Below are 121,896 nucleotides of genomic sequence, written 5' to 3' on the forward strand. Positions count from 1 at the left end.
CAAAGCAGAGCTCTTCTAGGAGGGTTCTAGGGTCCTGACAGAAGGACAGCAGTTTCAGGGTGTCATCTTGGATTGCCAGCTTGGAGTGGGCTGTGCTTGGTTGTCTCAAGTAGGAGAACCCGCCTTGTGCTGAAGCCTGAGGACAGAGAATGAAGGTTTTTTTCACTGTGGCGGTTTTGCTGGGCAAGGTTCATAATGAGCCACCAGGTTACGGCATCAGGTGGCCACAGGGTCCTTTTGGGTGCTCCTCCTTTTATGGGTCTCAGGTGAGGGGATTGCTTTATTCAATGGCCCATGATGTGCTCGTGACCCTAGTTTTTCTGATATGGAGTTGATATGGCAGATGGCCATTTACGTGTACAAACAAGATGTAGAGTCTTTCTCTCTCAGCACTGGTACTCAAAATGGAGTAGCTTATGTCAAACTTCTACTTTCTAAAATGGAGTGACTCTGGGTTAGGCCCAGCCTGAAAACTACTGTTGGATTCATCATGGAGTAACTCAGAGCAGAGCCTGGCTTGCTCTCTACACCCAACCAATGTCAGTGTCCTCCCGCTTCTTCCTTTACTGGTGAACAGTAAATCAGTTATTTTCTCAACATTCTCCTGTTTTTGCAGTGAGAGAAGAGATTCTTTTCCATGAGTTTCTTTTTCAACTGAGATTATTTTTCCTTCCTCTGAACTCATTTTACTCATAGCCTACACAGTGTGAGTTTAACTTTAAATTACCTCTCAGTGCTTTATCTGGGTTAATTTTATGTCCCACTAGATTGTAATCTTATTGCTATCAAGTACTATGTTATTCTTCTGCATCCTCCATGGTATCCAACATAATCCTGTCCCTCAGAATAGACACTTTGATAGAATACTTACTCCTGATGGATTGCCAATTCAATCAACAATCAGTGGTATCATGCCAATTAACAGCACCTAAAAGAATTGTGGAAGAAACTTTTTCTTTTCCATATTAATTTTGTTTTGGTTTTGGTACCAGACATTGAACCCAGTGGTACTTAACTACTGAGCTCTTTTTATTTTTTGAGACAGGGTCTCACTGAGTTGCTTAGGCTGGCCTCAAATTTGTGATCCTCCTGCCTCAGCCTCCCGAGTTGCTGGGATTATAGGTGTTGCCACCATGCCTGGCTCCATATTTGTACCTGCTATTAATCTTATTTATAGTATCAAAATCCCTCTTGATCCCTGGATAGATACAAACACCAGCTTGTTATGCACCATTATTAAACAGACCCAGAGAAATGATCTCACTTAGTCAAGTTCCTAAAAAATGATTAACACTACAGAGTGAATAATGAGTTTCTTGTTCTAAATCGGAACTCTGGAGTCTCCTTAGGCTGTACCAAGATATCACCGTAGGTCATACTGCAGATTCAGGAACCTCCAGGCATAGGATATGAGAAGAGGAAAGGACCTCAGATGAAGAGACTGGGATGGAGAAGGGGAGGTACTCAGGTGAGGGCCTATCTCCTAACTACCAGGCCAGGCCCTTCTGCAACCCGACATTGAATTCAGAGGACACCTGTGCCCCTCATGAGTGATACCATCCTAATAACTAGTGAGCAAGGCCTGAAAATGAAGGTGGATGTGAAGCGACTCTGGCTCTCCAGCCCCTTGTGGTCAAGTCAGCCTTTAGCCCTGCCTGTTCATCGCCCAGGGATGAAGCAGAAGCCGAGAGCAGCCTTGCTCTGCTGGCTCACAGTATGTGGAATCCAAAGGCCGTGGTTTGGCACTTTCCTAACCTTCATAAAAAGCTTCCTCTTTTTCTTTTCTGATTTTCCTAAATCTGTCTTCTTTTTCTCAGCAAGTTTGGTGTGTGTTTGCCAATGCTAATTAGGATGATCATGGGGCTGGGAGGAAGAGTAGTTCATCGGTCTTGGGCCTAGTTGCAGAGAAACCTCCCTGGGCCTTTAGCCTAGTTGCTGATACATTCCCCTCAACTCTGATGACTTTGGCATTATTACAATTAGCTGTCACACACAGATCTACTCTACTCACCACCACCCTGCCCCTGGGCTGTGACTGGGCTCAGGCTGCTTTTCAGTCATCTCATCTTCCCACTACTCCAACCTTTCTGGTGGGGAGGTAGACCAGCTGCCTGGAGCTCTCGCCTGCTGCTGCTCTGGACCAGTCCCACAGCAGCCATCCTCCTGCTCCTCCACCTCCCATCCTCCAAAGTCAGCTTAACTCGGCCTCCAATAGATGTTCCCTCGCTGGACAAGTCTGACTCAACCTAACCCCAAGTCCAAACCCTCCTCTCCTCCAACCCTTCCATCTTGCCCTAGGAACTTGCTGTAGTCAGCAAACTCTCCTACATCTTCCTGTCTATGTGCGTCTTCCTGTGGAGGGAGGCCAGGGTCCTCTGAGGTAACTACTTGCGGCAGCCGTCTCAGCTCAAGACTGTCTCTCTGGTTCCCCAATCCCCTCAAGGCTGGGAGAAGTCAATGCCCACCTGGTGCCCCCTTGTTACTCTTCAGAGGTCTTTCCCCTCCTTCAAAAGCTCCTCCTTTGTTAAAATGAACCATTAAACTTTATTGCCCATTTATGTTTGTTTTGCAGTGCTGGGGTCAGAGCCCAGGGCCCCTGAGGCCAGCAGGTGCTTAACTTCTGCACCACATCCTCAGTCTGCTTTACAGCCTCCCGGTGTTTCTCACTGTTCTCATCAGCTAAGTCTCTGGTGATGGCTGTGGCTCCTACCTCCCCGCCACAATTCCTGTCATCAGTCTTGGAGTGACCTGACATTTGAGTCCTCACCTGCCTTAGTTCCTTGGATCTTTTCCTCTACTTCGTATCCATCATCTGTTCCCATGATATTATGGTTTAGATGTGGTGTCCCTCAAAAGCCCATGTGTGAGACAATTCAAGAAGATTCAGAGGAGAAATGATTGGATTGTAAGAGTCTTAACCCAATCAGTGATTTAATCCTGTGATAAGGATTAACTGAATGGGAACTGAAGGGCTGGGTGTGGCTGGAGGAGGTGAAAATTGGGGCGTGGTTATGGAGTATATATTTGTATCTCGCAAGTAGAGACCTCTCTCTCTGCTTTCTGATCATGATGTGAGCTGCTTCCCTCTGCCACACTCTTCCGCCATGATGCCCTGCCTGGCCTCAAGCCCTGAGGAATGGAGCCAACCTTCTATGGACTAAGACCTCTGAAACCACGAGTCCTCAAATACACTTTTCCTCCTTTAAAATTGTTCTGGTCAGGTCCTTTAGTCACAGTGGTGGAAAAGTGGACTAAAACACATAGTCATGTGCTAGTCCTCACCATTGTGTCATGGCAACCTTGCCTCCCAGATGCCACTTTTTCTCCTTACTTTCCACCAATAACTTTGTGAGTTTCTCCTCATCCCTCTGATCTCTACACCCTGGGAAGTCCTTCAGGGTATTCAGCCTCTCCTCTATCTACATACATTCCTTTAGAGGTCTCCTGCAGTCTTGTGGCTGGGAATGACTTCCAGATTTTTATCTTCAGTATAAGGTAGAACTAGACTCAAGTTCTATTCCACATCTCGACTTTCAAGTCTGAGAGGAATCTCAACCCCGACATGAACAAAACTGAAACCTGATCTTCAACCAAATTCTCAGTTTTTTCTCCACCTGAGCAAATATGGATTCCAGCCTTCCTGCTAAGAGCCAAGTATATGATGCATGGCATTTTTGGTCAAAAGGTGACGCCAGCTAGCCATTGAGATGATATGATTATGTTAAGATTTGCATTCATATGGATATTGGACTCCTGCTGTTCACCTAGGCCGGCTACGGGACTCCTGGAGAGTTCCCATTGGTTGGGGAAGTACAGTAGGAGGGAGTTCCGGGGGAGGAGCTCTCTCTGCGGGTCCGAGAGGAGGCCGGGTGGGTGGAAAAAAAATTCTTCCCGGGCGGTACCGGACATTGGCGGCAGTTTCAAAAAATAAACTTTGTTCCTGCTTGAGTGGCTCGGTGATTTTGTGCCCAGCCAGACTGCGGCACCTTCCTGTTGCTCAGGCCAACATTCTTTGAATCTTCTGGCTTCTTTCTGTGTCCTGTCCCACACCCAGCCCATGGGCAAACCTGTTTTGTTCCACTCTCACCAGGTGCCTGCAGTGTGACCACTCTTCATTATCTCCCTAGGTCCTCCCTGTCATCTTTCACCTGGACTATTGCAAGAGTTTCCTAGCTGATCTCCCTCCTTCTGTGATTGTCCCCTTTCCTCCGTGCTGTCACCCTTTGGTCTCCTCTCAACAAAGCAGACATGGTGATCCTTTGAAGTGTAAGTCTTGGTTCTGCTCCAAACCCTCCAGTGGCTTCCTGTCTTCCTCAAAGTAAGAGCTAAATCCTTCTGATGACTTGCAAAGCCCACCACAGTCTGGCATGCAATCTGACCCCCTCACTACTTCCATTATCTGACCTCCTCTCCTACCACTCTCCCCATGGCTGCTTCACTCCAACCTTGGGGTCACCTCGCATCTGTTATCATTTTGCCTCGACTGCCCTCCTGAGATGTCTCTGTGTCAACTCACCCCTTCCTTACAACCTCTACTCAAAATAGCCTTCATAGTGAGGGCTTCCATGACCCCTTGATTTAACTTTGCCACAACCACCTGTTCAGTATTCTCACTCCCTATTCTCCTTTCCTGCCTTATTTTTTTCTACAGCATTTGTCACAATCTGACATATTGTCATTTAATTACCCATTTATTGTCATTTTCTCAATATTATGTATCATGAATGTTTATTTCATTCCATACGACAGTGATTGACACATGGTAGGATATAAACACTTCTGAGATCTCAGTCTCAATCAAAGCACTTACTGATCATCACACCCCATTCTTCCAGCACCCCTCTTTGAGATGTCCAATCCATTAACCCAACCATGTGTTCACTGTTGACCACTTCCTGAAGTCCTCCTAGGTCTCACCCCATATCACTACCCGTCTCATTTTCAAACATTCTCAACCACCTGCTCATCTTATGTATGCGTATATTTATTTATTTATTTACACACACACACACACACACACACACACACATCCACGCACACACACTATTTTTAGGACTTGGACCACTGACCATGATTGAAGCCAAGAACTGTAAACCCTGAGCCTTTCCTTAGACTCTGCAGCCAGATGACCTTCACATTCCAAAAGCTCCACATGTTGCTTCCCAAGGTAATCATTCAGTCTCCTGACTCATTTCCATCCTGAGGCAGATAGTTTTAGATGATCATAGGAGGGAGTCAATTGTTTTCCTGTTGCATGTCGTGGATTATTAATGTCTTACCTTTTATCAGTAGTAGAATCATTTGGGGCTTCAAAATCATCATAAAATCTGAGCCCTCTCAGATACCCATCTTGATGGTCTATTGTTTGCAAACTGGTATAGAAGTGCATACTCTACCAGTAAGTGCACAAGCAGAAACCCTTGGGGGCATGAAATTTTTAAAAAGGAAAATTGTAATTTGGTGTTCTAGCAATTATTGAATTATTAGAGGAAAGCACTTGAAGGTGGTTTTATTGAAGAACAAGAACAAATGAATACATGGGGAAACCAATTCCCTTTAAGGCCACCATGAACCATTACTTTAAGAATTCATGCTTGTAGATGAATTCAGATTCCAGGAAGCTCTGACCAAGAAGCCACCACCATTAGTTTTCTATACTTCAGGTCCATAAAATTGGAGACTGGAGACTAGAAAATTGTCTAACCACACACACATTTGTGACCTTGTGGCAAGGGAAGGAGTCAGCCAAAAGGTGGTGGATAGAAGATAGCAATGTCAACACTGACGTCAGGGAGCCTACTATTACTCTCAAGGCAAAGAGCTCTAGAAATTGCAGATCATGGCTATTAGTCGGTTCATTAGTTTTCCAGTAAAGAAGATAATTCTGAGAGTAAGTAAGCCAACCTATGATATATATATATGTAAATATGTAAAATATATATTTTTAGTTTAGGTAATGATTTTTCTGTCTCAATGTCTCCTCTCCTGCTCTCAAACCAACTTTTCAATTTACTATAATTGTCTTTTCTACATTTTTTTCTCTTTCCTAATTTATGAAGTCTATGAATTCCTTTTTTGCTTTCCAGAGCTTTATTTTGTTTTTGTAAACTTTTTATTTGGATGTTTGTTTTTAATTGTTATATATATATATATATATATATATATATATATATATATATATCATATATATATATATATATATGATATATATATATATGATATATATATATATATATAATGTATATATGATATATACATATATAATATCCAGAGCTACGAATTTACTCTGATCCCTGCATCTAAATCTAATGTTATTTGACATCATATGGAATCTGTCTTTATGTAATTTTTTACAATTGTGAGAAGGCTTGTTAACATGAGATCTACCCTTTTAACCCATTTTAGTGTACAGTACAAAAATGTTCACCACAGGGTACAAAATTGTACAGCAGATTTCTAGAACTTACTCATCTCACATGACTGAACCTATACCCATTGAATAACAACTCCCCATTTCCCTCTCCACTCACCCCAAGTCCTTCTAAACTTAATTAGCTACTTACTATATCCTAAACCAAAGCAGCTGAATGGTGCTGGAGAAAAATCATACAACCACTCTATCAGGACTCATTTCAAATTTATGACCAAAAATCTTCAGTGAGCACTCAACACTATTTGACACCTAAACTTCCCTAGTAAATTCATTAGCCTACTCCCAAGATGCCTATTATATGCTTTCTCCTCAATCCTCAAATCTCCCGCATCCCCTCCCACCCAACTCTCAGCTGAAGTCTTTGTCATATATTTCATAGAGAAATATAGGTGCAATCAGGTGAAAGCCATTTCTGCTTCCCACCTTCAATTCTGTAAAGCTTTCCTATATCTGTAGTCACCTGTCCTGGTAAATTGTATCTAATCCTGCTCTTTTCATGGACTTGACCCCCCCAAAATTTCTTCTTTCCAGCATCATCTATTCCTTCCTAAACTAAATCTCTGAGTGATGATTGCTCCAGGAATCTTGTAAGTCTCCTCTGGCTATCCTTACTCCCCAGCCCCATTTCTTTAAATCTGTTAATGATGCCTCAAATTAGTTTTTCGAGTCAAGATTTCTTCCCTGTGGTCTAGCCTTGGATGTATAAATACATCTATATTACATCTGTTTGTATGCTTAATATGCATCTTAAATTAACATGGCTAAAACTGAATTATTGATTTTCCCTATCTAAAAATCATTCCTAATAAAATTTCCCATCCCAGAAAACAGTACCAACATCCACCCAATTGCTCACGTCAAAATCCAAGGCACCACCTTGGAGTTCTCTCTTTCTGTCAGTGTCACATTCAGTCCCACAGCAAGTCCTGCCTGCATGACCTCTAAAATTTATCCTGAATCCAGTCTCTCATCACCATCTCTATTGTAACCACCCTGGTCTCAGCTGTCCTCTTCCCCCACTTGGACCCCTCTAAGATCAACAAACAAGAAAAATAAGTGAGATCAAGAGTACATTTCATAGTGATAAGAAAGAATGAGAGAATTAAAGCAAGGACTTGGATTATGAAGTTTTACACTGAGTGGCCCGAAATTTTAAGTTGGGTGGCCATGAGAGGGCTCAGGCTTGGAGATGGGAGGGTGACTGTACATTCAAGGAACAACAGGAGACAGGGGAACTGAAGAAGTTGAAGAGGAAGAGGAAGATGAGGTGAGAGTGTCACCAAGCAGGAACGGTGACCAGACTGCAGAGCCTGACAGATCATGGGAAGGACTTTGATTTGAGTGAGATGAAAGCCACTTAAGAGTTCTGACCAGAGGAGTGACAAGATCTGGCCTACCTTTAACAGGACCATTCTGCTGTGGTTGAGAATAGATCACAGACAGTAAGGGGACAGCCGGGAGCCTGTCACTATTACAGTAATTGTGATATTGCATCACCTATTTTTACAGTAATCCAGGGGAGAGATTATGTGACTGACAGGACGGTGGCAGTGGGGTAGGCTGTCATGAAAAGTGCTTGAATAGATGCATTCATACATCCTCTTCCCACTAACAAGAATTGCTGAGAGCCCATGAGTGGGTGTGAGAGCAGGAAAGAGCAAACAAGGTCTCCAGGGCTCCTGCTGACCTTTAGCCCTCAATTTTCTTATTACTGATGGACAATGAAAACGGTCAGTGAACATGAAGTCTAGTGCGTCTTGGAGTCAGGTTCAAAGCCACCACTGTCAAGTGGTGACCGCCTCCAGAATGTCTTTCTGAAATGAAAGGATTGAATGTCACCAGTCAATGCTCCAGGAGTAAGAAGACCACCTTTCTTCTTACCGTGGGCTTTGTGAGTCACCTTTGCTGGTGCCTTCGTGATTCCTGCTACTAAGAGTCCATTCTCCTTTCAGGTCCTCTGCTGATGCTCTCTGCCCACACATGGCTCCTGACCATGTGAAAGACCTTCACCGGCCACTCTGGCTGAATCTCGTCTCTTGCCCACCCCACTCTACCCCCTGATTTTTTATTTCTAATCTCTGAAATTATCACGTATAAGTATTTACTTATTTGTGCACTGTCTATCTTCCCTACGAAGCTCTAAGGGACACAAAAGTGGCCACATCTCCATTTTATTATCCACAGCACGCAGAAAAATCTACGCACAATATAAATTGATGAGTGGATGAATAAATGAATACATAATAATGAAATTTACTATGTTATAGTACTATCAATCCTTTTCGTGTACTATCCCAAATAACCTAATAGCTAAGTAGTAGTAGTATTCCATTTTTACACAGGAGGAAACTGAGTCCCAGAGAAGTTGTCACTTGCTCAAAGCCATCAGAGGACAACAATTTGAGCAGAGATATCATGCTCAGTCCCTCCTCCCAGGCCAGGTTTGAACAATTGAAGGAACAAAACAAAATTAGAGAAATAGAGGTCAAATATTATCTTTATTACTGAAAGAGGCCAAGTTGGAAGGTGTGGCATTAGGGCTTTCAGGAGAATAGACTGGTTAAAATCTAGCCCAGTGCTGACAGTCCAACCCTGGGCCCTGAGGCAGCACAGGGAGGGGCCCTGCCCACAGGGACTCCCATCTAGGAGGAAGCAGAGCACAGGGCCTCTTCAGAAGACAAGTAGCTCCCCAAAGAAAGAAAGGGGTCACTAAACCAAATAGGCCCATTTATAATTCCCAAGTTTACCAATCCAAGAAGTCATTCCATGACTCTAGGGACAGAAGGGTAAAGGGCACAGAGGCCAGGCATTGCATTCTCTGGGTTCCCTTCCCAAGCCTAAAACATCAAGAATGGGAGAGAGCATGCCACTCCAGAGCTCACAAGGGTCAGTGGGGGAGGTGGCTTTGGTTGAAATGTTCAGATGGTGGGAGTATCAAAAATGATGGGGCCTCTAAGAGATGGGCCTAGTGGAAGGTGGATAGGTCACTGTGGATGTGCCCTTGAGAGGGATTAACAGTGGTCTCAAGAGTGGTAGTTATGACCCCGAGTGTTAGGAAAGAACAGGCTGACTCCTCCTCCCCCCAGCGGAAAAACTCACCTTCCTTTTCCAAGATGCAACTCACATTACCTCCTTCATGTCCGGGCTCCTGTTAAGCATGGGACTCTTTCCTCTTCTCTCTCCCAGTGGCATTTTGTGTCTGCTACTGCCATGTGTTCACTGTGATTATTTGTGTAGACTGGATCATCACATGCACTTTCCACTCTGCTCAGTCGGTATTTCCATGCGCTCCACTGAGTAGCCCCAGTAGAGAAAGTGCTCTGATGCCCGCGTTTCTGGGCTACGCTGTTGTGCAAGGTCAAGCCCTTTTAGAATTTTAATATTGGTCTTTGTCCAGCACCTTGGACATTCGTCTGAAGGAATCTGCAAGAAAAGAAAATTCTCCCTTCCTAGAAAAGTGCCATGACGCTGGTCTGGCGATGATATGTAATTTTTTGTATATGTCCAAAAAAATAGGTAACATGTTAAAATAGACAAATAGGATTGCATCAAACTGAAAAGTTTCTGCCAAGCAAAAGAAACAATCTTCAGAGGGAAGAGACAGTCTACAGAATTGGAGAAAATATTTACAAGTTTACATCTGACAAGGGGCTAAGAGCCAGAATATGTAAGGAACTCCAAAACTCAATAGCAAAACCCCCAAATAACCCAATTTAAAAATGGGCAATAGACCTAAATAGACATGTCTCACAAGTAAACACACAAATGGCCAACTTATATATGAAAAAGTGCTAAATAGCACCCATCTTCAGGAAAATGCAAATCAAAACCCCAAGGAGACACCTCTTCACTCCAGTAAGAATGTTTATTATCAAAATAATAGTGATGGGGCTGGGGTCGTGGCTCAGTGGTAGAGCACTTGCCTAGCATGTGTGAGGCACTGGGTTCGATTCTCAGCACCACATATTAATGAATAAAATAAAAATCCATCAACAACTAAAAAAATAATAAAAACGTTTAAAAAAATAATAATAATAGTGATAATAATAACAAGTGCTGGTGAGGATGTGGAGAAAAGAGACCCCTTGCACACTGTTGGTGGGAATGTACATTAAGACAGCCACTATGGAAATCAGTATGGAGATTCCTCAGAAAAAACTTAAAATAGAAATACCATATGATCCAGCAATCTGACTACTCAGTATATTTCCAAAGGAAATGAAATACGTATGTCAAAGAGACGTCTGCCTTGCCATATTTATTGCAGCACTGTTCACAATAGCCAAGATATGGAAACAACCTAAACACCCATGAACTGGTGAATGGATAGAGAAAATATGGCACATAAACAAAATGGAATACTATTCATCCAGAAGAAAAAGAATTACCATTTGCGACAGCATGGATGGAAATGGAGATTATCATGTTAAGTGAAATAAGCCAAGCATAGAAAGGTGACTACATTGCAATCTCTCTTATATGTGGAATCTAAAACAGTTGATCTCATAGAATTTGAGAATAGAACAGTTATTAGCAAGGGCTGGAGAAGTGGAGGTTGGGGAAGTAGTGTCGTTCAGATAGGAGGAATAGGTTTAAGAGTGACATGGTGACTATAGTTAACAACATATTCTCAAAAATTACTGAGTGGATTTCAAGTATAATCACCACAAAAAAAAAAAGATTAAGTATATGAGGTTATATATATATATATATATATATATATATATATATATATATATATTAATTAGCTCATTTAGCCATTCCACACTGGACACATATGTCAAAACATCATGTTGTATAGAAAATATACATAATTTTTATATATTGATTAAACTCACTTTAAATTTCCCTCCCTCCCCCACCTTTTTTTGCCAAAAGATTCTTCTGTCCCCTCAGAAGTCATTACCTACTCCCAAGCAGCTCCACCCACCATGCCATCCATGCTGGGATCTGTATAGTTTGGGCCTGTGACTCAGATCTTCAATGCTTGCTGGTACTTCTGCCTCCCCATAACTCGTCCGTTAATTCTTTGAGGATCCAAACGTTGTCTTTAGGGTCCACATACCTGTCTGAGCACTGCCATTGTGCCTGGCCCCTATTAGGAGCTCAGTGACTGTATTAATAATTGTTAACTTACAATATCATTCAAAAGACTTCTAGCTATTATTGTTTCACAATCAAATGGTTCTAACTCCCAATTTTTATATAAGTATAAGGACTACTGTGATTCATACGTGATCTCAGGATTGATTGAAAATATTTCATAGCCTACACCCTGGGAACAAATCTTTACTCCTCACACTTCAGATAGAGCCCTAATATCCAGAGTATACAAAGAACTCAAAAAATTAGACAATAAGAAAACAAACAACCCAATCAACAAATGGGCCAAGGACATGAACAGACACTTCTCAGAGGAGGACATACAGTCAATCAACAAGTACATGAAAAAATGCTCACCATCTCTAGCTGTCAGAGAAATGCAAATCAAAACCACCCTAAGATACCATCTCACTCCAGTAAGATTGGCAGCCATTATGAAGTCAAACAACAACAAGTGCTGGCAAAGATGTGGGGAAAATGGTACACTTGTACATTGCTGGTGGGACTGCAAATTGGTGCAGCCAATTTGGAAAGCAGTATGGAGATTTCTTGGAAAGCTGGGAATGGAGCCACCATTTGACCCAGCTATTCCCCTTCTCGGTCTATTCCCTAAAGACCTAAAAAGAGCATGCTACAGGGACACTGCTACATCGATGTTCATAGCAGCACAATTCACAATAGCAAGACTGTGGAACCAACCTAGATGCCCTTCAATAGACGAATGGATTTAAAAAACGTGGCATTTATACACAATGGAGTATTACTCTGCATTAAAAAATGACAAAATCATAGAATTTGCAGGGAAATGGATGGCATTAGAGCAGATTATGCTAAGTGAAGCTAGCCAATCCCTAAAAAACAAATGCCAAATGTCTTCTTTGATATAAGGAGAGTAACTAAGAACAGAGTAGGGACGAAGAGCATGAGAAGAAGATTAACATTAAACAGGGATGAGAGGTGGGAGGGAAAGGGAGAGAGAAGGGAAATTGCATGGAAATGGAAGGAGACCCTCAGGGTTACACAAAAGTACATACAAGAGGAAGTGAGGGGAAAGGGAAAAATAATACAAGGGGGAGAAATGAATGACAGTAGAGGGGGTAGAGAGAGGGGAGGGGAGGGGAGGGGAGGGGAGGGGGGATAGTAGAGGATAGGAAAGGCAGCAGAACACAACAGACACTAATATGGCAATATGTAAATCAATGGATGTGTAACTGATGTAATTCTGCAATCTGTATATGGGGTAAAAATAGGAGTTCATAACCTACTTGAATCAAAGTGTGAAATATGATATATCAAGAAATTTGTAATGTTTTGAACAACCAACAATAAAAAATTTTTTAAAAAAAGAAAATATTTCATAGCATATATATTTTCTCTAACAGGAATAGATCTAGACTACAAACATACACTTGCTATCCCCATTGTTGTGATATACATGTAATTGCTTTCCTCCAAAAATACTTAATCACAGTAGGTGCAGCTCTAAATAATATTTCATATGCTCCCATCCATTGAAATAATATGGTCCTGCCTTATTTATGATCCACTATTCTATTACTACAGACATAACATCAGACATCAACAAAAGGATATATTTGACTTTTCATAGAACTCTGCCTGAAACAGAAACTTGGCCTTACCTCAGTATACCTGACATTTGGTGTTAAACTAATAACATTTCACCACAGAGCACACACTAGGAATCCGAGTTAAAAGATGAGACACAGTACTGTAGCTGGAGTGAGACAGTATTTGAATTCCCTTTAGTTCATCAGAGGTTGAATCTTTTCATCCACCTTAGTTAAGTGTACTGGAATGTAATGAGTAAAGCTTTTTTTTTTTCCTAGGACATTATACAATATGGGCAGTATCCTAAATGTATTGCTTAAATTTTAAGACTCGAGTGTTTTCTACACTCACTTGGATGTGATGTAGGCAATATAAAAATTTGCTCTTGGGTGTGGTACAGTTTATATGATTAAATGCTTTCCTCATCCTCATATGTCAATCTATTAGTGTGCTGTTAATTCAAATGTTACTATGATGTATTTTATCCCCATTAGCACATTCATCACAGGTGGATGTGAAACTTAGACAAAGGTGTGTGTTCTCATTAATGATGAGCAGCCTATTCATCTTACTAGAATGTAATTAATGTTAGTTACAATCTTTAATTTTTCACTGTTTGTCACTATGCATATTTAGCATTTCTCTTGTCCTTTATCAAGTGGCTCCCTCTTATCACCCAGCTAATTCAAAAAGCACATTTTTAGCCAAACCTGGTACTCCATGTTAGAGCACTTCATTCCTGTTATGTTTCTTAATATTTATAGTTCCCATGCTGCAGGACTTCAAAGTGGAAGGACTACAGAAACAGTGTGCAGGAAAAGGTTTGGCCTACCTTTTTTGATTGTAGGAGATTAACGTCATTCATTTGCTAACTTAAAAGGAGATCTTCTTATATTCTGCACTATGGCATCAACTAAATAGAATTGTTTCTTAGATACAGGAAGGAAAAAGCATTTTTTAAAAATGCATGTCTTGCTATATATTGCACAAATGCATACACTTCTTTAGTGTTCTCTGCACCAGACATTATATATGATAATTCATTTAATCCTTATAACAATTCCTATAAGGTAAATCCTTTGTTTATTTATTTTTCCTTATTTTACAGCTAAGGAAACAGAGAAGTTGAGCAACTGGGCCAAAGCCACACAGCTAGTGAGCGATGGAGTGGGGTCAGGAGCTTAGGTAGCCTGACTGCAGAGCTATGCACTTAATCCTGCCACGCTGCCTCTCATCTTCATAGATCCTAATGAACTTCAGCATTTAATGATAGTACATTAAATATGCATGAAGTCTAAGCTAAGGTTCTGAATTTAGTTATATTCAAAGATTTTTTTTATCACTTTGCTTTGATTTTACTTTAATGGCATAAGTATACCGAGTGAAATTTCTACATACTATTTGTAAAACAATGGGCTTTAATCTTCTTGAGGTCAGGGAAGAAGACATTTTGAGTGAGTTTATCCTTCCTAGATCATGAGAAATATGGTGATCAGTAAATATTTTAATGAATAAATGAGTTTTTAAAATTTAAGTTTCAAAGAACAAGGAGAGGTAAGTTTGGGCCTCATACAGATTCCAATTTGAAGGTACTACTAATCATATTATCTCAAAGGTTTTAAAATGGAATTCAAGCATCAAACTGTGTCTTTTCCACTCTAAATGCTCAAGATTAAAATTTAATAAAACATTTGGTATGTTTCTCAGATTATGGGTATTTGCATTGAAATGGGCACAATTTTTCAATCTACTACTCAGGTTTTCAAAACCTGTAATTCTCTCTTACTCTTCTGTAACTGAACTGAGTTTCTGTCTCAAAAGAAACACGGTCCCTCACTCTGCCCGCTAAAGGGCAATGTTTTCCAATTCATCAGAAACACATCATCTGGGGCTGGGATTGTAGCTAAGGAGAAGAATGCTTGCCTAGCATGGGGGAGGCACTGGGTTTGATCCTTAGCACCACATAAAAAATGAAAATAATAAAACAAAAGTGTACTGTCCATCAACAACTAAAAAAAAAAATTAAAAAGAAAAAAGTTAATCCCAGGGGCTCAGGAGGCTGACAAATGAGGATTTCGAGTTCAAAGCCAGCCTCAGCAAAAGCAAGGCACTAAGCAACTCAGTGAAACCCTGTCTCTAAATAAAATACAAAATAGGGCTGGGGATGTGGCTCAGTGGTCAAGTGCTCTGAGTTCAATCCCCAGTACCCACTCCCCTATCTGCTGATAGGGGCATCTCTGTTTTGATGATATCTCTGTTCTGAGGACGTCTCTCCTCAAACCTTCTTGTATTGTCTCACACATGAGCTTTCAAGGGACACCACATCTAAACCATAACATTTAGTAACTCACTTTACGATAAAATGAATTATTTCAAACCCAAGCCATATTTAACTGGTTTCTTATGTTGCCTCCAAAAACAGCAAATTCAAGAGCACTGCCAAGACTCTTGCATATAACTAGACTATATCTGGTCTTACACTTTACAAGTAGCTGCCTACAAAGTCACATAACCCCCCCCCCCCCTTGTAAGTACCATTGCTGGTTACCCTGAGCTCATGAGATAAATCGAAGGCCACCAGAGGTAGCTGCAAGACCCAGGTCTCAGAGTGTCTGCTTTGTTACACGTAGACTTTACATTTCCTCCTCCAATTACATTCTAAGTGAACTTCTTACTCTCTGGAAGCTTATTTGCAGTAAATCAATAAAGTCCGTGGAAGTCTTTTTTTTTTTTTTTTTTTTTTTTGGAGACTCTACATAAGCCATCCTATTTACACCCCAAGAAAATATCTCATCCCTATTGTAAGTAGAGGAAAAGGGGAGGCACCTATTGGTTGAATCACCTTTCTGATCTCAGGTCAGGAGACTGTCAGGGTCAAAACAGAGATGTCCCTATCACCAGAGAGCCTCTGAAGTCGTCCCCCACCTACCAGTACAAAATGGTATACCAGCAGGACTCTGCCAACCTGCACACCAGCCCCAAGGTGCAATACCATCTGCTCTTGTTTAACTCACCTCCACCTGGAGGTTAACTAGAGGGATGGCGGCAGCATGAGATGTCAAAAGCAGTGACCACAACCTCTGGGCATCAGCTCGCTATAAGGAAGCAGTGGCCCTTCCTCTGCTATTCCGCCATTCCCAGTGTGAGCCATCTGCAGTGGCGGTGGTCTGCTGATGTCGTCGCCAGGAGGATTTAGGTGAAATCAGTCTCTCTGCATGGCGTTTTAAACCAGTGTGTCCGCCACACACCAAACCCTTTCTTCCCCCAGCCCAGAAGAGGCTTCCCTGTTGGAATGAGGCTCTAAGCTTTGTACAATCAAAAGCCTTTGATTAAATAGGACCCAGTCCTTCTACTTGCCATGGCATTGTGTGACCCGGGGAAAGCAGCGGGGCCACAAAACAGCCCAATCTGTCGCCAGGTGGGCTGACAAAGCAGGGCTAAACACACGGTTGATTTCAAGCCACGTTACATCTCCAAGTTGCAAAGCGAGCGATAAAGCCGGCCAGAAAAGCATCCCCTAGGTGAATATTTCTCACAGACAGAGGCCACTCTGCCTCTGAGAGGACTGTTGTCCTTCCCACTGAGAGTTTTTAAGCCACTTGGGGACAGCAACCATTTGAACAGAAAATTGTTCCTGTTTCTAAATGATTAAAGAAAAAAAGGGGGGAGAAAGAAAGAAAGAAAAGCTTTCAGGAAAGATGCTGCTTTTCTGACATCTAACCTGTAGTATACACACCTGGCCACACGGAAAGAGACCGTTTGTAAGAATCGACTCAAAGAGATGCTTGGCCTCCTCTGTCTTCACCTGCTGCTGCATCAGCCCCACACCTTGTTTTTGTCTGCCAGTTGTACACACAATTCCTCACCCCCAGCCCTCCCATGAACTCAGGGGAGCTCCAGCTGAATTCCTTCCTTTACTGGAATCCTGCCTGACCTACCTCCTTGGAGCCAGGATGAGACACCTAGGTAACCATTCAGGTCCACTTTAAATCAGGATCCTTTAAAGAAGCATTCAGCATTGATTTTTGTGAAAAGAAGACCCACAGAGTCCAAGCAAAGACCACCTAGAGGACACATGTGATCTGCTCGGGTGGCACCCTGGTTGCCACTTGCTGTTACTCAAGTATGCACAATATTCTCCGACCCTTTGTGTAGAAATTCCTCCTAAGTGGGAGCTGGCAGTACCACCTGCCTAACTCAGCCCTAAATCCAACTCCAACATCCTATCCTGCTTATCTCTTAATATTCCTGAGATCTGACTCATGGGTGGATGCAGTAGGGAGGGACTAAGGGGCCCCAGCAGTTATAACAGGAGCAGATGAAGTCAGGGAACAGGATCCAAAGCAAGGGGCCTAACGGAATAAGAAGCACTAGCTATGCCTGCACCTTGCTGAAGCCTGGGATATGCATTGGGCCTGGGCTTGCACCCCCAGGCTCCAGGAGCCACCTCCGCTACACAGAGCACCCCACTCCCATCCCAAGGTTTGGGCAATCCACCCGCCCCTATGCGTCTGGTCTTTGCGACAAATAAAAGGACCTGCTCTCTCTGGGATTCAAGTTTCATCATTTCTTCGACTCACTGGTGTTGGAGTTCTCATTTAAAAAACAAGTTGACATTTGAATATTGGAATGTATTATCAACAGCCATAAAATCAAGAAGGATAACAGGGCATCATTATTGACACTGGGCGTGTCTAAGGGCACATTCGAAATAAAAATTAATCTCTTTAACACATTCCCACCTAGGTGGCTGCTCAGTGCCACCAACCCACTGGCTAATTCATTAATATTATTCAGCAAAAAAACATTTCTTCCACTTCATTTGTTAATAAATCTATTTTCATTTTCATAGAAATCAGTCCCTTTCAAGTTCATTTAAGAGAAGTATTTCATAACTTTCTAGTGTGGGAAGTATTTTTATTTAAATATTTGCAACAACTAAATTGAGACCTTAACACCCTTCATCTTTAAAGATATTTTTCTCATAGTTCTTGTATGGTTATAAAAGATTGTGTGAAACTATAAAACATGACACAGAGAATTTAACAAAATGGAAGTTAATTTCAAGAACATTGGCTCCATTGGTATTGTTGATTATCAGTCAATTAAATAGTGAAGGTTTATTTTTGTTTAAAAACTTAAAAGGTTATCATCTGCTTCAAAAGGAATGAAATAAATGTCTAAAATATTAGCATCTCTAGAGCAAAGTTTGCTGCAAAATTTTTATTTCTATGCAACTGTTGTGGAGAAAAACTCTGTAAAAATAAAAATAAAGGTCAAGAGGAGTAGATTCTATGGCGAGAGATGCTTCTGAGAGAAGAATTTAATCGACTGTTTTTGTGGCATCTTACCTACTCCCAAGGTGCTGCATTTTGGAGCCACAGGATAGTGTCATTTCTACGTTGCACTTTGAATTCAACAGAGGAGGCAACGTTTGTGTAGGTCTGAGATCTGACATGGGTAGGTCTCTGTCTTATTTTCTTTTTTTTAAAGAAAAAAGCATTCTTTTTCTCCATCTATTTTCACATATTTTGGACACATTTTAATACATCATTTCATTCTTATATTTGGACTTTTTCTATTCACCCAAGGTCTAACACGAAGGAAAGAGAAACAATACAATCAGCAAGAATCATTGCAGACCAACCTCCTGCAGTGGGGGAAGGAGAGGGGCAGGCAGGGAGCTGAAATCCAGGTAAAAACCAAGCCTTGGTTGAACCCAGGCTGGGACTCACTTCCAAAATGCTTTGGCATTAGTCATCCTGGCTTCTAGAAATGCTTGTACATAATAATGAGAAAATGTTCATAGTGATTATTTTCAGTAGCATAGTACAGCCAAGCCCTCAAAAAGAGGAAGTTTTCATTGGTAAGGCATTTCATTTAAACATTGAAATGTGGTGTAATGTGAAGTATGAAATAAGTTTTGAAAAGAAGCTGATGATTAAGAAGAAATGCAGTGGGCATTTAATAAGTGGAGGAACCGCAAGATAATTAACTGGCATGCATAAAGATTCATGCTTTATACCAAAATTTTAATTTTGCACATAAATGTGCCTGATGTAGGCAGCATTTAATCACCTAGCTGACAGGAGTAACTACTTTCATTTAACCTTGACTGAAGATCATGAATTCTAACAGGTTTAATTGGATACATCATTTAACAGAATGAACAGAGCAAATTTTTCTCAATTCATAGGTTCTGATTGACATGCACCAGCAATAAGGCGTTGCACAATTACAGCTGCTCTGCATTCCTGCCCTGGGCAGCAATTGCCATAGTGATGTGACACTACTGGATCGCTGTGGCACAGGAACTATACTGAATCTCCCCTTGTTTTGAAAAGGGCAATGCTTTAAAAAAAGAAAGAAAGATGGAAAGAAGGGGGGAAAAGAGAGGGAGGCTGGAAAAGAAAGGGGCTTGGACACTTAAATTTCTTTTTCATATTAATCACATTGATATGCATATCCCGTAAAGGAAGGGGTCTGTCTTGTTATCAGCCACATGGAAAATGGGGAAATAATGACATTATCTTTTATCTGTTTAGCACGTTTCTCTTCTAAGTGTCAGAAAAGACTATAGTCAAACAAAACAGACTCAGGAAGAGGACCTAAAAGAAAACCATTCCAGGTTGGAGTCTTCAGTCCTTCCACCACAGAAAATGCAGTGCGTGCCAGCCCTGGGGGCGCTCACCACCACTACAGGGAGAGCAGGTCCCTTCACCCAGAGAGTGGGTGGCTCAGTCCACCAGAGCCCGACAGGCACCAGGGGATACAGACCCCAGGTTTGAGTGAGAACAGAAGATAGGACTGGGAAGTGTTCCCTTTCTTTTTCTTTGCTTCATTTACAAAAACCCAGATGAATGGGGGGGGGGGGAAGAAAAGTTTCCTAAATTAAATTATAAATCTTTTCCTTCTCACAAAAGGAACAATATCAAACCTTAGAAAATTGCTCAGGGGACTAGTCTATTCCTTGATCAACCTCAGATGCCTCAATTGTGTGAATGTCCTAGAGAGAATCTGGTGCAAGTCCTGTTAGTTTCAGATATGGAGGCAAAAAATGTTGAAGATGCATCTTAAAAGACTTTCTGCTACAAATCAAACATCCCTACTTTCCTTAAGATTGTTGCTTTGCTTTCCACTGAGCAAACCTGTTCAATGGCAAACCAGGCAACTCCATTCCAGCAGGCCTGGGGGGTGGTGTTCCGGGGCCTCTCTCCTACACTGCTGGTTGCAGATATTGATTCGCTCATGAGTTCTCCTTAAGCTTGTCACCTACTCCTCATACCCCCACTCCAATACTACCCAAATTGGGGGCTTCTTGAGGATACTTATAACCTTCATTACCATGTTCTCAGTTCCTGGGATGGGGTCTACTGGCTCACCCAGCCCCTCCATGACTATCCAGTGGATGGGAGTGGAGAGGGCTTGATTTTAGAGTTAAGAACAGAGATACTCTGCTACTCCTCTCCTGTTTTTTCTCTCCCTTCAACTTGACTTTCTGCCTTCTTTCTCAATCTTTTCTTGTGCAGCCCTCCCTTTCTCTTTGCTCAGGCTTGCAGATACATATTCATTCAGTAGAGATTTAGTAACATGAGCTCATGCCAGGCGGCTGGGTGCTGGGTGCCGGGACCTTTGAATAAGACAAAGCTTTCCTCTTGAGGCACTTCACAGTCTCGTGGGGGAGACAGATGAGAAATATGTAATTATAATATAACATTATTTGTATTGTACTATGATGAGCAACAAACTGTGCCAACTAAGCGGAGGGTGGGTGTGCCTACTTTTTGCCTGGGGCTCAGAGAAGCTTCTGCGAAGGAGGTGACATATTTGAATGAGGAGTTGGTTTGGAAGCCTAGAAGGTTAAGCAGAGAAAACAGAATTTACAAAGATTCTAGGGTGTAAAATCGCATGGCTTATTTTAGGAATGGGAAGTGATTTGCGAAGCAGCGGGTAGGGCAGAGCGCGAGGGAAGTTTGAAAGGTAGACAGAGCCAGGCTACGGAGGTTCCTGTGTCTACACCAAGGTGGCTGTCTCTTCTAGAGATGGGGGATGTGGAAGAGTTTTCAGTGGGGGATCAGCCTATGTTTTAGAAACGTAACTGACTTCAGGAGTGAAGCACAGGTTTGCGTGCGAGGTTCTAGGTGCCCTGGTCTCGCTCCCTCCTCTTCCCTCCCCTCTCTTCCCTGGCACGTCTGTCTGCCTGCCTTTTTCTTTCTTTACTCTTCTTTTCTTTCTCTACTTTCCAGTTCCTACCTTTTTTCTTCTCCTCCAAAATGAACTCAAATGATCTCCCAAAGCATGTCTGAGCCATGGGTCTTTGGAATCTGGTAATGGCTGGGAGACGGATGGAGGTCCCCAGATTATGCTGCCATTCCAACAAGAGTTCTCCATTGGTCCTGGGGACAGGGCAGGAGGAGGAGGGCCTCAAGCAGCACAGATTGAAGTTAGAGTCTAGGAAGGCAGTTAAAAGTACATACTGGGCTGCTCTTTCCCCAAGGCCGTGGAGCCATGGGGACTGCTGAGGGGGACCCCTCTTCCCAGCCTGTAGCACGGGATCTCCGAGGCTCCTGAGGCACCTGGCTGAGGACAGAGCCCATCCACGTAGAGCACCTGCTCTTGGTGCTCACCCTTCCCCCTGAACCGAAGGTGCAAGTGCTCTGCACAGGGGTCTGTCCTAGTCACAGTGCCAGGGTGTCACCTCACCCACCTGACTTGGAAGCAACAGGTATTGCAATCCCTCCTGGACTCTCCCTTTGCTGGGGCACCCACTGCAACAACTTCCAGGAGGACTGGGGATAGCACTCCCCTCAGTTCTGCTGATACAGAGAATTTCAGGAAAAGCCTGAATCACTGCCTCTCCACATAACAAGGTACTAGGGCTCCTCAGTGCCTCAGGCTCAGAATGGACTCAACTGATTACACATTCCCTTCTTTTATTTGTCCTCACTTGCATATCCTCCACCTCCTTCACTAAATTGTTAAGTATGTGAGGCCAGGGGCCATGTGTCATTCATTTTCATACTGCCCTCCCCCTGTAGTTTATAGAACAGCGTCCAGTACCTGGGGCTCTCCTGGGTTGAATAGTGTCCCATCAAAATTCCAGGATCTTAAAATGCCGCTGTGTTTGGAAAGTGGGTTTATACAGACCTTTACATTTGGGCAGAAGTTAAAATGGGGTCATTCGAGTGGGCTCTAATCCAAAATGACTAATGTCCTTAAGAAAAAGGAATTTTGGACACAGACAAGCACACAGGCATGAGATGAGTGTGAAGCTCTACCCGCCAAGGGACAGCAAAGATTGCCAACAGCCACCAGAAGCTAAGGGAGAGGCATAAATATTGGACTTAAATTTGCAACTATGAGATAATATATTTTTGTTGTGGGAGTCACCGTTTGGGGTACTTTGTTACAACAACCCTGGCAAACTAAAATAGCAGCCTTTTGGTCCAGTAGATGGCTTAATCGGAAAGTTCTAGAAAGAGCAGAGATCTGTTCTTATTGGGGAAAAATTGACTTCACCAGCCATGCTACCATCAAGGCAAGGTGAAGACACACTAAGACTTTGAAATATCTGGTCTTTCCTCCAAATTCAGTTGAATGGTTCAAACTGGCTTGATGGAGCACATCTGTAAGACAAGTGTTTGCAAACAAGGGAGGGATGTAGAAAACCCAGAGAGCTGGGGAAGGTTCAGGAATGTCAAGTCGTGAAAAGATCAGGGCCAGTCTAAGAAATAACTCTACAAGCCCAAGAAATTCTAAGTTATTTTCTTAAGGTTATGTAAACTGTTTTTTTCCCACTTCCTCTCAGGCCCTTGGCCTCAGTTTACCTAGGTGTGATATAGACTGATTCTAGCTCAATAGTCGTCCCCAGAAGGACTTGGAGTCTCTCACATAAGTTATATGTCTGATTATTTCTGGTGTTAATGTTTGTCCATAAATATATCATGAGCAACATTTTACATAATGTTGTATCTGCAAATATGCTGTCAGTTTCCCTTCTCCATTGGAAGTTCTTTGTGAACATTAAATAAACAGATGATTTGTTGAAAAAGAACAGCAAGTCAGAAACCTACAGGCACAGGGGGGAAAAAAGAAGTGTTCTTTTGCTGCCTGCACAATGACTGTTCTTGAGAGCACTGCTTTCTCTCTTCCAAATCTCCCTCTTGTCACCTTCCCCCTCGCCTGAAGAAAACAAGCCCCCTCTGGAACACACGTAGGCACGCGGCCTTCATTTTCCTACCCATTCCTTCCACTTATCCTTGGTGTGCTCCCTGTCATTGAGGCCAGCTCGGTGAGGTCCCCCAATCTCCTTGGCTTCCTTTCTCCATTACATCCACAGCTGGAAGTTCTACCCTGGCTGGCGCAGCCCCAGCTCCCCAGCCCCGGCTCCCTCCTTCTGAGCTGTTGATTCATCACAGCTCTTCAAATCTCACCTTAAAAGCTTCCCCCAGGTTTGATCTCGCCGTCAGCTCTCAATGCAAAATGTTTCGGGACATTTTGTATTAAGTGTGTTATTGGACTAATGGTACACACGCATCAATTGTATTAAATCTTCATGACTTCAGGTAATTCGTCTGGGAAAATAGCATTCTCCATTTCCCCCTAGGATTTTGAATTTGTCTGTGCGTTCTTTTCTTCCCCCCTCAGTGCTGTTTTGAACAAAACAACAAAAATTACATAAACTGTCGAATATCCTTTTTCTTCCATTTTCCCTACTGCACCTTCTCATTGTGAGAATTGGCACAGTCTCCTGACGCAGTTGTGTTTACTTTGTGGGCACACTGTATAATTTAACTTTCTGCAATATAAAATAAGTCAGCGGCGATATTTTTACTTGTTCTGACAATGTCCAAAGTTGTCTCTCACTGTTTTTATTTAAAGGAACTAGACACAAACCTGGCTGCTTTCACCGCCGGCCTCTGGGAGGGCTACAGCTGAGAAAATCCGCTGTCAGGAAGAAGTGAATAGAACTAACAAGACTATTGAGCTGGCCAACAGATTAGTGAAAGGTCTGGAGGTGAGGTCCTACAGGGCAGACTAATGAAGCAGGCTGCAGAAAGCACTTCTTTGTTAGACACTACTGATCTGGCAATAACAGCAGCACTTAGCAAAGAGCCTGATGAGCTGAAAAAATTATGTCATTATCATTCATTTTTTTCATAATAGAAACATGTTTTTGACCTTTACATTTTCTTACATTTTACCATGCTGCGGCCTGTATTAACTGTAAGATTACCTAGTGACTAGCATATTCAAGAAGCCCTCCAGGAAAGAGAACAGCCCGCTCTTGCCTGAGTATTGACAAATAAAGTTGATGCAATAAAAAAAAAAAATGCAAAGACTTTATTTGGAACAATTAGACAATGCTAATGACAGAGCCCTAGGTTGGTTTACCACGAAGCGCAATGCAATTTGTCCGACTTAGTTAAGGAATATGATAATGCCCTAATTATCTGTCTAAGATGTGCCCTGGATATTACAGAGGAGACAAAGAATAAAGAGTGGCAAACCATGAATTATCCGAAATAATCCATATTGTTAAAGGTTGGCTCCTGAGAAAATCTGGTCACTGGCAGCTTTCTCATTTGCCATTCATCAATTGTTAATTTAATCTTTTGTATATATTCAAATTTTTTCCCTGGGTTAACATTTGTTGGGAGAATGTCTCTTCTCGTTCCCCGCCGTTGGAGGAGGCCTGTGTTTTGCAACCAGTCGCTTTCATGGCTTTCTTTCATTTGGGTAACTGGACTTGCAGTGGGCCAAGAAAGCATCAACCCACTGCTAATTAAACAGATTAATCCAACTGGATATTGTTAAAATAAAAATTGATGAGTGCTTGTTTAGTGCCATTTGAAGTAAAAACTGAAAGGATTTATCGGCTGAGAAGAAAAAGTCTCAGTGCCTTGGACGAAAGCCGGAAAATCTAATGAATTTAAATGTATCCCACCAGGGTAGCCATATTTCTTCTCACTGTGAGACATTGGTGTCTCTCAAATTAATGGAAGTAAATTACTATCTTAATCTGACAAATCTATCACTTTTTATCAAATCACTTTGCCAGCTCCCAAATAGATCAGGGGAAATAGTAGAGGAGTACCAATGGATTTCATTCTTTCAAAAAAGTAGTGCAAACCAAGAATGCGAAAAGACTGTCATTTCCTGTCTGACTTTCACTCCATTAAATAGAGATCTTGATGCAAAAAAAAATACCTGTCGGAACAAGCTCCAAACAATTGCCACTCTAAGCCCAGAGTATGGGACCTCTTCCAACATGTTCCATATCATTCCCTCTGCCCTTTCTGACAAAGGATCTCTGGCCTCTGCAGAACATTCTACCAGGACTAGGGACATAGGTGGGTGGGGACACTTGCCTGCCCTCAGCAGCTTTGGCTTTGAAGGTTGATCTTTTACCATCCAGACTCACAGGCAGGCAGTTAAGAAGCTATATAGGTGTAACCAGCCTGTCAGCAAGAAAATTCTACCACCCCATGGTGGAAGTGCTCCCCGGGTCTACTCCAAATCTCAGCTGAAATACTTGTGCCATTTATTCTGAGCCATTTTAGAGCAAATGAAAGCATGGGAGCCTGTGTAGCGGTGCGGAAAGACACATACTTCTGTGCTCACTTCCAGGATGACAGGACCCAGCCTCACAAGTGTCACAAAAGCACCGGCATCTCTGCTTCTCTAGCAAATTGGGCAATTAAGGCTTATTTCCTGCAAGTGTGTCTTTCTTAAATTGTGTATTCCTAGCACTTAAAAATGTTTTGATATTGAACCCATTAAGCATTACCGTCCTCAGGATGGAGTTTGCTTCAAAATGTTTCTTCTGCCTCTGTTCTACCTATGTATTCTTTCCAATTTTCTCTCCTTCTGTTTTTCCTTCTTTTCTTCAATAGTCTGTCCTTCTAGCCTCATTACAAAAAAAGAGAGAGAGAGAGAGAGAAAAATCTTCCTGTCTTCTTGTTCTTTTTCTTCTTTCTTTCTTCTTCTTTTCATATTTTTTTTAGGTATTTTTTTCCAGTGTATTTTTCTGGGTGAAAAATTTAATTATTAGTGACTTTTTTTCAAGACACCCTTTTTGAAGTAGACTATTAAATTTTTGTCTCTTCCTTTGTAAAATACAAAAATGCTCTATTACAATAAGTTTGGTGTTTACAGTTTGAAATTTGTGTTTGGAATAATCATTTGTAAGTAAGTTCTGAGCATGGCTTTCACTTTGGTACTGTACTAATAGCCACTTCATTATCATTTTAAACAATTCTTTGGTATCACTCATTATGAAATGTAGTTATAAGAATTGTTTTCTCCAAGACCATTTCATTACCATCATAAAATTCATTTAATTAGCATGTTTTGAAAATTAGTACACATTAAAATATGAAATGCAGAAATTTTACTAAGACTTGTTGCTTTCAAATATACTGTTATCTTACTGGAGGGAAATTTCAGAGCATGCATAAAAAAAATAATAAGATTACATATGCTCTTTGATCCAGAAATCCCGTTGCTAGGACTTTATCCTAAGGAAATTAGAATATGTCAGACATTCATTTCTAGAATATTTATGATAGCACAGTTTATAAGAGCTATAAATTAGAAATGATCTCAGTGTCCTAAAACTTGATGTCAATTTTAAAAAGTTAAGGGTCATCCATAATATGGAATACCATATTTCCATTAAAAATACTGTTATGAAGAATGTTTTTTATCATATGGGAAAGTGTTTTTAGTATATTTTGAAGTAAATAATATGGATTACTAAATGAGACATGTGTTGCAATCTCAGTTTGTCAATATATTGCCTCAGCTCCAACTACTTCCATAATTTGTTCCACCTTCATGGTCTAGATACTTTAAGCATTCTCTTTGCAGAGAGCATGATGTTAAGCTTGAATGTCTCCTTTTGTTTTACTGTTCCACCACCATCCATATAGCCATAGCATACAGTCCCTCTGCAAGCACTCAGTCCACCCCAGTCAGTAACGACCTGCAGCTGCCCTTCCAGAAGGGCACCACTCACCCCAGACCTCCACCTGTTCTACCACCAAAGCTAACTCTTGGTGTTCCAGCTGTCTCTCAGCCCCTGCTCTGCAGAGGTATGTTCCCTACTTGCCCAGAAACTGAGGACCAGTCCTGGCTTAGACTAAAAAAAGTTATGGATCATCTGTAAAATGCAATTTCATAGACCCACTAAAATAATGGAGAACTTCACCATCCAATGGAATGCCAAACATCTTCTTCAGTGTGGACCAACCCCGTCTTGAGGAGGGGTCCTCCTTCACAATTGTCCTTTCCTCAGATGTTCTTTCTTAGCCATCGGGTGGTCTTTAGTATTTTCTTTTAACCTTCCTACTTATGCCAATGTTATAGTTGATAGTTCTTTATAATAAATTTTCCCTGTTCAAACTACTGTGTGGTTTCTGTATGCCGGTTAGGCTGGTAAACATGTTTATGTATGGGAAGAAAGATAAAAGACACACAAAAGGTCAAAAACTTAATAGTGGTTAGCTCTGGATGGTGTGATTATAGGTTGTTTTAATTTTGTTCTTTGTGATTTATGATATTTTCCAAAATATTCTGCAAGGAGCTTTTATTTATTGATTTATTTTAGTTTCTATTTCTGAAATTCATTGTTATGCAAGCAAATTTTAAACCTTGATAGTTTATGTTCTGGCTACAAAATTCAGATTCAACACCAAAATAATGATATAGGAGTACATTTTCAGCCAACAGATTGTATGTAGCTTGCCTGATATTGGGACCACACAAAGTTCTGTAATTCCTGCCAAAAACTGGTCTATGTATAGTGACCATCCACTCCCAGCTTCCCAAACCTTGGGGATTCACTATGACTCTGATTTTATTTTCTTGATGCATTTTTTTTTGCTGTAAGTATGATTTTTTCTTTTATTTTTATTTGTTCTTTTAAGATATATGTAATAGTACAGAGTATTTTGACATATTATACATTCATGGAGTAGTTACACTGGTCGTGTATTCATACATGAACATAGGAAAGTTATATCTGATTCATTCCACTGTCTTTCTTCCTCCTATCCCCCTCCCTTCCCTTCATTCCCCTTTGTCTAATCCACTGAACTTCTATTCGTCCCTTTCCTACCCTTATCCTGATGACTGATACAAAGGTGTGAAGAAATGCTTTTGTAAATAGTAAGATGATTTTTTAAAAAAATACTGTAGCAATCTTGAAAAGTATACCAAGCAAAAAAAAGATTTTTTTTTTTTTTGTCATTTAGAGAGCTGTGTCTATAGAAACAGCAAACTGACTTGCTGCCATTGCAGTAAAAGTGCTGCAAATGCAAGAAAGATGGTGTGGTAGGACCCCAAGATTCACAGCCCTGGCTTCGAATACTCCTCCCAGTGAAAGGATAATTAAGGTCCCAAATCAATTGGCCTTGAACTAGGAAGCCTATCTCAGTGAACCAAACCAGATTCTAGGAGCCCTTTAACAATGGAGGATTTTGTCTGGCTGGTTGCAAACTAGGATAAAGTCAAGAGATTGGTAGCACAGAGGGGATGCAACACAGAGAATTTCTCCACTCCTGACACTGAAGATAAAGGGGCCAAGTGGCAAAGAACACAGGCAGTCTCTGGGAGGTGAGAGCAGAGCCCCACTGGTTGATAGCTACAAAGGAAACGCAGACCTCAGTTCTGTGGCCACAAAGAAGTGAATTCTGCCAATAACCTGAACCAGGCTGGAAGCTCAGAAACTCCAGTGAAGAACAAGAAACTAGACAGTAAACAGATTGTATCTTACTGCCATTTCACTATTTAAGGATTCAGTGACGCAGTCCCTTGAAAGGATCACAGATGTCTGGGATTTTGACTCTGCCTCTCACATATCAATGTGGTATCCTTGGGGAGTGAACCTCCTACACTCCCAACATACATAGGCTGTTCTGGATTAGGATTGATGTTCTGGAATACAGAGCCAACAGACTAACTAGGATGTATTGAATTGCTTTCTTTATTCATATCCCTCGAGGATCTGCTTACCCAGGGTGACTTCATGGAGGGCAAAGACTCAGAAACTATAATACTTCACACATTTGGGTTACAGTTTTTAAATTAAATAGTCTCCTATTTAGTAATAGGTCTGCATTTTCTAGTCTTATTGCTCTTCTACCTATTCCCTGACCCACACCGCCCACCCCCTCCCTTCTTATAGTCCTTCTCACCATTATCTTTCTAGTATAATTTTTGTAATTTGTTACTTTTTCCTCTTATTATGTGTGTGTTCTTTTCACTCTCCCTCTATTATGGTTTAGATATGAAGTGTCTCCCAAAGACTCTCGTGTTGAAGGCTTGGTCCACAATACAATAATGTTCAGAGGTGGGACTTTTAGAAAAATGATTGGATCATGAGGGTTTTAACCTCATCAGTGGATTAATCCATTTGATGGATGAATAATTTGGATAATGGGAGATGATATGAACTGTAGAAAGTGGGACCTAGTTGGAAGAAGTAGGTCACAGAAGCCCAGCTTCCTGTCTGTCTCTCTGCCAAAAGCTGAGTAGCTTTTCTCTGACACGACCTTCTGCCCTGATGGTTCTGCCCTGGAGACAGCCAACTATGGACTGAACCTCTGAAACCAGGAGCCAAAACCTTTCTTCTTCTAAGTTGTTTTTCTCAGGTATTTGTCATAGTACAGAAAAGCTGACTAACACATCTTCTTATTTTTGGTCCCTTGTACAAGAGTAGGAATAAAATGTATAAATGAAATCAGAAACTTTAAGCAATTTTGCCTCTCAACCTTCAAACCCACCATGAGATTTTGAAATCTGGTTTTGAAGGAAGGAAGAAAAAGAGGGAGGAAAAGATAAATAAGGAAGGGAAAAGGAAGACTGAGCTCCTAACCAAGGAGAGTGAATTTGGAAAGTCCTGAAGAGAAGTCTGTCACTTTGAACTCAGATGATGTCACCAGAGTGAAGACATTGCCCTCTTTCTGCAGGAGATGCCGGGGGGCCCCTCCACCCACCAGCAGGCATCCTCTGCTCTCGGAGTGGCTTTTATTCCAGCTGCTTGATAGGTATTAATCCTGGTCCACTAATTCTGAATGCCTTTACAAACAGTTATTTCTCTAGTTTCCTATGGCCATGTCAAGAAGAAGGCAAAATAACACTTTATTTCCCTTTCAATAGTTGACTGGGAATTGAACTACAGAAGCCGTGAAATCACAGCAAAGCCCGGTGAGAGGATCAAGTGGGAAGGGTAGCCATGCATGTTTCCTCTGTTGACAAGACTGACATTGTGCGTCTGAAAACTCCTTATTGCCATTTCAGTCCACGCTCACTGGGAAGTGAAAAAAAAAAATTCAAAACCGAGCTGGAGATGAGCTGCTCGCCGGCCTTTGCTCCTCACTGGGTGACTTCCTTGGTAATACTTTCCCCAGTGGAGAAGCTGGAAACTGCCCAAAGTGGCCCCATGAGTCAGAATGGAGATTAAACCTGCGGGAAATCTATTCAGTGAGTGTTATGGATGGAATCCTGTCTGCCAAAATGTTTATGTTGAAGTCCTGGCCACAGACTTCAGAATGTGACAGGTCATTACAGATGTCATTAGATAAGGTGAGCGCACCCTGGAGTACGGTGGGCCCCTCATCCAACATTTGCTTGTAGAAAGGGAAATACGGGACAAAGACTCTCAGGCAGGATGAACTCCATGTGAAGGCAGAAGGTTTTGCTACCACAAGCCCAGAGACTGTCAGGAGCTAGGAGGGCGGCCTGAGCAGAGCCGCCCCGGGGCCTGCAACAGCTCGACTTCAGACTTCCAGCCTCCAGACAACAAATTTCTGTTTGTGCAAGGCTCCCAGGATGTGACCCTTTGTTTCTTAGGAAACTAATGATGAGGATACTGATTCTCCCTTTGTGACTTTTAACTGAATGCCCTCGGTGAGCCCTCCGTCCTCCTGGTCCTTAAACCCCCTTCACATTACAGGAAGGTTGAAACAGGAGGAAGGGGCAGGGCCACCCAAGGCCTGTGGACCCAGGAGCAAACCAGAGATCTCAGGAATGATGCTTCTCAAACTGACTTCTGCATAGCCCAGAAATGAGGTCCCTCACCACCACCAACTCACCAGGATGACTGAGCTGAAAAGCCGCGGCCCCCATACTTACAACCTGAGGTCCTATTACACTGAAAGCAGATGGGGCCAGCCAAGAGGCCATGTGGTATTTGTCTGGAGAAGATCATTAGTCTCTGCAAGTGATTGCGTGTGTGTGTACATTTTTTTTAAAACAGTGAAACTTAGGAAGTAAGGATTTCACCTTTTTTCCGGCATAAAATATAAAAAAGAAAATACGTTAGCACTATTTTTCAAACTATACATTTCAAATGGTTGCCCATAGTTTCTGAACACTTCACTTCTCTTGCCCATTTGGGGAACATCTATGTTATTTTTAGCAACCCCCCCCCCCATTTTGAATCACAACCGTTACATTAGTCAGGTTTTTCTTTTTTTCAAGCAGAGGACTTTGTGGTAATATCAAATTAACTCTTTTAAAAGTTGGCTGTGCATTTTGTATATTTTTTTCGTAAATTGAATCTTAGGTTTGGCTATAGTATTGTTTAATTTTATTCTACAAACAAGGAATTAAAGTTGTTTGATCTGAGCATGCAGTTTTATGCAAATATATACAAAGTATATGCAAGTTATCCTTCATTTTAACTACAGGGATCTTACCTTCCATTTTAAGACACTACAGATTCTGTACTTCAGAAGGAAGTAAAATTTTTAGAGGGCAGATAGAAGGGTAGCTTTCCTTTTCATTACTCACTGCAGATTTGAAGATGGATCCAATTCATGGAGTATGGTGGGCCCCTCATCCAACATTTGCTTGTAGAAAGGGAAATATGGGACAGAGACTCTTAGGCAGGATGAACTCCGTGTGAAGACGGAAGGTTTTGCTACCACAAGCCAAGAGACTGTCAGGAGCTAGGAGAGAGGCCTGAGCAGAGCCACCCCAGGGGCCTGCAACACCTTGGGAGTTTCCAGCCTCCAGAACCATGAGACAACAAATTGTTATTATTATGCACTTAGGTTCACCATAGTGCAAACTTCCAAAGGAGAGTGGGTGGACCAATCAGAGATGGAATGGGTCCTGTGCTTACTCTGTGATCTCAGGTTTCTCAGACTCTTAACCTGTCTGAATTCATTCTGCCTCATTCTCCTGTTTCCAGTACAACAGAGTAACAAATGTAGGAAGTAAAATCAGGGGTGCCTTCAGCAAAATGCAAAAGGGACACTTAGTAGAGACAAAAGATAAAACTCCCAATAGAGAGGAGAGTAGGTTTAAGATGTATGATCATTCCCAATACTTGGATGAGTAAAGAAGTTTACAAAGTATTTTATACATGACTGGGCAACTTCTTACCAACCTGAGATTCTTCTGGATTTTTCTTCCTTGATCATTCTGTTATTTCTTGGGAACCTCCCACGTTTCTGCCCCAGGATCCTCTTCAACATGGTGTCGTTTGGCTTCCCCAGTCTTCCCAAAGAGCAAGGGACAAAGGGAGAAAAGCTGTGGACAAATTAGAGAAACTCCTTCCTGCTGCAGCAGAAGCCATTCCGAGAACATGTCTTTGAGAAGTGGCCACAGCATCCCCTCTCTAGGCATCCCTGGATAGAATACCTAAGTTTGTTAAAGCAATTTTTTTATTTGACTGTGTGGAAAATGGAAGTAACCTAGCAAAACATGAGGGATGAGGCATTCCAGTTTGAATCAGATTTTCTTCTTGACTCAGAACTTGGCAGGAAATATTTGATGGAGAAGTTTTATTTTCTTCTGAATGTGGTTGATTAAAGATTTGTCTAGGGCCATTGGCTAATCTCACCTGTGTATTATTTTGCCTGTCACTTGGGAATTAAATATATTATTGGAATATATTTAAAGGCCCCGAGAGACTCAAGCAGTGGGAACTAATGTGCATGTAAAAAATCCAGAAAAATACAGTGATGTATATTTCTTGGCTTTATGATTCATCAGGACAGGCTGAAGTAGTTAATGCTGCCCTAAAAGAGAGCAATTTACTCTCCTCTCATAAGTAGGACTAGGGCCAATAAACTGTTACAAAGTGTAATGTTCAGGACATACATATAACTCCACTCAAGGATAATGTTCTGCATATAACTCATGCGGTTAGTTCTGATCAGTCCCCCTCCTGTGAACATACAGTGCTAATAGGTCTACTGTGGCCTTTAAATTTCCACCCACATTTTGATGCATACATTCACCAGAAAGCACAAATTATTAATCAGAGTAGCCTTTTATGTGCTTCTGTTATTTGTACCCAGAATCATCTGGAGTACAAAACAAGAGGAATAAAATTCAGAGGTCAAATGATGCCCAGTTTGCCATAAGAGATTGCTGGGGGGGGGGGGGGGGAGGCAAGATGAAACTTTTCACCATCTACTTACTTCTAAGACTCTGCTCAGGTTTCAACTTTCTGGCTGCCTGTTGCTAGCATATCATGTGAAATTAGCTATCAGGCATTTGAAGGTGAAAAGCTGATTTTACAGCTCATTGAAGTTCTAAAGGATGCACTGCACTTAATTAAGATAGTTCTTTACATAGCATTTAAAAATATTTATAATGCTTTGCAGGCTATCAACAGGTGACGTTAACCAAACAACTGAAAAAAAAAATTGCCTCTAGATAATAATGGGCCAGCCAAAATTTTACATATTATTTTCACATATGTACACACATACAAAAAAAAAAAATTCTTCTTAAAAAGAGTGATAGGGTGGAAAGAAAAAAATTACATAGATAAGAGTAGTATTTTTAAAACACAGCAAGTGTTCAATTAAAGCTGATTTAAAATGCACCATCAAATGGATTTAATCACAGGGAAGAGATTACCAACTAGGAATGGAGGCTGTGCAATCTAGAAGATAGGAAGTGGGTGTGGGGGTTGGATGAGTTTTTAAGACATCTGGACACCTGTCACCAGGCAGCTTCCTGTGCACATGGTTGGGCTTCTGGTTTACCTCCTCAAAGCCTAGAACAACGTTTCCCATACACATCTTAGCTTTGACATTTAAGAATTTTGAGATTATACCAGAAGTAAAAACTTAAACTGGGGAGTTTTTTGTGATTCTCTACAATAAAAGGGAGAAAAATAAGTGGCTGTGGTTTTAGAAAGTTTGAGAGAATGGCAAAGGAACTGATGCTATCTAGAAATAAAGATCCACAATCTCTTAGCTCCTTTGCACCAAATGCATTTCAAAAATGAGAAATGCTAGGCATTTAGAATTATAATTCAAAACACATGCTGTATATTATGTAATGCCCCCATTGGAGTCTGGGCAGTACTCCATAATCAAACATTCACATTTCTGCAGCTAAATATATAAACATTTATACCAAATGGGATAAACAAAAGTGATCGGTGGCCTCATATCTGGTCATGCAATGTTTTGCTGCCAAGAGAATTATGCAATGATTTCCTGCTTTTAGACTTTTTTATTTAAATTTCAGAACTGTGACTGAGGGGTTGTGTCCTGTATTCCTCTTTCCAATGCAGCATCACATGCAAATTTCCTAAGCATCAGTAATTGATGCACTAAGATTAGTGGGGGGGGGGAAAAAAAGGTGATAACACCCACCTCTGAAAATTAAGGAGTGAGGGCTTGAAAGGTGAAATGCTTTGGTATTACATTCAGCTCTTGGCACAGGGAAGGGCTTATGATCAAATAGTGGGAAAGTACAAAGAAACATCACACCAGCACTATGGTCAAGGTCCAGCTCTCAGAGGGAAGGCAATGACCTCATCACCTGCCTCTGCCTTTCCCATGAATACTTTCCTCCATGGTATTCCAACTGATGGCCTAGGAGTAAATTTCACAGATCCTCTTACACGTGCAGGGAAATTTCTTAAAATTTTTAAAAGATACAAATTATTTATACAATGGTTTAGATATGAGGTGTCCTCCAAAAATTCATGTTTAAGACAATGCAAGGAAGTTTAGAGCTGAAATGATTGGGTTATGAGAGCTTTAACCTAATCAATGAATTAATCCCCTGAAAGGAATTAGTTGGGTGGTGACTATAGGCAGGCAGGTAGGGATGGCTGGAAGAGGTGGGTCTTTGGGGGCATGCTTTTGGCATGTATATTTTGTGAGCTGAGCTTAGTCTCTCTCTCTGCTTCCTGGTACCATGTCCAGAGCAGCTTTCCTCTGTCACACCATGTTGTGCTGCCTCATCTAAGGCCCAGAGCAATGGAGTCAGCATTCTATGGACTGAGACCTCGGAAACCATGAGACCCCCCAATAAATCTTTCTTCCTCTTATTGTTCTTGTCAGGTCTTTTGGTCACAGCAGTGAAAGAGATGACTAAAACCATCTTCTAGAAAGTGATAAAGTTTTTCTCTTTACTTTTTTATAATTTCTAAGTAGAAGTGTACAAAAGGCCAAGATTCCTTTCATTCTTGCACTGAATACCCACTCCCTACTTCAACTATGTGGCTAAAAACTGAGAGGAAGGGAGAGATATAACATCAAAAACGAGACAGCTGGGCGTGGTGTGCACACCTGTAATCCCAGCAGCATGGGAGGCTGAGGCAGGAGGATCTGGTGTTCAAAGCCAGCCTCAGCAATGAGGAGACACTAAGTAACTCAGTGAGACCCTGTCTCTAAATAAAATGCAAAATAGGGCTGGGGATGTGGCTCGGTGGTGGAGTGCCCCTGAGTTTAATCTAAAAAACAAAAACGAGACAAAACCTGGGTGAACACTCCTTCCCAGAGCATAGGATGCCAAGAGGTGGTGGAAGAGGCGACTTTGCAACAGAGAAATTTAACCAAGTGCTTCCCCAGCCATGTGGCCAAGGCCAACATCAACAGTGAGGGTGTATTAGTCAGAGTTCTCTAGAGGAACAGAATCAACAGGAAGTATGATTATAAAAGGGGATTTATTAGATTGGCTTACACATCCTGGGGGCATGCTGGGCAGTCCATAACAGCCGTCTGCAGGCTGGAGAGCTGGAAGAACCAGTAGCTGCACAGTCCAAGAGGCTGAAGCCTCAGAACAAGAGGGATCAACCACGCTACCCTGGTCTGAGACTGAAGGCTTCTGGAAACTCCCTGGAGAATCACTGGCAGCGTGGGCCAATCGCAGCAGCAATCAGGAACGAGTTCAAGAAGAGTGAAGCTTGCATCTGCTCCTGCTTCCTTGTTCTTCCAAGCAGTCATCCCACGCTTAGGGAGGGTCTCTACTTCAGTTGGCTGTCCCACATGCCAATCATTCCTAGACACACCCCCACCCATAAGTGTCTTAATCATTGGCATCTCTTAATACAATCAAGTTAACAATTCAAATTAACCATTCCAGAAGGTCATACTCAGAGTATGCACCCTTGGCATGCTGTACCAAGAAGAGCACTTTACTTCTGTGATTTTCCCTGCCCCCCAAAATCAGTCTAATCATGAGAAAGGCTTTTTTTTTTTTAATTGAGGGTTAATCCACTAAATGCCTGACAAGTACTCTTCACAAGTGTCAAGGTCATCAGGAAAACAAGGAAAGTCTGAGAAGGAAGTCCAGAGGGGCCTAAGGAGTCTCAGGGATGGGATCCTGGAAGAGAAAAGGGACATTAATTAAAAACTAGGGAAATCCAAAGAAAGTATGAACATAGTTAATAATAATGTGTCAGTGTTGGGTCATTAGTTGTGACAAATGTACCGTACTAATAGAAGGTGTTAACAGCAGGGGAAACTGGAAAGGGGCATACAAGAACTCCTCGTACCATCTTTGCAATCATTTTACAAATCTAAAACTATTCCAAAATTAAAATTTATTTTAAAAATTACTATTCATAATATGCCAAATGTATATAATCAGACAGTAAAATGGAAAAAATTTAAATACATGAAGTATATTTCTAGATGTTTTTTTCTATATAAAATATACAAATGTAAAATAGCTTGACTTACAGAAAATATTATTAAAAGACTGTTCTTCATTGTGATTTGTAAAATGTGATTTCTGGTTATGCTCATTTATTGTGATTTTCATCTTTCCTATTAAATCTGGAAAAAGAAGACTGTAGATTTGGGGATTGTATAAGATTTTATCTATCTTTTTGTATCATGTTCACAAATGTCATTCATGTAGTGGAAAACAGAGTTAATGCCTCTGAATCCTCAGGTCTCCAAGGAACTCTCCTGCCCACCAGGTTGCCAGGTCATCTGCAACCTCAGGTGCTGAGGACCACTGTTGGTGAGCTTGGCTGTCCTTCACTTAGACAAGGCGTGTGGGAGCCTTCGTTTCTGTCAGACTGTATCATTCAATATTAATGCAAGACACCCCTCCTCAAACCACAATTAATGTAACTTTTAAAGGGATGAAGAATATTTTTAAGTTACAACATCTTTAAGACAAAATTGAACTGTTAGAGGTAATCTCTTTCCATCTCCTTAAACCAGCCCTAGGATGATAGAGCCTTCTCCTTCAATAGAGGATTTTGATTAATCAGACCCCAAGTAGAGTTGTGTAGGGACAAATTATGTCACTTGGTTTCTCTAAAGTCAGATGTCATAACCCCATGCTTTCTAAAGGACTTGCCAAGTACTGTCTCCTCGACTCATTCAAAAGAGCTTAACAAAGTAAGGGAGGAAAGGAGGTGAATCGGATATCATAAAGATGAAGGGAAGATCAGTGGAGTAGAAGAAGAAGATGGAGCAGGTGGAGGAGGGACGGAAAGGGAAGGAAAGGAAGAGTGAATTTGACCAAAAAACACTATGTGTGTGTATCAATATACCACAATGAATTCCACCTTTATGTATAGCCATAGAGCACCAATAAAAAAATAAATAAATAAGAAGTAGTGGAGGGAAAAGCAGTAGGAGAAGGGGAGTAGGAAGAGAGGAGAGAGAAAGAGGGGGCATTAAAGACTAAAATGGAGTAACTTAAATTCCATGCATGCATGATTATACCAAAATGAGCCCAACTATTATGTACAAATATAATGCACTAATAAAAGCATTAAAAAAAATCAAGGGGACTCAGGTTAGGGTGTGGCTCAATGGTAGAGCACATGCTTAGTATGTGTAATGCTCTGGGTGGTTCAACTCCCAGCACAAAACAAAAAAAGAAAGAAAATTAAAAAAAAAAAAAAAAAAAAAGGACTCATAGAACCCATTGCTTTGGAAGCCCTGTCTCCGTAATGACAAAGGATTAGGTTTATAAAGAAGACCAACTGGGTCTTTGCAGATTAGCAGTTACAAAAACACAGAAGTCTTCCTCCTCCAGCCCTGTGTGGACTTCTCTAAAATGCAGACAGCCCCGCCCCCTCCTCCTCCCAAGCCCTGCCATGAATGCCCTGGGGAACCAGAGCCCCTCCCTTTTCTGGCCAGCGGTGGCACTTGCATCCAGGATGTTCTTTGTGTGAACAGACTGTGCTCCCCTTGTCATGCCAATAAAGTTACTGGGAGGAGGAGTTGTGACAGGTTAGGAATGCTTCGGGAACAATGAGGGGAATTGTGCCCCCTCCCCTCTGATTCTTTGAAAGGTTTGATCCCTCTGTGCCAAATGGAGAACTTCAACTCTCCTATGTCTTCATTTGGCAGGACAAGGGAAACGGTAAGGAGATTACAACTTTAATACAAGACTTTTCTGTCCAGAGTAAAATCAGCCTTCCCCATTACCTTCTGCTCTTTGCTTCACTCCCAGAACCAGTGGCATAATCAACACACCAACCCAGGCAAAAGGCTGAAATCCATGGGGTGGCAAAGACTCTGAGAAGCCCATGATCACTGCAACTAGCTCAGAACCTCCTGAGTCCCCACCATCTACCTTCCAGCTTGAAACCTGCCATGCTCTGTGGAACCACGTGTAGCCTCAAGGGTCTGCTGTACCATCCCCTCTTCTATAATGGCTTTATCTCAATCCATCCCTTATTCTCTACTTAAGAAATTCATAACTCTCCAGGGCTTTTCTCTTCTTTCAGTATCAACTTAATCCATCTGATTACGTTGTATTATGATTATTTGTTTTCATTGTTTTTATTTTCTAGCAGACAGGATCTCCTTATCAGATGCACTTTTCTATTCTAACTTATACCTGCCACAGAGCGTGTGCTCAATAAATGTTGATTAAATAGATGAACAAATAAATGAGTATTAGAGGCATCAATAGCAGGTAAAATCTAGGAATGATGCTTGTAATAAATTCTTAGAGAAGAGCAGCCTCTTCATTAGCCTTGAAAATGAGTTATGACTGATCTGAGGCTAAAATCTAACTCTGGTTTACTAGTGATGGAACTCAAAGTGGGCATGTATCCACAGTTTGTCATGAAACGTAAATAACAACTCTGGAAGACCCCCAGGAAGGCTTTTGCTTTCCTAAGAAGCATAAATGTGTGATGTCCCCTTTCTATTCTTTGTCTTAAGCAGTTTTCTATTTCCAATGCCAAGTTTAGTATCTAACACAAAGCAGGTGCTCAGATGGTATTTGATGAGTGAATGTGTGAATTGATAAGTACTGGGGTATGAATTGTAAGCAAGATTCGAACACCGCCATGAATGTGGATGTGACGGTTGGTGCTGCAGAAGACATTTTGCTACCAAGAAGGAAAGACTGAGCATCCTAGATATATATTGTGCTGCTGAACAGTCCTCAGAGCTATTTATCTCTAGACTTCTTGTTATGAGAGAAAAACCACTATTGATTTAAATCACCATTAGCCTTTATTTATTTATTTGTGGATACTTACCATCAGAAGCATTCTAACAGCTATAGATGTCATATTATTTTCATCATTGCCGTTTTACAGTGTTCACACCACTCTCTCCTATGGGTGCATCTCATAGTATTGAGAGATCTCATAGTTCCATGGAGAGAAAACTTGAGATTTTCTACATCTATAAATGTCTGCATTAAGACTTCTGGTATAATCTAGTTGTTCATGAGTGTATCGGAGTCATACAAATAAAATGTTTCATTGCAATGTGATATGTGCTCTACTAGGGTTTGGATAAAGTATTCAGCAGCCGAGGCTAAATTCTCTCACTAGGTGTTTGTCACTCCAAGGTGTGGTAATAAAACCACCGAGGAAATAAAATAAATAAAATCTTTATTATTCTATGTCCTTGTGAAGTAGTTTTATACATTTCAAACCAAAACAATTTTAAAAAATGATTATTATCCAAGTTGACTATCTCAGGGCAGATCAAAGTTTCATATGAACAGCTAATTTCCTGGGGGGAAATAGACTCACAGCTTTTCCTAAGACCTTCCTGTCTCCCCAAAACAACTCTTCCTACTTAATCTCTTCCCAAACAAAGGTACAGATGGGACTCTCCAGCACACAAGAGGGACAGTCAACAATCTCATCAATGAGTTATCCATTTGACTTTCATTTTTGTCCGTCATAATCTCCTGAGACAAATAATATCACACTCAGCTTTCCTGGTAGGTGTCCCATTTTCTCACATCTTTAAATACTTACCTGTGGGTGAATATGCACACCTTTTGGGAGCTTGTGCTTTATAGTAAAGTAGGACACTACACTCTAGCTTTTTGATCAGCATGGGCTCCCCAGAATTACTCTTTTATCCATATTTCTGGAAGACAGGACATTCCACAGGTCTCCAAGGGGCTAAAGTGAGTTTCTATGATCAGAAATAGCACTTTGAGTAGCATGTTTTCTTATTATAGAATTACCTTGAGCAATATAACAAAATATTTGTTTTTCATCAAGAAAGATAAATTATAGCCACAATGCAAGATTTGCCATCTGAAGATAATGGAAAACTGAGGAAATCTGAAGCAAGTATTATATAATAACATTTATAATATTACAGTGTCTGTATTTTATGGTTTTTAAATTTTTTCCATATTTTATTGGTGCATTATGATTATACATATGGTGGGATTCAGTGTTTCATATTCATTCATGTACACAATATAATCTGGTCCATATCATTCCCCAGTAATTTCCCTTTTCTTCCCCATTCCCTCCCCCGGTCCCTTTTTTCTATTATTTTTAACTGGGACCCAAAGACACTAAATGTCTCACCTGATTATCCGTGAGAAGTTGTTGGAAAAAGCAATGCAGATGCCTTGATTAATGGTCCAATAAAGCCTTTGAACTAGTTCCTGGAACTATTTGTAGGAAACTATAGATCTACTTACTTCCACCCTTGCCTTGTGTTTGATTCCTCTGCCTGAAATACTTTCCCCACCTGCTCTTCCCTGACCCAACACAGAGGGGACCAGGCAGGTATGAGACCAATGCTTGCACATAGTTAGTGCTTAGTAAACACCTCTTTCCTTCCCTCCTCCCCTTTTCTTTATATTTTATATTTTATATAGTGCATAAATTAACTATTAAATACTAATAAATGCCTGTATGTGATTGTTGCCCAAAACTAGACATTATACAATTGTTGCCTGCAAAAAAAAAAAAAAAATCAAATTTCCTCTAACCTGGTAAGTCATTTTTAAATGTGGTGAACCATCAGGAAGGGGTTAAAGCAATAGGTAAAAGGGGGAGCCTAATATATGTGCATAGGTATCTTTAAGGGGTCATGCCTGAACTTTTCAGAATGAGAAAAGAACAAAAGCACAAGGTCGGGCAGAGAGAGTGTGATGCTTGGGTCTGCTGCGCCATATGGACTCACTGGACAAAAACCATCTGGAGCATGACAGATTGTTTCAGGCTGCGGAGGCTGCCAGGTCACAGGATTTCTGGGATTTTTCTCTATTCCCTTGAGCGGGCTTCAGATATAATTTTAAGCATAGTCCGAGTAATTATTTTTATCTTTGGGATGTAAACTTGTATCCTTGACCAAGGGAGGCAAAAGGGTCTCAACTTATCCATTCAACCTTGACTGAAGTTCTAGAAAAACATCTCTTTGTGGGCAGGAGAGGGGTGAATGGCCAAAAATGTTGAGAGACACATTACACCATCCCTCTCCGAGAGTTGTATAATGTGAAGGGCAATTTAAAGGCCATGAGACATATTTCATTTGGGGGAAAAAAATCTTGTTTAATCTCGTGATTTATTAGAATCACAGAAGTTTTTTAAGCTTGCATTTGGGGAAACGTTGCCAGCCAGCAACTGGAGATAAGGCCTCTGTTCTCGCGGGACCCCCACATGACTCCAGACCCCTGTCACTCAGAGATGTGCAAATGGAAAGCAAGTACCTGCCAGTGTTCCTGGGAAAGACCGGATGCCAGTGATTCTGACTGGGAAGTAAAGTGTCTTTTTCAGTAACTGGATTCAGTTTTTAATGGGACCTTTGCTTCCACAGATTAGGTTTCCTTACTAAATATGAATTTAGACAACAGAGATTCCAGATGAGCTGTGAGAAGCAGGAGAATGGAACTGCTGAAGCCAACCTTGACCCCTCTGCAAAAATACCCCAAACCAGAGTAACTAGCCCAAACTTTGAGAAATACATCAGAGCATTGAATTCTGAAGTCCATTATGTGGCAAAGGGCAAGGTCACAGGGATTGAACTGCTGCTAAGAGAAGTGAATATTTTCCTGTAACATAATCTTGAAAAGAGAGCAGATCTTATGAAGAGAAAAGTGGAAGCTAATCTAGCTGAAGGACGAAGCCCTTCCTTTCCCCTGGTCTGGTCAAGGTTGGGGGCTCCAGGGAGGGAAATATAAGCACACTGCATATGAGAATCAGGACCTACTTATCTGCCCACTTACAGAAGATAAGTAGGTCTTGCAACACAGCTGCTGACAGAATCTGAAAAGAGTCCCCAGGTGGTATCCCTGTGAAGGATGGGGTGCCAGAAACAGAGCAGTCCTTCCTGCAGTCCTGGCCCCTGGGATTTAATTCACTTCCTGTACTCCCAAATCCTCCAATGTCACAGCCCTGTATACACTTCCACAGGGGGAGTTATGGGAAGCATCTGTGTCCACACTGAAGATGAAGTAGGTCAGAGAGAACAATGGAACAGGGTGCTGATCACGGAATGGGAACCAGCAAAGCATGTTCAACAACCAACCAGGAGAAATACTTGAAAATTACAAAGCTGGTTGAACAAAGGAGGCCCCAGCTGAAGTTCATATGAACACCAGAATGAAGAATCTGGAACATTTGAGATACACTTCAATAGAAGACATTGCTGGTGTGTTTTTCTGATAACAATAGCTCCAATGAAAATATTATCTTGATAGAACTACCTCTCATCTATATTCTTCATGGCCAAGGATGATAGTACAAATGGAAATGATCATTCCTGAGTAAGAAAGTCCAAAGGAGGGATCAAAGGCAAGAAAAAATATGAGGAGAGGACAGTCCTGTATCTTCCCTTACCCTTGGAAATAACTGTGTTTTGATGTTGATAAGAAATCATTGTCTGGGTTTTCAGAATCTCCTTAAAGTGGAAAGTATGCTGGACCCTTTGTGACCTGTCTTCTCGATGTTAGTTGAGAGTCCTCTGTGCCTTTTTGTTAACAGGTACAGCAGGCATTTTTTAAAATCAAACAAAGTGTTTCCCAACAATTACAAGATGAATTTCCTCTTCTTTACTAAAGAAGGCTTTCTAGGACAAAGGGCCCTGAAGGTCCCCACCACCATCAAGAAAGTGTTCTCCTGTCTAAACACAAACTTGCTATGGATTCTCTGTTTTGAAAATTATCATTATATGGGCTGGGGATGTGGCTCAAGCCATATACAAACAAAGATGTTGTGTCTGCCGAGAACTAAAAAATAAATATTAAAAAAAATTCTCTCTCTCTCTCTCTCTCTCTCTCTTTAAAAAAAAACAAAAAAAGAAAGAAAATTATCATTATAATTTAACTGTCCTATGTAAAGAGTAGTAATGAATACAAGTTCTGTTGTAGGAACAATCGAGGCAAGGCACCGAAGAGAGCAGGAAACAGTTTTATTGGCTGCAGCCAGGTTCAGAGGGCACAGCTTTTGCTGTAATCAATTAATCCCCTGAACCCCGAGTTCAGGGAGTTTCAGAGTTTTATACCCATCGTGTAAGGGGAAGGGCTCAGAAGTTCACAGTCTGCAGAAGTTCACATAAAAGCAGCTTTTTCTTTCCACTGTTCTGGGCAAGTTAATTCTTCAAGGACAACACCTGAGTAGGGAGAGCTTCTTCTCCCCTTTTTATTCTCTCCCTGCCAGCTGTTACCATGGAGCCCAGTTGATAACTTATCTTAAAAATGTAGACATCTCTGTGAAGCCCAGCTCAAGGTCAGAGCCTTGTTTGCACATTTCTTCAAAGTACTATACTGGATACGTTTGTGAAAAAGGTGTCCAGCACCTGGAGTGCTGGTATCTTCTCGGCCAGTGGCCAGGTAAACAGGGCGACACGAAAATAAGAAGTTTATCTACAATGGACTCTTTTGCTGACAGTCCTAAAATCAGCCATGGTGAAGAGGGCTTTTCTGTGGAGAAAGGGGGTGCCACTTCAGTTCAATATCAGATCAATATCCAACTGAATGGAATATTCTAACTCTTTAGAAAGAAGAGGGAGGAGAAGGAGAGGAAGAGGAAGAGGAGGAGGAGGAGGAGAAGAGTAGGAAGAGGGGGGAAGAATAGGAAGATGGGGTGGACTGGGGGAGGAGGAGGAGTGGGGGAGGGGGAGAGGGAAGGGGGAGGAGAAGGAGGAGGAAGGAGGAGGGGGGAGGAGGAGTAGGAAGGGGGAGGAGGAGGAGGAGGAAGGAGGAGGAGGAGAAGTCACACTCAGTAAACAATTTAAAATGCTGGACCCAGGGTAAAGGCAACTGGGCAAAGCCAAGAGGCGTTAACATCGGGACCTCAGGAATATTAACTCAGAGTGTGTGGCGTGATGGGGAGTTCTGGGGACCAATTTGTTTACATTCAGAGGCTAAAACACCTTTTTAAAATGCCAAATGTGTAGGATATAAAGAGAAAGAGCAAGGTGAGTGCAATTAGCAAACATAGAAAATGGAGGACAGTGGAATTTTGGTATTTGTGTTTTGACCTCAAGTAGTGATAAGCAGGGCTGAGTCAACCCAACTTGGGGACTTCACATCCAAGGCTTGTCCTCTACAGCTGCACTGCAGAAGGGCCCGAGGGAGGTCCACAGGCCACAGGCTGCCAATAGCCTTGGATGCTTCAGACTCCCCAGCCAGGGAGCCCAGTGACCAGCAATGGTGTCGCACAGGGGCATTAAGTTGGAAGACCACTAACCATGCAGTTTTTTGACCTAGAATGAGTTATTTGCATATTAAGTAATGATAAGTAGCATTTCAAAATAGCACTTAACGAGACATTACAGTCCATCGTGTCGATTATTATGCATACCTGTAAGGCTCTCTATGGGTTTTTCTAGTCTTCCTAACATGAAAGAAAAAAAATTTCCTACATCTTTGAACAGGTCCCTGATTGGTGTTTCTCGATGGTCCTTCATGTGGAGTAGGGCACGTGCATGACATATAATACAGTAACATTTTGGGTAGATTCCTTTTTCATACAATTTTCATTAGTGCTATTACCTATGCAGTTTATCTAAAATTGAAAGAATCAATTATTTGTCATATGAATCCCCATTGAGAACCTTTGCAAATGACCTGAATTAAAGAAATTAGAAAATTCACAATATGAGAACAGAATTTATTTAAAAAAAAAAACTATTCCAAGCGTAACTGTGCTGGGAAACCTCAGGGGTGCAAAGATAAATAAAATAGGACCCTTGCTCTTGAGATGTACATGGTCCCCATGCAAAAGGCTGACTAAGATAGCAGGTAGAAAGAACGAAACACATTAGCCAGGCATGATGGCTCACACCTGTAATCCCAGCAGCTTGGGAGGCTGAGGCAGGAGGATTGTGATTCCAAAGCCAGCCTCAGCAAAACTGAGGCACTAAGCAACTCAGCAAGACCCTGTCTCTAAATAAAATATTAAAAAGGCCTGGGGATGTTGCTTAGTGGCTAAATACCCACTGAGTACCAAAAAAGAAAATACCATAAGTGAGGACTGTCTGTGTGTGTGTGTTTGAGAGACAGAGAGTAAGGAGCAGTTTGGGAGGAAATGAACTTATATCAATAAGAATGACTCTACTTAGGGGGGCTGGGGTTGTGGCTCAGTGGTAGAGTGCTCACCTCGCACATGCGAGACCCTGGGTTCGATCCTCAGCACCACATAAAAATAAATAAGTGAAATAAAGGTATTGTGTCCAACTACAACTAAAAGTACATATTTAAAAAAATAAATAAAGGATATATATATATATATATATATATATATATATATATATATATATTTTTTTTTTTTTTTTTTTTTTTTTTTTTTAAGATGACTCTAACACCTGAGGAGAGGCATGTCACTATAGATCCCCAGGGAATGGTGGCTCAGTCCCTTTGAAGGTTGGAGGAAGAAAATGAGAGGGCAGCACTGAAGCAGGGAGGGCCCAGGTCCCCAGTTGTATCTACCTGGCTGTGCCAAGGTGGAGTATCTCTGCATCTGAATTTTTTGCCATAAAACATCTTGTCCAGGCCAGGAGCTCTCCATGCTGGCCTCCTACATTATAGCAGACTCACCACTCTCAAACCCAGGTGTCCTCTGCAGGCTTCAGCCTCAGCTGGTCACCATGTAATAATTCCAAAGTAGTTTCAGGAGGACCAGTTTTCCCCAGACCTTCTCAAAACCTCAAAACCTCTCAAAAGTCCAGGAATTCATCCCGCCCCAGAGTTTCTTTGGACTTTTGACATCTTGAGTAACAAGATGAGTAACTGACAGGCATCCGCTTAATGGCGATGGCACTTATCTATCTACCCATTCATTCATTCATTCATTAGCCAGGCACTAAACACCCAGTGTGGCTTGGGAATGTAAAGAAAAGCTAAACTCTACTGTCTTTATGGGAACAGATGATTCAATTAGCAACGAAGCATTATAATTTAGGTCTGAAATGTCTCCCAAAGGCTCACATGTGGAAGACTTGGTTCCCAGCTGGTGGCATTGAGCAGTGGTGGACACTTTAGGAGGTGAGGCCTAGTTGTTGGAAGACGTGGATCACTAAGCACATGTCCCTGAAGGGTACATCTTGTGCTGGGTCCCTGGCTCTCGTTCTCTGCTTGTTAGGGTCTGTAAACAAGTCAAGATGGCGCCTGGCATTTTGCCAGGGGGAGTGGTTTGTGAAGTATCACCAGCGAGCCATTAAGTGTGGAGAGTCCTTATTGGTTGACTGCTGCATCTAGTTTATGTTAATTAAGATAAGCTGTGTGGAATGTATATATACCCCTCCTGTCCTACAATAAACGGCTCCCACTCCTGCTGTATCAATCTACACAAGTTCCTCGTCACCCCCCCCCCCACCCCCGGTTATTTTGCTGCAGCCGGACTGCAGCATCTGCTTCTCTGTGGCTATGTGGAGAGCCATTTTGTGTTCCATAAACTCTACCATGACGCTCTGCCTTACCTCAAGCCTAGCTTTTCCTCAAGAGAAAAAGATTTCCCTGCAGGTTTAGTTTCTGAAGTGCCAGAGGAATTTCTGATTGGTGTAGCTTTAGTTGCCCATTAGAGACTCGTCTCTGTGGCAGGGCAGTGACTTCCATGATGAGCCCAGCTTGGCCAGGGCCTGGCTTATGATCCAGTACTTCTTACAGATCAAGTGGGGTGTCCTGCAAAAGCATGAACTCCCCACATGACCCATATGGATTAGAGAGAACAACTTCCTGAAGAAAAGGGGTACTATTTCCAGAAGATGGGAGGAGTCAGGTCTCCCCAAACCATTCCAAGTTCCCAAGTGTCCATGGATTCTTCTGGTCCGGGTTCATTTCACTGCAGCAAGGTCAACATGACAAGCCTAGCTGTGTGAGCAGCTTCTAACTGGATGCCGACAGTGCCGGTCCCTTCAGTCTGCTCATGAGTCACAGCCTGCTAGAGCAGCTCTGAAATAGAGCAAAGAGGAAAAATTCAGGCAGAGAAGCCAAGCTGAGCTCCACCAGGGAGGAGCCCTGAAATGCTTATATCTTCAAAGCTGCAGTCAAGTCCACTGACCTTGACTGAGGAGGATGGACTAAGGACACAGTGAGTGCTCAAGTTTGCAGAAGCAGTAAACATTTTATGGGGCTAGGTGGGGGGACTGTGGGATAGGTGAGCATCAGAGGTGTTGGGGTGATGGGAACTGAAATGGGCAGCATGTTGAAGTGGCGATATTAACTCCCTCACCTCTATTTTACCCAAGCAGAGGGAGGATTTTTCTATGTCCTTTTGGACACTGTATTAGACAGCTTTCCATCACTATAACAAGATACCTGAGATCATCAATAAAGACGAAAGGTTTATTTGGGCTCACAATTTCAGAAGTTCCTTTCCAAAATGGAGCAGACCCATTGCTCTAGCTTCTGGTGGGCAGCTGGTGAAGGCAGGGAGCACGTGACAGAGCTACACACCTTGTTACCGGAAATCAAAGAGAGAGGCAGGGGCCAGATTCCCAATGTCGCCTTTAAGGCATGCTCCCAGTTACAGGCGGACCTCCCACTAAGCCCTGTCTCTGAAGGTTCCACCACCTCCCAATAGCACCTCCCTGGTGACCAAGCCTTAACATGTGGGTACTGGAGGAACACTCAAGATCTAATCTATAGCAGATACCATTCCTCACAGTCCCTCCCTCACTCTTTACCTGGCAGCTTCTCTTGAGCGTTCATAACCATCCTTACTGTAGGGCACCCCCCTTCTCCACAGAAAATCTTAACTAAGCTTCTCCAGAAATCTCCATAATTGATTTTAGGACTATCAGCAAAGGAGTCTCTACAAAAGAGTTCAATGTAAGTAAACTTCCTATTTTCCTGTTGCTCTATTTACTTGGCTACTGTCCTGGAAGAATTCAACACTCCAGGTGCTGAATGCCCCTTTACTAGTTTTTCACAAACATTTATCCAGTATAATAGTTTGTAAAAGTGTGTTTGCAAATGCAAAGTGTGATTTAAAAAAAATACAAATTCTTTAACAAGTCCTCTGACCTTGAGCTGGAGCTTCACAGAGATGTCTACATTTCTAAGATAAAAGAAGTTACCAATTGGGCTCCATGGTAACAGCTGGCAGGGGGAGGGAAGAAAGGAGATAAGAAGCTCACCCCTTCTCAGGTGTTGTCCCTGAAGGGTTAACTTGCCCAGAACAGTGAAAGAAAAAGCTGCTTTTATGTGAACATCTGCAGACTGTGAACTTCTGAGCCCCTCCCCTTACATGCTGGGTATAAAATTCTGAAACTACCTGAACTTGGGGTTCAGGGGATTGATTGATTACAGCGAAATCTGTGCCCTCTGAACCTGGCTGCAACCAAATAAAACTGTTTCCTGCTATCTTCTGTGCCCTGACTCGACTGTCCCTACACCATTACCATTGCACTTTTACTTATTTTCCTTGTTTATGCTTTGTGTCACTCAATAGATTGTAACCCCATGAAGACAGGGATTTTTGCCCATTTTGTTCACTTCTGAGTCCCCTAAGATAATGCCTGTCACAAAATTGGCACCCAATAATTTTTGTGACATTAATTTGTTAATGGATTGAATGCCCAAGAAAGAGACACAATCTCAAAGGGAATTGCCATCTGTGAGAGAGAGACTGTTTCCAGCGTAGCACCCTGAGCTCTCCTCTCCCCATCATTCCTGCCCTGGAAAGTTATAGTGATGTACAAATTGATGGGCTTAGGACAAAGAATGAGCTGCCTGCAGGAAGGAAGCTCTCCTGCTCTGCTCCTAACCCCCATGTGTGTCCAGTGGAGCAGACTTTGGGCAGCATTGACAGGGCTGGGGGCAGGAGGACTTCCATCTATCTCCTGCAGATATGTCCTATTCTCAGTACCACATTGCCCACTAGCCAATGTGATATTTGGATTCTATTCTGATACTGACCTAACTCTTTTGTCTTATTTCTCTGTTGGTTCAAAACTATTTATTGGTCCCTGTTGAGTTCTCACTCTACCTCGAAATACCATGAGTAGTAAGAACGGGCTGTTATGAAGCATCATAGGATGGCTGCCCAGCTGCAAGTTGGATTTCCCAGACCTTAAGAATCTGCATTTCAGGGCTGGGGTTGTGGCTCAGTGGTGGAGCACTCACCTAGCACAGGTGAGGCACTGGGTTGGATCCTCAGCACCACATAAAAATAAATAAATAAATACCATAGAAGTATTGTGTCCACCTACAACTAAAACAACAACACCAAAAAATTAAATGCTGCAATTCACATGCAAGAGATTTTGGGGGACGCTTTCAGAGGCAAACCCCTGTGAGGAGGCAGAGAGAGAGGAAGAGTTGAACTGTGAGGCAGAGAAACCTGGGCCAGTCCCATGTGGGCCCTGGAACTGACTGTGCCTGGGCCTGGGCCCTTCCTCCTCTATAACAAGTTACTGAATGTGGAGGCCACCAGGCAGAGAAAAGTCACCTTGGCCAAGGGCAAATCCCCTCCAAGTCCTGAAGGGGATTTGTAGGGGAACCTCCAATGGATCCACATGCCATCCCCCAGTGGAGAGCCCTGAAGAGTTTAGAGGAAGACATGACAGCGCTGTGAGCCACTGAGATCAAGAGAAGTTTCCTGTTGAACTGGAATCCTATCTAAGCTTGAGGACCTTCAGGCCTATTAGTGGCACAGAAGGGCATCAGATTGGCCGGAGCAGAGGATTATTTCTGGGAAACAGCTAAAGGAAGTGAGGTAAGGCAACTCATGTATGCAGAATTCACCTCACAGTAGTTACCAACAACACCCGGTGGTGTGCACAGCTCTGCAGTTCTAGAAGTGCCCTCAGCTGCCTGATCACACACACGTCATCATGACAGCAACACCCATGCGGAAGGCAGGAAATGGGGCAGTGAGACTTTGTACAGGGGCTCCCTCTTTCCTATCTCCCCCAGAGTGAAGAAAGGAGTTTTTTGCAGGGAAATTAATATGGTGACTGTGGGAAGGATAAATCCACATGTGGGGACAGGAAGCAGGAAACATGGTTGGCGAGCTCTAACAGGTGCACAGGTGGAGAGTGACAAGGGCCCAGAAGTGGAAGGAAAGAAGAGAACGGGTAGATGTGAAGCCATAACTACTGATCCAAGCAATTCAGCCAGTGCCCAGAAATGGTGAAAGGAAGAGACGGAGGAATCAATGATCATTCACAGGTTTTGGCACCGGGAATTCGGATAATGATGTTCCCATGAATATGAACAAATGCTAATCATATTATTAATAGTTAGTCATTGCTGAGTTCTTACCATTGTGGGCCACTATTCTAACTGCTTACATTAATTGTTCACTCAAAACTCGAAAACTCGTAACATGAGAGCTATTATCATCCCCATTTTAGAGATACAGAAACCAAGCCATGGAAGGGTCGTTTGCTTTCCCAGGGTCTCTCATCTGATCCATAGCAGAAGTGAGAAGGAATGGAACCAGAGATGGAGAAGAAAAAAGGAGGTGATGAGCTTGATCTTAGACTCTTTGACATAGTGCAATGGCAAGTGACCCAAAGGGCCATGAGTGGTAGACAGTGAGAGATGTCACAAAATGGGTCTAGGCTAAGGACTAGGCTGAGTCCTGATCCGGTTTGCTGGGGAATGTTGGTTCCAGAGTCCTGATTGTCCTGTGCAGTCTCCAGCAAATGTGAGAGTTGATGACACTAGGCAAGTGAGGACACACTCTGACCTGGTCTCCCTGGCTAGTCTGGTGATTTATCTGTGTCCACACTAGATGATAAACTCCTTAAGCAAGGATCCCTGTCTTAGTCAACCTCATATCCACAATGCCTTGTGCTGTGTTTGACTCTCAGCAAATAAACAATAAGTATCTGAGGATGGAAAAAAGGCAGAAAGAGAGAGGCCGACCATGGAGTCAAGATCATATAGAGAATCTACAGATTCACTAGTGGAGTAAAAGCAGAGGCTCAGCAGTGTTAGATGGTCAGAAGACACCAACTCACAAGAGTTGCTTTTGCACATCTCTTCCCAACATTGGTAGCTTAAAATCAGCAATGGTGGAAATATTTAGATCATGGAAATGGACGATTGCTATCTGTCAGGGATTCCTTTTTTTTAATATCTTTATTTTTATTTTTGTTTTTGTTTTTATGTGGTGCTGAGGATCGAACCCAAACCTCACGTATGAGGGGCAAGTATTCTACCACTGAGTTACAACCCCAGCCCCACAGAGATTCCTTTTTTCCGAAGAGATGGCTATTAGTTACCATCACACCACTAGATAACACCCAGATACCATATAGGAGGAACCGTAGATGTAGTGATTCAGAAGTTGTAGACAAGGAAAGGGACTGTTGCACAGACACTAGCATGAGATCCCCTCTGCAGAGTCCACACTTTCCAGAAGAGTCTACCAGACCAATGCTCAGGCCTTCATTTTAAGGGCATTTTTTTTCTTTCCCTCTTCTGCTTTTCTCGTTCCCTCTTCTGCTTGTTTCTGCTTATTGTTATCACACCTGGAAAGTGAAGACGCAGATGAGGAGTTGATCAAGAGCAGGAAACAGAGAAATGTAGGGTTAGGATCTCCTTTAAATTTTTGAGGAATTTTTTGGTTTGGATCTTTAACTTTTGCAAGGAGGGGGGAAAATGAGAGAATGGTGTTCTGCTTTATGCAATGTGCTTATGCAGAGACCAGAGGAAAGGGCTGTCATCCTGCTGTCCTGGGAGGAAAAGCACTTTAAAATATCTGACTCCTCCCACATTTAAGCACTAGAACCATAACCATTGGCAGGAAGAGTTGAAAATATCTGCACTTCCTCACCTAAGGCAGGCAACAGTCTTAAGGGGTTTTTGCCCACAACTCACCCAGCTCTGTATGTCTTGGTCATACATATTAACATGGACTCAAAATTCAAAGAAAAGCAGATCCAATAATAGTTAAGTATGGAAAGTACGAAACCACAGTATGACCCAATCATACCACTCCTCCATATTTATCCTATAGAATTAGAGTCAGCATGCAGTAGTGATAGGTGCATACCTACGTTTATAGCAGCACAATTCACAAAAGCCAAACTATGGAACCAGCCTAGGTGTCCATCAGTGGATGGATGACTAAAGAAAATGTGGTATATATACAAAATGGAGTTTTATTCAGTCATAAAGAAGAATGAAATCATGTCCTTTGCAGAAATTTGGATGGAACTTGAGGACATTACATCAAGCGAAATAAACCAAACTCAGAAGGCTAAGGGTCTTAGGGGAAAAAAAAAAAGATGGGGGCGATCTCATGAAAATAGAAGAGAGATCAGTAGAGTATAGGGAATAGGGAAAGAGAGAAGAGGAGGGAAGGAGAGATAGTGGGAAATAATACTGACCCAATTATATTGTTCTGTACATGTACAAGTATGTAACAACAAATCCTACTATTACATATAATTATAATTCAGCAACAAACTATGGGGAAAGACAAAGTTTAATGAAAATTCACAATCTCCCCAGGGCCCACCTTCAGTCTGATAAATAATAGAGGCTATTACATTACTGAGTATAAGCTTTACATTGAGAAAGCTGAAGCTCTTTTATGGGAAGTTAAAGGATTTTTATGCATATCAGTAGATTGTCATAGCATGTACTTGTACCAACAGCACACATCAGAATTCAGATCCAGCAATGCAGCCACATGTTTGTGGTCGGTCCTGGCTGTGGTGACACACCACAGAAATTGTCCTGTGCATATATCTTACATATAGATAATTTTCAGTGAAAAAACTAAAAGGTCCATTTGAACTGAAGAATGTTTATGCTCCAAAGCAGTAAAAAGGAAGCAATTAACCAAGAAGTATACCCTTTTTTAAAATATATACATTTATTTTTTAGTTGTAGGTGGACACACAATATTTTTATTTCATTTTTATATGGTGCTGAGGATCGAACCCAATACCTCACTCATGCTAGGCGAGCGCTCTACCACTGAGCCACAACCCTAGCCCAGTATACCCTTTTTTAATGATAAAAACTAATGTTGAAACTTAATCCATCATCATGTTTACAGACATTTTAGGGCAGGGTGAGCCAACAAGGCAAATGAAGCAAGCACCTTTTCCTCCATTCAACCAGACGCTGTATTTTGGCTTTTTTATAATACACAGGATGATTTAATTTATTAACTTGGGTTGAAAACTGGTAATAGCAAGTCTTTGTAGTTTAGATTCTTTTTCTACAGCAACTCCAAACAACGCAGTTCCTGAACTATGTTGTCATGAAATGGTGTTCATGACAACATTTTAGAAGCATTTGCATATACTCTGACACCTCTTGTTAAAGCAGGGAGCTGTCTGTTAAAAGCTGTCTTCCTCTTTGCTAACCCAGGCCACCAACAATTTTAATTGCATAAAAAATAAACTGGATGAAACTGTTGTGCCTGGATACCTTTTTAAAGCATTAGCTCCTGAGAGAAAAGAGAAGTCCTAACCAGTTGCTCTCATAATAATGACCCCAATTCAGTGTACATAATGTCCTTTGCAGCAAACACCAAGAAATCAGGCAACTCTGATCACGATAAGTAGTTTATTATTATTTATATACAAGATATATTCAAAGTTGATTCCAAACTACCTATTGCAACCATAATACCAAGAAATTGTTCAATTTTAACACACTAAGGGTCTGCAAATGAGAAATTGCCTCAAAGAAGGGAGTGGTTCATCATCTTTTAAAAGTGAGAGGAAAACTTCAGAAGGAAGAAAAACACAGCTCCCTCTGAAACTCCATCAAATCCCACAGCTATCTTCACAGCCTTGGTGGACAAAATCCAGAGCCCTCAATTTCCTAATATAGGAATCCTTTTTCTTTCTTTCTTCCTTTCTCTCTTTCTTTCTTCAGTTGTAGATGGATACAATTTCTTTCTTTCTTCTTTCTTTCTCTCTTTCTTTCTTTCTTGTGCTGAGGTTCAAACCCATTGCCTCACATGTACTAGGCAGGCACTCTACCACTGAGCTACTACTGCAGCCCTAGAATTCATTTTCAAGGTTAATAGTCAAGGTCAAGAAGAGCTTTCAGGCTTTTCTTTGCCATGGCCCATGAATTCCAGTTCTTCAATGGGACTCTCTTTCTCTTTCATTGCTTTCTGAACATGCTACCGGTAGCTATTGAAGAGATCCGTGCACTGGACCCTGGAGCTGTCTCCCTTGAGGAATTTCTCAGCAAAACAGCAACTGAAGCATTGGTTGGACTTGCGCTTCATATGGGTGCATGCCTCCCTGACACTGTTCATGGCTATGGTCAAGAAGTACATACTTTTAAAACAAGGCAATTAGGGGAATAAACCTAAGAAAAAGTTTAAGTGTCACAAGTAGGTCGATTCTTAATTCTTAAGGCATAATTCTTAAATTTTGATTTAAAATACACATTCTGAGGTCTTTTCTACAAATTTAATTTAGATTTTAAAACCAAAATTTTCCAAGGAAATTATGAAGTGGGATAAAATATTATATCACAGTTAAACTTGGCTATTAGAAAATCAGTGCATATATTAATCTACACATTTTAGAGTTTAAATTTTGATATTTCTTTATATATATATATATATTTTGATATTTCTTTATATATATATATATATATATATATATATATATATATATATATATATATATATATAGCATTTTTATGTATACCTCTATTTTATTTATTTTTTTATATGGTGCTGAGAATAGAACCCAGTGCCTCACATGTGCTAGATAAGTGGTCTACCACTGAGCTACAACCCCATCCCTAAACTTTGATATTTCTTTATTACTCTTCTATAGTTTGATGGTTAGGCCATTTATGGAATGTACAGAGTGTATCATAATACCAGATTAGGATATCATAGTTTAAGTTAAAATATCTAATCTAATCACTTATATTCTCTACTAGATTGTTTAAATATTCATTGAATCCCTAAAAAAATGAAGTTATTTAATAGCTATTTATATTCCTAGATAAAGGTTTTTCAGGTAAACATTCAGTTTTCTGTTTGGTCTGGGGGTGTGGCTCAGAGGTACAGCACTTGCCTAGCATGCACCAGGCCCTGAGTTCAATTCCCCCAGTACTATGACCAAAATAAAATTTAAAAAAATAAGATGTCAGTAGGACACAGTGGCACACATCTGTAATCTCAATGGCTTGGGAGGCTGAGACAAAAGGATCGCAAGTTCAAAGCCAGCCTCATCAACGGTGAGGTGCTAAGCAACTCAGTGAGACCCTCTCTCTAAATAAAATACAAAATAGGGCTGGGGATGTGGCTCAGTGGTTAAGTGCCCCTAAGTTCAATTCCCAGTACAAAAAAAAAGTAATATGTCTGTTTGATGAAAACTCTAGTTAACTGACAGTCAAAGCTACTTAATAACATCTGGGTGAAAATGTTTACATTCAATGATGAATTAATACTCCTATCTTTTATATCCTACTCAACAGTGGGTTTTTCCAAATGGTAGGGTTTGCAGATTAAACTCAAAATGTAGTTAACTTTATTCTATTATTCGACTTCTCATAATACAGACTAAGAAAATAATTCTAAAAATAAAAAAAAAAACTCATGTTCAAAGATGTTGGCCTCAGCATTATCTATCATTGAAAATTTTAAAGTAACCAAAACGTCCAACAGGATTGGAATGCAATCTTGAGTTCACCAGCTCCATGGAGTAACTTGTGAAGTGTGAAGATCATGGTATCTGGAGCATATCTTGCCTAAAGTCAAGACCAGATATCTTTTCTTTGTTTTTGTTTTTTGTTTTTAGAGAGAGCAAAAGGGCAAATGGTGATGTTTTGATATGTATAACTGATCTCCTGTGATTCATTCTCCTTTGGAAGTTCTGAAAAGTGTAGTCAAGTCAGTATAGATATTTAAGAAGACCCTGTGGTTGCCTAGAGAGAAGGGAATATGGCAAGAAACACACAGTTAATTCCTCTTTCTCCATTCATTTATGTTCTCTCTAGCCTCGCATACTAGAAAATATTTTTGGAAACATAAGAATTTGAAAATTTAACAGTTCATTAAAATATAGTGTAAATGAAATGAAATGCACTGAGGCCAAGAGGCAGGAGTGTAGAGGTCACCAGAGAAGTGGCGCTCACCAGGGCTGAACGGCAGCCTGGGGGAGCTGGGCAGGACCACACAGATCTGACCACAGTTACCCGTGAAGTTTTAAGGAATGGACAACGTGCAATTGCTGATCCAGTCAGAGGATCTTTGCTCACTTCATCATCTGCTTCCTACATAAGCTGTTCCTGAATGGGAAACAAATGCAAGTGCGTCAAGTCTGGGAACAGATGGTGCTTCTGTATGATGAAGAAAAAACGAGGGTGAGACGGACAGCAAGCAAAAAAGATGGGCTCTCTTCCCCTGCCCCCTGTCTGCCCCGCTTCCTCCTCAGCTCCTCCCACCTTTGTGAGGATGAAAGATGCTATAGGTTAGAGAGACAGAAGACAAGGCTTAACCCTAAATCCCCTTTGTGCACGTTAGTAGAGCTCTTGTCTCCCAAAGTAAAATAAAGAGGCGAGGGCAGCTGTAAAATGGCAGCAAGGCCGGACACAAAGAGCTCAGGGCATATGGTGACCTTCCTCTCTCTGGGATGGGTTGAGCCTCGCTTGTCATGCTGGGGGGTTGTTGTGAAATATCATTTGGATGCTATTGTTTGTCTGAGGCCCAGAAAAAAAAAAATGTGACTGTCTTGCTGAGCTGGAGGGAAGAAGAATCTAAAAAGGATTTATGGAAATGCCTGGAAATTTTGCCAAAATGTCAGTGTTTTGATTGTCTGCTGAATCGCATCTGAGGCGGCTCTCTCTCTGTGGATGGGTTTGCAAGTGCGAGTGGATGTTTATTTTCCTACTTGTCCTCTGGTCTTCTCAGCCTTGTTTTGGATCCGGATTTGGATTATGGTCTTACAGTAAAAGTGGTATAGTATGTGTTATCATGGACGTGGCAGGCTATGGTGACAAGAGGCACACAAATTAGATTTTCCAGAGTAGTTCTCATTTCGAATGCTGTTTCTGGGACTATTAGTACTTGTCAGACCATATGTCATCCAGGTTTTGGATGCCAAAAATGAATCAGTAAAGGTCATTGTTTATTATAAAACAAGTACACAGTAAGCATGAAGAAACATTGGGGGAAGGAAGAAAGAAGGCAGGCAAGGAGGGAGGGAGGGAGGGAGGAAGGGGGGAAGGTGGGATGATCAGGATGCACAGGTGGAGTCACAAAGTTTAGACTTAATTCTAACTTTACCATGACCTGGTCGTGTGTGTGGCACTTGGCCAAGAAAAGTAAGTTTCTGAGCCTTTCGTTTCTTCGTCTAGAAAAATGTCTGGACAAACCAATTTATTTCTGAAATCCATCCAACTCTATAGTTTAATAAAAGAGGGCTTTACCCAATGCTTTTAAGCCCCTTTCCTTGGCTTTTTGTACAATGATTTCATTGTGACTAATCAGATCGACCAGTCCTCTAAGCAAACATGGAATATAGCACCTAAGTATCTCTATCCTACGTAGGTGGCAAGCCCAGCACTGGAAGTCGCTAAAACCACAATCTTTAATTGGGGCGAGGGAGGGGGACACTGCAGAAACAGAATTATTTAGACTTATTGCATTTCTTTCAGGAGAAAAAGGAGTATTATTTTTAGGGCAGAGGAGATTCCAAGTTGCAGAGGCAAAAGTTAAAGGAAATTTAGTTAAGAATTTGAATAAATGATTTAAGAAGAATATACTAAGTGGATCCAAAAAAATATCAAAGTGAAATATGAGAAATTTGGGACTTGCACAGGGTTGTTTTATAATGAAAAAAAGACATCTGAACTTACAGTCAAAGAAAGAATGCCTTGTAGTTAACTGCATGCACTCAAAATGTGGTCCAACTTAGAAGACAGGAGAAGTACTCTGGAAAATATTTTTTTGATTCCCATATTTAATAGTGCTGGAAAGAGTACTGTCATCTCAGGCAGGAGTTAAGTAAGAGCTGATAGAGATATAAGAAATGCATTCCTTCATAGCCCATCAGCTCAGATGAGCCCTTAGAGCTGAGACAGAGGTAAGAAACCACAGGCCACAGCGGCCCTGGCCGTGCCAGTGCTACAGCCTCTCCCTTAGCAGTCTTGGTCCCAAAGCAGGCTGAGGTGGAGTTTTCCTCATGATTAAGAAGCAGGAAGCAAGGAGACCGGGGAATGAGGTCTGTGGACAAGCATATGCAGGAGACTTGGGAGGAAAGGAGGCTCACCTGTCCCAGGAAGGTATACATGCAACAGAAAGCCAGTATCAAGCAAGCAGTGTTTGCTACTGGCTACATTAGCCATGGTTATCTTTTCAGTTGCTTTTAGTTAACTTCTTCTGTTTTTATTCAATGATTTTTCTTGATCAGTTGGCAAACAGTTAAGTAAGTTTATATAAAGTGGTTTTTTAAAAAAAGAATTGATCATAAAAAAAAAAAAAAGGAAAAGAAAAAGGTACAGTGGTACATACCTGTGATCCCAGCTACTTGGGAGGCTGAGGCAGGAGTATTGTAAGTTCAAGACCAGTCTCCTCAAAATAAACAATAAAAAGGACCTGGGATGTAGCTCAGTGGTAAAGGGCCTCTGAGTTTAATCCTCAGTACTACAAAAAATAAATTTTAAAATATGAAAGGAAAAGAATAAGAAAGGAAAGAAGGAAGGGAGAGAGACAGGGAGGGGAAGATAATGCATCATATCCCTTCTGGACCCTTATGTAAAAAAGTCTTTATATATTCTAAATCCAGGCTCAAAGCATGATCTGTTGCTAAAATTCTTGCCTATGATCCAGGCCAAGAGAGCTCACTGCTGGTCACCAGGACATAAATCTGCACCTGTCTTTACTACCTGTTGAAGTTCCTAAGGCAGCATCTAGGAATTGAAACCAAACAAAATGACTTAGTTTTCGTATGGCACTAAAATGTGACATGAAATAGTGATTCTACTACTCTTCACCCTCTGCCCGGTGAATCCCCTTCTTCCTTAGAAAAACTTAGTAAAGGCCAGGCATTGTGGTGCACTCCTCTAATCCCAACTATTTGTGATGTTCGAAGCAGGAAGATCACATGTTCAAGGCCAGCCTCAGCAACTTAGTGAGACCCTGTCTCAAAATAAGAAATAGTAAAGGCCAGGGATGCAACTCAGTGGTATAGCACTTTCCTGGCATGTGTGAGGTACTGGGTTCAATCCCCAGTACCAACAACAACAAAGCTACCCACCTTAGAGTTAGTACAATTATGTTTGCTCTCCTACTGCTCTAAGTATCTGTCTGTCTGGAATAATATAACTGTCATGTCTTGAACACTTTCTGGGTAGTAGTCTAAGCACTTTACACCTATTACATTTTTTGACCCTCCTAGTAACTCCTTCAGGAAGTTGATAAATATTAGCCCCGTTTTACAGATGGAAAAAAAGAGGCAAATGAGGTTTAGTGATGCCGTGGCCGCATGACAGGAATCAGTCACAGGCACTGCAACTCCAGCATCTGTCTCCTTAATCCTCACACTGTGTGATGTAGAAGATTTTTTGCTGGAACTAAGTCTCTTTATTTTAGTTTAAATTCTTCCTCATTAAACTACATGTAATGCTTCTACTTTTATTTCTTCAATGAAATCTGAAATCAGAATCAGGTAAAAAAAATCAGGAGATATATATATATATATATATATATATATATATATATATATATAGAGAGAGAGAGAGAGAGAGAGAGAGAGAGAGAGAGAGAGAGAAGTTCAAACAACTTCAAGTCTGAGAATGCTTTGGAAACATATTTGTTCATTTTAAAGGATTTTCAGCAAAAAAAAATGTTAGTGTTTTTAATCTCTACTCCCACATGTTTAAAATAAAATGCTTTTATTAGAGCAAGTCATTGAAATAAGATGCAAATAGTTTGAAAAAAAGGAAAAGGAAAAAAGACTCCTGAAAATGACCCTGTGCCACTGTCTCAGAAGAGAATGGTAAGTAGCACACAGATATATAAGCAGTTTTTTAAATCTAAAAAAAAAAAAATTGGGGGGTTTAGTTTGGATATTTAGTTTGGATATATTTTCCACACATATCTCTCATCCATAAGGATAGCCACTGGGAGCGTTTTGAAGCACTTCTTCCAGTAAACATTAATATTTCTAACCACAACCATATTGTTTACATAATTTAACTCTTGGACTGTGAATGTTGTTTTGGAGGTTGGTTGTTTCAGTTGTCTGTTCTATTTGTTTGTTTAAGGATTTTGTGCCATATAGCCTTCGCAGCCTTGGGAGAAAGTGATTGCATTAATATGTCAAAAGAGAATACCCACAGCACCAAAAGAGCAGAAGGTTCCTTGAAGAAATTAGCTCTGATTCCAGTGCAAGTCCACATTCAGCATCTCACCATTTCTCCTCATAGCAAGGGCCACTGCAGCTCCAGAACAATTTGCCAAGCAAAAAGCTAGAGCCTAGTTATTGAAATAAACCAAACAAAAATCTAATCCTGCAAGAGTTTCGAGGTCCCGAAAATGAACAAAGGAAATCAACCACTGCAAATGTCTGAGTTTTAAACTTTTAACCCAAGGTTTGACCCTGTAGAGATACAACCTCATTTGATCATTTCCTTTCTTGAGTTATTTTAATATGCTTGGTATGACATAACCACTACCAGAATACAGTTCAATGCACTTGTTTAAAACATCTTAAGATTTGTTGAATTGGAATGAGAAAACAGAAAGAGGCCAGTACAACCCACCATGGCATTCTAAAGCGTGAGAAGTTCATAGAAAGGAAGTTCATAAAGTTCATAATTAACTAAAAATAGCTAATTAATAGAATTAACTATTAATTCTGTGAAGGACATCCACTTTTTATTGTATGTCCTGCAATGTAGATGACAGAATATCCAATGATTAGGAATTATTTGGTTCAGGTAAATGTACATGACTTACACAGATACTCAACGTAAGATGGGGTTGTGTCCTGATAAACCTCTGGTAAATTGAAAATATCAAGTCAAAAACACATTTAATGTAAGCCAGGCGTGCAGGCATGTACCTGTAACCCCAGCAACTCAGGAGGCTGAGGCAGGAGAATCGCAAGTTCAAAGCCAGCCTCAGCAACTTAGCGAAGCACTAAGCAAGTCAGTAAGACCCTGTTTCTAAATAAAATACAAAAAAGGGTTGGGGATGTGGCTCAATGGTTAAGTGTCCCTGAGTTCAATCCCTGGTACCAAAAGAGAAAAAAAAAAAAAAAAAACACACATACACAAATTTAATGTAGACTGACCCAGGGTTTCTTTATTTTTTTTTTTCTTTTGTAGTTGTAGATGGACAGAATGACTTTATTTTATTAGTTTATTTTTATGTAGTGCTGAAGATCGAATCCAGTGCCTCACACATGGTAGGCAAGTGCTCTGCCACTGAGCTACAGCCCCAGCCCTGACCCAGGTTTCTTAACCTGGCTGTTGATTAGAATCATTGAGTGGTTTTCTTAAACATACTGATGGCCTGGTGCCAGCCCAGACCAATTGCTTCAGAATCTCTGCAGGTGGAACAAGAGCAAAAGTGTATTCTTAACCAAACAATAGCATTGTACAGTTTGTGATACACTGGTATGAACAGCACAGGCTTTGGATTCTGACAGTTGCTCTAACCCTAGTAACTGTGCGCATTGAGGGCTGGGGATGTGACTCAGTGGTAGAGCACTTGCCTAACAGGCACAAGGCCCCGGGTTCACTCAAAAGTAATTGTAACCATTAGATGAGAATATACTTGGAAAATGTTTGGTAATTGTAGATATGAATGTAGTTTCTTTCCCTTTACTCTTTAATGTTTTTTGTGCTCTGAAAAAAAAAAATCTAATTTTGCTAAATTATTTCAAGAAAGTTGTTCAGATATCCAAATGTCTTTTCATTCCATTCCAGAATTGACTTGCCAAATGCTTCAGAGTCCCTGGCTAATCAACCACCTGGTGACCCTGTGCAGGAACAATGAAGTGTGAGTACCATGTTAGGGAGCAATGAGTCCCTATTTAGCAACACTGTCACAAGCCATGCCATGAAAGGAATAGAAATAGAAAAGTCTCACTGTTTTCTCTAACTGATCTGAGTTAAAATGTAGATTCCACCCTGAAGCAGCCCAGAGCATGCCTGCAAAGGTTCCTTGTTCATGACTCACTAAATAATAAAATTCTGATTTTCATTTCCAATAGTATCCTACTGTTGGCTTGTAACAGGAATCTGATAAAGGGATTTTCTTTAAAATAGGGTGCATAATGTGATCATAAGTCCACAATATATCTCACCTTAATGCCTTGAGAAAAGTCAGGACCTTCTCCAGGAGGCGCAGAGGAGGTGAATATTTTCCAAGTGGATGCTGCTGGGTAAATTAGAGATTGCTGGTGCACATGGTGGGTCTTGCATAGAAGCAGATATGCTTTCCTGGTAGCCTGTCCAGTGGAGGATGAGGAGTTACCATGTGCTGGGCCCTACTCTTTAGCAGTGTTCTTCTTCCATCTTCAACTCAAGTCTTAAACCAGGAGACTTCCCTCCCCAGCTTAGCATTCCAGAAAGAATTAGGAATTTTGTTGACATCTATTACCACTTCAGAAAGAGAGGAAGAACTATTTTATTTTCATCATATTTGAGTGCCATAAGCTAAATACTATCCTCCCTTAGTGTTCATGATTTTGATCTGAAATGATATGTATGCTTTGAGGGTTCAAGTGTGGATTTTTACCAGTCAGAAAAAGACTCATGAGTATCCTTGTATCAAAGACAAGAAACTTTAGCACCAACAGCCATGACAACTGCATCAAAAGAAGGCCACTGGATTATACTTCAAATAAGTCCACATTTCTCACTGCATCTGTGGTACATTGCAAGACTGAAATCGAGCTTTTCAACATAATATGTGTCTAGATCAAACAGTATTAAATAATCATTAAAATCTGCTTTGTCCTTCTTGAATTGTTGCTCATAGCTTCACATTGTCCTATGTGTATTAATGGCACATTGGATATTATAGAAAATGTGAATTGCAACTGTCTTGTGTGGTAGACAGTTTACTAAAGTATTATCCAGAACCCAGGCTATCTGATTTACTAACTTATTATCCATTAAAAAAAAAATCCCTGGGTAAATAAATGTGTAACTAAAAGAATTGTTACTCTGTATAATCAGATGAATAGATACAAACAGGGAAGATTGCTGTCATTATGTTGTATATTGTGCTAAACAGATGCACATGATTTTTTTCAAATAGTGTGCTATGTCAAACTGCTTCCTTCCGTCTGGGCTGTACTTTTATCAATAAGATGCTTCATATTTCAAATCAATCGTTGTTCTGAGAAGGCTATTCTTCTCCCCATCTCTCCTCTGTCTTCTACCCTCCTGCCCTTGGCTTTAGCCAACAGGCTCAGCACAGAAATGACTAGAAACACCAGGTCTATAAAGCGATACTTTATAGACCTGGTGTTTCTAGTCATTTCTAGTCACTGGGTCTGCTCTTACCCTCAACAGTACGTCATGCCCCAGGGCACATCAGAAACACCTCATCACAGTGAGCAGAAACTGAGTCTTCAGGAGCTTGCCAGCTGTGCCTGGTAACTACTCTGGCAGTCATGGCTGAACCACATGAGTCTCATTTGTGCTTTGGATTCTCGAATAGGAAACAGTGGTGATGCCACTAATCCACCCTGTCCTCATTCATTCTGTCCTGGACACGTATCTTTGATGCAATAGGTAGGATTTCTAAGAGCAGGTAGTGGTCATGGACAGGGACAGTAAGAGGCTCTCTCTTTGCATCCATCCCATCCATCCATCCCAGCTGTACCAGAAGCTCTCAGGCTCCTCAGGAGGCAGGCAGTAGGCAAGGATGTGGAGGTGCAAGCTTCTCAGTAGATTAGAGTCCAGCAGCAGGGCTTGCTGGCAAAGCACCAGCTATAATATAGATAAGTGGTGTCAGGCTCAGGTATCAGATGTTTTTGGAGCACAGAGGAAAGAACCAACGACTGCACCAAAAGCTGGAATCAAGGAAAGAGGTAGCTTTTGGACTGAAAAAGCAAGGGATGTCAGAATGAATTCTAAGGTTTTAATTTGGCAAGATGTGCTAAAAAGCAAAAGGTATTTATTAAGACAAATAACTAAGGATGACGTGGGTTTCTGCTGTGTCCTCAGCTACTCCCGAGAAAATTGCTTCTATGAAATCCTTTAAAATTTTTTTTTGTTCAGAAATAATTCACTTACCATACAAATGTAAGAGTCAGTGGCTTTTAAGACAGTCACAAAATTGTACAACCATCACCACAATCAATTTCAGAACATTTTCATCACCACAGAAGAAAATGCATATTCTGTAACTGTCCCTCTTCAGTCCCCTACTCTCACCCCTAGCCCTAGGCAACCACTAATTATTTTCTCTATCTACAGATTTGCCTACTTTGAGCATTACATGTAAACGGAATCATATGACTACATGTAATCATATAATGTAGATACCCTAATATCTACGTTAGGTGAATAAACCTAACATAGATATTAGGGTAACTGAAATGTTCTGGAAAAAGGCAGCCCATGGTCCTACCCTTGGCCACAGCTGACAGATTGGATCAGTATACTCTTGACATGAGGGTAGCCAATTCATACGCTATGCAACAACCAATGAGGTGATCTGGCAGGAAACATCTGTGCTAGATGATCAGATTCTCTCTCATTTGAACTTCAAAAATGCTAAGAGAATGAGGCAGGCTTCAGTAAAATCTAAAGCTGCTCCAAGATTCCCTGAGCTAGAGTTGCCCTACCCACGAGGGTAGGGAGGCAAGCTGAGTTATGCAGAAGTAGACCCAGCCATGAGCAAGATGAGAAAGAAGAGTCTACCTGATAGCAGAAGCTTTAAGGTAAAAACAAAAATGCTCGCCCTATCAGGGGGATCATCCACTCAGCAAGTGCCAAGTGGGGCAGACCCTGGAGGAGAGCTGGGAAAGTTAGCAATGGCACCCAGACTAGGCACACACACATTCCTCCTGCTGACCTTCCAAGGTGCTCTGGGGTCTCACTTTTCCTGACCTACTGTGGTTTCCCTTCCCCAAAGATCTGATTTGATTTTTGTGTTCTGAGCTCTATGTTCTCCTATATATGTATCCTTATAATAAAACCACCATTCCTGGAAATTATTCAAATGAACTTAAAAGAAAGAGCACCTAAGTGGGATGAGGGAATAATAGATTCAGTACAAGATGTGCTAACTTTAAGATGAGGCTTCGAGATGAGTGGGTGTAAGGATATATATGCACCTATAGGAGCAGAATCAGTGCTGTGCGTGACATAGGCAGTAGCATGAAGGCAAACAAGGAGACACATGCAGAGGAGGACGAGAAGGGGCAGCCAGAGACTGGGTGAAGAACCAGGAGATAGTGGTTGGAGACTGAAGCCATAGACCTAGTATCATTATACTCTAACCTAGTATAATGTCACATGACCTTTGCCATGTGACAGCCTAGGTCTTCATTATTTTCCATACTTGCCCAAGAGAGCCACAGTTTGTGCCCCTGTTAGCTTTGACTTCCAGTTAACTCAATAAACACTTACTGAGAATCAACCTATGCAATAAAAGAGATTAACTAGCACAAGGATGGGTGTGGGTAGGTCCCAAGCCTCAAGGGAAAGGAAAGAAAAACCTAGGGCTTATTGTGAGCTTACCGCACATCAGTCTGGCGCCATGTGAGTCGCTACAAGTTACGTGAACCCAGTCAATGACCAACACAGAAACTGTGGATGATCGTGAGCTTAAAACAAACATGACTATAGATCCAAGCAGCAGCAGTTATGATGGTGAAACCTTCATGGAGACTCCGTTGTGAGATTACTCTGGTAAAACATGTTTCCAGGGGCTGCTATATTAAGTGAGATGATATGAAAACAATCCTTTGCACATAGTGAAGACTGACTCTGCCTAGGATGTTGGCATCCTTATCTGTTGAGAGCCATCGGCTGTGGCTCTCAACACTTATCATTAATATCCACTTGCTTGAGACCTAGTTTGGGGGTCAGGTTGTCAGATTGACTACAGTGCCTGAGGACACCAATAACCACACTTCAAGGCAAAATACAGAGCAGGGAGATGCTGGAAGAACCAGGTAGATCCAGGCCCTGCCACCATTTCCTCTGTCTTGTGTAAATCATCTACCACCTGCTTCTCCACAGCCACCCCCACTTCCTGGGGTCGTTTTACAGCTCGCCTGATCTAGTACATGAAAGTGTCTTCTAGACAGTAAAAAGTGTATACAAAGATTACAGTTTGAGCCATTTGGGGAAATCAGCCAAGTTTAGCTTTGTAAAACAGTTTTGGGTATTCATGATCAATTTTTCAAGTAAGTCTGCATTTGGGTGGGGACCCGTTCTAAATACTTCATCAGCCCTGCTGGGCTTGGGCAATGGGACTTTGCAGCAGGGAATCCCTAAATGAGAAAATGAGACTCTGGGAGATGTGGAGACAGCACCTCCAAGGTGGGGGAGGGTGCTAGCAGGAAGAGAGAAAGAAGGACAGAGACAAGTCCACAACCAAATTGCATTTCCCTGCGGGCCTCTCTGGGGAGCCCAGACATGGCAGCCCCACCAATCTCTGGGCCACCTGAGGTGCTAGTGTCATCTGTGGCTGCATCATCTGATCCAAGTCCACATAATTAGCAGCAAGATGGTGAAACAGAAAGCCATGGGGAAAGACCACATCAGTGCAACTTGCCTTTGGAGATGAATTCAGACCACCCAGAAAGGCACTCAATTCTGTATAATTCAACAAATCCTAATGCACAACATCATCAATAACAAATTGGTGTAAACCCCAAATCAGACCCTCTAATTCTGAAACAAACAGAAACCAACTGAAAGAGAGATGTTACCAATAGATGCTGCGGTGCTTGGGCAGCACATATACTATTGACTCAAAAACAGAACCGGTCATCTGAAGGATTTCCCAGACTCTGGTGATTTGCTCTCATTTGGTGAATTGTATACATAGGTGCAGCATGAGCAAGGAAAAGGTTGTTAGGACATAGCTCCTGCTCCCCTGAGGCTCACAAATGAGTTAACATTCATATGAAACCACAGCAACAAAGCAATACATAATGAATGCTAAATTGTGTAACCCCAGCTATACCAATTTAAAATTTACCAAGTAATCAATTAAGGCAGGCTGGAAATATCAAGAAGACTGCACAGAGTAAATAAAACTTGAGCCTCAGAGCTTGGAAAGAGGACTTTGCACTTGATGGGAATAAACATCCGGCACATAGTAGGTGTTCAAGCAAAATTTGTTGGCTAAACATTGTTGAACAAGGGGCTGGGGATGTGGCTCAAGCGGTAGCGCGCTCGCCTGGCATACGTGTGGCCCGGGTTCAATCCTCAGCACCACATACAAACAAAGATGTTGTGTCCGCTGAAAACTAAAAAATAAATATTAGAAAAAAAAACATTGTTGAACAAAGGAATATAGATAGGCATGGGCAAGGTGGATGGTCAGTAATGTCAAACTGCAAGACCACATATCCTTGTCTTCCATCTGAAGCATTTCCTTTGTAAATGCCCAAGAAAAGGCATTTACAAAGCTGGACACAGTGGTATATGCCCATATTCCCAGCTACTCAGGATGTTAAGACAGAAGGATCACAAGTTGGAGGCCAGCCTGGAAACTTAGTAAGACCTTGACTCAAAATAAAATAAAAAGGGCTAGGAATATAGCTCAGTGGTAGAGTGCTTACCTAACATGCAAGAGGTTCTGGGTTCAATTCCTGGCACTGTTAAAAAAAAAAAACTATAGTAATTTTATTTCTTTTTACATTTCCACTCCAAGTGAAGGAGATAGGGATTTTGGAAAAAAGAAAAAATGCCCTGATAATCTCCTGACCACTTCTGCCACTGCCCTTTATAACTATTTAGAAATAAAACTTCAGGTCTACGCTTTACAACTTGCACCATTTATTACTGTGGGTCCCTAACTCATGCACTCTGCTCTTTAGAGGAGACTATCTGCCCTGGAAATCTCTAGAACCTCCTTTAGTTTAAAGTTCTGAATGAATATTTCAGTATTTAAATTTCTTTATTACCTAAGTTAAAACAAAACAAAAGTCTTTGTAGTCTTTTCCATGAAACGCAAAGAGAACCATCGTGCAACTCTTCCACAGATTAAGCAAAGCAAAGACACAAGTAGCCACAGGACTGGCGTGATTAGTGATTTATAAACCAAACACAAAGAGAGGGGAATATTGCTTCCTCTTGTCAATTGATTTTGTTCACTTGTAGACAAAAGTCTACAATCTACTTTCAGTGTAAATGTGTGATCATTTCCATCTTCAGAAGCACAAATTTTAGAAACTCTCAGTGTATTGGGGCCACTGCCATTTCCCTTCCAACCAGGAGTCACACAGGTATGTAGAAATGGAGGAATCATTATTTTACAGAAGAGGAAACTGAGGGCCAAAGAGGTTACCTGACTTGTCAAAGCTCATTGCAGCCATTAGGTTCAGGACCAAGCTACAGAAATGCACAATTTTCTTCACACCTTGAACTTCACTCTCTCATTCATACTCAGCATTTCTCAAAGTGTGCTGCATGGAACCCAGGTGCCTGGTATAGGGGAACTCTGTGGAATGCAAGGAAGAAATTCATAGTCAGAAAAGTTTGGGAAATGCTGAATTAGATAAAATTGGGTGTTTGGTGTTTGGTTTGTTGTTTTTGCTGTTTCATTTTTTTCTTTGAACTGTAGAACTTCTAGGACTTGGACCAAGCTTTCTTTCCACAAAGTTGGGCACCACATATACTGACTCAAAAACAGCATACTCGTCTGGACAGTGTGCACAGCTTCTTTAACTATGACCACAGAAATAACTGGGAGCTCCGGAGGGACAGGAACAATCCACCCAACACAACTTCAAAAATGCTGCCCGAGCTCGCTGCTTCTCTGGTATTTCAAGGACTGAATGGTTTTTATATTATGTGTCCGCATTTTGTGATGCTTCCATTTTATGATGTCTCCCTGCAGACTATACTTTAGCTGAACATGGACCGACCATGGGGAGTGGGGTCTCTTGGCACTGATATCTATGGTGGGAGGGTTTTCTGTTTCTCCTTCCTAGAACCCAAAGTGAGAGCTGCAGAGACCCAACAGTGACCCAGAGCTGATGATTGACTGCACGAGGAAATCCAGCCCATCCCAGCCACAGGCAGCTCTTATAACCCGGGGCGTGGCACCCACCGAATGTACCTTCGAAGATGTCACAACAGAGTACAGTTCTGATAGAGAAACAGAGTTGCTCCTGGCGGAGGAGGGGAAGTGGAGGAAGAAGGGCCCTTATTTCCATTTCTATTTCCATATCCATCCCTCCATCCATATCTCTCTCTCTCTCTCTCTCTCTCTCTCTCTCTCTCTCTCTCTCTCTCTCTCTCTCCCTCCCTCTCCCTCTCTCTCTCTCTCTCCTTGCCTTTGTAAGACTTCGGTCACTTGTTCTTAAAATGCCTTGCCAGCTGTTTCTATAAAGGTATTAACTGTTTTCCTTGTCCAGAGACCGTGGGAAGGGAGACCTCTGTTTCTGGTTCAGCGACATCATCTGTGGACCTTGTTACCAACCTCCGTGACCAGAGAACGCAGAACTGGGGAAGGTCGGACCAGGTTACCCCGCGTTGGGTGACCGCCGTCGGGTTTCCAGAGTCAGAGCTCCCCCTGCTGGAATCCGCGGCACTTCGTAGCCCGGCCAGGAAGTATTTTATCTCAGCAAGAGGACGCGCAGCCCTGATTGAGCGAGCTTTCAGCCAGCCACTTTACCCTCATACAGAGGCTGTTTCCAAGGACTTGAGCTGACATCGCTGTTCAGCCATTTGCGACTCTTCCTTCCCCTCCTCTCGGTCCCCTTTACTGAAGGGTACTCCAGCTAGCCCCGCCCACGTCTAATCAGACTCCCCCTAGGCTGGGAATTGAGGTTTGGGGGATTTCTCAAATTAAAACAAGGAGATCCTTGTTTTAGGACAAGCTTCTCAATAACAAAATACGTTTAAAAAAAATCCGACTGTATTGCTCACCTGGATGGAAGAGAGACCTGCTTTTGTATCGTGGTTAAAAAAAAAAAAAAAAAAAGTTTTCCTTCATTGGGAGCCAGGGGATGAGCGTGAAAAAAATATCTCAAGGAAGTTCCCCCTTTGGAGGGAGGACAAATGGCACAAATGTTGGAGACCTGGTTCCACCTTGCTCTGATTGCTAAGCCTGTCCTTGCTGTAGGGCCTTGTGGTCTCTGCCGAGTAGAAGAATGAATGTGCCTTTCTCTCACTTCTAGCGTCATCTTAAGAGACCAGAGTCTCCATAATCTCTGGTGGCTGAGAAATGTCATGCCCCTCAATCTAGAAAATTCCCCTAGATAAAACCAGAATAGACACCACCTATTTGAAATTAAGAATTCTGTGCCTCTTTTCATTTGCCAAAGGGGAAAATGAATGGAAAGAAGGAAGGAATAGAACTGAGACTGTGTGAAATGGTTATCTGGTTTATCATGTGAAATAGGGGCAAGGTTTTCTGCTGTTTTTCTCCACCAGACGAGGATCCGTTATGATCCATTGGCACAGAATCTGGAGGCTCTTTAGGATCTTAGAATTAGGGGGGCATACTGCGGTTTCCCTCCTCTGAGGGTAAAATATGTGCCCGTTGAAAATAAGAAACAGAAAGACACAAAATGAAAAACCTAAATAAAGGCATACCTCCTCCAAACCAGTGAATAATTATTCAGATTTACAAAAATGAATAATAAAGAAGCAGATCTTCATTTTACAGAAGGATGCACCATGGGATTTCTTTACATTCCAAGTTCCTCTGATGCATAAAACATATGATTAGATTTACAAAAACTTGATTTACACCGTTTTTTTAGGAAAACATCTTTGAGGCAAGATTAGGTGTGATTAGATGCAAGAAGAGCTCTTCTCAGAAGGGAAAACGAGCTGAGCTAACAGGCATGGTAGAGTTAATAGTTAGGAACTCTTCTTGCCATCTGACAGAATTGGTTTCAGTTTGGGGGAATTCTTGAAGATTTCTCAGGTTAAGTCCCAATGACTACTCACGGGGATGGGACTGTATCTCCTCACTTCATGAAATGCGTGTTCGACCTTCCCTAACTTGTGAGCTCTAGAAAAATCCCAATAAGGTCTGTCTCCTGCAGGGTAAAGAGACCCTGTAGAGTAAACGTTTTCTTGTCTCCTGAATACAAGGTCTTCCATTACTACAAGACAAAACACCATCAGCAGAGAGGGAGAAAAAAAGAAAAATCTCTGGGTGCCATCAAGTACATTTGGCTGAAGCTAAAAGAAGAAATCTATCATTCTAAATTAGTAAATTTGTTCCAGGGAGCACCAAGAATACTCTCTGAGCCTACATAATAGAGCTGGGGTTTTAGTTGCAATTTCCACTGGCCTGTCTTTCCTATGAAGTTCTGCCAAATGGCCATGTAGAGAATATGTACCATGATTTTTCATTTCACTCTCCCTGGTCAGAATCCAGCAGTGACTGGGGACTCAACTCAGGAGTAATTTATCACTGAACTACATTCTACATTTTCTGCCCTATTTTGAGACAGGGTCTCCTTAAGTTGCTGAGGCTGGCCTTGACCTTGTGGTCCTCCTGCCTCAGTCTCCTGAATTGCTAGGATCAAAAGTGTATACCACACCACGCCCAGTTTGGAATCCAATTTATATTCAAATACAGATTTAGGATAATTGTCTGTGCTAACCTTTAAGAAAAAGAGTTCATATATTCTCCTTTCTAATGAGGAAATACTCCCCTGCTCCATTTTGAAATGTCTAGCAATTTTTTGTCATCTTCTGGTCTAATTCCTGATTTGCTTTGCACTTTCGGATCTGCAGGAAAAAAGGAGATATGAGAATCCACACTCAGGTTTCTCTCTCACCCTTGTATTCTCCCCACAGCAGCAGTGTAAGGAGGAAGAGAAGGGGACATTCTATTCCTCTCTCTTCTGCTGTCTTCTTACAGACTCAGAGCAGCAACGATGCTGGAAACCTGTGTACACGTCCACTTCCGGCAGATTCCATTTCTGTTCGTGCTACAGTATTTGTTTATGATCGTGCACAGTTCTGGTGATGCAGCACATTTGCAGCTCATGAATATTTGATACTGAATTAAACAATTTGTCATTCTATTACATAAAGAACACAATTTAGTTCAGAGCAAACCATTTGAAAGAGAACTCATTATTATGATACCACGATTTTATTTTATTTCATTGTAGTGTTTTGATTGTTAAATAGACAATACATGTCTTTCTTCCTCTCTCTCTCTTTTAATTTTTTTGTCTAAAAGATGAAACCCTGCCTTTTACTTTGCAAACTACATTACTTATTTTCATTTAAATAAGAAAAAGTACTTTTCTAAAATATGAAATTGTTTAATTTGGGACAAATAGAATAATAATGTTTTGCCATGAGACAGTACTTCAGAAATTAGAGAGGGAACATGAAGAACATGTGTTCCTTTAATGAATATTTTTTTTAAAAGACCATGTTTGTATTTAGTAACAATTTAACTAAAAGACAATTCTGAAACTCCACAGCAGCCCCCTTCAAATGTGTGTCAATAGAGAACCTGTGATTGCGTTCTACACAGGTTGCTTTAAGGCAGGCATGGATGTCTTATAAATGTTGGGTCTTTTTCAACGTGACCGCTCCAACTGGGTCTTTCTTTGCACTTCTGATCAAGGTACCTCCTATGAGCAATGATGAAAATAACTAGAGTTTTTGTTAGGAGAGCTGGAGAAGCAATGTGCTCTTATTTCTAGAAATGACCTGGGTTCAGGGATAAAAGATCACCTTGGGAGCCCCTGCCCATGTACCCCACACTCTGCTGTCCAGACTAACGTGCTGGCAGTGACTTTGGGCAGCCTGTTCTGCAGCCTGGGCACCCGTCACTGATGAGAGGAATATGGTCAGTAAATACAGAGTTGCTCACAGGGAAGGGTCGTAAATTTACAGAGGTAGAAAATTGTTCACAAAAGTGGTAACTATGTGTGTTCTTCTGTATGCGCATCGATTTCACTTAACATAGCTATTTTCTGGTTTGATTTTTCTTTTCCCTTTAATTTGAGAAAGCAAAGCAAGAAATGGTTTTGTACTTTAAAAAAAAAAAGCCAATAAAATGAATCAAATTACTTAAACCGCTCTTTGAAATCATAAAGATTTTCCTCTTTACTTTCAATAATTTACAAGAATTGGCCATGTAAGATATTTTGTTAAGCTAGAGAACTGGTTTTCAATGTACCCCAAATATCTCTTTGTTTTACCCTGTAAGAATTTTTCCCTCAAGAGCCAAATTGCTTTATAAAGGTCCAGGATAATATTTCTCATGCCCAATATTTGCTGATTCACATACTAATAGTGAATTGTAGGGGTTTTTTTTAATTCAAATGCTTTTTTTGGTGTACAATTTAGATTAATTTATGTTCAGACATAACTAGGAGAACTAGACCCTTGCCTTCTACTTTACTGTGTAAAACATCAGAAATATTTGGAATTTCTCGGTTGTCTCTTACACATAATAATCCTACTGTATGATATTCATTAAAAACTGACAAAGATGAATGATCTATACTTGCCACTATCCAAAAACAGCAGAAGGTTCTCCATAATTTTTGTTAAGTTTTCAAGAATACGGAGGAAGGACAATACTAATCAAGTCATGCTTTCTTTTCAATAATCTGCTTTAAGTCAATAGATAACTCTACATGTGTTTCTGGTTATTTTTCCCATGATTAAGTCTATGCAGTCATCACCTGATTACATCTGAATTAATCAAATTAATCAATGCCCAGCCCATGGAAATTTGAGTTTTAATATCAGATGCCTGTTATTGACACCTAATTCTCAAAGACAGCTAATGCAAATTTTTTTATAACTGTTATTAGCACAGAAACTGGAGTGGTGGAACTGTTTCAGACCAAGATCTGTGTCTCTCTCTTGGATTGTGTTTTTTGCTTGTTGGATGGGTGGGTGGGTTGGGTTGATCAATGTGGGTCATTTGAGGGCCCAGTATCTTCAACTAAAAAATAAGGCAGTTGGAAAACGTGATCTCTAGACTGATTCAATTGCCTGTCCCTTTAAGGATCCATTTATCAAACAAAACTTGGGCTTTGGGGGGCGGAAGAGCTTTAAGATAACCCTTGTGTGGTCTCATCAGCCACCTGGTGTCACTGTCAGCTCACCTGCTGGATGTTGCTTACCTTAGAGAACTGGGGTGGGCCTGGCTGTTCTCTGTTGTGCTCAAGTAAACTGATTTCCTTTCCTGTGTCTTTTCCCCTGCATCAGTAGGAGCCTAAGCAGGACTTCCTATTTGTTCTCTCTCCCTTCCTCCCTCCTCGCCCAACACACACCTGCAGCCTCTCTCTGGCTCCGTGGTTTTTCTCCCTTCCTCTTTCCAGTCCTTACAAATGTTTTCTTCTCTGACTTTTGTTCACTGTGCCATTTTCCCCAATTATTCCCTTCTAAGTCACTTCAGATCCAGGCCTTGATGCGGATCAGTGTGTCCCAAAACTCCTAGGGCTCAGAGGATCCCGTAACCTGTTGGAATCAGGTTTATTTATTTTTTATTTTGTTTTGGGGTTCTGGGGATCCAACCCAGGGCCTCATGCATATCAGAAAAGTGCTGTTCCATTGAGCTATGTCCCCAGCCCTCAGGATTATTTAAAGAGTGTGGTTGTTCAGAGTTGTAAAGCAGAAGATCAAGAAGAGAGAAAAAATATTACTGGGATGTGGGTTCTCTAGGGTCTCAGTCAGGTCCAAGGCCTTCAAAAGACAAAGGCTGGCCTCAGAGAGCAGTTTCTTGGCAGGCACTTCAATGTGGAAGGATCCACACCTGTATCTGGCCTTCTCCCATGGGCCAGGTGAGGGCTTCACTTCACAGGGTCTTTGTAGGCACCAAATCAGTGACTATCATAACTGGATGGTGTCATTCCCATTGACCAAGAAAAGCACACCAATGGGCATGTCTTATTGTTCCCTACATCCCTCCAAACGCCAGTGGGAACAAATGGAAAGGTCACCAGTCTCTTACCCAGACATCCCTAAGGAAACAGCTTTACAAAAAGCTTTATATGAAATGCAAACCACGCAGGAATCCAAGGTTAACCACATGAAGATTCAAACTGCTTTAAGACTCAGTAGAAATTAAAGCATTTTATAAACATAAAGGGAGGTAGGTCATGCCCAGGATGTAACAGATATCCCCAGAGTAGAAGGAAACACTGACCAGAAGTGTTTCCCCTTGTTAATACTGTTTTGTTTTCTTTTCAAATTTATTGACCTAGTTTTCTACCAACACCAAATTGTGGACAGAGTGTGATGTCCCTCACCTGGTCAGTGCTTGCATCAATCTCAGGAGACTCTTCCCCACCCCTGACAATACCCGGCTTTTTCCCTGGCACATGTAAGAACCTATCTTGATTCTAGAGGATGGGAGGGCTTTTGTTGGCCCAAGCTAAGGTGGTTTGGGATCTCTGTCACTCTCTGAAGAACCCAGCCTTGGGTCAGAGATCCCCCCTGGAAATCCTCAGGGTCAGAACATCAAATGTGTCCTTGCTGAACTGGTTGGATCCAGAGGATTTTGCTTAGGTTCCTACATGTGCAGTGGGAAAGACTGGAAAAATCCAAAAACTGAGCCATAAAAGCCAAGTTCACGTAGGCCAGTGGAAAGCAATCGTAGAGATCTGTGGACTTAACCAGATATATGGAAGAAAGACTCAAGCTCAGTCCAAATCCTGTTCTAGATATCCAAGGCTAAATGAGAGCTCCCCTTGGAGCCCTCAGCACTTCCAAACCAACCAAGTTCATACACATTTATTGAGGACCCACTCCAGGTCATACCCTGAGGATACACAGGAAAGACTGCCTGGTCCAAGGCTGGGTTCTGCAGGGAGCCTAGGGATCCAGAACCACATCAGCTCAGGCCAAAGGAGCCCTGCCACCTGTTAGACATGGTCTGGTTTGCCATGGGCCAGAGACCCCACCCCAGCCCCAATAGCACCATATCAGCTGGGAAAACTGTAAACTGCAGGGTCAGTGAGGAAAAAGGGAGTGCTTCCTGAAGCTGCTTGCGGGCCTCAGCCATCTGTCAGAGCACTGTGCAACACAGCGTACTGACTTCCACCTATTTGGTCGAGAAGCGAGCCTGCCAAGATGACTTGAAATTGGTGCCATCCTTGCAATTAATGAGGGGTGACAGTGGCTGCAGTTGTGGGTAAAGCCTCTCTGGGGGACAATTTCCTATTTGGATACACTCTAGTTCATTCTGTTTTGTATCTAAATCATAATAAACACCCTCCAGCTCCAGTACACAAACTCTTGTTCTTGGGGCTCTGCCAGACCCGGACCCCACTCTGGATCACATGCAAGAACAGGGGTTCGCCACTCGCCAACTGCTTTCTTGCTCTGTGTGGAACCTATCTTCTTGTGCAAGCTACCTGCAGTCTATAAGAGCGCCTGGGGTAAGGCACCAAGAGCGGGGAAGCACACAGTATTTCAGGGTCTCCTGTAGTTCTCCGTGGGACTGATTAGAGGACTTATGCTGTCATCTAAGATCTTTGCAGGCACATTCGTTGTTCAGACCAGCTCACCTTTTTAAAATAAACAAGCCTCATCAATTGTACCAGCCAAGGTTTTCTTTGCATTTCACGATTCAGCTACCTTATGTGTTTTTATGGCAACCTCCCTCCCACCCCACCCCACCATTTATCACGTCATCTTATCACAGTCTCTTTGGGAGACGCAAATAGCACACTAATGTTTCCTTTTGTTAGGGTGAGTTGTCAATCTCCTCCGTGAGGGAACAACTACAGACAGCTCTTTCTTTTGATAATCTTCCTGACACTTGCCTGCGACTGGCTTATCCATCACACAGAACCCAGCTCTGGGAGAGGTGCATGCCGACAGTCAATCAGTGTGGATGTCACTTTGTGTCCATCAAGAAAATATGTAATGTGAACTATCATGTATTTTGTTCTAGTAAATAGCCTTCCTTTCTCCCTAAATCTTGTCTGGTTTTCGTGGGCTGACAGTACAAACACAACACGCAGAACTCTGCCCTTTTAACATGCACGTCTGAAAGCTGTCTTCTTTGTGCAGTTTCAGCCTACTGATGTGCTCTGTTATTTTCAGTGATGAAGGAGGGGGAACCACAAACATGGAGACTCAAAATGCTGTAAGTTTGGATCAAGAGCACCTTGTTGGAATTAAGAATGCTGAGCTTAGTGTGAAATTGCTACCAAGTTACTTTGTCAGCCTCGACCTTCCAGCCACTAGAGATCTTTCCATATGCAAAACAATCCAAAGAATTTGTAGAAGAATATTAAAAATAAAGAGCCATAAAAATACAATGAAGTCATTTTTCTGAATAAGTTTGTGTAGATCAGCTCAGATCAAGCCCCCAAATTTTTCTTGGCAACTTTCCTTTTCCCATATGATTGGGGAAGCAAATCATCTATGAAGGGGTTCAGGGAGATGGGGATGGAATAAAAGAAGAGGTTTCATATTTACATTTGTACTCCGGGCAGGTATGCCAATCACTAGCTACGGATTACTCCATTCCTCCATTTCTAGAAATAGAAATGGACAAAAGCAGCCACCAACCGCCAATTGTGACTGTCCCCAAAACTGGCTAAGATCTGTGGCTAGCATTATAACGAGACCTCTGACACATTTAGATTCAATATCTAGGCTTTTAAGTAGAAAAAACTGGTAGAAAACCTAGTTGTCTAGGTTAATATATCATAGGGATCTGTACTCTGGGATCCTCTGCGGTCTTTCAAGCACAAGGCTGGTCTTTGTGTTCACCATGGAGAAGCATCTAATATAGAGTGGAGGGGAGCAGCTATATGTCTACTAAAGGACAGTAGGGATAATGCACCCCATCTTCTATTTCTAAATCATCACATTGATGTTAAGTATCAGAGATTGGAACCATGAGAAACCTAATTGCATTATTTAAAATTTTTTTCTAATGTTTAAATTTTAAAAATAAGTATTGATTTGCTTGGTTATTTAAGACAATAAGAAAGATTTGTTTACTTCTCACTTTCACTTGCACTCAATCTCCTGGCCAGAAAGGGTTTTAGAAGAGAAACTTTGTGTGTCTTCACTGCTTTAGAGAGTATTTTTTGTTTTGTTTTGTTTTGTTTTGTTATTGTTTTTCTAGGCATGTGTTAGGATGGGAGAAAAGGAAAAAAAAAAATCATGTTCAAAATGCTCTCAGGCCAACTTTGCTCTCCTTGGCTGAGAAAATTAAGATTTTGGTGTGCTCTGCCAAAGTGAGTGAATTGAATTGAATTTGTTTAAATGGAAGAGAAACTGGTGCTTCTTGGCCTCCCACAAAGATCTAGGGATTCCATGACAAAGAAATAATAATCCCCGTGGCTTCTGGACTAAAAAGAATTCTGTTGCATTGATGTAAACAAACATCCTAATAAAACACCCCTTCTTCTTTAAATACATTATTAAGAATTATTTTTACTTGTCTTTTTGACTGAAATTTAAAAAAAAAAAAAGTCTTTCAAAGATAAATTAAGTGACTGACCAGGAAAATGAACCCCCGAATGAAAATTCAGCAAACCTGCCAACTCACAGTGCTGGGGTTTTGTAAGAGAATCTCACTCCTAATAAAAAGCATAGAGCATTACACGGAAAGCCTGGGCTGGGCTGGGAAACAAGGGCAGTGATATTCATGGAGGAAAGAGGAAAGCCATGCGTGTGTGTGCTCACGGGCATTTTCCAGTCAAGTGGAAGAGGTGACATTACAACCACTTCACTCAACCACAGCACTGGAACCAGATACATTTTTTTTTTTAAGTTTTTTTGTTTTTTTCTCTCCTGGGAATTGAAGGAATCGAATGATCTGTGAAGAAATTCTCCAACAGCTAGAAATGAAATCTGGGGAGAATTTTTAAATGACACACATAGTGTGTGGCTCCAAGCATACTTTATGTCTCCTGCTCCCAGGTTAGGCTGGATTGGGAAGGCTAGAATAACAGCACTATAGACAGTAACACACAAACACACACACACACACACACACACACTCTCTCTCTCTCTCTCTCTCTCACACACACACACACACTGTCCTCTAGCACTGGCTACAAGATGAGAGCAAGCTACAAAAACAACGTGGAACAAAAGAAATGGAGATTCTAAAATGTAATATTTCAGAACATTCTTAATTGCCAGGCTCAGAGGCACATGCCTGTGGTCCCAGCTACTCAGAAGACCAAGGCAAGAGAACCCCTTGAGCACAGGAGAATGCAAGGCCAGCAGCCTGGCTAACCGAGCAAGACATCATCTCCAAAAACATAAAACAATAAAGGAATACTGGGGTACTCATAATTAGTTACATTGAACAGGATTACAAAGCCTTTGGAATATGTTGGTTCTTAGATGTTACCCTAAGGGAAATTTTTAAATATAATCATGAGGAAACAACACTAAATGTAGATAAAGAGATTTTATAAAAGAGATAGAGAGTCTATAAATTATGCTATACCTAACAGTGAGATGCAGCCACTAAAAGTGATGGTTTTGGAATTGGGAAATTAACTCAGTTGTAGAGCACTGACCTAGCATGGGTGAGGCCCTGGGTTCCATCCCCAACATCATCAAAAAAAAAATAAATAAATAAAAAATAAAAATATATATATATATATATATATATATATATATATATATATATATGAAAAAAAGAATAGCATCACCTTAGATTGGGTAGAGAGAAGTGATGGTAGGGGAGAGGAGGGGATGGGGGGAAAGGAAGGACAGCAGAATAAAATAGACAATAGACATTATTATTGCTGTGTGTATATACGTGACTGCATGACCAATGTGATTTTACAACCTGTACACTCAGAAAAGTGAGAAATTATATCCCATCTGATTCAAATGCATGATATGTCAAGGTCATTGTACTGTTATGTGTAACTAATTAAAACAAATAAAAATTTTTATTTAAAAAAGTAGTAGTTTAGTTTTATATTTATTGATAGAAAGGTATTATATAAAGTAATAATTACATAAATTATATACTTCTAATAACATAAATAGCATTTTGTTGATATTATATAATAAAAATGCATGTCTAGTATACTATATAAACTGATATAGAGATCAGATTGCAGTATTGAATGAAGATCTAATTCATTTTGTGCAAATGTGTATATACACAAAACAAATCTTAAAAGATAAAATAGAGAAAAAAATACAAATGTAATCTGTATTATTTGTCATATATTTTGCATAAATACATGTATATGTTACAAAGTATACAAAGTATAAAAGTATAAGAGTGAAAGAAATCAGAAACTGGTCACTTCTTGGGGAGAGACTTCAGAGATTATTACTAACAGACTACATACAATTTGCTAGGGTACAAGAAACATTTTGATGTAGGTGGTGGTGACATGTGTATAATTTTTAAAATGTTAAGAAATCCACTTATGATTTGTATAGCTTTTTTATATGTATATTATACTTTGATTTAAAAAAAAAATCCACCAAGTGCAGTGGCATATGCTATAATTCCAGCAACTCAGGAGGCTGAGGCAGGAGGATCATAATTACAGGTTAGCTGGACAACTTAGGGAGACTCTGTCTCAAAATGAAAAATAAAAAGGACTGGGGATGTAGCTCAGTGATAAAGTGCCCCAGGTTCAATACCCAATACCCAAAACAAAACAAAACCATAGGACCAAGATGCTAAGATTACCGTCTTGGAAGATTTTCATCTTTCTCAGTCTGTCTATATCTATTACTTGAATGTCTTACAACAATCATTATGTGCATTTCTTCTTCCTCTTTTTTTTTTTTTTTTTTTGTATTAGTACCACGGATTGAACCCAGGGGTGCTTTACCACTGAGCCACATCCCCAGTCCTTTTTGTCTTGAGATGGGGTTTTGCTAATTGCATAGGATATCATTAAATTTCTGAGACTGACCTCGAACTTGCGATCCTCCTGCCTCAGCCTCCTGAGTCACTGGGATTACAGGTGTGCACAATGGCACTCAGTTATTTCTTTTAGATTCTGAAAATAATAATAATAACACAGCCATTGTTTTGGAAAAATAGTCAAGCCATAAAAAACAGGATCATAATGACTTCAAAATCAAGATATAATTTTTCTCTGCCAGCCTCTTTTCTCAATTGGTGATAGGCATATAATATCAATATCATGTTTTCCATACATTCTAAAAATGTTCCCAACCTCAATGAAATCAACAGTTTTCACTCGGTGGTTAAAAGGTGTAAGTAACATGGAGACCTAATCCTCCTGCCTCATTAGGAAAATATCCAGCCCAAAGAGGTCATAAACCAGAGCAGTGTCCAGCCCGGGAGGGAAGTGAATGAGAGAGAGGATGAAGGAAGCCCTGTCTCAGATTCCTGCCGCTCTGGCCTAGAAGTTGAAGGGCTCCGTTGAGGTGTGTTGCTGTGTACGTGCCAGGCTCTGTTTATTTCATGTTCTGAATGATTCCTTTTTAACCTACCAAGTATTTATAGCCCATAGAAACTCAGAGATGAAAGTTTTTTTCCAACGTGCAAAAGCCACAAATGACAAAATCTTGTTAGAGTGGCCAAAGCCAGGAGGCCTCTCAAGCCCGTGTATGTGTCTGTCCGTCTGAAGCCCCGTTCATTACAACGGAGCTTTTCTGGGCTGGTCCTCAGAGGAGAATGGGTGACCCTAGGAAACCACTGCCACCACTGTGTTGTGAGCTGAAGGAGAGCCATTGAACACAAACAAAAAGAATGCTTCAAGGACGCATTGCAACACAATCAGAACCATGCCACAGGCTCTGATGGCTAGAGGGGACAGCAGGAGTGACACAATTAGGGACAGGAGTGGTTCAATTTAGGGGGAAAAAACCAACAGAAGTATGCGGTCTGCCGGACAAAGAGGCCGAGTTCTAAAGCACCCCCAGAAAGCAGCTTCCACAAAGCGCTGACCATGTGCACAGAGCAGGCTCTGCAGATGGCTCTTTAAGCCCCACTCAGAGCTGGCACTCTAAAAAGAGTTCGGGGGCAGCAGGCTTGCAGGCAAGGGAGAGTGGAGCTGCGTGAGAATGTGCGTGTGCCCTCACGTACCAGAGACAGTGCGGGCCAAACAAAGCCCTACCTGGCAGGACTGGTGAGTCTCCAGCCTGCTTCTGCTCTCTTCCTCCTCTTCCTGTCCTGTCCCCCCACCCCAGCACTCCCCACTTTATGCATTTTGAAGTGATAAGCCAGTTTAGAATGCCCACATCTCATTTATTCAGCCATTTTGGTCACCAAGCTCACTCAACCCATCAGTGAACACTTCTCCTGTAGACAACGGTCCTCAGAAAAGAAGAGCTTGTGGTGTTCTGGAAAAAGCTGCACCATAGCTACCAGGAATACTAAGGGGGTACATTATACCCGCCCCCCACTTCACCCCACCCCCTGTGACAATGACTAATATCAAGAAGAACTAGGGAAGCTATAGATGAGCAGGATACTTGGAATAAAATGCCATGTTTTAACCAAATTGTTCTCCTGGAATTCCAAGCCTACATTAGTCCTTTATCCAGATGCTCACAACCTACCTCCCCAAAATGAATTTCCACCAGCCTTCAGTGTGCTCCTGAGTGGGGGGAGATGAGGGGACTCTTGAGTGCTTCATTGTACCACGCTGCTCCTGAGCAGGAAGAACTGTGGGCGGCGGAGAGCTAACTACAGACTCTAAACATTGATGTTTACCTTTTCTTGCAGTTCGTGGGGGGACGTTTTCCTTCTTCAAATATGAGCACAGTTTGCAATAACATTAGTGAGAGGAATGTACTCGCATCTTGTGGAAAAGATAAACACTGTAAATCCTGTCTGCTTTCTTCCAGAAAAAGGCTCTCTGGAATAGCAGGCGTAAGAGCAAAAAAAAAAAAAAAAAAAAAGTCTCAGAAGAAAAAAAAAAAAATGCAGACTTCAAATTTACCATTGCTTATTCAGACATGCAAAAAAAAAAAAAGAGAGAGAGAGAGAGTGGGATATTGGATTGGGGGCCTCTGAGCATGGCTGTGCAGTTTGTGTTCTGAACAAACCTAGGGAGCAATTCTCAGAGAGGCCGTGATGGGCAATCTAATCTCTACAGCAATACGAGGATGTATTGCTCGATTCTACCAAAGTAAAGGAATGTGTACTGAGAGATGTTGTTATCCTGAATCCATGTCAGTGCTTGCTATTCTGTCCTCTTCTGCATGGGAACCCAGGTAAAATGACAGTGTCAGGCCTGCACATGCCTGTCCCTTTGTCTATCCTATGCCCCCAAAGCCTATCTCGCACACAATAAGGATGTGTCTTCATATTGCCATGAAAGCCATAGCTCACCATCCTGCCTCCCAATAGCAATAATGAGTGTTTCCATGCATTAAATTTCTACCACAAGCCAGGGCCTGCTGTGTTGAGGGCCTGTGAAGTCTGTGTAATTTTTTTTTTTAGAGAGAGAGAGAGAGAGAGAGAATTTTTTTTTTTAATTTATTTTTTAGTTTTTTTTCGGCGGGCACAACATCTTTGTTTGTATGTGGTGCTGAGGATCGAACCCGGGTCGCACGCATGCCAGGCGAGCGCGCTACCGCTTGAGCCACATCCCCAGCCCCCAAGTCTGTGTAATTTAAAGAGGGATGTGGCCCAAAAGCAAACTCAGGTCTCCCTGAGCCTGGAAACCATACTCCCTCTCCAGTGACCATGGGGCCACTGTGTCCCTCTACTTTCTCTGACCTTCTCTCAGTTCCCAGGGGCTCAGAATTTCTGCTACTTTCACCTCGAGCATATTTACCATCCAAACTCCTTCTTGTCCTAACGAGTTATTAGCTCAGTATTGCTTCCTCAAAATAGGCCAGCCCCCTGTCTCCAGTTCCCTTCTTCCCCACAGCACGGTGTGCTGTTGTGTACATTGTGTATGTGCTCCTTCCTGTCCAGAGTATGCCCTGCTGCGCTTCAAGCCTTTCCAGGGCAGGGCTGTGCCTGTCACATGGACCACTGGGTGCCTAGTGCCTGGCACACAGTCAGGCGTATCAACATCTGATAGAGTGAGTAAATGGATGGTCAAGGAGGGGCTAAGAGAGGCAGATACTGAAGCAACACTGTGGTTTCAGTTGAGTCCTCTTCAGATTGCTTCTAGCCTAGTGGGATCCTAACTGTGAAGAAAATCCATTCATGCCCTCCTTCAGAAACCATTTTCTGAGTGCCTAGGAGGGGGCAAACACTTCAGTCAGCCTCCCTGTGCACTAGCCTCCCCAGGACAGCCCTCAGCTGGCTACCTCCTCACCTCCCTCTTCAAAGAGATTTTCTAGACTTTCCCTGGATGAGGAAATCCTGGCCTTCTATCCCACGGGGCAGCCATCTTCCCTAGATTCTCCTGCATAAAACACAGGCTGCTCACTGCTTTTTAATGTTACTGTGACTCTGTCCCACCACTAAATACAATATTACTCGTTAGTTTCATGTACAATGATCATATTATAGTGATATAATACACTGTGACAATCTTGATACTCTCGTCTGACAAGCCAACAAACCTGACAATCTCATTTTAAGGCATCTGCAATTTAAAGAAAAAAATGTACACTCTAATGTCATTGCGCCCTCCCCATTAGAGGAGGGGTTGGACCCACTTGGAGTACGACATTCTGAGATGCTGTCAGAATTTTTAAAGTTAAACAAAAACCCTCTTGGTATTACAAGTGAGAAGACAATAGCAGCCACTACCTGAATAGATAGCTGTCACTCCAGAAGACAGCCTGCGGGCTATTCAGAGACGTTGCTTCTAAGGGGAGATATGCTGGGCCTTCAGAGGGTGTTTCCACTGGGTACCAGATTCCAGCTGCCGATGGGGTAGGGTCCTCCCCTGGCATGGTTGGCCCCTCATTGCACGGATTCCTCTGTGTCTGGGGAACAAAGGCTGCAGGGGAGGAACTGAGGTAGCCTAGTTATGTTGTAAGGCTAGATTAATCCAGAAAACTGGTGTCACAACGCTCTGTCCGGCCATGCCTCCCCAAGACTTAATGCTTCCGTTTAACTCCATGTATTTTTTAAAACCATGCCTGCCCTCAGATTTTTTTTTCTGCCTTTTGTACATATAAACTCCTAATCAAAATTAATTGCTTGCATTCTTGGAAAAAGAAAAAAAATTACTTAGCTCCATGTTATAAATAGAAGAGCAAACATTCTAGCCAGTTCTGATCCCTGCGAGGAGGAAGAACCCCCAGGTGCTTGTAAAACCATCCAGTGCGCTTGCATCAGAGCAGGCGCCATGCTCCGCAGCTGGTTTCGAAAGAGCCAAGCGGAACCTGCACCTCAGCGGTCAGAGTCAAGGCCTCGCACTTGCAGGGACCGCGCGGCGCGTGTCTGGAATCATTTCCCGGCCTTAATAAGAAGCTCTGTCCTTTCCCAGGCAGCAGCCGAGTGCCCCTCCGTGACCCCAGCACGCAGCAACACCGACTCTGAGAAGATGCTCACCTTTGGGGAAAAGAACGCTCTAATCTTGATCCTGTTCCCACGGCTGCAAGAATGCCCCCTGGTTGTGTGTCCTCAGTCTTTTTTCTTGTTTGCTTTTGTGGTCTGGGTACACTGATCCTTTCCTGCCTGGGTGAGAGAGCAGCGCGGCCCGCGGGGCTCCCTCCCTCGCCTCCTCATCTGGGTAGCAGGCTTTTTTCAACCCCCAGTCCTTCTTCACAGGTAGGAAGCACATCACAACTCATTAGTAATTTACTGCTACAGTAATTTTTATAATTACTGCCAGGAGGCCTCATTAAATTTGATCTAATGAATAAATATTGTATTTTTCAACGTGATTACCAGAACAGCTTAAGCTGAGTGCCATAAACAATTATTTTCCTCACTACTCAGGATGTTGGTGACTATTGATTTTTATTTCATAAAGAATTTACTGTAGTAATACCAATATAAATGACTTCAGGAATAGGCAGCGTCCCCCGTGTCAATTTGCAAAGCAACATCTATCCCAGAAACAGCAAAAGGGCACGGCTGAGAGGCAGAAGGAAAGAAAAAATCTGTCCAGAAGAGAGGTATGTGGAGTGTGTGTGGCCAAGGACAGGGCTACCTGAGCACACCCTAGGGCACAGACTTCAGATGGTGGGCTTGAGATTTTTGACTGGTTGGGTAGCACGCTCCGGGGCTGAACAATAAAACCGGCAGTCGATTTTTCCCATTTTACAAGAGTCAATAAATTCTGCTCAGTTAGAAATTTCCAAAGTAAAACATGAAAACAGGCCATAATAGGAGACTCCCACTAAACCTTATTCAGCTGTTTTTCTTCACCTTTCAGTCACTGTCTTGTGCTCTCCTAATTCCTCCCTGCCCCTTTTCTGTTAATGGAATTTCACATTTTAACTAGTGGGATGGATATTTCTTTCTCTCTTTTGGTTTATATTCCATCTAATGCCCCCATCCTTTTTATATCATAAGCCATGGAGAAATGTGTTGGGAATCTCCTGGTTTTGATTTCTCTTTCTCTAATCCAAGAAGCACTTTGCTACCACAGGTGACATTTATTTCTGTGGCTTACCACTCCAACCTCTCTCCCCTCAAAGAACAATGGGCCTCAACACTGGTGCCATATTAGAATCATCAAGAAACTTGTAAAACATGCTGATACCCAAGGCCCTTCCCCATAGACCCTGATTTAATTGGCCTGCAGGTCAGGATATCACTACTGTTTTTGGAACTTACCACAGTTCAAAATAGGCAGCATCCTCTGTGTCAATTTGCAAAGCAACATCTACCCCAGAAACAGCAAAAGGGCATGGCTGGGAGGCAGAAGGAAAGAAAAATCTGGCCAGAAGAGAAGTGCAGCCAGGGTCCTCTGCCCTAAAGGAATAAGTAGGACAGGAAACAGAGTTCCAGCCCACAGACAGCCAGAGTGCCTGGGAGTCGCTGTGATGAGCTCACTTGTTCCCTCTCAAAACTTGAATGTTGAAGTCCTAACCCCTTCTACTTGAAAAAATGGCCCAATTGGGAGAAACGGCCTCTTTAAAGAGGTGATTAAAGTAAAATGAGGTCATATGGGTGGGCTCTCCTCCAATAGGACTGGTGTCTCTATAAGAGAGGAGATTAGGACACAGACAGGCACCGAAGGAAGATAGGGAAGAGAGGACAGTCATTTACAAGTCCAAGAGAGGCCTCAGAAGAGGCTCACCCTGAGACTTTTTTTTTTTTTTCCCAGCACTGGGGATGGAACCCAGGGCCTACAGTGCTCTGCCACTTAACTGCGTCCTCCACCCTTTTTTTCTTTTGAAACAGCATCTTGATTACTTGCTAAGGATAGCCTCAAACTTACAATCCTTCTGCCTCAGCCTTCCCAGCAGTTGAGATTACGGGTGTGCACCACCTAACCCGGCTACTGCTAACATCTTGATCTCAGACTTCTAGCTTAATGTGAGAAAATATATTTCTGTGGTTTAAGCCACCCAGTTTGTGGCACTTTGTTTTGTTTTATTTTTAAAGTTATTTTTTAATTGACACATATGTATGGGATACAATGTGCTGACTTCGATACATGTATCTATTACACCCTGATCAAATCTGGGTAATTAGCATACGTATCATGTGGTACTTTGTTCTAGGAAATTAGCACAGGAGTCTTCACAGACAGCCAGTGGAGCCTAATGGAGTCATCTAAGCCTCAGCCTCTCAAGGCTGTTTGCTTGTATTTAAAAAACTAAAAAACAAAAAACGTTCAGGGCAAAAAAATAATTTGTAAAAGCAGCTGCAAAACAGCATATCCAATACAATCCAAGTTTTGTTAAGAAAAAATTTGTACATAACCAACCAAACACAGAAAATTTTAAATGCTAAATGCTAAGTGTTAAAAATGTTAATCTCATTTCAGGAATGAGATTAAAATTACCTTTATTTTGTCTTTTGGGCTTTCAGCATTTCCCACATTTTCTACACTACACATGGTTTAACTTTGTAATCAGGAAAACAAAAACAACAACAACTACAAAAATGTAGTTTTGGGTTTTTTTTTTTTTTTTCCTATAAGGAAATGAATGGTAGAATTTCTGTTGTGGTAGAGGAGGAGGGGATCTTTGAGGTCATTGGTTCTCCTCATCAAGCGACTCCAGTAGGATCACCATGTCTGATCGTGTTTACTTCCCTGGTTTTTGGAAATCTTTATAAGTCTTCCACATTTTCAAGATGGTTATACTAGACCCTCAGTTCTCAAGCACAAGATGTTATTTGTGCCCACCTGCAGTCGGACCATTAATGAGATATTCCTAGAGAATCAAAGTTTAAGAAAAATTTGTGAAGAGGGGAATATAAATATGAATATGTCTCCCTTCACTCCAAGATGAAGGACCACAAAGGGTGGGGAACTCCTATACTCAGCAGGACAGTGAAGAAGCCAATGTCCCACTGTTGATGTGGGACAATGATAAAAGTGTGAGTGGGAAAATATTAAAAGCATGTATATGAATCAGGCAACCAACACTTCTGCCTTCACCCTACAGATGGAATGATAGGCAGCTAGGAAATGTGGGCTACAAATGATGGCTTATTTACCTGTCCTAGGAAAACAACGGTGTAGCTAAGTGTAGGAGTGATTCAATGCCTTCAGAAAAGGATGAAGAGGTTCCAAGTAACAGGTAGAGTGACAAAGAATGAAGGAGAAGGTGAAAGAGATTAAATGCATGATAAAGAAGGCATATATTTCAATTGCCTTTCAAGAAAAAATAAAGGCAATCTGAAAATCTGAGAGAAATGTCACAATTTCTGTAAGAAAGTTAAGAGAAAAACAAAATTTGGGTTTTGAGGGTACAGGTGAATGGTAGAGCACTTACCTGGCATGTGTAAGACACTGAGTTCAGTCCCCCGGTACCCCCCCCCCCCGCAAAAAAAAGTAGTACTATTTTGAGATTATAATAGAGAATCCCATTGATGGTGACACTGGGAACATTTTCATTTGAGAGACCAAAGGCTGTGATCAGGAAGGGAAGGATGTAATTATGAACGTCACTCAGAACTCGAATAAAAGGACCTACATTGTTTTTATTAATGTAAATGCTATTTACTTCCTCTTGTTCTTTAGAACCATCTTAGAGATAGGGCTCCAAAGACTATACTGATAGGATAAAATATAAATATTATCACCCTTAATCACAGAAAAATAAAGAGGTGCCAGAGGTTGTTGCAGAAGTGGAGAAGAGAGGTCAGGAGATCAGTGGATAGTTTCTCAAGGTGAGAAATCAAGAAATATTGGAAAGAAATATTATTTAAGATATCGAGATTACTCCTTGAAAGATAAAAACTGAAGTTAAAAGTGGTTGCCAGGGGCTGGAGATGTAGCTCAGGGGTAGAGCACTTGTCTGGTATGCCTGAGGTTCTGGGTTGGATCCCAACACTACAAATTAAATAAATAAATAATGGTCTCCCTCAGGATAGTAGGATTGGGGTTCTAGAGAAACAAGTAAAGTAGTAGATTTTTTCATGATAAATCCTTCAGAACCATTTGATTTTTTTTTCTTTTTTTCCACACTTTTAAAAATTGGTACATTATAGATTTTTTAAAAAATTTTTTAGTTATAGTTGGACACAATACCTTTATTTCACTTATTTATTTTTATGTGGTGCTGAGGATAGAACCCAGGTCCCCCACATGCAAGGCAATTGTTCTACTGCTGAGCCACAACCCCAGACCCAGTGTATTATAGTTTTACAAAATGATGGGATTTCCTGTTACTATTCATACATGCACACTATTTGATTGTTTTAACCAAATATGTGCACTTCTTTAATTAAAAAGAAAACTTTAAAAATGATCCATGAGGGGCTGGGGATATAGCTCAGTTGGTAGAGAGCTTGCCTTGTATGCACAAGGCCCTAGGTTCAATCCCCAGTACTACCAAAAAAAAAAAGAAAGAAAGAAAGAAAAGAAAAAGGATCCATGAAAAAGACATGCCCAAAGTGGCTGTTCAAAGAAATTTAAATAAATTACTATTGCTTCTTATTTTATAGTGTATTTAAATTGATTTTGCTAATAGTGAGTCATTATTACATAACATAAATGTAAAAAAAATGGGAGGGATGATAAAATTATACTGAATATAATCTTAAAAATAATAACAATACTTATGTTTAATACCCACGAGTAACCAAATTCTTAACTGTGTTGATTTGTGAGTAGCAGGATTATGGGTGATTTTAATTATTAAATTCCAACTTTCTATAAGAAGTAACTAAAAGATATTTTACAAACTTTAAAATATACTGAACAAAAATAAAATAATGATAAATTTAAAAACATAATGAAAATAGGCTTATTTCCCATATTGCTCTTTTTCCTCTTCCTCAACATTTCAGTCAGCATGGTCAAATGGAATTTTATCTGTGGTTAGTTTCTTGTCAGTGTTGCAGTGCCTGCATCACTGTGGGTAAGACTAAGTAGGGCAGTAATAATCTTCAGCATTTACAAAGACAGAGGGTCACTGAGTGGCTGAAAAACCCAAAGAATTAGCAAAAGTCCTCAGGAATGAACTGGTGGGAAAACAGTGCCTCAAAAATAGTAGTAACATCAATATGCAAAATGAGCTGTATGTCTAGAAATAAGCAATGAATAATCTGAAAGTGAAATTAGGAAAACAATTCCAGCATCAAAAAGAATAAAATCTTTAGGAATAAATTCAACCAAAGACATTCAAGACATGCATAGTGGAAACTATAAAGCATTGTTGAAAGAAATTAAAGAACACCTAAATAAATGGAAAGACATCTGTGTTCATGGACTGGAAAATTTAATGTTGTTAAGAAGGCCATATTCCCTCTATGGAACTACAGATTCAGTGCAGTCTCTATCAAAACTCCAATTTCCATTTTTTGTAGAAAAGAACAAATTGATCTTAAAATTTATAAGGTATTGCAAAGGACCCCAAATAGCCGAAACAATCTTGAAAAGAAGAAAACTGGGTGGATCGTCCTTCCCAATTTTACAACTTACTTCAAAACTATAGACCAAACTATCCTATGTACATATATGAATAAACCATAGTGAATTTTACCTTCATGTATATCTATAATAAACTAAAAAAGTACTGATATTGGCATAACGACAGACATAAAGACTAATGGAATAGAATTGAGAACCCAGGGGATTGAGGTTGTGGCTCAGTAGTAGAGTGCTCGCTTAGTACGCATGAGGCACTGGGTTCGATCTTCAACACCACATAAATATAAAATAAATATATTGTGTCAACCTAAAAAAACTAAAAAATTAAAAAAAAAAAAAGAATTGGGAACCCAGTAATAAATTCTTACAGCGATGTTCAATTAATTTTCAACAAGAGTGCCAAGATCATTCAATGGGGGAAAGAATAGACTTTTTAACAAATGGTGGTGGGACAATTGGCTATCCATACACACAAAAATCAAGTTCAATCCCTCGTCCACACAATATACAAAAGTTAACTAAAAACAGGATCAAAAATCAACATACAAAAATCAATAGTTTTTCTATACATCAAAAATGAATATGTTGAAAAATAAATCAGGAAAACAGTCCCATTTACATTAGCCTCAAACAAAACAAAACAAAAACCTAGGAATAAATCCAACCAAGGAGGTGAAAGACCTCTACAATGAAAACGCTATAACACTAAATAAAGAAACTAAAGGAGACAATAGATGATAAAAAGATTTCTCCATGTCCATGCATAATCAGAATGAATATCGTTAAAAAGGCTATCCAGGGGCTGGGGCTAGGGCTCAGTGGTAGCACTCTTGCCTGGCATGTGTGAGGCACTGGGTTCGATTCTCAGCACTACATATAAATAAATGAAATAAACATCTATCAACAACTTAAAAAAAATTTTTTAAAAAGGGGGCCATCTACATGGGCTGGGATTTTTAGCTCAGTAGTAGAGCACCTGCCTAGCATGTGAAGCACTGGGTTCAAGCCTCAGCACCACATAAAAATAAATAAAATAAAGTTATTGTGTCTGTCTACAATTAAAAAAAAAAAAAAGAGGAAAAAAAAGGCCACCTACAGATTCAATGAAACCCTCATCAAAATACCAATGATATTCTTTACAGAACTAGAAAAGATAGTCCTAAAATTCATTTGGAAGAATAAAAGACCCCATATAGCCAGAGCAATTCTAAACAAACAAAGCAATGCTATAGGCGTCACAATACCAACTTCAAATTATATTCCACAACTATAGTAACAAAAACTTGGTACTGGCATAAAAACAGGCATATAGACCAATGGTACAAAATAGGAGACACGGAGACAAATCCACACAAATGCAGTCATCTGATCCTTAACAAAGGAGCCAAAAACATACTGTTATGGTTTAGATGTGGTGTCCCCCAAAAGTTTATGCGATACAAGAAGGTTCAGAGGAGAAATGATTGGGTTATAAGAGTCTTAATCCAACCAGTGAATTAACCCCCTAAGAGGGACTGAGTGGTAACTGTAGTAGGGTGTGGCTGGAGGAGGTGGAAATTGGGGCATGGTTTGGGGGTATGTATTTGCATCTGGCTAGTGGAGTCCATCATGATGTGAACTGCTTCCCTTTGCCACACTCTTCTTCCATGATGTTCTGCTTCACATGAAGCCCAGAGGAATGGAGCCGGCCTTCTATGGACTAAGACCTCTGAAACTATGGCTCCCAAATAAACTTTTCCTCCTTTAAAATTGTTCTGGTCAGATTTTTTAGTCGCAGCAGCGAAAAAGCTGACTAAAACATACATTGGAGGAAAGAGCCTTTTAAACAAATGGTGCTGGAACAACTGGTAATCCCTATTAGAAGAATTAGACTACATCCTTATCTCTCACTCTTCCCAAAAGTCAATTCTAAATGGATCAAAGACCTAGATTTAGAGCAGAAATTTTGCAACCGTTAAAAGAAAATGTAGGACCAATTCTCCAACATATAGGTACAGGCAAAAATTTCCTCAATGGGATCCTTAAAATTTAGGAAATTGTACCAAGAATTAATAATGAGGTGGTATCAAGTTCAAAAGCTTCTGTACAAAAAAGAAAACAATTAAGAATGTGAAGAAAACTTACAGAATGCAAGAAGATCTTTGCTAGCTACTCTTCTGACAGAGGACTAATATCCAGAAAGAACTAAAAAAAACTTACCACCCAAAAAACAAGTAGTCCAGTCAGTAAATGGGCAAAGCAACTCAACATACACTTACTCAAAAAAGAAATACAAATGGTCAACAAATATATGAAAACATCTTCGACATTTTTAGCAGAGAAATGCAAATCAAAACTATACCGAGCTGGGCACGATAGGTAGTTCAAGCCTGTAATCCCAGCAGCTCAGGAGGCTGAGACAGGAGGATCGTGAGTTCAAAGCCAGCCTCAGCAATGGTGAGGCGCTAAGCAACTCAGTGAGTCCCTGTCTCTAAATGAAAAATGCAAAATAGGGCTGGGGATGTGGCTCAGTGGTCGAGTTCCCCTGAGTTCAACACCAGTACCAAATAATAATAACTATACCAAGATTTCATCTCAATCCAATTAGTATGGCAGCCATCAAGAATACAAACAATAATAAATTCTAGAGAGGATATGGGGGGAAAGGAACATTTTTACACTGTTGGTGAAACTGTAAATTTGTACAACTGCTATAGAAATAAGTATGAGGACTGGGATTGTGGCTCAGTGGTAGAGCACTTGCCTAGCATGTGCAAGGCCCCGGGTTTGATCCTCAGCACCACATAAGAATAAATAAAATAAAGATATTGTGTCCAACTACAACTAAAGAATAAATAAATAAATAAATATGAAGTTTCCTCAAAAGAGTAGGAATAGAAGCACCATATGACCCAACTATATCACTGCTTGATATTTTTCCAAAAGAATTAAAGTCATCATAATATATATTATGATATATAGCAACACAATTTACAATAGCCAAATGATGGTATCAGCCTAGGTGCCCACTGATAGACAAATGGCTAACGGAAATGTGGTATATATACAGAATGGAGTTTTATTCAGTCATAAGGAAGAATGAAATTATGTCATTTTCAGGAAAATGGATGGAACTTGAGAGTATTATGTTAAGCCCAATAAGCCAAACTCAGAAAGTCAAAGGTTGTATGTTTTCTTTCATATGTGGATGCTAGAGAGGAAAAACGGAAAAACAATTTGCCAGGAGATCTCTTGAAAATGAGAGAGAGAAAAGTAGAATACAGGAAAGGGACCACGGGGAGGGAAGAGAGAAGGAAAAGACAAATTTCTAGAGAACAATATTGACCAGATTACATCGTTTTACGCATGTCTGGATATATAAAACAAATTCCATTATTGTGTATAATTATTTATACATATTATAATTTACATTATTGTGATAATATAAATATTATCAAAAAATGAGGAAATGATATTCCTGAATCTCTCAATTACTTGTAAAAAAAAATCACAATTTTGTACATTTTAAAATGGTTAAGATGGTAAACTTTGTTATGCAGATTTACTTTATATACATATATTTTTTTAATTGTCAATGGACCTTTATTTTATTTATTTACATGTGATACCAAGAATCAAACCCAGTAACTCACAGATGCTAGGCAAGCGCTCTCCCACTGAGCTATAATCCCAGCCCTTTGCTTTAGTTTTTTAAAAAGTTAAGGAAAAATAACAAAATAACAAATTAAAAACAATAGGCAGAGACCTAGCAAGCCTGATACTGTTTCCAAAGCCCAGTTGTCTGATGAAACAAACTAGGTTGCAACAGAACCTCTGCCTTACCATTTCCTAAGCTCTCCGTTTCCTAAGAGTCCCACATCTCGCCTGCTAAAATCATTAATAGAGTTCTTCATGTCTGTCCTAATCATCACGCAGACGGATAAAATTTAGTTAATATCCTTTTCTCCCTCCCCAACATTGAAAAATAAGATAAATAGAATCTATCTCCATAATTTTACTTAGTCATTTAGTTCAGTAGCATCTGTTTATCATGATTTATAAGAATTTGGCTGGCAATGAGAGTTGCAGAATGCATTTGCATAAAGGAATTTTATTTACATATTTTTCCTCCTTGAGCACTAGGATGCTCAAAATGGCCATGTCTTGGAAACTCGAGCAAGCTCCAGTGGTGATTATTACTTTGCTAATATGCAATGGTCATTAAGAAGTGAAAAACATTTACAGCTATTCAATTTAAAAGACAAACTCGAGGATCAGTCTATTAAAGTAACCAAATAAAAATAAGAGATAACCAAAATATGGATTCCTGTTGCTATGGCTTGCCCACGAAGCATGAACTTAACTTCCTTAGCAGAAGCTCACAAAGCAGACTGTCTTTTAAGTGGCCAGGGAAGAGAGAAAAGCAGTCTTCACGGGTATTTCCTTTGCAACTCTGAAGCTAAATTCCATGTTCATATAAGGAAGTGTATTCAGAATTCTTTCTGCAATATTCTTTGTATAATAACCTTTATTATGCTTATCTCTCCTATACATATTAAGTAAAAGAGGAGAAAAGAATACCGTGAGTGCTATGCCACCATGCATCTGAAAAGCAAGAGGAGGATACAATAATACATATGTTTTTGCTTAGATTTTACAAAATCAAAATACAAATCATAAAAATGATTTTTAAAATGATTACCTATAGAATGAGAGAATGCTCCGGGTTTGGGCCAGGGATATGATTGACTCCTCTAAAAACACCTTATTTGGGGTCAGGCACAATGCCACATATCAGGAATCCCAGCTTTTGCGGAGGCTGAGGCAGGAAGAACACAAATTCTAGGCCAGCCTGGGCAATGAAGTAAGACCCTGTCACTAGATAAAAAATAGAGCTGGGTATGTAGCTCAGTGGTAGAGCGCCCTTGGGTTCAATTCCCAGTACCACAAAGACAAAAATTAAAAACCAACTTATTCTATAGACTTGACTTCAGAAATGTGTATCTGTTTAAGATGCATTACCTTATAAGACAAAACAAAATCCTAACATTTAAAAAATTAAATCTTTTTTTTAATAGATACTGGAATATAAACAAATCATGTGTTATAACTTATTACTATTACTTTTTTTAAAGAGAGAGAGAATTTTTTAATATTAATTTTTTAGTTTTCGGCAGACACAACTTCTTTGTTTGCATGTGGTGCTGAGGATCGAACCCGGGCCGCAGGCATGCCAGGCGAACGCGCTACCGCTTGAGCACATCCCCAGCCCCCCAAAATTAAATCTTTAAAATCAAAAGCCAACAAATTAGGGGCTGGGGTTGTGGCTCAGCAGTAGAGTATTTGCCTGGCATGTGAGAGGTGCAGGGTTTGATCCTCAGCACCACATAAAAATAAAAAAAGCTATTAAAAAAAAAGCCAACAATTTAATCTAAACATGTATCAAGTTGGCTTAACTACATAAAGAGGGACTATTTAAATGATTTTAATATACAGTTAAGTTGACTGTATCTAGAATTTACACTAAGGACCAAAAAAAAAAAAAAAAAACTGTTTTAAGTAAAAATATTAATCTTTTTAGTAATAACAATGGTATTACAATTCAGAAATTATATATGTATATATAGCAATATTATTAATAATATATTTATGTAAATATACTAATATATAACCAGATGCACATGAGTATACAGATAAATAATGGATTATTGAATTGTTTTGTTTGTTTTACAGTACTGAGGATTGAACCCAGAAGCACTCTACCACTGAGCTATATCCACAGCCCTTTAAAAAATTTTTTTTTAAATATTGAGACAGTTCTTGCTGAATTGCTGAAGCTGGCTTCCAGCTTGCAATCCTTCTGCCTCATCCTCCCAACTACCTGAGATCACTGTCACTGCACCCATCGAGGAATAGGTTTTAAAAACAAAGGGCTTTTGGGGCTGGGATTGTGGCTCAGCGGTAGAGCGCTCGCCTAGCCTGGGTGCAACCTGGGTTCGATTCTCAGCACCACATTAAAAAAAATAAAATAAAGGCATTGTGTTGTGTCCATCTACAAAAAAGATTCTCTCTCTTAAAAAAAAAAAAAAAAAAAGGGCTTTGGAGAAATGGCTAACTCAAGGTTTGGAGCAGAAAGTACATAAGGTCTTCTTGTCTGGAACCGGAAAACAAACAAAAAGCTATTAAAGACCTCTGAGGCCAAATCTTAGTGCTGAAGAAGTCGTACACATAGTATAAATGCCACCATATATACAAAAAAAAAAAAAAAATTCAAGGAGGGCTGTAGATGTTATTCAGTGGTAGAGCGTTTGCCTAGCATGTGTGAGACTCTGAGTTCAATCCCCAAAACTGCAAAATAATTAAAAAAAAAAAAAAAAAAAACTAGTGCTAGTATTAATGGATTTTTACTTTGTCATCTCCCTTTTACCTCACTCTCTCTCTCCAAGTCTTTTATCAGCTGGATATCTTACTAGATAAAGGCCTCTCCTTGGAACAAATCCATTTCTCTACAAATTCCTAACTCCCTCCTGCCTCTCCAAGCTGGTGCCATCTTGCTTTGTCTCATAGCCAACAGCTCCTAGTCATTTCTGCCCTCTGCTTTCCTTCTTCCTTCTCCAATCTTGTAGGTCTCTCAAGAGCCCTCTCCTGGATGTTCATGCCTGTAGTTTAAAAACCTCAGGAGTTTCTAGCATCTATGCTGGATGATCCTATAACCTAGTTTCTGTCCATCCCACTAACTCACTCCTGAGCCTGCTCTCCATCCACCTTTACCTCCAGCACAAGCCCTTGGTCCTCATGAGCCCTCTGGCTACCTAGTCCCTTTGCAGTGGGATTTCTCAGCCAGGCTTGACCTAGCACCCAAAGGACCTTGCTCTCCTACACAACAGGATCAACACTCTCCTCTGCATTTTCTACTCCTGCTAAGGCAAGCTCCATTTGCTTAAATAAAAGATAAAGTCCTCTCCCTGATATCCAGTTCAGTCAGCTCTGCCACTTCAGTTGTATAATGCTGGGCATTTTTCTCAACTTTTCTATATTTACTTCCTCATCCTGCAGATACCTGATAAATGTTTGGTTAACATTGACATAAAATAACATGTGCTCATTTTTTTTTTTTGAGAACTTGTTCTTTTCAGTACCTAATATTTTTCCCCCAAAAGCACTGAACTCTATTTCATCCTCTGTTTGTAAAAGACCAAATTTCCTACCTTCCTACAGGGAGTAGCTCCCTTTCTTCTAAAAGCAAAAAGCACCATGAAAGTTTTCTCTTCAGAGTAAGCGGTGACAAAACGAAATGGTAGCCACCACCTCTACCTCCATGAAGAGCTCGTAGAGCACAGCTGTCACGTGCCTCCTTTCACATCCACTGTTCAAACTCTATTTTTACAAATCTGATGGTGTGGAGCTCTGCAATGGGACCTGTAGGTTCCAGACAGTCAAGGCCAAGACCAAGCAATTGACCTGAGGTTTCCTTATTGTTAAATTAAGTTACCACAAAGCCCATGGCTGAGAGCCAGTCCCACGTACTCAAAGCTGAGGCAGAATCACTTGAGCCCAGGTAAGGTCAACCTGAGCAAGAGACCTCGCCTTTAAAACAAAAGGAAAATCCCACAAAGAAATGCATATATTCATCCAAGATTGAAAAGGTCTGATAAGAATTAACACCTGTTTTCTTTCCTTCATCCCCCTTAGGACATTATTTTTAGATTTTTACCTTAGTTCCTCTACTAGACAAAATCTTTTAACACCTAAAATTTTCCAAACAGGCTGGGGATGTAGCTCAGTGGAATATGGGCTTGGCCAGGAACAAGGTTCTAGGTTCTAATCCCCAGCACCACACAGACAGAGACTCCAAATAAGTACCAATTTGCATAACCTCTAAACATTTAAAGCTTCCCAATTACATCTCTAACAAGGTTGAATTACAATTTAAGATTCCAAGAATTTATGAAGAAATATCAATTTAGTTTTACAACTTCTTTTGGCTTGGTCTTTTGGCTCTCCAGGTGTGTTTAAGTAAATATAGCTTCTCACACAGTGTGGTGTAGGACATGGTCAGCTTTTTACGTAAAGCTCCAGGCTATAAATATTTTAGGTTTTGAGAACAATGCCTGTCTCCCACCTTTTTAAGACAGCAAACCTTTAAAAATGTGGGGGGAAAAGGGGAATTGCATGGAAGAAGGAAGGAGACCCTCATCGTTATACAGATTACATGTATGATGATGTGAGGGAAAAGGAAAAAGAAAAATAAGTGTGTCACATTAGATTGGGTAGAGAGAAGTGATGGGAGGGGAGGGGAAGGGGGGATAGGAAGGACAACAGAATAAAATAGACACTAGTATTGCTGTATGTACATACCTGACTGCATGACCAATGTGATTCTGCAACCTGTACACTCAGAATGAGAAATTATACCCCATTTGATTCAAATGTAAGATGTCAAGATCATTGTACTGTCGTGTAATTAAAACAAATTAAAAAAAATAAAATTTACTGTAAAGAAAGTTTAAAAAAAAAAAAAAAAAGACAGCAACCCTTTAAAAATGTGGGGGGAAAAATTACATATGCACCATTAGAAGCTAGGCTATAGCAAGATCTGACCCAGGCTGTGGTTTGCCAATCCCTGATCTAAAAATCTGGGTTATTCAAGCTTTTAGATCAGTACTTTTGTGTCTTCTGGTACTCAAGTCCTGGAACAGGCCTCAGGGAACAGCAAGCATTTAATATTCAAATGATTGATAAAAGCCGCCAAGTATTGCAAAATCACCATTAGTTCCTGGGGCAGTATATAATAAAGGAAAAAAATAATACTGTGTAATTTCCTGAGAGCATATTGTGTTCAATCAGGTGACATGGTTGCCTTAGTCCACTTTCTGATCACAGGTACTAGTCACATTACCAAGAAAGACACTGCTCAAGAGAGGGTAGCCCTTAACCTTCAGAAACAAGCCAAGAGGGAAACTTCTAAAGTAAAGTTTAAATGACATTTGTGTAAATATGAGGAAGACATTATTAAAAAAAAAAAAGACATTTTATGACAAAATGTTTTACTATTAAAATAAAAACCTTTGTATAAAAGTATTACAGCTCAAAAGCTATATTTACACTTATTGATTCAAAGTCCAATTAAGCATCAAACTCTGAAAGGGTACAGCAACAGGCTATACATGCAATACACTGGACACACAAACACTTAAAATTCCACTTCTACCATATAATGATTTATGTGAAAGGAAAGAAAAAGACAAAATCTTTTTTAACAACCCAAATTTTCCAAACAACAGGCTGGGGATGTGGTTCAGTGGAATATAGGCTTGGCCAGGAACAAGATTCTGGGTTCTAATCCCCAGCACCACACAGACAGACTCCAAGTAAGTACCAATTTGCATAACCTCTAAACATTTAAAGCGTCCCAATTACATACCTAATAAGGCTGAATTACAATTTAAGATTCCAAGAAATCTGCCCAGAAACTACAATGGCAGAGATACCAAGTTAAAAAACCATTGAAAATTATTCATCTTTGAAAAGGCACTTCTCATTGTTATAAAAAAATGCTTAAAACCTGAAAAAAATCCCTGTACACAGCAACACCCAGGGATAATATAAGAAACTGCAAAGAACAATAGTCTAGTTATTATCAAGTTTCTAAAAACTTTTACAGCAAGAATTTATATCAGACTACTCTGAGGTTTCCCCATCCTAAATTCCCAGAATTTCTCTTAAGACAATTGTTTTAAGTAGTGCAGTGTCTTATTGCCCACAGACCTTTGGAAGATTGTAAACAGGATGCACCACTTCACTTTAGGGTGGAAGAAATCAGAGGCAACAAAGTCTCAACTGTGACAAGTTATATAGTAACCACAATACATGCTGGTATTCTCATGAGAGGCATTCACACACAGTAATATACTTCATTTCCCAACAATTACTAGTTTTTCCACATTGTTCTAAGATTTTCATGCCTTGATTCTGTTAAAAATGTCAATTAGTGTGAACATTAAAGTCATAACCATTGTTTTTGTATAAACAAGTCAGAGGGCTGCTCTCTGGAACTCGACAGAACAGTTAGTATTTTTATACCGTGTTTTTAAGTGCTCAGGGTTTATGGGTAGATTTCAGGGCTATTTCAACACCAATTAAATCAAATATGCTGTTAAAACTCTGATTTAAAAAGAATTCTGAAACTAAGTGACTAGAGAGGACTCCTGGAAAAAGAGAGAGGGGCTATGTGATGGGGTCCAGGGGAAGCAGAGGAGAAACTACAGGAGGATGAAGTGTAACCAGCCACATGTCTCCCATGATGTTCCAGAAATATGTGCCAGTCTAATGAGATGAACTTGACTGAGTTTCCCATAAGGCAGACTGATCGTCAAGACTCTTAATCAATGACAAAACCGAGAACTTTAAGGGCGGTGTGAGAAGCAGAAGGCCAGCATCTGGTGGGTATTACGCTTGCATTTCAAATTCCTGTTTCAGGCTGTGAAAGAGAAAGGGGGACATATTAGGATATAGTCCGTGATCTAAGAATTCTCTTTTGAAAGCCAAATTCAACTGTTAAAACATGTTTTGAGTTATATAACACATATATGGTCAAGTACATACATCAAGTGTTCAACCTGAACTTTACACATCGGCCACCCAGTCACTACAACCCAGATTAAGATATACTGTTTCCAGGCTAGGGATATAGCTCAGTTGGTAGAGTGTTTGCCTTGAATGCACAGGGTTCAATCCCCAGCACCATTCCCCCCCAAAAAAACCAATATACCCTTTCTAACACTACCTATACTATACCCATTATAGTCTTTGGTTTTGGTGCTGCTGGGGATCAAACCCAGGGTCTTGCACATGAGGTAACCATTTCTATCCCTGAGCTATATTCCCCGACCCTCCTTGGTTCATATTATCTTTTTGTATTAAGATCTTTTTTGTATTATGGATCTTTGTATTAAGATCCATAAACGAATCCAAGATTCAGGTGTGGAAGAAAGACAAATAATTGCCATTACCTTTTCAAGTAATCATGAACATTCCCAAAGCCATGATACTTGGCTAAATACACAAGGACCCCAGTTGCACACCGTCCATCTCGTTGGCGGCAGAAGCTGCAGTTGCAGATTCCTCGACAAGGTGGGCAATGCCAGTTCTGAAAGAGCATTGTGTAAAAACACCATGAAATCAAGCCTTACTTTCCCCATACTATCTACTCCATTTTATTTCATCTTTTTATTTAATGTGGGTATCATTAATCCATTTTTTAGATTAAAAGAAGTCATAAAATAGCTAATATGCATGAGTCATGCCCATTGTTTCCTTAAAAAATTCAGGAAAGACAGTTACACAACTTCCAGGAATAAATAGGGTCAACTTTCTCTGAATAGCTGGGTCTGAGCACTCTGGATAGGGCTCGTACCTGTGCAGCACTAACACTGAATTAATCTGACTCCCCCAAAAGAGCATCTCAAAACTCTAGGGCCTCAATCCCTTCCTACTACCCTTCTTCTGGCTTTATCAGCTTGTGGCTGACCTTCAAGCCCCCATGACAAACCCCTTTCTCCAAGGCACCTACTGGATTTAGCAAAGCATCCTTGACCTCTTCACCATAACGGTTTCGAAGGCAGGGACCACAGAACTGGCCTCGAATGCCCCAGCAGTCTGGGTTTCTGCAGTTTGTTTTGGTATCAATGGTTTTCTGTCGGCACTGATGACAAGTAGATCCCTACCAATAAAGAGCAAATAAGAAGACATGAAAACACAGCTTTATGTAGAGAAATATCCTTGGGGCTAGGGTTGTGGCTCAGTGGTAGAGCGCTTGCCTAGCATGAGTGAGGCACTGGATTCGATCCTCACATTTTGTCTTTGAATCTTATTTCATATCTCTATACGTAGGTATATGCCAGGGCACAAAAAGTATCTCAAGCAGGATGATTGGCAGGTGCAATAGTTCTTATAACTAAAACATCTTTTTTTTTTTTTTGGAGCTAGAGACATAGCATTTGAACACTTGCCTATTTTAATATGCACATGGCCCTGGGTTCAATCCTTAACATAGTTAAAAAAAAAAAATCCAGCTCCAATATATTTTTATCTTTAACACACCCACCACTGTAACACCCACATGTATACGTATCCATGTACACAATAGATACACAATAAATGAGTCAAATAAATAAATTTCTAAACTACTTCATATTTACCAGGATAATTCAAGTGACAGAGGGCATCCCTCATGCCCAGACCTTTAGAACATGAGCACCACTCTAGGGACAGAAGCTGTCCCTCCTCTCATGGATATTTACATTTCCAAACACAATTTAGAGGCTCTCACCAGTGAACGGTTATATATCTTCTCTCGAGAGTTGCTGCAGATGTTCTCCAACTCATCCTCTGTGATTTCTTCCACTGGGCGAATTATATGCGGAAGGGTCATGGATCCTGGGCGCCGACTTCTGGGCGTATCATCATCCTGAGAAACAAGAAGCATGAAACAAGAGTTCCTTACTGGCTCTCTCCAGTTTTGAATCTTTAGATACTTGATTTGTAATTATTCTGTACAGAAAATTCAACCTGGAAAATGCCTCTTGCTCATGGAGAGCGGGCAAGTTGTAAGTTTAGTGTAAGGATAACTGGACAACATTATGGAATTGATTCCTACAATTAGAAAAGCAGAACTACCTCTCATCTGCTAACGCAATCAAGTAAGTTTATGTGACATTAACAATTATGGATGGTTCATGAAAAACATTTAAATTGTATCATAATTGGTGTTGAGGCTGTGTGTTCACGAAACAGGGCCAACAGAAGAAGTAAAACAGAGGAGTGAGTACCAATGTGGAGAACTCACGTTCATGTATCCGTCCACAGTCTTCCTCTTTCTCACCAGCATAAACTTATCATCTTCCTCTTCTTCCTCCTCCTCTTCTGTGGGAAGAGCACTAAGGGACCCCAGGATCCGGGACCTTGACCTAGTCAGAGGACGAGCTCTCCGGTCGGGGTTCCTCCTGGAAGCCACACCTGGGAATGTACGCCTTCGGGGTGTCTTTGACTGCTGAAAAATACATGCAGGAGGCACCCATTCATTCCATAACAAAAAGAGGCAACCCTTTGGAAAAATGTCACATTACATAGAGAATGAGCCCCTAAATCCATATTATGGTCTTTGGAATTTTAAGCCCATTTTCTCTCAAATCAGTCTATGTATTACTCTACTTAATGAAAAAAAAAAAAACTTACCTCCTGTTCCAACAAAAATTTCTCTCTGATTCCGCCTGAGCTCTGCACCCACACTCTACATTGCGTAGAGTGTTTGGTTTCCTTTTCCCCTTCTTTATTGGCTGCCATTCCTCCTCCTCATGGGAGTCAGTATAAAGCAGACTTTTCTTTTGTTATCACAGTTGTCTGAGCTTCATTTTCAGGAAACCATCATACATGATATTGGGCCATGAGCTGATGAACTTTTTCCTTTTTTTCCCCTCACTCTTGGATTTTAAATACATCAATCACCCATCTACCATGAAGAAATGTGCTAAAGCTGAAACAAGCCTTTAATCCTCACCATACTAAAGGGCTTTGCCTAACTGGGAAGGAGGGAAATAGCCACTCTAAAAGGGTATGAGCTCCACAGGCAGTAGGAGCTGTAATCCAGAGCTACCAAAAAGAGTCTTCAAGTTACCCTTTGACCATCTAGAAGACCAAATAGGAAACTGCATTTTAAAATCTCACACAAATCTGTCCTAGGCTTGCCCAAAACAATACTATACAAACAAGGACTTACATTTACTGATCTTGGGCCTGGGAGGGAACGTCTTCCAGGGAAGGAACCAGGGAAGCTTTCTAATTCTGACATGAGTTTTGCAAGCTAAAAAGGGAAGAAATTAAATAGAAATTCTTGGTTAAAATAAGTGCTGAAGGGGCTGGGGATAGCTCAGTTGGGAGAGTGCTTGTTTTGCATGCACAAGGCCCTGGGTTCAATCCCCAGCAACACACACACACATACACACACACACACACAAAAAAAAACAAACCTGAAAATGAGAAACTTATTTGTGAAAACTACACTAGCAGCTTTAAGTCAACAAATTCAAAAAGAGTTTCTGATGTCACCTCTGTGCTTAATAGATTTTAAAAGAAGCAGTTTGAGGGGAAAAAAATTGGGGGGAAGGGAGTACATGAGATGCAAGACTGCTCTATCACTGGGCTATATCCCCCATCATGAAGACTTCATAGCTACACAGAAAATAAAGAAACGAGTCTAAGTAACAAATTGCTTAGAGAAAAGTTGGAAAGTTAGTTCTGACATGTTCAAAATTATTACATACCATTGCTTTGTTCTGCTTTATATTTAAGGCCCTTTTCTCAAGAAAGTTCATGCCACTTTCATCTTCTGAATCAGAATTGGAATCAATCGTGAAATTCTCTGAGGGCTTGGGGGGTGCCACTTTTTTGTTGGCTGCACTCCTGGTGTTTCGTGCTGGGAACTTCATCGCCACCCTGAGAGGTCCAGAAAGTTTGTACTGGCTGCGGGTCCTATACTGGCTGCGGGTCTTACAGCCTTCCCGGTTTGCCTGCGATCTCTAGTTAATGAGAGCAATTGAGTCATTAATCACTTGATGGGCAGACAAGTTGCATCAGTGTGAGTATAAAATCACTTCTGAACAAAAGACACTTTAACAAACAAAATATAAATGAACTGACAGCGCTGGGTAACAAAATCAAGAATTGCTCAAGTAAATGGAACAATCTGATTATAGTTTGGCTACATGTAGCTTATCTGGGACACACTGTTCTGAATCTGTGCTTTATAGGCTCTTGGATGGTTCAGAATCAGTTTTTAAAATGTGAAAACTCCTGCTCTTTTTCATTTCTTAAAAAAAAAAAATTCTTTCTGCATTTAAATAGAATTCTTGGAGGAACAACTGTATTCTCTCATAAACGTGGTTTCAATCCTTATGGCAATACATTAAACTATATTAAGATGTCTCAATTCTCTGTCCACTTTTTTTGGGAGGAGGGTGATAGGAATGGAACATAGGTGTGCTCTATCACTGAGATACATTCTCAGCCCTTTTTTATTTGTTTGTTACTAGAGCTTGAACCCAGGGACACTTTACCACTGAGCTACATCCCAACTTTTTGTTGTTCTTATTTAGTTTTAAGACATAGACCTGATAAGCTGCTTAAGACCTTGCTAAGTTGCTAAGGCTGGATTCGAACTTGCCATCCTCCTTTCTCAGCCTCCCAAATCACTGGGATTATAGGCATGCAGCTTCTTGTTTTATTTAATTGAGACAGGGTCTTACATCACCTCACCTGGCTCAAACATTTAATGAGCTAGGGGTGTGGCTCAGTGGTACAGTGCACACTCAGCATGCATGACGCTCTGTGTTCAAACCCCAGCACCAACAAATAAATGTTTCTCAAATCCCAACAAACAGTTCTTAGTACTGTTCATGGATAGAGGAACACTAAACAAAAATCTTTCATGAATCCTTAGCACTTTTAATCAATAGACATTATATTAATCACAAGAGGTAGTGTCTATAAAAAACTGAAACATTGAGCAGAAATTATTCAGGGCATTGACAACAGGTCACATCCAGATTTACAGAATGGTCCCTGTGATAAAATGTTCCTAAGTGCCAAGGTAGCTCAACATCACTTATTAGAGCAAACACATACTAGGATGAATAGACAGTGATAAAACAGTCATGGGGCAAGCGCTGTCACTCAGTGCTACTCAAGTGGTGACCCACAGGCAGTGGACCCATCTTAGACCACAGTGAGCTGAAGAGCATGCACCTGATTCTAATAACACATCTTCCTTTGGAAAAAGTCTCTGGGACAAGAAAATGTTTGCAGAATTACATGGTGTGCTCAGGGTATGGGGTCAAGTAGAGAAGCAGCAGCATCAGTCTGAGCAAGGTGACAGAGCTTAAAGAGGACAGAACAAGCACAGGAAAAGACTATCCAGTTGCAAATTCAGAAGCAGAAAGGATTCTACTTGTCCTTGTATGCACTTGAGCTCTTGTATAGGAGTCCTCACACATTCTTGGGATTCAGGTAATAATCTAACTCTGGAAACTAGCTATTATCAAAGGCCTGATCTCTGCCAGGTACAGGGCTGGGCACCTGCATGTAAATGTCAATGTAGCTGATCTTTAGGATGTGTGTATTTCCTCTGGATCTCTGTGACAATGAGAATTGGGAGGTTGGCCAACTTTAGTTTACAAGTTTCTAAGACTGTCAGGCCCTACAAAATGTTTTTAGACTTCAAAGTAGGACTACATTAGAAAAACTGCTTTAAGACATGAAGAAAATACTCAAAATTTTAAAAAGGTCAACAAAATCTTCTGGCATGACTAAAGGGAAAAATCATAAGAAAAAAAAATTTTAAAAAAAGCAAGTGTGCCATGCCTCTAAAATCTTACTTCTTGACATTGGTGAAACTCTCAAACTCACCATTCCATCTTGTATCTCACTCTCTGAGAAACCGCAAAATGATTCATCATCAGAGTCGGCATGAAAAATACTGGCCAGTTTGTTAGTGACATCTGGCCTTGGTTTCTGTAAAAATCCACAATGGTCTAACACATCTTGCACCTCACTTTCTGAAAAGCCGCAGAAAGATTCATTATCAGAGTCCTCATAAAAAACATTTGCCAGTTCTTCACTGATATCTGACCTGAATTTAGGTTTCTGTAAAATAAATAAATAAATGTGGTTGTACATTTTTTTTTCTTTTTCAAGAACCAATTTTCCATAAACCGTGCAGAGAGCAAATCACATTTACAAGTGCACTACAAGAGAATAGCTTTTGTTACAAAGAAAAATGGTTCTGAGGTTTACAAATGATTTCTAAGTTGTTATGGCAAATCATCAGGCATGTTAGGTTAGGCGACATTTCAAAAGGATAGAATAAGTAGCTAATCTATCTCCAACAATTACTACCTAGAACCACAGCAAAAAGTGAAATGAAATTACAGTGCATACTGTATTTTCATAACGGCTGTATAGAAATGTAGGCAAAAAGCAAGCAGTTTTAATCACGCACAAAGCATTTGGGGCATTTTGAGCACTGCAGACTCAATTCTGTTTATTCTCAGGCAGCACTTACCGTGTTTGCAAAATTATCAGAAGCAAAGCTGTCACAACTGTCATCAGAGGATGACGAGGTTTCCATGGAAATCAACTTCATATATCTGAATTTCTTTAAGTTCTTTACTCTGAGATCCTTTTGCTGCAAATGGAAATGGCAATACTATTAAGTGGATGTTTACTATAGTATCCAACTAAAGACATCACTTTTGAGTTTAGTAGGTTTAAACAGCAAAGTAGGTATGTCCATTTCTCATACTATACAGAGAAAAAGGAAGATTTGCAATTGCTATAAATATCTTCAAAACCAGGTCAAATTCTACGTTATCCCTTTGGAGACAATTTTAGTGATATTTATCAATTTATTCAAACATCTTCTGAGCTACCTCTTCCCAACCTTAAATGCCCAAGTTCTTAGCATTATAATGAGCCCCACAGGAGCTTAATGCTAAACTTTTAAAATCCAACCTCACTTTTAAAAATTAAATAGCACTACTAAAAGAAAATTTCAAAAGTACAAAATGCCTGAGCGATTTTTCTCCCTCAGCCAAAATCAAGCTAATGAGGTCTTTTTTGATGTAAGCTTTAGGCTCTGTACTGTGATGCTAATTTTCCAAACTATGGAAATCGGTCAGGAACTCTACTTCAAGATGGCAGGCTTCCCAACAGGCCGCATTCCCATCAGGAGGAGTATGATTTCAGCACAAGTCTTTACAAATCAAATGGTATAAGAAATCAAGTCTTAGGGGCTGGGGCTATAGCTCAGTGGTAAAGTGCTTGCCTCACATGTGTGAGGCACTGGGTTTGATCCTCACGACCACATATAAAATAAAGATACTATGTGTTCATCTACAACTCAATAAGTATTTTTTTAAAAAATCAAGTTATAGTTCAACTAGCACTCCAAACCTAGGCAGAGTACCTGATTCTATTTTAGCACTCTATTACCATAGATTGTCAGTTGATAGAATGCTCATCTCACAAGCACAAGACCCTGGGTTCAATCCCCAGCACTACACACACACAAAAGACTCAAGTACTTTAGGCTGGGGGTATAGCACAGTGGTAGAGCACTTGCCTGGCAAACAGGAGGCCCTGAGTTAGATAGTCTGGGAGGGCAGGGGACTTGAGGGTTTTTTGTTTTGTTTTTTAAAGTCCTTTGATAACATGCAAATTATTGGTAAATATGAAAAAACGCTTCACTCATTCAATGAACAGTCTTGCATTGTTCATGAGAAAACACAACTGGGATCTAACTTTTGTAAAAAGAGTAGTAGTTTCTACCATTTCTTAGTCTTTATGGAGACTTTAAGCATTGCTTTAGTTTCTATGCTTCTATTTTCTTTCTGTAAGACCATGGAATAACAGTTGAGTCCTTACACCCAAATCTTTGAAAGTCAACTTTGCTGTCTCACAAAACAATGCTAAGATGTGAGGTGTCAGGTGAATCAAAAGAACATTCTTTTTTTAAAAAAAAATATTTTTATATGCAGTGCTGAGAATCGAACTCAGGACCTCACACATGCTAGGCAAGTGCTCCACCACTGACTGAGCCACATCCCCAGTCATGGAAAGAACATTCTTGATCACCTTCACTCCACATTCCACATTTCAGTCTCTTGCAAATTACTGGCAAGAATTTCCATAGTAATTTCCCTATGCCCCTAAGAGAATGCCATTCAATCCTCTTAGGAAGTTTCTGTCTTTTGACCTTTTAGCAAGGTAGGAAAACATGGTAACAGGCAGAGCTACAAAATATAAAAGGTTACATGTAAATGTATACAATTCATGTTAGGAGCAGAAAGATATCGCAAAAACCCCTCCCCCAATTTTCAGCGGAAGCAATTCATGGCCCCAGGAAGGTGGAAAAGACTGCCCAAGATCACAGGGCTGGAAAAACTCAAGTCTGCAATCTCTTAAAACAGCAGTGCTCTATGCATTACTTCAGGTATTCTCACCAATCTACCTGCAAGCCATGAGAGGCCCAAGGCAGCCTCAAGGGAGGCATTTTACTGGAGCTGTCAGGGAAAGACAAGCGAAGATTTAACAAGTCAGCGCGTGCCAAGAGTTATTTACCTGGCAAATGTACTTTGGGAGGAAAAGACAGAGACAGAGCAAATGGTCATGACAGACATGAACTTTTCTGGCAAGCAGAACAACTAATACCATTTATACTGGGTTTTGTATTACATACCAGGCACTACGTTAAGTCCGCTCTAAGTCTTTGCAACAAAGGTGCTATCGTTACTTTCACTAAACAAATGAGGAAACTAAAACTCAGAGGGTATTACTCAAATCACAGGGTGGCCCAAACACCAACCCAGTTAAATCAGATTCAAAGCTCAGCTAACACGTGGCTTTCTTCATTCTGGAAGCCCAAGCCCAGTGCCACCCGGCCGACGGCCAGGCTGAAACCACGCCCCCTCCCACCCATCCCAGCCTCCCCCACGTGGGTCCTTAACCCCTGCTATTTATTTTAAGCAGTCATTCTCTTCCTTTCCACCCAACCCCCACTCTACTATCCGCTTCCTGGGCAGGCCTACATTCTGGCTTCCGTTAGAGCAAACAGTACCGTTTCATTGCTTGCAACTCACTACTGCGAATTGAGGTTGGGAGGTGAGAGAAGAAAGTGAGGAATGAGTAAATGGTCGCAAATGGTTTGGATTATCCAGCCCTTAAACTGCAATTAACCACTATCTGGGACAAAACAAAACTTCTCCCGTATACAACCCAACTTCTAAAAAGATGCGTTTGCAAGACGCTCAGCAGTTAGAAGTAGCCACCGAGGATGCGCATCCCACGGCCCTCACTGGCCCAGGAGCTGCATACAGGACAGCTGGGCTGGCGGCTGCCGAGCGTGTGCCCCGAGTCCGGCCAGTCCCGGCCTCTGGCAGGCGCACGTGCATCTCTGGCACACGTGCGGAGGCTCCCCAGCGTGGCCAACCATCCTACAAACAGCTCTCTTCTCCGCAACCATCCGCACGCCGGTGCGCACGCCGGCGGGTTTGCCACTGGCCCTAAATTCCCCCAGCAGCACAAAAATCCAAGACTTGCCCAAAAGGGCGACGCCCAGGGCGACCACCAGTTGATAAGCACACTCCGCGGCGCACTCGGGGGGTGTAGCCTCCAGCCCGCTCGCGTCCAGCCCCCATAGCACCCGCCCCTCAGGTTCGCCCGCCCAGCCCTCACCAGCACGCGGCGACCCTCCATGCTGGCGGCGGGCACCCAGGCTGTGCTCCGAGCCGGGTGAGCCGAGCAGCCACGCGCCGCGGTCCTACAGAGGAGCTGCAGAGGGAGCCGAGCTGCTGGCAGGAGGGGCGCTCCAACCTGGGCTCGGAGGGGCGGGGCTCGAGCCGGCTTTCCCGCGTTGTGGTGCAGGTCCTGCAAGATTAGCTAACAACCCGACCGGGCGCGAGATCTACTCAAGCCCAGATAAAAAACCTTGGCCCTCCACCTATTCTGAGCTCAAAGGATAGCCTTGGTGACTCCTAAAATTACCTTTGAAAAAGTGACTCTTTGGGAGCTGTGAGGACGATGCTCTCTACACAGCTACACGGTCCTGAACGAGTGGCGCGAAAGTAGTTCGTATTGCCCCGGGGTTAGAAAACTGATTTGCATGAATTCCGTGGTTGGGGAGGAAAGCCGAGACTGGGATTTTTGGAGAGCGGCGCAGGAGATCGGTTTACGCGTTGGGCACTGGCCACTTCCCTTGCACCTTGTGGTTTACATAATTAAAACATATGTATATCAAAGAATCCAACAGGAACCACCCTTTATAAGCCGAAGTACCACCTTTAGGTGTAGCCTAAAGTACCACCTTTAGGTGTAGCCCCTCTTTATCTGGTAACCACACCATTGTCTAAAGCACTTAAATGATTTAAATCCCGACCTTTCCAGAAAGCGCAGGAAGTTGACTTGTTTTACTTAAGACCTGTAGTATTCAAAGTTAAAAACAGTCCCTGCAGTTTAGTGAAGACCTTTAAGTGGGATTTAAAAAAAATTAAAAAAGATTTTAGAGAATATCCGTTGGAGATAGAAGCTGCAGGCTATATTAACATGGCTTAGAGATATTTCCTTCCGTCAGGATTAGGATTAACTGAGTCAGATATTTGTAATGCCCTTTGAATCAAACCAGGCAAGGCGACAAAGTAAAGTGTGAGGCTTTTGTTTGTGTATGGGTGGGGTGGATACTGGGGATTGAACTCCGGAGCACTGACCAGTAAACCACATCCCCTTTGTGTTTTATTTAGAGACAGGGTCTCACTGAGTTGCTTAGGGCCTCGCTTTTGCTGAAGCTGGGTTTGAACTGGTGGTCCTCCTGCCTCCGCCTCCAGGGCCGCTCGGATTGCAGGCGTGCACTACTGCGCCCAGCCTTTTTTTTTTTTTTTTTTTTTTTTTTTTTTTTTGTAAAGAGCAAAAAACTTGCTTTGAGAAGAAACAGCAAGAATTTGGGTTGTTTTAAAAGGCCCCTAATTATGACTTTAAATTTTAAAAAGTGCTTGAAGTGAAAACGTTCGCATTTCCCCAGCATTTCAAATTTTTTCTGTAGGGACTAATTCCTTGGTAGTTAACAGCATGGGAGGACCCACTGAGTGCCTCTCTGGATATATGAAAGATACAACCTATAAATAAATAATGCATAAGAACAATGGATTGGGAGGAGTCTTAGAGCTTTTCTTAAACACTCCTGCCCAAAGGTCACCTTGTCTCTGTGCAAGAGCCAAAGAATTCAAGATCTGGAAAGTAGGGGCCAGGAGGAGAAGCTGTTGGTCTGTCTGGTGAAATTACTGGTAGTAATAAATATTTGTTGAATGAATGAACAACTAAATGAATGAATTAAAATTGTCCTTAGTGCAGTGTCCTTGGAAGATAGTTTTCTGCCATTAAGATTAAAAATATTAGCATTTGTAATTGCCAATCACATAAACTAGGGAAGATTAAGTCACTTTGCCTATGAAAAGCTCTGATAAGAAAATTCTTAGTCCTCCTGAGGCATTAGATAATAGTTTGGCTTACATGCTTTTTAAAGATAAGCTCTCTGATTCTTTTTTAAGAATATTTATTTTTTAGTTGTAGTTGGATACAATACCTTTATTTTATTATGTGTGGTGCTGAGGGTCCAACCCAGGGCCTCCCACTTGCTAGGTGATTGCTCTACTGCTGAGCCACAACACCAGCCTAAGCTCTTTGATCTTTTTAAAAAAGACATGTACTCTTTTTAGTAATCAGGAAAATGAAAACTTAAAACAAGGAGATACAGTTTTGCTCTGACTGGCAAAGCTATAAAGTCTGATAAAACGAAGTTTGAGTAAGGATTCAAGCAACTCTCACAATAATGTTAGTACTGTAATTTTTTTTAATATTAGAGAACAATTCAGAAATATTTAGTAAAAACCCAGCAACAGCATTTCAAGATATATAACTAGAACTGTTTTTTCTAGAATAGGTTTGAATCTGTTGGTGGATTGTGACATCAATTCAGTAGTTTGCAACTAGCATATTTTTCTATATCATTCTGTGTGTGTGTGTGTGTGTGTGTGTGTGTGTGTGTGTGTGTTCATTTACCTTAGTAGTTTTATTATATTGTGGTTGGTAAGAAACACTTAACATGAAATCTACCCTCCTAAGAAATTTGTAAGTATACTGTTTTGTTAACTATAGTTACAGTGTTGAAAAGCAGATCTCTAAAATGTATCCATCTTACTTAACTGAAAGTTTATGCCTGATGATTAGTAGTAAATCCTCACTTCCCTCTCTCTCTCCGGCCCTAGATAACTACTATTCCATTTCAATTTTGTAAAACTGACTATTTTGGATACTTTACATAAGTGGAATCCTGCAGCATTTGTATTTCTGTCTTTGCAGTGAAATAGAATATGAGAGCAGTGTGAGTGTTGTATCCTGAAACTTTTCTTTCACTTTTGTGTATAAGTGTGTGACTTTATATAAAATGTATCTCTTGCTGTGCTGTGAAGGACCAAGGTACTGCCTTAGAGAATGTGCGGTGGTGAGTCATATACAGATGGACCTGCATTTTTTCATTCCGTCAAGAGTCAAGAGTATTGAAGGCTAATAAGCCAGACAGGTTCTGAGTACTCAGAAGGCAAAGTCCAGACCCTTTATAGTCTGTGGGAGGAGAAGAAATAAACACATAAGACAATTTTAGGTGTGATCACTTCTGAGAAGAAAAGTAAAAGATGAAAAGCAGAAGCAAGATAAAGAGCAAGGAAATGAAAGAGGTACTCATTTCGATAAGTTAAAAAACGAATGTTAGGCTAGGCATGGTGGCCTATAATCCCAGCGGCTTGGGAGGTTGAGACAGGAGAATCGCAGGTTCAAAGCCAGCCTCAGCAACTGGGAGGCACTAAGCAACTCAGTGAAACCCTGTCTCTAAATAAAATACAAAATAGGGCTTGGGATGTGGCCCAGTGGCTGAGTACCCTTGAGTTCAATCCCCAGTGCCAAAAATAATAATAAAATGTAAGTTGTGGGCTGGGGATGTGGCTCAAGCGGTAGCGCGCTTGCCTGGCATACGTGTGACCCAGGTTCGATACAAACAAAGATGTTGTGTCCGCCGAAAACTAAAAAATAAATATAAAAATAAATAAATACAATGTAAGTTGTGAAAGTTTCAAAAACATGGTCAAAGAGGAGAGGTTTACTAAGAGGAAAGAGGGGAGGGTGGGACCTTCGACTCTATCATAAATGCTTTCATTAAAAATAAAACCAGTATGAAGCAAATATAGAAAAGTGGTAAATATGAGCACTTGGGTATCTTTTATATTTTTAGTGTAAAATATACAAAAAATTTTGTAAAATACAAAAAAAGGACTAGGGATGTGGCTCAGTGGTTGAGTGACCCTGAGTTCAAGCCCCCATACAAAAATAAATAAGTCTTGAAAAGAATGTATCCTGCAAGTATATATAGTGTGAAATATGCATTTCATTTACAGGGTCCAATAAATGGGAATTCAAGGTTTTAAGTCACTGTATTAATCATACACTGGTATATATTTTTATTTTGAATGAAAGACACACAGTGAGTAAGCATGGGTGGAAAATCAGTGTGTGGGTAAAGAGTGAGGCCCAGGCTTCAGCAGCAGATAACAGGGAATGACATTTTATAAACACATGCCTGATGTATACAGGCAGGATTTGATATAAAGGCTGTAAATACAACAAGTACTCAGTAAATACTTACTACCAACTAAAATGATTGCAAGCAAATTTTTTATTTTTTTCAGTACTGGGGATTGAATCCAGGGGTACTACCCCTGTCCCCAGCCCTTTTCATGTTTTATTTTGAGACAGGGTTTCCTACCTTGCCCACGCTGGCTTTGAACTTGCAATCCACCTGCTGCAACCTCCCCAGTTGCTGGGATTACAGGTGTGTGCCACCAAGCCCTCTTAAATGTGTTAAGCATTCTAAAATATCAGTCTCCTGTTACAGAGCTTTGAATTGCTTGAGCTGTTACGAATTTTAAGGATTGTCATGTATTTCCTGTAGCTTTTATTCACCTTGCACAAAGAATTCTATTTTCTGTTGTCTGAAACTTGACCTTAAGGTTCTGAGCATTCAATACTTGTATAGTGAGGTGAGCTAAAGTCAAACTTTATCAGGATGACTGGTTTTAGGACAAAGAATGCAACATGGAGAAAGATGTATCATTTTTAAATGAGATTTCAATACAATGCTAATGTCGGGGTAGCTATGCACACACCTCAGTCCACACACCCTGCTCAGACAGAGTAATATGAACCCAGCAGCCAGTGGAAACCAGAGACCTAGAATAGACTAGACACCCCTGGAGACAAAGGGCTGGAAAGAGTTTTCACTGTGGCATGTACAGACAGGTGGCAGTTTGTCAGGTCATAAATCTCTATTTTAAATAACCCCCTAATTATAGATTTACCTCTGCTGTGCCTGCTTTCAGAATGCATAAAGGCAAGAAACCTAAAAGCCCCCAAGTTATGCTTCCATTGCCAGAAGCCACTCGGTGGGAGGGCCCAGTCCTTTACCACCCAGGCTCAGTTCACAAGTACTAGCCCAAGAACCATATCAGTATGTTTGCTTTTGATTATATGTCAACAGTGTCTTAGGTAGGTCAGTTTGCTGACATCCAATACCTGATTAGAGAGAGGACTATGGGAAAATGAATGCAAATCTGGCCATCTTTAGAGAAAATACTTGCTTTTTTCTTGGATGAGCATTGTCCATTGTGAAGTACATAACTGCAGGTGTTAAATACTTTTAAGGCTTTTTCCTTTTTCCCCTGTGGTGCCTGGGATGGAACCCAGGTCTTGTGCATGGCCTTATGTATATTAGGCAAGAGCTGTGCCATTGGGCTATACTCCAGGCCCTGTTAAGTACCTTGGATAAGGTAAATTCAAGCTTTAATTACTGAATCAGTCAGTTTTAACATTAAGGAAGATAAATTACAACTAAAATTTAAGTCTGCCCATTTTTTTTAAATCATCTGTAACTCCCCTCTAACTTAAAAAAAAAAATTGCACTTGGCAGAATTTTTGTTCATATTTACCTAAGAGTTATTTGTTTATTTTTAATCTGATCATCTCCCCCTTTGGGAACAACTGGAGTGTACTCAAAACAAGTTGTGAAAAACCTCTGTCCTTTGCATTTGTCTTAGTTGTGGCTTACCAGAGTCATTGATTTCTTCCTCAAATATTTTTCCTTTTAAGCAACTCTTTGGCAAAGAATCGTTGCAGAGAAAGGAAGTTTAACTATTATCCAAAAGGAGACTTAGAATCATTTGAAGATTGTTTAATTTCTGGAGTGAATGAAATGTAAAATATTGGTGAGGGGCCCCAGGGAAAAGCAATTCTTTCTTTAGGTATATACTCAAAACATTTGAAGACAGGAACTCAAGCAGATACTTGTACACCAGTGTTCACAGCAGAATTGTTCATAATAACTAACAGAAATAATCCAAGTGTTCATCACAGATAAATAAATAAAAATAAATTTATAATATGCATACAATGAACTACTATTCAGTCTTAAAAAGACATGAAGTTCTGATGCATAATATAATGTGGGTGAAACTTAAAAACATTTCGCTAAGTACAATAAACCAGACACAGAAGGACAACTATTGTTTGATTCCACTTACATGCGGTGCCTAGAATGGGCAAATTCATTGAGATAGAAAGTAGGATAAAAGTGGAGCGGAAGAGGAATTAGGGATTATTGTCTAATGGATACAGAGATTCTGTTTGGGATCATGAAAAAGTTCTGGAAATGTATAGTGATATGGTCTACAACCTTGTGAATGTACTCCCTGTTACTGAATTGTATACTTAAAAAGGTAAAATGGTCATTTTTATGACATGTGATTTTTTTTTTTTTTTTTATTGGTATCAGGGATTGAACTCAGGGGCACTCAATCATGGAGCCACATCCCCAACCCTATTTTGTATTTTATTTAGAGACAGGGTCTCGCTTAGCGCCTGACCATTGCTGAGGCTGGCTTTAAACTCGTGATCCTCCTGTCTCAGCCTCCCGAGCCGCTGGGATTACAGGTGTGTGCCACCATGCCTGGTGCTGATATGTGAATTTTACCATAGTATTTTTTTAAAACCTACCAAAAAAACTTTTTCATAAAGACTTATGAGGTCTGGTTAAAGATGTTGATGGTAAAGAGAACACATTCTAATCCCACCCTCTCCCAGCTTTCTAGAGAAGAGAAGAAATGTGATCTAATTATTAATACCTTTTAAAGTCATCATAATTCATAGTTTTCATAGTTTCTTATCACTATAACAGTATAAGGGTTGTGATTTTTTAAAAAATAAAAATAATTATGTTTCACCATCATGGCACATAATCTCTACACCCTCAAATATGTATTTACATGATGGGCCATCAGGAAGAAATGTGACAAAAACATCCAGAAAAACATCCAGGTGTATAGAAATCAAGCCTTGTGAAAACAGGCATCCCTCTCCATTGGTGAGGGTCACTTAGGATGAAGGGAAATGACCTTGACAGGATAATCAATCTGAGTTAGATTCTTAGAACACTAAGGAATATTTGATACAAAGGGATGTTTATGAGGGCTAAGGATGTGGCTCAAGCGGTAGCGCACTCTCCTGGCATGCGTGCGGCCCGGGTTTGATCCTCAGCACCACATACAAACAAAGATGTTGTGTCCACCGATAACTAAAAAATAAATATTAAAAACTCTCTCTCTCTCTAAAAAAAAAAAAAAAAAAAAGATTTAAAAAGGGATGTTTTTGAGAGGTACACAGAATGAGTCTATTCCAAATGTCAGAACTTATCCTTCCTGTAATTATAATTGAGAATGAACTACTTCTTTAGGCATTAAATAAAAGAGCTATGAAGCTGGGCATGGTGGCACTCACCTGTAATGCCAGTGGTTCTGGAGACTGAGGCAGGAGGATCGTGAGTTCAAAGCCAGTCTCAGCAAAAGCAAGGCACACAACTCAGTGAGACCCTGTCTCTGAATAAAACACAAAATATAACAGCAGCTTCTACCTCAAGGCCTGTCCTACAGAAGGGGGTGTGACCCTTGTCCTTGGAAAGACCCACAGAGCACTCCTAGGCACATACCCACCCTGCTGAGTTGTTTATCTACAAATAACAGGAGAGGTCTGTGGCCCCAGGTGTCCCTGACTCAGGCTAGGTGGGGATCCATAGCAACCCCCTAGCAGCCACCAATCTGCATGAGACAGGGAAATACCTGGGGTGCCAGATGACCCTCCCAGTAGTTTATGGTGTTTGATAACATGTTGGGAAGCCAAGTACTTCAGCACGTACTCCCCTCGTGGCTTAAACCAATCAGTTCAAACAAATTCCCCTCTTGTACTAACCAATCACCCTTACCCTGTAAGGGTAAAAGAAATTGAAGTTAAAGCGTAAAAGTTAAAGGGTAAAAGACCGGGTGTTGTAAAGTTTCTAAGCTGCAAGGTCTGAGTTAAAATGTAAAGGATTAGGTATTGTTAGGTTTCTATGCTACCTGCAAAACCTGAAATTTCTGTAGCTGTTAAGACAATGCTTGGAACTGCCCAGTAAATATTTCCCCTGACTATTTGGTTGTTTAATAAGGGCTCTGTGTGGTCGCACGTAGGCATTGCAGGGCCTGGACCAATCAGTTTAAATGTAACCCCCTCCTTAGGAATGACCTATCACTCCAGCCTGACCTGTTCCCGCCAATGAATGAACTAATCATGTTTAGGAGTTGTTGTTCAATTTTCCCACGCCTCATGATGATTTGTTCTGATGTATACAAAGCCCTCCGCCCTCCCCAAAAAGTGTACTTAAGCAGTGCTCAGCCCCTGCTTGGGGCTCTGGGCTGCTTTCCCTTCTTGAGTGGGCACGGAGCCCCAGCATGCTGGTTCAATAAACCCCCTTCTGCCAATTGCATGAGTGGTCACTTGGTGGTCTCTTTCTCCGACGTTTCGCGGGACCCTTACAACCCAACTTGTTCCCGCCAGTGAACAACATGTTTTATGATTTTCCCATGGTGTGTGATGATTTGCTAAGAGATGCGATGATGTATGTGAAGTCCCTGCCTTCCCCAAAGAGTGAATAAAACTGCTGCAAACCCTGGACTTGGGGCCTCTAAGCGTCACCAGTTGCTGTGTGTGTGCGTGGAGGACCGAGCTAGCTGGCAATAAACACCTCTTTGCTGCTTATATCAATACTGGTCTCTGGTGGTCTTTTGGGGGTTCCGAATTCGAACATAACACAATTGTCAAGGGATTTGGGGCTCTTTGGATTTGGGGATGATCTCATCTCAAGATTCTTAAATTTAATTATATTCCAAAAGACACCTTTTCTAAACACAGTCACATTCATAGAAGTTAGAGAAAGTGTCATCCCATAGCAGTCTATGTTTTATGTCAGAAGAATAGGGAAATAAGCTTTTTTTTTTTTTCCAGTGATTCAGATTGATCCCAGGGCCTCAAGCATTCTAGGCAAGTGCTCTACCACCGAGCCACAACGTCCCCAGCCTGGAAAGTGACTTTTTTTTTTTTTAATATTTTTTATTGTAGATGGACACAATACCTTTAATTAATTTATTTATTTTTATGTGGTTCAGAGAATCAAACCCAGTGCCTCATATGTGTGATGCAAGCACTCTACCACTGAGCCACAACCCCAGCCCCTGGAAAGTGACTTTTAAACACAATTTGATCAGGGTGTGATGGCACATGCTGATAGTACCAGCTACTCAGGAGGCTGAAGTAGGAGCAAAAAATAGAGCAATAGGAAAGTTCATGACCAGTTCCAGACCAGCCTGTACAACATACCAAGACCGTATTTAAAAAAAAAAAAAATTAGAAATATAAATAAATAAATACCAGTTGGTTAGAATGAATCATTGTTAATCACAGGATTACCTCTGGAGATTCCAGAAAGACAAAGAGAAAAGGCTGAAATCTTGTCATTTGACCAGCAGCAGATACTTATACAGTAGCTTCAGAAATCTCAACCTAGGATCTCAAGCCTGTGGTGTCTAGAAGACAGTTCAGGTTACAGAAAAAGAAAAACAGAAACCTGTCTGAGATGACTCAAGTAAGAGGAATAAAAGAGATTCATGAAAATCCAGGATCAAATATTAGGCTGTAATGTGTCTTGTTCATGTGGGGAATGGGGTTTGGGTTTGTAGAAGCTCTCAGAGTTCATGGGTCTTCACCTGATTCTCTACCAATAATGTGATTGGCCTACGCTCAACTGTGTTTCTGTCTCCCCATCTCAAACATTATTCTTAGAAACTATAATCATCTTTGTACATAGCTGGTTAATGTCCCAGAGGACCAGCAGACCACATCCTTTATAATTATCTTTTCTACTAATAGAAAATCATCATTGCTTATCTATTTTATACAATTATAGAA

At 40.9% G+C, this 121,896-nt stretch overlaps 1 protein-coding gene and 1 pseudogene across 2 annotated transcripts; both read right to left on the reverse strand.

The window, feature by feature from the left end:
• Nucleotides 1-54,534: 54,534 nt before the first annotated feature.
• On the reverse strand, nucleotides 54,535-85,885 carry LOC114101114 (TP53-regulated inhibitor of apoptosis 1 pseudogene; annotated as a pseudogene).
• Nucleotides 85,886-100,947: 15,062 nt separating this feature from the next.
• Nucleotides 100,948-112,316, reverse strand: Cdca7 (cell division cycle associated 7). Of its 2 annotated transcripts, XM_027946161.2 has the most exons (10): nucleotides 112,204-112,316; nucleotides 109,034-109,156; nucleotides 108,379-108,615; nucleotides 106,239-106,493; nucleotides 105,695-105,778; nucleotides 104,765-104,968; nucleotides 104,249-104,386; nucleotides 103,490-103,639; nucleotides 102,930-103,066; nucleotides 100,948-102,397 (listed from the first exon to the last, which is right to left on the reverse strand). In XM_027946161.2, the coding sequence occupies exons 1-10, from the start codon at nucleotides 112,222-112,224 to the stop codon at nucleotides 102,367-102,369; spliced, it is 1,380 nt and encodes a 459-aa protein (XP_027801962.2). In that variant the 5' UTR covers nucleotides 112,225-112,316; the 3' UTR covers nucleotides 100,948-102,366. The 2 variants fall into 2 exon arrangements, with proteins under 2 accessions (XP_027801962.2, XP_027801963.2); XM_027946162.2 differs by lacking the exon at nucleotides 108,379-108,615.
• Between the last annotated feature and the right edge of the window lie 9,580 nt (nucleotides 112,317-121,896).

The sequence above is a fragment of the Marmota flaviventris genome, chromosome 11, assembly GCF_047511675.1.
Source record: "Marmota flaviventris isolate mMarFla1 chromosome 11, mMarFla1.hap1, whole genome shotgun sequence".
In the NCBI taxonomy this organism is placed as follows: Eukaryota; Metazoa; Chordata; class Mammalia; order Rodentia; family Sciuridae; genus Marmota; species Marmota flaviventris.

Excerpts from the sequence above, each read along its gene's own strand:
- Cdca7 (XM_027946161.2), bottom strand. The coding sequence starts at position 112,224 with ATGGAGGGTCGCCGCGTGCTG. Across the intron at positions 108,616-109,033 it reads CTGATAATTTTGCAAACACG|AAACCTAAATTCAGGTCAGA; the intron begins GTAAGTGCTGCC and ends TTTATTTTACAG. Across the intron at positions 104,969-105,694 it reads CAGGCCCAAGATCAGTAAAT|CAGTCAAAGACACCCCGAAG; the intron begins GTAAGTCCTTGT and ends TGTATTTTTCAG.